This window comes from Salvelinus alpinus, chromosome 7, assembly GCF_045679555.1.
Source record: "Salvelinus alpinus chromosome 7, SLU_Salpinus.1, whole genome shotgun sequence".
Taxonomy (NCBI): Eukaryota; Metazoa; Chordata; class Actinopteri; order Salmoniformes; family Salmonidae; genus Salvelinus; species Salvelinus alpinus.
Window position 1 is genome coordinate 26,883,254 of NC_092092.1, and position 143,165 is coordinate 27,026,418.

The 143,165-nt window shown below is 44.0% G+C and overlaps 8 protein-coding genes and 1 long non-coding RNA gene across 11 annotated transcripts; 5 read left to right on the top strand and 4 right to left on the bottom strand.

Moving 5' to 3' along the window:
- The first annotated feature begins 26,120 nt into the window (after window positions 1–26,120).
- Window positions 26,121–35,238, top strand: LOC139580703 (fascin-2-like). The gene is made up of 6 exons (XM_071409634.1): window positions 26,121–26,222; window positions 26,469–27,195; window positions 31,582–31,738; window positions 33,564–33,685; window positions 33,834–34,001; window positions 34,191–35,238. The coding sequence occupies exons 1-6, from the start codon at window positions 26,127–26,129 to the stop codon at window positions 34,391–34,393; spliced, it is 1,473 nt and encodes a 490-aa protein (XP_071265735.1). The 5' UTR covers window positions 26,121–26,126; the 3' UTR covers window positions 34,394–35,238.
- Window positions 35,239–37,179: 1,941 nt separating this feature from the next.
- On the bottom strand, window positions 37,180–41,400 carry faap100 (FA core complex associated protein 100). The gene is made up of 8 exons (XM_071409630.1): window positions 41,245–41,400; window positions 40,778–40,899; window positions 39,727–40,685; window positions 39,479–39,635; window positions 38,400–39,369; window positions 37,948–38,055; window positions 37,772–37,858; window positions 37,180–37,594 (listed from the first exon to the last, which is right to left on the bottom strand). The coding sequence occupies exons 1-8, from the start codon at window positions 41,398–41,400 to the stop codon at window positions 37,463–37,465; spliced, it is 2,691 nt and encodes an 896-aa protein (XP_071265731.1). The 3' UTR covers window positions 37,180–37,462.
- Window positions 41,180–60,229, top strand: LOC139580704 (uncharacterized). Of its 2 annotated transcripts, XR_011676090.1 has the most exons (3): window positions 41,322–41,426; window positions 58,697–59,570; window positions 59,997–60,229. It is a non-coding gene; the product is annotated as an uncharacterized lncRNA (long non-coding RNA). The 2 variants fall into 2 exon arrangements; XR_011676089.1 differs by lacking the exon at window positions 58,697–59,570 and having other exon boundaries at window positions 41,180–41,426.
- Window positions 60,230–60,489: 260 nt separating this feature from the next.
- Window positions 60,490–79,974, top strand: tmem235b (transmembrane protein 235b). The gene is made up of 4 exons (XM_071409631.1): window positions 60,490–61,085; window positions 61,284–61,349; window positions 61,525–61,662; window positions 75,081–79,974. Exons 1-4 carry the CDS (start codon window positions 60,908–60,910, stop codon window positions 75,332–75,334), a joined length of 636 nt encoding a protein of 211 aa, XP_071265732.1. The 5' UTR covers window positions 60,490–60,907; the 3' UTR covers window positions 75,335–79,974.
- A 1,383-nt stretch (window positions 79,975–81,357) lies between these two features.
- Window positions 81,358–91,270, bottom strand: LOC139580702 (uncharacterized protein C16orf52 homolog B-like). Of its 2 annotated transcripts, none has more exons than XM_071409633.1 (3): window positions 90,392–91,270; window positions 83,233–83,445; window positions 81,358–82,233 (listed from the first exon to the last, which is right to left on the bottom strand). In XM_071409633.1, the coding sequence occupies exons 1-3, from the start codon at window positions 90,495–90,497 to the stop codon at window positions 82,049–82,051; spliced, it is 504 nt and encodes a 167-aa protein (XP_071265734.1). In that variant the 5' UTR covers window positions 90,498–91,270; the 3' UTR covers window positions 81,358–82,048. The 2 variants fall into 2 exon arrangements, with proteins under 2 accessions (XP_071265734.1, XP_071265733.1); XM_071409632.1 differs by having other exon boundaries at window positions 90,383–91,270.
- A 19,079-nt stretch (window positions 91,271–110,349) lies between these two features.
- On the bottom strand, window positions 110,350–122,110 carry uqcrc2b (ubiquinol-cytochrome c reductase core protein 2b). The gene is made up of 14 exons (XM_071409636.1): window positions 121,993–122,110; window positions 119,562–119,642; window positions 118,835–118,984; window positions 118,637–118,701; window positions 114,700–114,756; window positions 114,468–114,592; window positions 114,202–114,299; window positions 113,981–114,038; window positions 113,758–113,853; window positions 113,419–113,618; window positions 113,133–113,213; window positions 112,797–112,870; window positions 112,519–112,672; window positions 110,350–110,721 (listed from the first exon to the last, which is right to left on the bottom strand). The coding sequence occupies exons 1-14, from the start codon at window positions 122,023–122,025 to the stop codon at window positions 110,638–110,640; spliced, it is 1,356 nt and encodes a 451-aa protein (XP_071265737.1). The 5' UTR covers window positions 122,026–122,110; the 3' UTR covers window positions 110,350–110,637.
- Window positions 122,111–122,150: 40 nt separating this feature from the next.
- Window positions 122,151–123,579, top strand: LOC139580708 (NHP2-like protein 1). Its single transcript, XM_071409639.1, has 3 exons — window positions 122,151–122,545; window positions 122,715–122,835; window positions 123,111–123,579. The coding sequence occupies exons 1-3, from the start codon at window positions 122,543–122,545 to the stop codon at window positions 123,371–123,373; spliced, it is 387 nt and encodes a 128-aa protein (XP_071265740.1). The 5' UTR covers window positions 122,151–122,542; the 3' UTR covers window positions 123,374–123,579.
- Window positions 123,580–124,392: 813 nt separating this feature from the next.
- crym (crystallin, mu) lies at window positions 124,393–129,188 on the top strand. The gene is made up of 8 exons (XM_071409637.1): window positions 124,393–124,683; window positions 124,760–124,910; window positions 125,072–125,134; window positions 125,267–125,368; window positions 125,525–125,708; window positions 128,427–128,548; window positions 128,708–128,792; window positions 128,885–129,188. Exons 1-8 carry the CDS (start codon window positions 124,517–124,519, stop codon window positions 128,947–128,949), a joined length of 939 nt encoding a protein of 312 aa, XP_071265738.1. The 5' UTR covers window positions 124,393–124,516; the 3' UTR covers window positions 128,950–129,188.
- Window positions 129,093–137,229, bottom strand: LOC139580707 (ras-related C3 botulinum toxin substrate 1). The gene is made up of 6 exons (XM_071409638.1): window positions 136,896–137,229; window positions 134,803–134,874; window positions 134,432–134,549; window positions 131,570–131,632; window positions 131,217–131,376; window positions 129,093–130,909 (listed from the first exon to the last, which is right to left on the bottom strand). Exons 1-6 carry the CDS (start codon window positions 136,928–136,930, stop codon window positions 130,779–130,781), a joined length of 579 nt encoding a protein of 192 aa, XP_071265739.1. The 5' UTR covers window positions 136,931–137,229; the 3' UTR covers window positions 129,093–130,778.
- Between the last annotated feature and the right edge of the window lie 5,936 nt (window positions 137,230–143,165).

The window sequence follows — 143,165 nt, forward strand, 5'->3', positions numbered from 1 at the left end:
ACATATTCAATCGCTCTCTATCCCAGTCTGTTGTCCCCACATGCTTCAAGATGGCCACCATTGTACCTGTACCCAAGAAGGCAAAGATAACTGAACTAAATGACTACCGCCGCGTAGCACTCACTTCTGTCATCATGAAGTGCTTCGAAAGACTAGTCAGGGATCATATCACATCCACCTTACCGGCCACCCTAGACCCACTTCAGTTTGCACACCGCCCCAACAGGTCCACAGACGACGCAATCGCCAACACACTGCACACTGCCCTATCCCATCTGGACAAAAGGAATACCTGTAAGAATGCTGTTCATTGACTACAGCTCAGCATTCAACACCATAGTACCCTCCAAGTTCATCATCAAGCTGGAGGCCCCGGGTTTCAACCCCACCCTGTGCAATTGGGTCCTGGAATTTCTGACGGGCCGCCCCCAGGTGATGAGGTAGGAAACAACATCTCCACTTCGCTGACCCTCAACACTGGTGCCCCACAAGGGTGCGTGCTCAGCCCCCTCCTGTATTCCCTGTTCACCCACGACTGCGTGGCCATGCACGCCTCCAACTCAATCATCAAGTTTGCAGACGACACAACAGTAGTGGGCTTGATTACCAACAACGACGAGACAGCCTACAGGGAGGAGGTGAGGGCACTTGGAGTTTGGTGTCAGGAAAACAACCTCTCACTCAACGTCAACAAAACAAAGGAGATGATCGTGGACTTCAGGTGTGTTCACATGTATATATACTGTATTTTATACCATCTATTGCATATTGCCTATGCCGCTCGGCCATCGCTCATCCATATACTTACATTTACATATTCTCATTCACCCCTTTAGATTTGTGTGTATTAGGTAGTTGTTGGGGAATTGTTAGATTGCTTGTTAGTGTCACGCCCTGACCTTAGAGATCCTTTTTATGTCTCTATTTTGGTTTGGTCAGGGAGTGGTCACCTTGGTCCTCCTCTTTCAACAGCCATGACAGTTAGATATTACTGCACTGTCGGAACTAGAAGCACAAGCATTTCGCTACACTCGCATTAACATCTGCTAACCATGTGTATGTGACAAATACAATTTGATTTGAGGTGGGGCTTCCAGTCAGAATGCAGGTGGTGCTACAGGTCAGTGTCACCTTCTGTCCTCTTATTACTGTGGCAGGATTCACCTTCACCTGCAGACCTGTCACAGACAGGGAAGCTATGACCCCATTCTGTGGTATGTCTTAAATAGGAAGCGGTACTAGGGCTGTGGCGGTCACGAAATTTCGTCAGCCTGTGATTGTCAAGCAACTAACTGTCGGCCTCACGGTAATTGAATGTTAATTAACATGAACACATTTAGCATCTCCTGGCATCCACACATAGCCTACAAGCCACTGATGGGAAAGGGAAAGGGGGATACCTCGTAAGTTGTACGACTGAATGCCTTCAACTGAAATATGTCTTCCGCATTTAACCCAACCCCTCTGAATCAGAGAGGTGCGGGGGCTGCCTTAATCAACATCCACGTCTTCGGCGCCCGGGGAACATTGGGTTAACTGCCTTGCTCACGGCAGAACAACAGATTTTTACACCTTCAACTGAAATATGTCTTCCGCATTTAACCCAACCCCTCTGAATCAGAGAGGTGCGGGGGCTGCCTTAATCAACATCCACGTCTTCGGCGCCCGGGGAACATTGGGTTAACTGCCTTGCTCACGGCAGAACAACAGATTTTTACGATTTGAGGGAGTGCGCACATGCGCACCTGTTGAGCGGTTAACAAAGAAATAGGTATTCCTATATGCTTCATTTAGAGTTATTAATGTAAGTTATTATTGAATGTTCTCCAAAGGTTAGGCTATATGTTTAGATGTTTAATACATTGTAAGGCTGCATGATGCGACTCTAATGATGATTTGAAAAAAGTAGCTTGAAATGCATGAGCTCTGATTAGTTTTTTTTGCGCAGGCTATACGCACTACATCAGTCACTCATTCACAATTTGACAAGCACTTGATAATGCCTAGAATTTCACGGCGGCATCCCCTTTGTGTGACCGTAATGCACCTTAAAAAATGCCTTTTGCAGCCAGTGGCCATTGTGCCCTTCTCGCTGAGTGCTGCGCGCTCCATCACATGATCAGGTCTTTCTCACAGGCTACAAGTGAAGACAGACACTTCGGGGACGCAACTGTGCACTTCCTTATCCATTTATGAAGTGCATTTTGAAGATATTGGAAGAACAGTTCACATTTACTTTTCGTCAGCCAACAAAATGAGTAGGCCTAAAGAACAGCAAAAGCACTAGCCTATGTCAATCTACTACCGTCTATAGTACAAAGGTCGACCTATTCCATTCTGTGCGAGAAATAAATATTCCAAACATAGTCTGGGACAGTTGTGGGATGCGATAAATCCCAAATGAATACAACCACTAGCATCAAAATAACAGATCAGAACTTTTAGCTTAAAATGTTGATAAACTATTAGGCTATTTCTTCACATTATAAGCGCAGCAATGTGCACATGGTAGTAGGCTATAAGCGGGAATGTTCCATTAACGGAAAACAGAATTATCAAAAGAGACCGCAATGCAATTATGCATGTAATGCTTTTATTTTAAAGGTGCATTTTTATGGTCAAAATGTTCTTCCCCAAACTTGAAACTCATGTGCTGCTTATGTATGCCAGTTAGGCTCTACACTCCTTGTAAAGCAGATTAATGTGCTTAATTTTAAGAAGGTATTTGGCCACTTTAGTTGTGATACAAACCTTATTAAAACATATAGGCCTATGGGCTAGGCTACATGAGGTGTGCGACTATGATTAGAAAAAGTTGCAAACAAATGGCATTGCTTCTTATGCTGGGCATCATTCACAAGTGATAACATATCATTTACAAGTGATAGGCTAATATTGTCACCCATCAGACTATTATTGATTTAATCTTGTCTTTACATATACTAAATAAGTGACATTTGTTTTGATTTAGAATGGACCATTATCATGCACCTGTATCGAAGCAGGGGCAGTGGGAAAAAATACATGTCATCTATGCACTTAAATAGTGAATGGAGGATGCTTTTCCCCATGTTTAATTTTCATGCCAGCCAGGTAGGCTATACTCATTTTGTAAATATAAGCAATGTGCTTAATATTAGGAAAGTTGTAAAATAAATACAGTAGGCCTAGCCTATAGAAAGCTGATCCTCCTCTTTTCAGTAGAGGCCATCACTCTGTTTTCTCAAGCAATTGCATAGCCTATAGAAATGTTGCTCAACATGAGCTCATGGGCTCTCGTGAAGTGTTTGATTAGATTTTTGAAACATTTGCATTGATGTCAGAGTGATTAGAGGGCCAATAGAGTGCTGAGTACCAGGCAGTTAGCAAGTTTGGTGGACTACTAATGAGCATCAGCAGCATCAGAGTTTGGAAAAGCCGAATTACTGTGACTAAATGGTCACGTGGACTTTGACTGCCTTCATGACTTTTAAATTGATTTCACCTTTATTTAACCAGGTAGGCTAGTTGAGAACAAGTTCTCATTTACAACTGCGACCTGGCCAAGAAAAAGCAAAGCAGTGCGACACAGACAACAACACAGAGTTACACATGGAATAAACAAACGTACAGTCAATAACACAATAGAAATCTATATACAGTGTGTGCAAATGAGGTAAGATTAGGGAGGTAAGGCAATAAATAGGCCGTAGTGGCGAAATAATTACAATTTAGCAATTAAACACTGGAGTGATAGATGTGCAGAAGATGAATGTGCAAGTAGAGATACTGGGGTGCAAAGGAGCAAAAAAATAAATAACAATATGGGGATGCGGTAGTTGGATGGGCTATTTACAGATGACTGCTTCGATACAGGTGCATGATAATGGTCCATTCTAAATCAAAACAAATGTCACTTATTTAGTATATGTAAAGACAAGATTAAATCAATAATAGTCTGATGGGTTAGGACTGTTGCGGTGACCATATCACTGCCACACCGACGGTCACGAGTCATGAAGGCAGTCAAAGTCCACGTGACCATTTAGTCACAGTAATTCGGCTTTTCCAAACTCTGATGCTGCTGATGCTCATTAGTAGTCCACCAAACTTGCTAACTGCCTGGTACTCAGCACTCTATTGGCCCTCTAATCACTCTGACATCAATGCAAATGTTTCAAAAATCTAATCAAACACTTCACGAGAGCCCATGAGCTCATGTTGAGCAACATTTCTATAGGCTATGCAATTGCTTGAGAAAACAGAGTGATGGCCTCTACTGAAAAGAGGAGGATCAGCTTTCTATAGGCTAGGCCTACTGTATTTATTTTACAACTTTCCTAATATTAAGCACATTGCTTATATTTACAAAATGAGTATAGCCTACCTGGCTGGCATGAAAATTAAACATGGGGAAAAGCATCCTCCATTCACTATTTAAGTGCATAGATGACATGTATTTTTTCCCACTGCCCCTGCTTCGATACAGGTGCATGATAATGGTCCATTCTAAATCAAAACAAATGTCACTTATTTAGTATATGTAAAGACAAGATTAAATCAATAATAGTCTGATGGGTGACAATATTAGCCTATCACTTGTAAATGATATGTTATCACTTGTGAATGATGCCCAGCATAAGAAGCAATGCCATTTGTTTGCAACTTTTTCTAATCATAGTCGCACACCTCATGTAGCCTAGCCCATAGGCCTATATGTTTTAATAAGGTTTGTATCACAACTAAAGTGGCCAAATACCTTCTTAAAATTAAGCACATTAATCTGCTTTACAAGGAGTGTAGAGCCTAACTGGCATACATAAGCAGCACATGAGTTTCAAGTTTGGGGAAGAACATTTTGACCATAAAAATGCACCTTTAAAATAAAAGCATTACATGCATAATTGCATTGCGGTCTCTTTTGATAATTCTGTTTTCCGTTAATGGAACATTCCCGCTTATAGCCTACTACCATGTGCACATTGCTGCGCTTATAATGTGAAGAAATAGCCTAATAGTTTATCAACATTTTAAGCTAAAAGTTCTGATCTGTAGATGGAGTTGTCACTCAGAGTACAGGTGGTGCAGCAAGTCAGTACATCTCTCTGTCCTTCTGTCATTGTAGTACGTGTAGGTATCACCTTCACCTGAAGACTTTAAGTAAAAGCTGTGACAGAGACTCTGGGAATTCCATTATATTTCCCTCCATTTAGATTTGTCCAGAATCTGCACCAGCACATAGCCAAGTCACTCTCTCTCTCAGGTCTGTGATTCTCAGGGTGCAGTCACTCTCCTTATCACCATGGTACTCCACACAACCTGTATACTCTGGCATTTGACTGAGGTCTTCAGAAAAGGGACATTTATTAAACCAGAAGACATTTGTGACTTTAGCACCACTGGGATATGTGTAAGTGCAGGGCAGGTCCACTGACAACCCCTTCAAAGCACAGCTACTGTCTTGTCGGTAAGTCACACTCCAGCCATCTTGACCCAATACCACTACAACACAGTCACACAACACACAATTATTTCACCATCTCACAGTGAACTCTTGATGAACATTTTAGTATGAATTGATACTTAAGTCGAACAAGACTGTGAAAAAAGAATGAGGCCATAGCTACCTGCCACAGACGAGAGAAAAAACAAAGAATACACTTCCTGATGTTTCTAAGGTCTCCCACCCCGCAGGCTTAGAAACATACAGCTAGTCAACTAAACACAGTTTATAGCTGCTGAACAACTCAACCTGATCCTTACAAGAAAGGGTTAGCAATCGCTACTTGAACAATATGTAGCACTCTATGAAATATGTTTCCCCATTGAGAATAACCTGTTAGTTCTAAGAACTAGCATTTCAAGTATACTTACAGAGTGAGGGGAGATGTGGATCTGGTCAGTGTGCATACTGGCAGTGCATGACAACATAGCCTACAGTAAATTAGGTGTCTGTGGTTGGCACAAGCAGTCAGTGGACGACCTGGTAATGCAGACATAGCTTCCTTCTGACCTTCTGGCCTTAATAATAGTTCCACACTTTGAATTTCTCTGGCCCTGTACGCACTTGACAGAATGGTTGTGATACAATTGATATTTTTGTGATACAACGGACAGTTTGTCCAAGATGTTTACACAACCATTCTGTGGTGTCTCCACAATACTTACTGTATTTTTGTACAAAGAAAACTCTCTGCTGTATCACAACAGCTGTGCCAAATGCATTGTACATTAGTTGTACAACTTGCATGTGTACAGGCCTGAGTCTCTCTCTTTCTCTCTGTCTTGCATTTTAACACACATTGACAATGATCTCCTTCTTCGGCAGTAGGAGTGTTATAGATTAATTCTCAGAGCATCCCAAAGATAAACTCATAAACAAACAGACAAGCCCAGAATGAACCGCTCAGTCGGGAAACACGGCTGGAAAACTCCCATGAAAACTAACCAAAACACAAACCATAATTCACAGAGCAGGATGCTCCATCTGTAGCTGGTTTATTTCTCAATAAGCATGTAATTTGTCCTCCACTAGATGCAGAAACAGTGTAAACACATTTGCATACGCCAATACGCATTTCAATAAGAATGAGAGATGACATAAAGGTGTTGAGAAAGAAAAGAAAGAAAGAACATGTCCTTCATCTTTCTATCTCTCTCTCCTCCCTTGTAGGACAGATGCTGTGTTGAGGCCGTAACAAAGGCCTGGGGTGAGTGTCTAACTGAGCTGTGTTCTGGGCTGAGAGGCCAGAGGCCTGGGGGAATAATGGTTATTAGTAAGTTGAAAAATGTCCTCATCACAAAAAGCCTCAGACAGTAATAAATGAAATAGTTGTACTAAACACATTAATCCACGCTAGTGTGCATGTGTGTGTGTGTGTGTGTGTGTGTGTGTGTGTGTGTGTGTGTGTGTGTGTGTGTGTGTGTGTGTGTGTGTGTGTGTGTGTGTGTGTGTGTGTGTATGTGTGGAGAGTTTTGGGGATGGGGGGCCTGAAAAGGTTGTGTGAGCGCTATAGCGGAAGAAAGTGAGAGCTAGCAACCCACCGTCAAAGCAAAAGTACCCTCTTGCTCACTCTTTCACACGCTCTCTCTACCTCGCCCACATTCTCGCTCCTCTCTTCTGTCTCCTCCCTCACCTCTCACTCTTCTCCCTCTCCACTCTCTATCCCCCATGTTTCCCTCTCTTTCCAAACTGTGTATATTTGGGGCTGTCTATAGGGAGGTAGGGGTCGTTATTAATCTTGCTGCCTCTCTTAGCTTCAGGCATAACAGCAGGGCAGAATCTCTCTCTCTGTGTGTGTGTGTGTGTGTGTGTGTGTGTGTGTGTGTGTGTGTGTGTGTGTGTGTGTGTGTGTGTGTGTGTGTGTGTGTGTGTGTGTGTGTGTGTGTGTGTGTGTGTGTGTGTGTGTGTGTGTGTGTGTGTGTGTGTGTGTGTGTGTGTGTGTGTGTGTGTGTGTGTGTGTGTGTGTGTGTGTGTGTGTGTGTGTGTGTGAATAAGCAGGAGAGAGGTTTTGGTTGTGAATGAAACTGTTATGGTGTGTGAGTAAAATGTGTGTGAGAATGTGAGTGGATGCGTGTGTGCTTGTGTGTGTGTGAGAGAGAGAGAGAGAGAGAGAGAGAGAGAGAGAGAGAGAGAGAGAGAGAGAGAGAGAGAGAGAGAGAGAGAGAGAGAGAGAGAGAGAGAGAGTGTACTTTGTCATGATGGATCACGAGAAACGCACATTCTTAACACACTCACACAAAACAGAAACCTGTGAAAAATGAAGAGCAGAGAAAAAGAGAGGAGGGGAGGGGACAGCGGAGGAAGAGGAGACGGGGAATGAGAAATAAATAAGGGGGGACAGAGAAAGGGAGTATGAGAAGAAGGAGAAAAATATTGAGGGACAGAGAGGCAAAAGAGAGGGGGGAGAGAGAGACAGAGAGACAGAGAGACAGAGAGCGAGAGAGATAGAGAGAAAGAAGAGGGGAGAGTTTTTTGTTTCTCATGAACTCATTAAGCGTTGTCCTCTCTGCCCTCTCTCCTGCACTCCCACAATGCTGAACAGTGGCGTGCATCAATAACGCCTGTGACAGCATGAGGAGGACGGGTCAGACAAGCAACCACCATCACCATGGCAACCATCACCACTTCCATCGCCACGACAACAATCTCTGTGGCACACAGGGGAGTCCCCTTCCTCGGTCCTTGCCACTGCTGGCAGGCAGCTCTCTGGGTTGAGGGCTGACTCAGGTCTCCTAAACCAGTGGTTCTCAAAACTCTCCTCAGGGACCCCCATACATTTCACAATTTTGGTGTAGCCCTGAACTAAGTCACCTGATTCACCTATTCAAGGGCTTGATGATTAATTAACAAGTTAAATCAGGTGTGTGAGCTCTGGAATAGATCAAATACATGGAACGGCTGGGGATCCCCGAGGAGAGGTTTGAGAACCACTGTCCTAAACCACAGGTCCATGGTCAGACATAAGTTCAGTCATCCTAATGGTAAAGGTTATGGTTTGGGTAGGTTGGATCTGATCCTAGATCTGTGGCTATGGGAAACGCCTACCTTGCTCTAACCGGGAGCAACACGACAGAGGTCCACTAAAACTGGGCTCCGTCTAAGACCTGCATGACGCTTTTTGAAGTACTCACACAATGCATTGAATTAAGTTTACTCTCATGTTAATATTCATTCATTTAATTAATTCATTAAAGGTCGTTTAAATGTTAACAGTCCCTGTCGCAGCGTTTGTCAGATCTGTCACCGTAACGTTTCTTGCATCTCAACGAGGCCATGTGTCTGCCGCGCATGAACGTGTGTCGTCCTATTGATGAAGGGAAGAAAATGTAGGCAATTTCTTGTCAGATAATAAAACTAAAATTGTTTTAAAAATACCTTTTGAATCCGATGTTATTGTTTGAATGGGCAAATTACAGCATATTATGGCCTTTAGGGAAGGCGCAATCTCAGGTAAAATGGCTTGATATTATTGTCTGGTCGGGTTGGCTGCTGTGACAAACATTTGATTCCACTGGGAAAGTGGTTATTTGTGTAGCCCTAGTTGCGGGAGTGAGGGAGCTACTGCTATTGGCTTTATAAAGAGAGAAAAGTGAAAGCGAAAAAGAGAGAGAGGGGAATATGTCCCAGGCAATTGGCAATACAACCAAATAATGGCCTCTAGAAGACATATTGTGAAGGTGGTGGCCGTTTGCATCGAGCAGACGATACGGAGTTAAATATCATATCTAATTATCATGTTTTTAAAATAAATCATATTGCGGTTGTTAAGAGGACCGTCGCGAAATGTCAGATCTGTGTTCGTTTCACGCGCCTCTTGATAGACGTGAAGCGACGAACCCGGGGCTCAGGCCCACGGAGCTCGCGAGAGGGATATTTCCTTTAGGGCTGAAAACAAGGAAAGGAGGAGCGGATCGCGGACGGTTAAACCAATCAAATGGTTGTAAGGGAATGGATGTGCGAATTCAACCAATGAAAAGGCAAATAGTGATCTTTACCCCACGTGGGGTGTGAGTCCCAAACAACACCGACCTTGCGTTGAAGCTGGTCTGGCCAATCAGGGAAAAATAAGGTGTTAATCTCGGTACGGATTGGTTCACAATTTCATACAGTCCCTCAGTCATCTGGTTTGTACCATTTGTTAACCCCTTACTACCACAGGAACATAGCATAGTAAGCAAATGGTTTTACAGCCTAAAATGAGCTATTAGTAGACCAAATGAAATAATGTGGATTAATTATTTAGACCACAGATGTGGTTAGTTAGAAAAACTTAGACACAACAACATGTCAAAAAATAAAGACATATTCAATCTAGAAGAAAGAGTTTGGTCTTGCATAGCCCAAGTCAATCCCAGATGTTTCTCAGCTCACTAGAAAGGAAAGCAGGTGTTGAACAAGTAGCCTAAGCAAGTAGGCAAAGGCAAGAGAGAAACCTGATAGCAGGTGATGGTGCAAGGTAAGGACACTTAGTTAGTGTTAGTGTAAGAACCGGTTGCCTAATTTAGACTGTGTTTCTGTTTCCTATCAAAAGAAAGCCTTATACCTATTAGAAGGCATGGTGTCCATACAGTGTAATAGCCGTTCCTCTAGCCTAGCGAAAACCATACAGGTTGCCATCCCTGGGTGGCCTTATGTAGGCTTTTACTAATGGTGAATACATGCTGAGCAATCAGGCTATAGTGCCTTATTGGCTGACATATTATCAGCATCAGATTTAGCTTTGTAGGCTATTTCACTATGTCCCTCGCTGTAATCTTTCCATTTTTAAGGGAAGGGACACATTGATAGGTCGTTGTTCAGCTCTCTCTCTCTCTCTCTCGCCATTTAATTGCAGTGATGATTTAAGGCAGATAACGTCCACGTGTTAACATCTTTGAGTTCACTTCTTACGTTTCTGGAAGGCCCCCATTAACGAAGCTGAGGGCAATAAAACAGCGATTAAAAATAGTTTAGAGATTCCTGCCTTCCCCTCCTGTGCTGCTCAGTCACACAGGCACCAAGTCTGACAAACCAAGCATCAATCTTTTTATTTTCTTTAAAAACATATTCTGGTTCCTCCAAGGGTCTGGCTGTATGGTAGGATAGCTTAATACTGCCTCTTAGTGGAGACATGTGGAACTACAGCTGTCAGACGTGGCCCTCATCTGGTCTGCTGATTAACAAACAGAGCCCTCGTAGTGTGTTTGTGCCCAAGTGTGTGTGTGTGTGTGTGTGTGTGTGTGTGTGTGTGTGTGTGTGTGTGTGTGTGTGTGTGTGTGTGTGTGTGTGTGTGTGTGTGTGTGTGTGTGTGTGTGCGAGAGAGAGAGAGAGAGAGAGAGAGAGAGAGAGAGAGAGAGAGAGAGAGAGAGAGAGAGAGAGAGAGAGAGAGAGAGAGAGAGAGAGAGAGAGAGAGAGAGAGAGAGAGAGAGAGAGAGAGAGAGAGAGAGAGAGAGAGAGAGAGAGAAAGAGAGAGAGAGAGAGAAAGAAAGAAAGAAAGAAAGAGACTATCGACAGTGTTAGACTGACAGAGGAGAACAGAGATCAGCTTTCTTTCATCCGGCCCGTCCCAAAAGTGTGTCCCTATGGATAGGAGCAGGGTTTGGGAGAGGGGGTAGAGTGAAAGAGGAGAAAGAGGGGTCGCGGCAAATGAAAGAGAGATGGTTTGCTGTCAGTTATAAATGGGAAACGGAGAAAGAGATTGAGTGAGGATGAGAGAGAAGGGGAGGGAGTCTAGGAGGGAGGAAGGAGGGAGATATCAGAGTGTGAAAGGAAAGGAGGAGAAGAACATAATGATGGAGAGATGGTAGTAGGCCGAGAAAGGAGAGTAAAATACAGAATGACAGAAGAGTGGTTGTGAGAGAGGGAGAAAAGGACAGTGGAGAAGGGATGAGGCTAGTAGAGGGGTGGGGTACGGTAGAGAGGGTGAGGATGAGTGCGGGAGGGAGTAGAGGGTAAGGCTGACAGAGAGAGAAAATGAGCGAGGAGAAGGTGAGGCTGAGAATGGGAAAGGGGTGAGAGGGTTAGGATGAGGGAAGAGGATGACACAGAGAGAGAGAGAGAGAGAGAGAGAGAGAGAGAGAGAGAGAGAGAGAGAGAGAGAGAGAGAGAGAGAGAGAGAGAGAGAGAGAGAGAGAGAGAGAGAGAGAGAGAGAGAGAGAGAGAGAGAGAGAGAGAAATGAGGGAGGAGAAGGTGAGGCTGAGAATGGGAAAGAGGTAAGGGAGTGATGAGGTATGATAATGATAGGGGTGAGAGAGGGAGGTGGTGGGGTGAGAGAGGGAGGAGGAAATAGGAGTAGGGGTGTTGGCGAGCACCCTGCAGACCAGGGAAATGGCAGAATAGCACTTTAATAGGCTAGAAAAGACTGGGGGCTGTTAACTCTAACATTTTATTTTTAAACTCTGTCTCTCTCCCCCTCTCTGTCTTTATCTGCACTGTGCTCTCCTTCCTCATTTTCTCTTATTCTCTCCCCTTTCTCATTCTGTCTTCTCATACTTTAACTCTCTCTCCCCTTTCTCCCTGTAAGTTCACATACCCTCTCTCTCTCTCCCTCCTTCAACTCCCTCCCTCTCTCCATCTCTTCCTCTCCATCATCCTCCCTCTCTCTCTCCCTCCCTGGTTTTTCCTTGGAGGAGGTGTAATGGTAGCTATTTGAGTGTCATCAGAGGAGCGCAGTTATGGCTTCTAATGGCTTCTAAAGAACCATTCTACAGTTGCCACGGTGAAAGTGGCACAGCCGCCATCCCACAATAACATCTGGTTGGCCATCGACAGCCGTTGCTGTGCCAACGGCAGTGAAAGCGACGGAACATCAACAGACGATGACATCGCCCCCCGGCCACAGAGAAGAGCTAATGGCGCGTGGGATAAGGTCCACATGAGGATGAAATATAATGGTGATGATAATAAAAATAGAATAATATAGTAAATAGAAGAATACTTTTTATTAAATAATATTTATTGTTATTAAAGTGTGTGGGTGTGTGTGCTTGAGTATGTGTGTGCTTCTACTCCTTGATGAGGGCTCAGGTATGCTAATGTGAGGTTCTGATTTCCAATTCATCTCTGTTATTTCCTAGGTAAAGAGTATTGTGTTCACCCTGTGTAGTCGCACGCACGCACGCACGCACGCACGCACGCACGCACGCACGCACGCACACACACACACACACACACACACACACACACACACACACACACACACACACACACACACACACACACACACACACACACACACACACACACACACACACACACACACACACACACACACACACACACACACACACACACACACAACCAGATTGCCTTACCAAGAGTATCAATTGACTTAGAATGAAGAGACATCCCAAAGACATGTCAGTCCGCAGCAGCAGATGAATGCTAGTTAGAATCTAGTCTGGTGAATATCTCTCTGGGCTATCAGGTGGATGTCCACTTTTATTCAAGTTATTTTTTTGTCCCAGGTTGATTTCATATTCTATGTCATCTACCATAAGTAGGGCCATTCCTTAAGGTTCCAGTTGCCCGCTATGGTGAATAAAAAAATTAAATGGCTATGGTGAATAAAAAAATTAAAGAAATATCTAATTATATCTCAAGAGATTGATAACAACAGTTTTATCTAAATAGACCTAGCTGTAGACCTGCGCTACAGTGCGATAAAAATGTAAAAAAGGCAATGTTCCCGCTTTCGAAGAGAACGCATTCACTGTAAACACTGCATATGTCGGCTCAATCAGAAATGACCTATAAATGTCAATCGCGCTACAGCACTGATCTTCAGGGCTGCAGATTGAATCAAGTCCTTCATCTGTCTGTGACGTCCTCAAAATGGATTGTTGTCTTGTTCAAGCTTTCAGTGTGTGTAGGAAGAGCTCCCTCTGGTGGCCTTGTTGGGAGCTGACCAGTGTTTTATCTGCTGTACCACAGACCTTGAGTCTCAGTGACTGATCACACGGTTAAATGGGTAGGCATTCACCTGATCTGTCCAAGACAAGGTTATGGTTTGTGTTTGTAGCTCCGTCATGTAGTGTGTGGGTATGTGTGTGTGTCCATACATCAGTGTTTGCATGTGGCCAGCAGGTCCAGTCTGGGTCGCAGAAAGAGTAAATAGATGGAGGAGTAGTTTATCATGAACTCTTGGACTGTCCTCTCACCGAAGTTTGTGTGTGTGTGTCATTCCTATGTGTGTGTTGTGCGTGCGTTTGGTTAGTCACTAGCAGATGGACTCTGTGTGTGCGTGTATGTATAGTTGATGTCGGAAGTTTACATACACCTTAGCCAAATACATTTAAACTCAGTTTTTCACAATTCCTGACATTTAATCCTAGTAAAAATTCCCTGTCTTAGGTCAGTTAGGATCACCACTTTATTTTAAGAATGTGAAATGTCAGAATAATAGTAGAGAGAATGATTTCTTTCAGCTTTTATTTCTTTCATCACATTCCCAGTGGGTCAGAAGTTTACATACACTCAATTACTATTTGGTAGAATTGCCTTTAAAATTGTTTAACTTGGGTCAAACGTTTCGTGTAGCCTTCCACAAGCTTCCCACAATAAGTTGGGTGAATGTTGGCCCATTCCTCCTCACAGAACTGGTGTAACTGAGTCAGGTTTGCAGGCCTCCTTGCCCGGCACACGCTTTTTCAGTTCTGCCCACAAATTTTCTATAGGATTGAGGTCAGGGCTTTGTGATGGCCACTCCAATACCTTGACTTTGTTGTCCTTAAGCCATTTTGCCACAACTTTGGAAGTATGCTTGGGGTCATTGTCCATTTGGAAGACCCATTTGCGACCAAGCTATAACTTCCTGACTGATGTCTTCAGATGTTGCTTCAATATATCCACATCATTTTCTAATCTCATGATGCCATCTATTTTGTGACGTGCACCAGCCCCTCCTGCAGCAAAGCACCCCCACAACATGATGCTGCTACCCCCGTGCTTCACGGTTGGGATGGTGTTCTTCGGCTTGGGATGGTGTTCTTTGCCTCCCCCCTTTACCTCCAAACATAACGATGGTCATTACGGCCAAACAGTTCTATTTTTGTTTCATCAGACCAGAGTACATTTCTCCAAAAAGTACAATCTTTGTCCCCATGTGCAGTTGCAAACCGTAGTCTGGCTTTTTTATGGCGGTTTTGGAGCAGTGGCTTCTTCCTTGCTGAGCAGCCATTCAGGTTATGTCGATATAGGACTCGTTTTACTGTGGCTATAGATACTTTTGTACTTGTTTCCTCCAGCATCTTCACAAGGTCCTTTGCTGTTGTTCTGTGATTGATTTGCACTTTTCGCACCTAAGCACATTCATCTCTAGGAGACAGAACGCATCTCCTTCCTGAGCGGTATGACGGCTGCGTGGTCCCATGGTGTTTATACTTGCGTACTGTTGTTAGTACAGATGAACGTGGTACCTTCAGGCGTTTGGAAATTGCTCCCAAGGATGAACCAGACTTGTGGAGGTCTACAATTTTTTTTCTGAGGTCTTGGCTGATTTCTTTGGAAATTCCCACGATGTCAAGCAAAGAGGCACTGAGTTTGAAGGTAGGCCTTGACATACTTCCACAGGTACACCTCCAATTGACTCAAATTATGTCAATTAGCCTATCAGAAGCTTCTAAAGCCATGACATAATTTTCTGGAATTTTCCAAGCTGTTTAAAGGCACAATCAACTTAATGTATGTAAACTTCTGACCCACTGGAATTGTGATACAGTGAATTATAAGTGAAATAATCTGTCTGTAAACAATTGTTGAAAAAATGACTTGTGTCATGCACAAAGTAGATGTCCTAACCGACTTGCCAAAACTATAGTTCGTTAACAAGAAATTTGTGGAGTGGTTGAAAAACTAGTTTTAATGACTCCAACCTAAGTGTATGTAAACTTCCGACTTCAACTGTATGTGTGTGTGTGTGTGTGTGTGTGTGTGTGTGTGTGTGTGTGTGTGTGTGTGTGTGTGTGTGTGTGTGTGTGTGTGTGTGTGTGTGTGTGTGTGTGTGTGTGTGTGTGTGTGTGTGTGTGTGTGTGTGTGTGTGTGTGTGTGTGTGTGTGTGTGTGTGTGTGTGTGTGTGTGTGTGTGTGTGTGTGTAACTCGTCAGGGGGAGGGGTAACGGGTGGTAGATTAGCTTGGTTGGGATCACTGGGAGAAGGATTAGAAGGGTTAAGGAATGGACACGTCTGTTTACTATCCAAATACGCTTTAACACACACATAGGGCCCTACTTTGATCAACAACTCCTTGTTGGTACACCAGGGGAGAAAAGATGACGTGATGATTAGTGCTCTCACTAAAATAGGAACAAGACACATTATGTTGCTCTCTCTTTCCACTCTCCCCTTCTTTCTTTCTCTCTGTCAACTTTTCCCCTTTCCTCCCTCTCTCTGAAATTCACATTTATTTAAAATTCATCCCTTTTTCCCTTTCTCTCCCTCCCTTTTTTTCTCTCCTTCTCTCTATCTCTCTGTTTCCTTCTCTCACACACGTGTTCCATTAAAGCTGACCCACAGAACTTGGAATCAGAGATGGTGTGTAACCATACTCTGCCCAGGCAGGTAAGGAGAGCTGCACTCGGGCCACTGCCACAGAGGCACAGGGTGGGCTCTGGTTACCCGACGCTCACTGTATGTGTGTGTGTGTGTGTGTGTGTGTGTGTGTGTGTGTGTGTGTGTGTGTGTGTGTGTGTGTGTGTGTGTGTGTGTGTGTGTGTGTGTGTGTGTGTGTGTGTGTGTGTGTGTGTGTGTGTGTGTGTGTGTGTGTGTGTGTGTGTGTGTGTGTGTGTGTGTGTGTGTGTGTGTGTGTGTGTGTGTGTCTACGCATTGTTTCTGGTTACCTTGGCTTTGTCACTCCACCTCTCTCGTCAAGGCAAGAAGTAGAGAGCAGAATAAAGCGCAAAGCCAGATAAAGACAGGAGTACATACACAGCCGCCACGTCACCGAGAGACAGAGAGAAAGGAGGAGAGAGATACAAAGAAAGAGGGAAAGACTAAAGAGTACTAAAGCATGCGTTCCATCACCTTGCTGTAGCGTAAAGATGAAGGGTTTATGTTTGGGTGCTTAGGAGTTAGGGAAGGAAAAGGGTGTTGCGCCGCTCTAGGGCCTCACTGAGATCTCAGGGTGGAACCTTTTTAATCAAAAGATGTGCATATTTAAGGAACGTGCGGATCAAACTTGCTTCTGGTCAAGAAGGAAACTGGAATGTGAATAAAGGCAGAGGTGTGAAAGAAGAGGAGAAGAAAAACTAACGGAAGACAACGTGAGAGGCAGAAAGTGACAGAGTGGTAAAAAGAGAGGGAGAGAGATGAAGTGAATGAGAAGGTAAGGACCAACTACAATCCACATGCAATCAAGCTCTCCAACACATGCTCTCTGATTACAACCTCATTGACGCCTGGCAAGCACATAATCCAAAAGCATACACTTTCTATTCAAACAGGCATAAAACATTCTTCCGAATTGATTTTATATTATTACCTACACCTCTACGTTCTTAAAATTAAGAAAATTGAAATGAGACATATGAGATTGTCTGATCACCATGCTTACTACTGGCAACTACACATTTCAGAATCTCCTAAAAGAGCTATAAGATGGCGTTTCAACGTTTCATTACTACACAATCCTACATTCTGTGATAAATTAGAAATGTAACTAAATGAATTCATAATGATCAGTAAAAATTCAGTTGATGACTTCTATGGGATGCCACCAAAGGTTTTCATAAAAATAATGCAACTGCATTTGCATCTGGGTTGAATAAACCACAAGTAGAGAAGATATCAGAATTAGAAATGTTGTTAACTGCATTAGAGCGTTCTCAATAAACACTTTTCTTTAGCTAATACTCTTTTCAAAGTCAAGATAGAACTTAATTTATTGATAAGACAGAGAGAAGAATTTGCAATCCATTGAGTTAGACTCAACCATTACTTCCATGGTAATCGTCCCAGTTCTTTATTGGCCAACAAGCTAAGCAGTAATGATCAATTAGCTGATATAGCCACTATTGAATCTGAAACAGTGGAATTACAGAACCCAAATGAAAGATTCTCCCTCTTCTATTAAGAACTGTACTCCTCTGATTGTAAATCCACACCAACCCAGACTAAGTCCTTTCTAAAATAATGAAGAACTCTTCTCTCAACAGATGAAGCTGCCTCACTGGGAGCCCAAATCTCTCTCAGTTAACTCAAACGGGCATTGGGTAACATAAATAAAATCATCAGGATTGGATGGTATTCCTCCTGAGGTCTATTTGACATTTGTGAATCAATTAGGTCCACTATTGCTCGAAATGATTAACACGGCCGTTCACAAAGGTTCATTTGGGAGAGATGTGAATGTAGCACTAATATAAAAGGTAAGGATGTCACCCAGTGTTCTCACTATCACCCTCTATCTTTCATAAACGCAAATAACACAGATATTCAACTTTTTCCAAAAAGTAATCCCGCCTTGACACTTACTTAGCCAAATTGGACCACACGGACCAAAGCGGGTTTGTTAAAACACTTTTATCCTCGGATAACCTCCATTGACTATTACATATCTTAAATGCTTAGTCAGAAACAACAGATCCTTGGGCTGTTTTATCTCTCGATGCAGAAAAAGTTTTTAATAGAGTAAAATGGTCATATCTCTGGTATGTCTTGGAACATGGGAATTGGCTCCAATTTATTCATATGATTAAAATACTATATGCCAATCCCTCAACCATAGTTATAACAGGCAAATTCTGCTCAGCTCCGTTCATAATCACTAGAAGCAGCAGACAAGGCGATCCGATTTGTCCTTTGCGATTTTTATTATCCATGGAACCTCTGGCTCAAGAAATTCTTCAATCGAATGAAATAACATCAATTTCCCTCAAATCTACTGATCACTTCATCTTATTATACACAGGTGATATTTTACTATATCTAGACAATGTATTTCAATTGCTCCGAAACGCATTGAAGATCACAGATAAATTAGGCTAATTAATCTAACCAAATCAGACCTACTGTCTCTCAACACCCCGATGGAGGACTCCGTCTCTATACTGCCAAGGCTGAATTTCTGTAGTTCAATGCTTCCCCTTCTGGCTATTGGGATAAAACTCATAGTGCAGTTTCAAAATGTACACTGCTCAAAAAAATAAAGGGAACACTTAAACAACACAATGTAACTCCAAGTCAATCACACTTCTGTGAAATCAAACTGTCCACTTAGGAAGCAACACTGATTGACAATAAATTTCACATGCTGTTGTGCAAATGGAATAGACAACAGGTGGAAATTATAGGCAATTAGCAAGACACCCCCAATAAAGGAGTGGTTCTGCAGGTGGTGACCACAGACCACTTCTCAGTTCCTATGCTTCCTGGCTGATGTTTTGGTCACTTTTGAATGCTGGCGGTGTTTTCACTCTAGTGGTAGCATGAGACGGAGTCTACAACCCACACAAGTGGCTCAGGTAGTGCAGCTCATCCAGGATGGCACATCAATGCGAGCTGTGGCAAAAAGGTTTGCTGTGTCTGTCAGCGTAGTGTCCAGAGCATGGAGGCGCTACCAGGAGACAGGCCAGTACATCAGGAGACGTGGAGGAGGCCGTAGGAGGGCAACAACCCAGCAGCAGGACCGCTACCTCCACCTTTGTGCAAGGAGGAGCAGGAGGAGCACTGCCAGAGCCCTGCAAAATGACCTCCAGCAGGCCACAAATGTGCATGTGTCTGCTCAAACGGTCAGAAACAGACTCCATGAGGGTGGTATGAGGGCCCGACGTCCACAGGTGGGGGTTGTGCTTACAGCCCAACACCGTGCAGGACGTTTGGCATTTGCCAGAGAACACCAAGATTGGCAAATTCGCCACTGGCGCCCTGTGCTCTTCACAGATGAAAGCAGGTTCACACTGAGCACATGTGACAGACGTGACAGTCTGGAGACGCCGTGGAGAACGTTCTGCTGCCTGCAACATCCTCCAGCATGACCGGTTTGGCGGTGGGTCAGTCATGGTGTGAGGTGGCATTTCTTTGGGGGGCCGCACAGCCCTCCATGGGCTCGCCAGAGGTAGCCTGACTGCCATTAGGTACCGAGATGAGATCCTCAGACCCCTTGTGAGACCATATGCTGGTGCGGTTGGCCCTGGGTTCCTCCTAATGAAAGACAATGCTAGACCTCATGTGGCTGGAGTGTGTCAGCAGTTCCTGCAAGAGGAAGGCATTGATGCTATGGACCGCCCATTCCCCAGACCTGAATCCAATTGAGCACATCTGGGACATCATGTCTCGCTCCATCAACCAACGCCACGTTGCACCACAGACTGTCCAGGAGTTGGCGGATGCTTTAGTCCAGGTCTGGGAGGAGATCCCTCAGGAGACCATCCGCCACCTCATCAGGAGCATGCCCAGGCGTTGTAGGGAGGTCATACAGGCACGTGGATGCCACACACACTACTGAGCCTCATTTTGACTTGTTTTAAGGACATTACATCAAAGTTGGATCAGCCTGTAGTGTGGTTTTCCACTTTAATTTTGAGTGTGATTCCAAATCCAGACCTCCATGGGTTGATAAATTTGATTTCCATTGATAATTTTTGTGTGATTTTGTTGTCAGCACATTCAACTATGTAAAGAAAAAAGTATTTAATAAGAATAGTTCATTCATTCAGATCTAGGATGTGTTATTTTAGTGTTCCCTTTATTTTTTTGAGCAGTGTATATAACAAGGTAAGCAATCCCAGATCAAATTAACACATTTACAAAGAGGGAAAGACATAGGAGGACTATACCTACCAAACTTTAAATCATTTTTCCAGGAACTAGCATTTCACCACATCCTAAATTGGTTTAGACGTGATTCTTCAGCCACCTGGCTGAATATAGAGAGAAATATTATGTCTCTTATTGCCCTAAAAGAGGTGGTCTTTACTGATATATCCCTTAAAGTCCCAATGCACTTGTTTTTATCAGTAGCGGTGCGTGGGTAAAATAACTGTGGAAGCCAAGCCAGAAAAAAATGCCATATTACAACAAAGGCTGAGACAATAAGATGACCCAGTGGCAGGATAAATTCATCCACACATTTGTTTCATCACAAAACCGGAGAGCAACCTCTGTCCACAAAGCATATTGCATGTAACAAACAGTTACATGACCTGCAGCATGACCTGCAGGTTAATGTTTATTTTCGGGCTACTAAACAACTATTGATTTAGAACCACAGAGAGTTACCAAAAGTCACAGAGAAAACAGGAGCTTCCTCCACTATTCCATCACTATTTCAACTTCAACATTATCAAATCACCTCTGCTTAGTCTAATACAGTGACAACTGAAAGATACCAAAAACGATGTAATCCAATCAACATAAGCTAAATATGATGTGGTTGTCCATGGTTCTGATTTCTGTGTGTGTGTGTGCTTACATTCGTGCTAGTAGAAAAAACATGTTGACTCACCCTACTTGTATAGAAACGCTAATGCCATCCTCCTCTCTTTCATGTTGACAAAACGGTCTACGACTCTGTTATACAGTACACACTTTTAGTTTTTGCTGTCCTAGGCTACCTGGCTAAAATGCTTGCTCGCAAGCCTAACTTCCATACATAGGCAAAGATGAGCCAGCTAGTTAACATTAGCATGCTATGTCAAGCTACGTTTTGAACTTCCATCCTCTCAGGCCAGGGGCACAATGTATGAATTTATGGTTGGATCAGAATCGTCATTATAATCATTGCCCTGTACAGATAATTAAGTAAAACCACAATTCAAATCCCTATCTCTATCCAGGGCTAATTTAGGAAAGGGACAATTTTAGCTAGCTTGCTAGCCACCGGAGGACAACAACACGAGATGCAACAATTCAAGTTTTTCTGTCAATTATGTTTCACTCTTGATGTGATGTGATTGGTGTGAAGCCAAATCCAAACTGGCTTCCCTTAACATTTATTTTTGGTGCGCCAGGCCCATTCTCAGTTGAGCTCATTCAGTTTAGCTCAACGCTGATTGGCTATTATTTTATACTTTTTTTATCAAGGGAGGCCAAATGCTCGCTGGCTTCCTTTGCATTCAATGCAATGGGCGGCAACAATGTCATACACTTTTTGACCTGACAGCATCAGATAGAAGGCTACACAGAGACAGAGGGGCACTGTTTCACTTGCTCAGATGCATTCTCCGGTGAGATACTTTCAGCCACTTGCGAATTGAAGGACAATTATGAAACACAGAGAGACGAAAGATACATTATTTTATCTTTTAAAAAAACATTATAGGACCATTTTGGGGGGGGAGCCTGGCTTCCCTTGGCATCCATGAATACACACCACTGTTTTTATTGTCAATATCAAATCATTTCTGGGTAACAATTAAGTGCCTTACTGTAATAGATTTCCATTCAAATTGGCAAAATTAGCTTTTTAGCAAAAAAATATTTATCAAGCAAGAATATTGCTAGGAATGTCTGGGAGTGGTCTGAGTCGGGAGGGGGCAACTATAAACTAGCTGTAATTGGCAGAGAGATTTGAAACTCTTTGTTATTGTCACACCCTGACCTTAGAGATCCTTTAAATTCTCTATTTGGTAGGTCAGGGTGTGACTAGGGTGGGAAATCTAGGTTTATATTTCTTTGTTGGCCGAGTATGGTTCCCAATCAGAGGCAGCTGTCTATCATTGTCTCTGATTGGGGATCATACTTAGGCAGCCCTTTTTCCCACCTTCTGTTGTGGGATCTTGTCTTTGTTTGTTGCATGGGTTGCACTCCTAAGCTTTTTGTTCGTTGAGTTACGAGGAGTTAGCTCAACGAAGCAAGCACGAGAGGCAGCCCCCAAATTTTGGGGGGGCACACGTGGAGATTGGCGGAGTCAGGGTTCAGACCTGAGCCAACTCCCCGTGCTTACCGTGGGGAGCGAGTGACTGGTCAAGCACTGTGTTATCCGGTTCTGCGCACCATGCCTTCAGTGCGTATCCACAGTCCGGTGCGCTCTGTGCAAGCTCCCCGCAGTTGCCGTGCTAGAGTGGGCATTCAGCCAGGACGGATTGTGCCGGCTCAGTGCTCCTGGCCTCCGGTGCGTCTCTTCGGCCCAGGATATCCTGCGCCAGCTCTACGCACGGTATCCCCAGTTCGCCAGCACAACCCAGTGTGGCCTGTGGCAGCTCCCCGCACTTGCCGTGCTACAGGGGCGATTCAGCCAGGACGCGTTGTGCCAGCTCTATGCTCCAGACCTCCAGTGCGCCTCCACGGCCCAGCATATCCTGCGCCGGCTCTACGCACTATGCCCCCAGTGCGCCGTCATAGCCCAGTGCGTCCCGTGCCAGCTCTCCACACTCACCGAGCTAAAGTGGGTATCCAGCCAGGACGCGTTGTGGCAGGTCCCCGCACCAGGCTTCCAGTACGTCTCCTCAGTCTGGTGAGACCTGTTCCGGCTCCACGTACGAAGCCTCCAGTGATGATCCATGGATCGAAGCCTCCAGTGATGATCCATGGCACAAAGCCTCCAGTGATGATCCATGGCCCGGAGACTGTAGTGATGATCCATGGCACGACGCCTCCAGTGATAATCCATGGCCCGGAGCCTCTAGTGATAATCCATGGCACGAAGCCTCCAGTGATGATCCATAGCACGGAGCCTCCAGTGATGATCCATGGCACGAAGCCTCCAGTGATGATCCATGGTCCGGAGCCTGTATTGACGATCCATGGCAAGGAGTCTCCAGCGACGGTCCGCAGTCCAGAGTCTCCAGCGACGGTCCGCAGTCCAGAGTCTCCAGCGACGGTCCGCAGTCCAGAGTCTCCAGCGACGGTCCGTAGTCCAGAGTCCCCAGCGACGGTCCGCAGTCCAGAGTCTCCAGCGACGGTCCGCAGTCCAGAGCCTCCAGCGACGGTCCGCAGTCCAGAGTCTCCAGCGACGGTCCGCAGTCCAGAGTCTCCAGCGACGGTCCGCAGTCCAGAGCCTCCAGCGACGAGCTGCAGTCCGGAGCCTCCAGCGGTGGTTTCCAGTTCAGAGCCTCCGGCGATGATCCACGGTCTGGTTCCTCTGGCAACGATTCACGGTCCGGAGTCTCCGGCAACGATCCACGGTCCGGTTCCACAGAAGCGGAGGGATCAGCGTAGGGAGCGGGGGCTACGTCCTGAACCGGAGCCGCCACCGAGGGTAGATGCCCACCCGGACCCTCCCCTATAGGTTCAGGTTTGCGGCCGGGAGTCCGCACATTTGGGGGGGTGGGGGGTACTATCACACCCTGACCTTTAAATTCTCTTTGGTAGGTCAGGGTGTGACTAAAGTGGGAAATCTATGTTTATATTTCTTTGTTGGCCGAGTATGGTTCCCAATCAGAGGCAGCTGTCTATCGTTGTCTCTGATTGGGAATCATACTTGAGCAGCCCTTTTTCCCACCTTCTGTTGTGGGATCTTGTCTTTGTTTGTTGCATGGGTTGCACTCCTAAGCTTTTTGTTCGTTGAGTTGTTTATTGTTTTTTTGGTGGAACATTTTAATAAAGAAAATGTACGCCTACCACGCTGCACCTTGGTCTTCATTTAACGACGGACGTAACAGTTATTGGTCTATTAACCAGTGATGTCACCATAGAAAGACGAAACTCCTGGCAAATTATAAGTATTTTCAACCAGCAACTATCAAGAAATAACACACAAAAAAATGTGGACACTTTACAGTGTTAGTTACATCAGCTGTCGTACATATGATATTAAACACAGGAAAAAAAATATTTTGACAGCACTGGACCTTAAAACAATGTAAACTATGCTTTGGTCCTTTCATTGCTCACACAATTACTATTTGTCTCAAAATTGAAAGTCAATGTAACTGGGAATTAAAATGGTATGCCCATACTCCAATAAATCACAATAATGCCTAGAAATCTGGAGGCCGTCCTTTTGCACCCCCCCCCAATGGTCCAAATGTGGAATATGTACCCTTGTCGATATCATGGACAGTAATGGTTTGAGAATACTCCAGGATTTGAAAGACACACATTTTTTCTATATTTCTAACTTAGGTCAGGTATGCTGGGAAAACCCAACTACCAAACCATCCAATGATGGGATTTATAAATAAATGACCTGGGCTCCCCTGAAAGGACTGTTCTCTATAATATATAAACATTTGGAAAGCTCATACTCTAAGCTGGCCATTAAAAAAGTATGGTCCATAGATATAACTGGAAAAATATGGCCTTTGCTTCCTGTAATCCAAACCATCAATTTACACATTTTAAGTTTGTTCACAGACTGTATTTAACACCAAGGAAACATTTTTGTATTTTTTATTCTATGCTTTCAGGCCCACGGGGAAGAAGTGGTATGGGGAGGGTTTTCTCTGGTCGCCGGGGTATAATAATTTGGGGGGGGCTTATATTTGTCCTGTTACACCCAAGTGTGGAATGTAAATGTGTTTCTTGCATATCCCAACTCCCCCTGAGACACAAGTGCCTTGCTGAAGGGCACAGCGACAGATTTGTTCACCTTTTCGGCTCTGGGATTCAACCCAGCGACCTTGCAGTTATTGGCCCAACGCTCTAACCTCGAGGCTACCTGTCACCCCATCATTATTACAAAATCCTGTGTGATCAATATGATAATTTCTCTGTATGTATTTCTTAGTTTTTCTTTTGAGTGTCAGCCTACGGGTACATGTGGTATAAACTGAGTGTGTGAATTGATATGAATATTGTACCTGTAACCCCCCCCAACAATAAAAATGACAAAGCAAATAAAAACTTGGTAACTGACTGACTGACTGGGTGACTGGCTGACTGACTGATTGACTGACTGACTGGCTAACTGGTTGGGTGACTGGGTGACTGACTGACTGACTGACTGGCTGACTGGTTGGGTGACTGGGTTACTGACTGGTCACTAAGGCCAAGGTTGGAGACTGGTCAGGAGATCAGTGGCTCAGTAATCTCAGATAAATGAACTGGGAGAGAAAGAATAGGGAATTGGAAAAAGAGAGAGACTGGCTGAGGGAAAGAGAGAGAGAGGGAGAGAAAGAAACAGAGGGGGGGAAGCATAGAGGAAGAGCGTTAGAGTGAGACAGAGTCAAAGGTAACGATTGAGTGAGAGGAAGACTTTAAGAGAGGGAGATAGAGAAGGGGGAAAATATCAATTGAGGGAGAAGGGGAGAGGTAGTCTGAAAGAAGTTGTGAGAGGAGAGGTGGAGAGGGTGACGTCACTTGTTGGATTGCAGTATTGAGCCCTGCTGATTACTATAATCCTGATTAGGAAACCGAAGGAAAAAAAACAGGAGCCCTGAATGACAGAAAGAGAAAAGACGAGAAAGAGTCCTTCACTACCACCAGAGAGAGACGGAGGTGGAGAGGAGACGGAGAAGGGAGGAGAAACAGAATAAGAAGAGGAGTAATTTGAAAGGAAACGTTTTAATCTGGGAATTAGGAGCATAGGAATCACAGAAACTACAGAAAGGAACCACATAACCACAGTAAGTAGATCATAAATCTGTGTAAAAAAAATGTAGAAGACAAAGTCCCTGCATTATAGCTACCTTCCTCATTGATTTCTTCTCATATTTTATTGCCTAATTCTGCCCACCCTTTTAACCTCACCTCATACTTGTCATTCATACCCCCATGCCCTCCCCTCCCCACTCTCCCTCTTCGCCACACATTCTTCTTCCTCCCATCCCTCCTCCTCCTCCAGGCCAGGATGCCCACTAACGGTACAAACTGTCCACTGAAGCTGCAGTTTGGTCTGATCAACCACGAGAGTCGCTACCTCACCGCAGAGGCCTTTGGCTTCAAGGTGAGATACCTCATCTGACACAGCTTAGTCTTACTGTGTTCCTGTCTAGACTGGTGCCAGTCTGGTCCTGCTTTAGCCAACTCCTTTGTCGTTTTCATGCCAGAGTAGAGTAGATGCCAAAGAAGTTTATCTAAAGCAGGAAAGAGTTAGAAAGGGTGAAGACAGGGGAAGAGGAAAGGCGTTTTAGGTAGACAAGTGGAAACTGTCTAATCCCAGTGCTCTTGACAGTGATCTCTCCTCCATCAGGTGAATGCTTCGGCCCCCAGTCTGAAGAGGAAGCAGGTGTGGACATTAGAGCAGGACTCCCAGGACCCCCAGGTGGTTTACCTCCGCAGCCATCTGGGCCGCTACCTGGCCTCCGACAAGGATGGCAAGGTCACCTGCGAGGCCGAGGGACGGAACACAGACTGCCGCTTCCTAATCGCTGCCCAGTCAGACGGCCGCTGGGCACTTCAGTCGGAACCCTACCTGAGGTTATTCGGAGGTTCCCGGGACTACCTGTCCTGCTTCGCCCAAGTTATCACAGAGGCAGAGTTATGGGCGGTGCACCTGGCGCTCCACCCGCAGGCCAACCTGCTCAGTGTCGCCCGCAAGCGCTACGCCCACCTGTCACCCGACGACGGCGAGATCGCCGTCGACCGGAACATTCCATGGGGCGTGGCGGCGCTCCTGACGCTCGTCTACTTGGATGGGAAGTACCGGCTCAAGACCTGCGACAGCCGTTACCTTGGCAACGACGGGAAGCTGTCAGCGGAGAGCGGGCGGGGCACGGGGTACACGCTGGAGCTGAAGTGTGGGAAGCTGGCGTTTAAGGACTGTGAGGGGAAGTACCTGAGTCCGATGGGGCCCACGGGGACACTGAGGTCTGGCAGGTGCAGCAAGCCGGGGAAGGACGAGCTGTTTGACCTGGAGGAGAGCCACCCACAGGTGGTGCTGATGGCAGCCAATGGGAAATACGTGTCTATACGGCAACGTAAGACACACACAGTATACACAGTAGACAAAACACAGTATGAACATAGATGTCACACATGCATAAATATACAGTATACACCTCTTTCGTTCTCTTTTTTGTTTTCTCTCCCTCTCCTCATGTGTCACTTCTAAAACTACTCAACTACTACTACTACTATTACTACTATTACTACCTCATATTCTCGTACCACTTGATACCTACTGTGGTAACTGAGCTTTCAGATGTACAGAAAATACATTAGCAGCCGTATTGAATATGCATGGAGCTTCACCACTGCCATTCGATATGGATGATTGACAGCCGATAAAGACTGTTCCATAATTATGGGTAATGTAGTCTTCAGATTCCTTATCATATTGTCTGAGGTTGGGTGTTTCCTCGAAGACGAGATGAACGCAGTTGATGTGTTGTCATGTTTGTGTGTGCGTTGATCGATTGTTCTATTTCTAACATATCATTATTGTATTGTTAAAGGGAAGTTCCAGCGTTGTAGTATCATTCCACTGCCTCCTTACAGTAGCTTAAACCCCTCTGCAGCATAGTAGTCTTTTTGTATTTCAGGCTCAGAAAACATGTCACCAGGTCAGTGGGAATGAGATTTGCAAATTATAATGGCTGATTATTCCAGTGCAGCTTATGTACAGTGTAGACTTCATCTCTGGTATACCCTGCATGCATGACCACTGTGAAAAGTGTGTTACTGATTAATAGTGTCAGCATCACTGTATAATATGATAATGTAGTAACTTGTGCCTCTTTCCCTTTGCCCGAGCCACAAACAATTCTGGAATCAGTTACCGGGTCTATGATAATGTCATAGACCCGGTAACTGATTCCAGAATCTACAGTGTTATTAGAATCTCATCTAGACTTGAATCTAGAGGGAATCTTTTCCTAGAATCTCTAGAGTGTTCTGTGTATCGTCCGTGTGTTTGATGCTGTGGTCTTTGGTGAATATTCTTGTCTGAGGAGTAGTGTTACTCTAACCTGAGGGTTGTAACTGTAGCTGAGGCTCATTGTTCCTGGTTAGCACTACGATCTGCAATAACCAAATGACTGAGTGAGACGAGCAGAAAGTGATTACCTCGAGGCCTAAGGGGTATAGGAAACCTCATGAGGGCAGGGAAGAAAGGGCGGTGACGCACCTCTATGCTAGTGCTAAAAGACACTCAAACAGGATACACAAAACATTTCCTTACACTTACTTTTTCCACTCTCATTCTCTCTCACACATACACACACACACACACTCAGATGACAAGTGCACAGACACACATGCACTCACACACTTTCTCTCCCTCTCCATCTTGTACCTACAAACATGCATTACACACACTCTCTCTTTCACAAACACAAGCTTTGTCTCTCTCTTTCTCTCTCTCTTTTACAAACACTCCTGTATTGGTGAGTGATGAGGTGCAGAGTCTGTTAAATAATTGATAGTGCCATGGCGGTTGTTCATTGAAGCCGGGGAGTCTGTTTTCAGAAACCCAAGCCCTACTCTAACTCTATGGGTCTCTGGCCAACAGCACACCAGGGGCATAGCCCATAGCAACTCAGCCCACAAATCAGAAAGACAACTGGGTCAGTCAGTCAGCCACAGACCCCAGCCCAGAGATGGAGATAAAAGAGGTTGAGAGGGCGACCCAGGGAGAGAGCTGCGAAGAGAATAAAGGAGGAAAGGGAAGGGCAAGTGAGGAAAAAAATAGTTAATGGAGGAAAGGGAAAGGGTGAGGGTTAGAAAGGGAAAGACTGTAGGGAACAGCCAGGGGAGAGGGTGGGGAGAGAGGGTTAGTGAGGTAGACAGGAGGAGAAGGGTGGAAGGGGAAAGCATATATAGGGAGAGTGATGGGAAAGGAGGAAATAGAGAAAAGAGAGGAAAGTGAGTAGAGAGTGGTTGTGAAAGTACATGAGGAGAAGGAGGAGGAGTAGGAGAGAGGAGAGCATAGTCAGATATATAGGAAGTCACCTTCTCTATGTGTTCGCACATAAATCAACAGGACTAACAGTTCTCCCTGAAGAGCAGACGTGTCACCGTCAGATAGTTTACAAACACAACTAGGCTCAAAAACTGACTTGATACTTCTCTCTCTTTCTCTCTACTGCCTTCCCACTCTCTTTCTATTAAAGCGCCCATGTGGTGTGTTAGTGTCCATGCACGTGTGTGTGTGTGTGTGTGTGTGTGTGTGTGTGTGTGTGTGTGTGTGTGTGTGTGTGTGTGTGTGTGTGTGTGTGTGTGTGTGTGTGTGTGTGTGTGGGTCAGATCTGTTATCATGTCTGTCGTCACCTCTCTCTACTCCCTCGGGTACATCGATCTGGTCTGGGAAGAAATTGAAAGAGAGACAAACACTCAAATACACACGCACACACACACACACACACACACACACACACACACACACACACACACACACACACACACACACACACACACACACACACACACACACACACACACACACACACACACACACACACACACACACACACACACACACACACACACACACACACACACACACACACACACACACACACACACACACACATATCATCCCGCTACGGTCTGATAGACAGATAAAGGATGCAGTGAAATAAACAAAGAGAAAGAGAAAAAAATGAGAATAGCAATGGAGGAGAGCAAGTGAGAAAGATACAAAGGGGAGAGAGAGCGGGATAGAGAGAGGAAGAGAGGGACAGTGGGCTGTGGCATCATTAATAATGGATGGCAGAGCGACTCTCTGATGTATTAGTCGTGCCTGATCCAGTTTTGGGTGGGCAGGCGGGTGGGCAGGCTTCCAGGTAGGCCAACACCAGGAATTGGAGATGGGCCTGCAGTCTGTTTTAAACCTTACACTACACTCTTAGAAGAAAGGGTTCCAAAAGGGTTCTTCGGCTGTTCCCATAGGAGAACTCTTTTCGGTTCCAGGTAGAACCCTTTTTGGTTCTACCTGGAGCAAAAAGGTTCTACCTGGAACCAAAAATAGTTATTCAAAGGGTTCTCCTATGGGTACAGCCGAAGAACCCTTTTAGGTTCTAGATATAACCTTGTTTTCTAAGAGTGTAGACTACCACACTCTACCCTAGGCAAGTGATTTTTGAACCTCTCCTTGGGGACCCCCAAACGTTTAATGTATTTTAACTATCCACAGCTAGCCCTTAAGTGAATCAGCTCAGCTAGTTCAGGGTTACAACAAAATTGCTAAACGTCTGGGGATCCCCGAGGAGAGGTTTGAAAACCATTGCCCTAGGCTATATAGCAGTCAGCGTGCACCATTTGGTATGATTGACCAACTGTAGTGTCAGCAATGCCTTTCAAGATATCAGATAGATGCAGTATCAGATAGTTATAAAACCTTCCATTGATATCCCCTGAGGTATAAAACCTTCTATTGATACCCCCTGAGTTATAAAACCTTCTATTGATACCCCCTGAGGTATTAAACCTTCTATTGATACCCCCTGAGGTATAAAACCTTCCATTGATACCACCTGAGGTATAAAATCTTCTATTGATACCCCCTGATGTATAAAACCTTCTATTGATACCACCTGAGGTATAAAATCTTCTATTGATACCCCCTGATGTATAAAACCTTCTATTGATACCACCTGAGGTATAAAATCTTCTATTGATACCCCCTGATGTATAAAACCTTCTATTGATACCCCCTGATTTCCTGTCTTCTTCCTCTCTCTCATTCTCTCCTCTTTCTCTCTTAGATGGGCTGTAGTCTGATCACAGCTGAGCTCAGCAGACTGTTATGGTGATGGTGTGATGTGAAATGGACGCACACACACACGCACGCACGCACGCACACACACACACACACACACACACACACACACACACACACACACACACACACACACACACACACACACACACACACACACACACACACACATGAAATTGGACAATAAAGCGTGAAGCAGTGCTGAGATGAGAGGGGAACCTGATCAAACAGAAAAACAAGCCCTGGTGATAAGACAGAGAATAGTTTTTTTTAGACTAAGCCAATAGTTTCTTGGCAAAGCTGGGTTGAATGTAACTAAGGAGGACCCTAGTGCAGAAGACTGTTAGTAAAGTAAAGGGGTTGGTAGAATCTGTCTGCCTGTCTGCATGCATGCCTGTCTTTAATTAATGTTAATGCTATTAGTATTCTGCATAATGGACAGAGGTCTTTGACAGTATGGTGGGTTATGGGCCATCCACATGTGAGTGTATAAGGGCATGCATGTGTGAGTGTGTAAACGTGTGTTCCCATGGATTTCAGACAGCCTGTATTGACAGTTATGAGTATCAATAAAACTTGGATTGATTTCGAACTGAACACACCATGAACTGAATTTGACTGACCTCACACCTCTGGCCCCTCCCAGGTGTGAGTATCTCGGCCAACCAGGAGGACGAGACGGACCTGGAGACGTTCCAGATGGAGATTGACAAGGAGAGCAGGAAGTGTCTGTTCCGGACCAACGAGGGGAAATACTGGGCCCTGGTGGCCCACGGAGGCATCCAGACTACGGCCACAGAGAGGTAACCCTAACTCTAAACCAGGGGTGTCAAACTCTAGTGTCTGCAGTTTTTTTCTTTTTTTCTTTCAATTACGACCTAGACAACCAGGTGTGGAGAGTTCCTTACTAATCAGTGACGTTAATTCATTAATCAACTACAAGGGAGGAGTGAAAACCCGCAGACACTCGTTCCTCTGTGGAATGAGTTTGACACGTGCTCTAAACCTAAGACTAACCCCTACCACTAACCCTAGCTCCAGTCACAACCCTAAACCTAGCTCCAGTCACAACCCTAACCCTAGCTCCAGTCACAACCCTAACCCTAGCTCCAGTCACAACCCTAAACCTAGCTCCAGTCACAACCCTAAACCTAGCTCCAGTCACAACCCTAACCCTAGCTCCAGTCACAACCCTAACCCTAGCTCCAGTCACAACCCTAAACCTAGCACCAGTCACAACCCTAACCTTAGCTCCAGTCACAACCCTAACCCTAGCTCCAGTCACAACCCTAACCCTAGCTCCAGTCACAACCCTGACCCTAGCTCCAGTCACAACTCTAACCATAGCTCCAGTGACAACCCTAACCCTAGCTCCAGTCACAACCCTAACCCTAGCTCCAGTCACAACCCTAACCCTAGCTCCAGTCACAACCCTAACCATAGCTCCAGTCACAACCCTAACCCTAGCTCCAGTCACAACTCTAACCATAGCTCCAGTCACAACCCTAACCCTAGCTCCAGTCACAACCCTAACCCTAGCTCCAGTCACAACCCTAAACCTAGCTCCAGTCACAACCCTAACCCTAGCTCCAGTCACAACCCTAACCATAGCTCCAGTCACAACCCTAACCCTAGCTCCAGTCACAACCCTAACCCTAGCTCCAGTCACAACCCTAAACCTAGCTCCAGTCACAACCCTAACCCTAGCTCCAGTCACAACCCTAACCCTAGCTCCAGTCACAACCCTAAACCTAGCTCCAGTCACAACCCTAACCCTAGCTCCAGTCACAACCCTAAACCTAGCTCCAGTCACAACCCTAAACCTAGCTCCAGTCACAACCCTAACCCTAGCTCCAGTCACAACCCTAACCCTAGCTCCAGTCACAACCCTAAACCTAGCTCCAGTCACAACCCTAACCCTAGCTCCAGTCACAACCCTAAACCTAGCTCCAGTCACAACCCTAAACCTAGCTCCAGTCACAACCCTAACCCTAGCTCCAGTCACAACCCTAAACCTAGCTCCAGTCACAACCCTAACCCTAGCTCCAGTCACAACCCTAACCCTAGCTCCAGTCACAACCCTAACCCTAGCTCCAGTCACAACCCTAAACCTAGCTCCAGTCACAACCCTAAACCTAGCTCCAGTCACAACCCTAACCCTAGCTCCAGTCACAACCCTAAACCTAGCTCCAGTCACAACCCTAACCCTAGCTCCAGTCACAACCCTAACCCTAGCTCCAGTCACAACCCTAACCCTAGCTCCAGTCACAACCCTAAACCTAGCACCAGTCACAACCCTAACCTTAGCTCCAGTCACAACCCTAACCCTAGCTCCAGTCACAACCCTAACCCTAGCTCCAGTCACAACCCTGACCCTAGCTCCAGTCACAACCCTAAACCTAGCACCAGTCACAACCCTAACCCTAGCTCCAGTCACAACCCTGACCCTAGCTCCAGTCACAACTCTAACCATAGCTCCAGTGACAACCCTAACCCTAGCTCCAGTCACAACTCTAACCATAGCTCCAGTCACAACCCTAACCCTAGCTCCAGTCACAACCCTAACCCTAGCTCCAGTCACAACCCTAACCCTAGCTCCAGTCACAGCCCTAACCATTTATTATCCAGGTCTGCCAACACCATGTTTGCAGTGGAGTGGATGGGCCGCAGGGTGGCACTAAGAGCCAGTAACGGGAAATACATCTGCACCAAGAAGAACGGTCAGCTAGCAGCCGTCAGCGACTCCGTAGGTAAGTGTTTGTGTCTTTAAGAGGGTGAGTGGGTTCCATGGTTCTTATGCTTTTTAAACCTAATATCCCTTCCCCTCTCCTTAATTTCTACCTCTACCCCTCTTCCTCCTCCTTCCCTCTCTTTCCCCTCCCTCTCTTCCCTGATCAGGTGAGGATGAGAAGTTGATTCTGAAGCTGATAAACCGTCCCATGCTAATCCTGCGAGGGTTGAACGGCTTCATCTGCCACCATAAGAACTCCAACACGCTGGATGCCAACAGATCAGTCTATGACATCTTCACACTGCATTTCAGTGATGGGGCGTACCACATCAAAGGTGAGGATATGATATGCACATTCTAGCTATTGCATAGAATTCAATGCATTTTTCATTAAGAATTTAAGAAGTTTTGTGCAACTGCTTGTTTTAATCTATTGCTTTCTGCTTCGATCTGTCTTGACGTGTAAAGGCCTTTCATATAGTGCTGCCAGTCCATGTTGTCTCTCTCTAACTAACCCCTTGTAGGTGAGGGAGGGAGGTTCTGGTATGTGAACAGCAGTGGTCTGGTATGTTCAGACGGAGAGACACCAGATGACTTCTCCTTTGAGTTCCTGGAGCACGGACGCATCGCCATCCGAGGCAAGAACGGCAGATACCTGCGAGGCCAGGGGGGCATGCTGAAGGGCGACGGGGTTACCCCCGACAGCTCTGCCCTCTGGGAGTACTGACCTATATGGGGGCCACTCTCCTACCCTGCTGGAGGTTACCCCTAACCACAGATCTAGGATCAGATTGGGACAGATTACCAGATTACCCTAACCCCCATGTCCTAAAAATGAATGAACAGATTGGTAAAGAATATCTGACTCTAGACTAGTAGTTAGTGGCAACTTCTGCCCTCTCCCATAGGTCCCTTTCTGCCCCTGTCACTCCCCTCAACCTACTCCTGGCATGCCAGCCAATGAAGAAGGCACAAAGAGAAAACAGACTCTTTTACAGGGGAGGTCGAGGGAAGACATACGTTTAAATGAATGCACTAATTGTAAGTCGCTCTGGATAAGAGTGTCTGCTTAATGACTAAAAGGTTCATTTAAAATAAGGCAGAGTCTCATGTTTTCAGCTCAGAAGAGCCTGGTCAGAAGAAATGAATCATGTTTGCTGGAGTCAACACTGTTCAGTGAGTCAACGGCAGATTCCAAACAACACTATGCTTTATAGGCTTATGAGATTTTTTAAATGTTTTTTAAAATTAGTATGTTACTAGTAAAAGTCAGGGTTCAGAGTAAGTACCATACTCACACACAGAGGACTAGTCATGGCTTGGGTTTTCATTTAGCAACATTGTTTTAGCTACAACAACACTATTCATGATACTACAGTAATACAACTACTAATATTTCCATTGTCCACACATTGCTTTGTTTATACCTGGCGCTAACATGCGTCCTTTGTCCTGTTGTGGTCCACATTCTCACATTCTGATTGTGCCCACATTTTCAGAAATATGTCTATACATGGTATTAAAATGAGTATTTTAATCGTATAGACTGGATGCATTAAAAGACGCATTGTGGGTCTGATATCTTACAAGTGTACACGGATTTGGGCCTGGTCTCCCAAAAGCATCTTAAGGCTAAGTTCAACTTAGAATCATAGGATCCTATGGTTCTAACAATGAACTTAGGCCTTAAGGTGCATTTGGGAAACCGGGCTCTGGACAGTGAAACCATTTAAATCATCATTATCCAGCCTTCTAAAATCACTGACAGGTGGCACCATTGACATATGGCATCAATATGAGTCTTAAAGCAGCAATCAACAGTAGAAACAATATCTAAGCACACTAAAGGCTGAGGGATGGGGCTGGAGAAATGTAACCACTCTCAAATTCATAAACAGAGCTATAGCTGCAAGGACTGAGCATCCATGATATCAAAACTATAGTTTTAACCATGTTTTCAGGCTATATCGTGTTTGTTTACATTTACTTTGTTTACAAACAAACTATTTACTTTGGAGTAAAATAAGCTTATATTTTGGGTTCTGGTAGTTAAACTAAGCTCATGAGACATTTATAAGTTAATTATTTAGATTTTACCTTTATTTAATTAGCCAAGTCAGTTAAGAACAAATTCTTATTTACAATGACGGCCTACCCCGGCTAACCCCTAACGACACTGGGCGCCGCCCTATGAGACTCCCAATCACAGCCGGTTATGATACAGCTTGGAATCTAACCAGAGTCTGTAGTGACACCTCTAGCACTGAGATGCAGTGCCTTAGACCACTGCTCCACTCAGGAGTTCTTCAAGAATCAATGAGTACATATCCTTAATTTATAAGTCCAAAAATGGATGTAGCAACTGCTGATTGCCCCTTTAAAATAAAGAAATAAATATTATTTTGAAAGAATAGCTGTCAAATAATTTGCATACAGGGACGGACCAGGAAATGTAGTCACAGTAGATAGATAAGAGAAACATTTTAATACCACGTGTAGACATATTTCTGAAAATGTGGGCACAATCAGAATGTGGAAAAGACCAGGAAAGAGGACGCATGATCGCGCCAGGTATAAATGAGGCTATAGAGGAGTTAACATGGCTTGGGTTTTCAGTTTGGAAGTGTCTACTGGTCAACTGTAGCTCAGTTGGTAGAGCATGGCACTTTAGTGTTTGCTATGCCAGGATAGTGGGTTTGATTCCTGGTACCGCCCATATGTAAAATATATGCATGACTAAGTCCCTTTGGATAAATATGTCTGCTAAATGGTATACATTATTACTACAGCAGCTACAAATACTCCAGAACTACTATACACACAATGCTACAAATACCTATAGAGACACTCTGGTGTAAAACCAATGTGCCTTAAACCAATTGTCTATTACACTCTCTTCCACCCCTCTCTCACTCGATTCTCTGGTTTTCCCAATTGTTCGTTTCCACTCTACCATTCCCATTCTTCCCTGTCGTTTTGCCAATTCTAACTTTGTAAGCGAGTGACGGTGTGTAATAATAAACTCAGAAAGTCATCAATTCATCATAGCTGAGTCATCATTAGCAGACAGCTTCCTTAGCATCGCAGCATCGTAACATTAACAAACATGACAGGCAGCTGCATCTCAAACATTACCCTCTTCCCCATGTAGGGCAGTAGGCCCACTTCTAAACACAGACACATAGAGTAATGGCTTCAGGTGATAAGTAGGAGCCCTCTATATGGGATACAGGAGTGTAATGGGTGTCGTTTGAGATTTTTACAGGCTTTTCCCTCAAATCAAAACAGTAACACATCAGGTGTAACAAAACTACACGATCATCCTAGAAAGAGTATAGTGCTAGTGATTTACAGCCTGTCACTTGACAATGATACATACTTAATTTGTCTTTTGTTGTTTTATCCTTTTCTAATATTAATTTTTCTGAAAAGTTTTGAAAAACTATAATAAAAATAATCTCTGAGATGTGCAGAAGTTATGTTTCGTGTGTGGATAATGTTGTCAGTGAAGTGACTCTTCAAATCCGTTGTTTTAATTTTACAAGTACATTTTAATCCACACACACACACACACACACACACACACACACACAACCTACCTGCTATGTACTACTTAACAAACATTCACAGAAAGAAAGAAATGCTGTTTGTGTACTAAAACAGCAGAGGGAGACAAACAGTCATTAATTTCTCCTTTGCAGTAGAGGTATTGGATAGTGAGTGTGGGGCTGAGAATGAAGATGAGGAGAGGATTGTAAATGTGTGGATGAGGAGCGTATGTGGGATGGTAACAGTGTCAGAGGATGAGGAGAGGGTTCTCTCTGAGTTGCCTGTAAATGCTGAACAGTGTCTTGGTGGTCTGTCCAGTGGTCATTCCCAATCCAATGGCTTCTGGGATACGAGCCTCCTGGAGATGCTCAGATAGAACCTGGCAGGGGGGAGGAGGAGGAAGATAAAGAAGAGGAAAAGAGGTAAGGCTATAGACACAGAGAAAAGTTGAGAAAATACTACAGATTGTCTGTTTCTTGTGTGTTTGAGGATTTGTGTGTTTGAGGATTTCTTTCAACCCTTGTTACCAGGTAGTTTGTTGTTAGTCTGGTCTCACCTGTGCCCGCTGTAGGGCCTGTCTCAAGCCCAGTCCCTGGACTCCCATAGAGGACTCCTGTGTGCCAGCAGTACCCTGGAGCAGAGCCTTTCAACACACACACACAGGGTGTTAGGGAGGAGAGGATGATGTAGCAAACAGGCACAAATGTTTATCACACATGTTGGGATTCCTACCTGTACACGGCTTAACACAGCATGGTGTAGTCCACACACTGCTGCCATGGAGGAGCACTGCACCTGCACCTCCACAGCCTCCTTCACACTGGTGTCCCCTACAGTTACCTGGCCAACAACATACAGGTAGTCACTCTCAACACATACCTCATACAATAGTCTCCCAGGAAAGTTAAACATGAATTTCAAGTGAGTCTAAAAGGATACAACCGATACAACTATAATAATACAATAAATGCAGACACTTTTTTTAATTATCATCCAAAGAGACTTAGTCATCATGCATGCATACATTTTATGTATGAATGGTCCCGGGAATCGAACCCACTACCCTGGTGTTACAAGCGCCATTCTCTACCAACTGAGCTAAAGGACCACAACTGATACACCCAGTATCAATGCAATCATGTTTTCATGATATGTAAAAATATGAAATATAAAAAAATACACACCTCTTTGGCTGTGAGTTTGACAGTGTGTCGCCCTAGACACCGGGCGTAGACCACAGAGCTTTCCTGTCCTCCCTTGTCCCCTCTGCCCCTCCAGTCCTCTCCTCCTGTCCCCTGTGACAGCAGCCAGCCCAGCACAGAGCCACACACACCCTGAGAAGGGCCAGCAGAGCCTGGTGGCTCCAGTCCTAGTGTCCCTCTCAGTAGCTCTGTTGAGACCTTGATGCTTGCTGAAAACAGCCCCCCATCAGACGCCACCATCCTCTCTCCTCCTCCTTCTCCATCCCCCCTCCCAGAACCCCTGATCCTACGGGTGCTCAGGAAGGCCTCAACGAGATCCATCGAGACGGTATCCGGGGAAATGGAGGGTCTGTTTGGGTCCCTGTGAGGGGGCGTGGTCCCGGTCACCTGCAGAGCGTCCAGCCAATCCACTGTCAGCGTGTCAAGGGGCAGACTGACCCATCCACCCTCCAATCCCAGACGAGATGCCGGCTCCCCATTGGCCAAGAGGCGGGACAGCTCCTCAGACCCCAGCAAGCTTTGCAGGGAGTAGGAAAGCGAGCAGCTAACCGTCACAGGGAAAGATGTGTCCCCCGCCACTGTTAGGGGCAACGACACTTCCATTCTCCCACCCGGCTCTAGTTTCTGGAATGGGAATGAGAATGTTTGAGAGGTGTTCTCCCCCCCTGCAGGAAGAGGGTAGGATAATGGTAGAACTCGCACACAGAACGTCCAGTTCCGTTCTAGAACGTAAGGACTAGAATTGTCCAGAACACAGGTCAGATTCAGGGAGTCTCTCTGTAGCAGGCGACTCCACTTGGCAACAACGTGACACCTGATTGGCTTCTTGCTGACCGGGAGCTGCTCTCCACTGTTCTGATTTGCTAGTAGTAGGCAGCAGACATTGAGCACCTGATTCAGGTGTCTGAGGGAGTGGTTTTTGGACTGGATGGTGCTTTTCAACACAGATGCTCTGTGGGACAAGCAATAGCACATACAAGTAAATTAACATGTTAAATAAGTACTATTCATCTGAATAAAACACATGTTAGATCTACCATTAAATCTACTGCATGCCTCACCTCTCACACACATCTCCGATGGCTGCAAGGAGGTCCCTCACTCTCTGTCCCACCTGTGATAAGGGGAGCCTGGGTTTTCCCCCTACCTCTGTCCCCTTAGGCAGGGTTAAACGCTGGAGCCTCCCCCGGAGAGACAAAGCCACCAACTGCACTATGCCTGTAACACACAAACACGATCCGTAAGAAAATAAACTTGATAACAAAGATCGGTTGCAGAAAATATTGGTTGAGCTGAACACACACTTTACCTGAGGCATTGTGTGAGGGCCCAGCCAGGGCAATGACCCTGCAGACATTAAGGCTGACAGGACTCTGTAGGGTAGCAGACTCCCTTGCTCTCACCATGGCCTGTCCCTGGCCTTGCCTCTCCCCGTGGCCGACCACCAGGCTCTCTTCTGGCTTTGGAGCTGCCTCTCGCACCCCTGGAAGATCCAGGGCTAGAAGATCTGACCCTGTGCTGTAGTACAGGCCCTCCCTGCCTGCACACACACACACCACAGGCCCCAACACACACCCCTCTGTTAATGCTGCTACCTTGCTCCCCTCCTCTGGCCCCCCTTCACAGGTTCTGACCAGCACCACCCTCCCCCATTGGCCTACTGCCACCAAACACTGTGGACCATCATTTGTCTCGGTCGTGGTTCCGATAAACGTGATTGGCTGCTCCATGCTGTGTAGAACTCTAACGCAGGAGCCTGATCGTCCTGGGAGAAGTAAGGGGAGGGAGCAGAGACGCCCATCAGGCAGGCCGCAAAGGATCATGGGGGAGTTGATGAGGGCAGCGTCGACGCCGAAGAGGAGCTTGAAGAGGAGAGGCTCCAGGAAAAAATGTTTGACGCCTAACGATGATGACAAAGGTGGTAGTTTTGTTGTTGTTGAGGATGATGACAAGGGTGGTGCATCACTGCTGTAAACGCAAGCTAACACAGGTCGCATGACCAGTCCTGCGGCACCATTTTCCTCTGATTCGACATGGTGACCAACTGAAACGACAGGTAGACTAAACTGAGTCAGTTTCTGGTGGTCAGCTGCTTTATACAGAGTAAACCACCAGGCTGCGTCTCTCAAGGAGACGGTCACCAAGGTCCCTCCGGACCCTCCCACCTCAATCAGAGAACACACCCCCTTGTCTCTGGCTGCCAGCGAATTAGACGACACCTTGAACAGAGCAGGGCCAGGGGATTGGTCAGCTGGGGGAGTGGGAGACCTGGTGAGACAGGACAAGGGGGAGAGGGTAATCAAATATACATGTAATTTTTGCATGGTCAGTCTCCGTAGTTCAAATTAAGAGGTTCATACCTAGGGTGCAGAGTTGGTAGACTGATACAGTACACCCCATCACTCTCACAGACAGCATAGACAGACTGCTTGTCCTCACTCAGCACCATGTGACACACTGGACTCAGGAACTGAAGGACAGCCTGGAATAACAGACAAGATGAGTGTTTCTCGTCCATGAAGAATATCACATATAGTTGACAGCCAGGTTCAAATAGACCCCCTGTTACTGCAACTTCAGTGTTAATCAATAATCAGTTCACCTGCTATTTACCTCTGTTCACAAATAATCTGTTTCTTGTAATTGTATCACCTGCTGCTATTCATCTCAGTGTTTATCAACAATCAGTTCCTTGTCATTGTATTACCTGCTACTCACCTGAGTGTTCATCAATAATCAGTTCACCTGTTATTCACCTGAGGGAATGTGTCGCCTGTTGTTCTTTAATTGAAGCGGGCGAAGTGTATGGTTTGAGATTCAGCCTTACCGTCAGTTTCAGCTCTTGTGTGTTGAAGACCAACACCTCGTCGCTCCCAGTACAAATCAACACATCTTCCCCAGACCAGATCACGTTAGCAGCTGTACCCGGCGAAGGACATCCGAACTCAGCCCAAGTCTCAACAACAGCACATCTCGCCTCCATAGCCGAGAGAACTGGAAAAATAACAGGTCAGAAAGATTATTCAACCAAGAAAGATTATTAAAGTTATCTTTATTGTCCCAATTGGGAAATGTATTGTGCAGTCAAAGTTCTGATAGCAGCAACTTATTTACTAACTAGTTATGTCCATAATACCTATTTGTAGGTCGTTTCAGTGCTGTAGCTTGATTGAAAATGCATCAACTGGTTGTTGACGGATGCAAAACTCCGTAAGTGTTGTTTCTGACCAATCAGCGTTCCAAACCACTTTTTTTTATCCATTACCTAAACACCAAGACCGACGTATAACGCCATGAGCCTCCCACCAATCACAACATCGCAGGCAAACATCCGCCAAAATTTCTAAAACGTTTCAGTGCGGTGCAATTGTAAACTTTTAGCTATTGTAAACTCTTGGTTGAAAGCGTTATGTACGGAGCCAGATAGCTGCCAAAAGGTTGAACGTACGTATCGTTAAGGATCAGTAAGAAAAGTCATGCGTGAAACATGACAAGTAAACGTGAAATTTCATCTGTGAACATACAAACACCAGGTTACGATTGCGGACTAACATTTTAGGCTTGAAAAAATCTTGTTGCAATTCTGACATACAATAATACCTTTCAGAGTTTTGGCAGTTTCATCTCACCACCAACAAAAAAAGTACACCAAACCACTTGTGAGGAGTGCTACACGAGCAAGCCTAACCCAGTATTTAAAAAAAAAAAACGGAAGTCAGGGAAGCTGGAAAAAAAATAGGTATCCTGCACGTTTTCAAGTTAAAAGTCTAAATTCTCTATTACTCCTCAGTTGAGTTTACTTCACATTTAGGTAGCTAATGGATTTGTTTGCCATCGCAAGTCTAGATGGCACTAGCTGTATTATGCCTACAACAGTGAAGTTTCAGTCTGCTAGGTGTATCTCTACAGCATGGGCATATCTCTGGGTGATGTGTACATTCCCATGTATGCACCTTCTCAAAATGTGACTAATTCAATATTGTACCATCCAATTATCTGGGTTCTGTCTGCAATCATAACCAGTAGTGTGTATATATACCAGGAATAATGAAACAGAATATATGTTTGGTGAATCTGTGAATTATATATGACCACTGGAGTCTTTGCCCCTCAATATTTGTTTATAGAATATTTTGATATTTATTTAATCACTCATAATCTTGCCAAAGCATATTCTGTAGGAGGGGTTAATTTACATTTAAAATAATTTGACATGATTTATATGAACTGGGTCATGAACATATGGACTTTGAAATGAACAAGGGAGAGGTTACATTTAGGCTAAATCTGGCATAAGCTTATTCCCACACTTTACAATAACTGTTCAGTGGTCGTAGGTAGTGTCCGTATAGGCTAATCCCTCAATTGTGACACTGCTGCCCAGTTGAAGAGCTTGTGATCTCCATGCAGCACCATGAGCCTTCAGAAAAGCACCCCTCAGCCTCAGAAGATGCCCTTCTGTAGGCATGCAGCTATAGTCATTATACTCTAATGTAGGCCCATTTGCCTACTAGCCAAATAAAGTGCAGAGCATGCTTGATGTGGGCAACTCATCATTCTAACATATTTGAACATTTAATTCATCCTTCATTCAGTTCAGTCAGTCTGACATCCATTCTGTCATTTGTCTGAGTGGCAATAGGAACTAAATCAAAGAGAATGGAACAGTCTTATTCATTTGTTTATTGAAATCCATGTGTGTATTAAAAATGGTCATAATTATCCAAAGGTCTTTAGCCTATAACTTTAATAATTCAATGTTTCATTTGGGCCTATCCCCCCCAAAATAGGCCTTCAACTTACAACAAGGCATTCCAATTTAGGCTATCACACAACGGAAATATTTTAGAACTCTATTTGTGTTTTATAACGTTTTTTTATTATAGGCCTCCCCTTAAAGAGATCCTAGCTCACAGGCTTCTAAATATAGCCTCTAAATAAATTTTAAATGCTGCTGTGTGTTATTTAATGGCCATATAGTGATGGCTATTTAAGTCTGATGGCCTTGACGTGAAGGGTGACCATGCCGTGGCTCGGGTGGTTGATGTTCTTGATGATCTTTTTGGCCTTCCTGTGACATCGGTTGCTGTAGGTGTGCTGGAGGACAGGCAGTGTGCCACCTGTGATGCGTTGGGCAGACCGCATCACCCTTTGGAGAGCCCTGCAGTTGAGGGCAGTGCAGTTGCTGTACCAGGGGGTAATACAGCCCGACAGGATGCTCTCAATGGTGAATCTGTAAAAGTTTGTGAGGGTCTTGGGGGCAAAGCCGCATTTCTTCAGCCTCCTGAAGTTAGAGGCGCTGTTGCGCCTTCACCACACTGTGTGGGTGGACCATTTTAAGATTGTCAGTGATGTGTACACCGAGGAACTTTAAGCTTGTCACCATCTCCTCTGCGGTCCCATCGATGTAGATGGGAGTGTGCTCCTTCTGCTGCCTGAAGTCCATGATCAGCTCCTTTGTTTTGTTGACTTTGAGGAAGAGGTTATTTTCTGCCAGGGCCCTCACCTCCTCCTCCCTATAGGCTGTCTCTTGTTGGTAATCAGACCTAGTACAGTTTTATCGTCTGCAAACTTGATGATTGGGCTGAGCATGCACCCTTGTGGAGCCCCTTTGTTTGAGGATCAGCGTAGTGGAGGTGCTGTTTCATGCCTTCACCATCTAGGGGCGGCCCGTTAGGAAGTCCAGGACCCAGTTGCACAGGGCGGGGTTCAGGCCCTGGCCCCAAGCTTAATAATGAGCTTGGAGGGTACTATGGTGTTGAAGGCTGAGCTGTAGTCAATGAATAGCATTCTTACATAGCTATTCCTCTTGTCCATATGGGATAGGGCAGCGTTCAGTGCGATGGCGATTGCATCGTCTGTGGATCTACTGGGGTGGTATGGAAATTGAAGTGGGTCTAGAGCCGGATTCTCCAACTGGCGGCCCCCGGGCTGAATTTGGCTGTTGGTGGTTTTATTTGACCCCCCCAAGTATTCTGAGCAACAACAAAAAAAAAACTTTGGAAGTTTCATTGTTGGACATAAAAGACTACAAAAACACCAGGAAATCAGCTCAGTGATTTTAATTTAAGAAATCTGTTCCCAAGTATTCCCACGCATAATAGAGAGACACATGATCATATGCAAATGTAAGCAAGGTTTAAAATGATTATATTTAAGTCAAACATTATATATGTTTGGGCTTCTTGCAGTCAATTTGCAGTCTACAAATTATTTGACCATCCGCTCCAGAAAAAAACATCCTGAATCTAGTTGATAATCCCTGGTCTAGGGTGTCAGGTAAGGTGTAGGATATATGATCCTTAACAAGCATTAAACAGCATATAAACACTCTAAATAGGTCAGGAGCCAGACAGGGAGCCTAAGAAGGAACAAAAATTAATTATTATTAACCTACAAAGAAATATATTGTGAAGCATTTGCGAGTGTGACACACTAGACTGGTATGGAGTCAGGGACATTAAGCTCTCATCATTTAAACAGCATTTCGTTGTATTACATCATTATAGTCCATAAATTGCACAGGCTTTGACTTACTTAGAATTAAATACAAATGAAATGAAAAAATGCCTTTATTAGGCTCAATCTACAGTGCCTTTGAATTCATTTTTTGAAACGCGAGTTTGGACAGAGTCTGTGGCTTCAGGCTCATGCGATGGTGCCTGGAGAGCATACTAGCAGCTGATAATATTATCTCCGGGCTTGCAGAGCCTCTGGGGATGCTATACACCCCTTTGACCACTCTTGCCAGGCTGGGGATGGATGCAGAGTTTATTTTTTTTCTGTGGGTAGGCCAAAAGGTTGTTAGGCAAAATAACCCAGTCATAACGGAATGCTCCTTGAATGTTGTAATATGCCAGGCCTATTGGGCCAAAATCAAATATGGCCTATTTGTATAGATAGTAGAACAAAAATTTTAAGCCATCTTATTTTTAGTTTGCTACAATGACACTTAATTAGCTAACCACCTTGTTCCTTTCTTTTATCATGTGCACGTAGTAAATAGCCTTCCATATCACGCTTTCGTGATGTGTCTTTTCAGATTCCACAATGATTCTTTAGTTGTGGACCCTACATCATCGCACTCTCTTTCTTGCTCTCGGTCCTCATCTTTGTAAGTCACCTTGATTTTGCACATGTGTGTTTTATCAGTTTCTTTATGAAAATATTTAGCGAACTCCATGACAGTAGCTGAAGCAAGGGTCTACAGCAGCACACACATAGACTACAAACGCATGCTGGGCCAGGCATGCCCTGAGCTTGTGATGTGAGCACTACTTTGGAGCACAATTGGAGTGGGCGAGAAGGCCGACACTCCAGCCTTTGGGTATCTCGCGCCGCACTCCAGTAAAATTGGGCACGCTTCGCTTCTCGCTCCGCTCACATATACTCTGGCCCGGACTTAGCCAAGTGCTTCGTCTGTCTCAAAGAACTGGAGGGTTGGGAGTCAGAGGATGACCCAGAGTGAGTTGTTGGACAATTTTCATCGCTAAAGAACCCTAAATTGGTTCTTTGTGTCCTTTATTTATATGTGTGTAACGTGAACGGAAGAATGCCGCCAGAAACATGTAACTAGTAATGTTGTGCAGTGTTGCCAACTTAGCAACTTTGTCGCTATATTTAGCGAGTATTCAGACCCCTCTAGCGACACATTTTCAAAAAATTGACTAGCGACAAATCTAGTGACTTTTTCTGGTGTTATTGGAGACTTTTGGAGACTGAGGTGAAAGCACGTATCTTTCTTACTCTTCTCAATGAGCAGCGGGTGCTGCCTTGGGCCCCACTCCCGTCCCAAAGCACTCACAGGTGGCCCAGTCCTCACGCAGCAGTTCCTCCCAGCTGCAGTCAGAGCAGGAGATGTTCACCCCTCCGCGTCCAGACTGCAAATTAATCGCGCATGCGGGAAGCCGCCGCTGGCTGATCCCGCCTTGGCTTACATTCAGGGCGGGATGTAAATTTCAAATGTTCTTTGTCTAAAATAAATAAAAATAAATCACTGCATTTGACTCACACAGCCTGTCACTTACTCACCTTGTCCACTGTGTGTGTGCCTCTCTGTGACATAAGCTAAACATCTAGCTGGCTAGCTCATCATGTCTCAGTCTAAACTGTACACTAAAAAATACAGAAAGGAGTGGGAATCAAACCCTGAATTCAAAGGCTGGTTGAAGCCGTTTATTGGAGATGATACACGGGCATACTGCCTGTATTGTAAGGCTGATTTCTAGGCCAAACTTAGTGATGTAAAAAATCACATGACAACTCAAAAACATACACAAAAGGAAAAGCCTTATAACAGTTCCACCCAAAACAAGCTGCCATTTATGGTTAAAAAAATTGACTGCAAAAAAGGCTGAGGCCACCATGGCATTAGCTATCGCTGAACACGTCCATGCTGGCATGTGATCACATTGGAGAAGCATGTAGAGCTGCTTTCTCAGACTCCACTGCTGCTACCCACTTCAAAATGCACAGGACAAAGTGCACAGACATGATTAATGGTGTTCTAGCACCATACTTTCTGAAAAAGTTTGTCTTAGATGTGGGTGACCAGCGTTTCAGCCTCCTCCTCGACGAGTCCATGGATGTAAGTGTACCTGGGGGTTGTGATAAGGTACGTTAGTGACACCAAGCAGACAATTGTATCAACATTTCTGGGGCTTGTTGAGTTGGAGGGAGGAGATGCCAAATCTATAGCCCGTGCTGTTGTGGCTTTCCTCGAAGTGTTGTCTTAAATTAGAAACTCCTGGGGATAGGGACTGACAATGCCTCTGTTATGACGGGGATTAACAATGGGGTCCATAAAGTGCTGAAGGAGGAGTATGGCCTCAAATATCTGGTTCTTATTCGCTGTGTGCCACTCTCTGCAGCTTGCTGTAAGTCATGCTTCCAATGACACCATCCCCCGTAGTGTGGAGTACTTGGTACGAGAGACTTATAACTGGTTTTCAGTGTCTCCAAAGCGCAGGGAGGCCTACAAGGCCATATATGAGACCATCAACTGTGGGGAGAAACCTTTACAGATAACCAAGGTGTGTGTGCCACACGTTGGCTCTCCATTGAACCCACAGTTTCACGCATTTTGGACCAGTGGGAGGAGCTTAGGCTGCATTTCACAGTCACCAAGTCCAGTGAACAATGCTACATGGCTGAGGTTTTATACTCCATGTACAGTGATCCTCAAAACATATTGTATCTGACTTTTTTGAAGTCAGTGCTGGGTGAGGTACAGTTGGCCATCAAGGCTTTTGAGGGAGAGCAAGTAGATCCTCTTAAGCTACTTATAAGGGATTTGCGTCAATTCAAATCTGGTATCAGGACAAAATGTGATTCAGAGTCCCCGAATATATTTTAAGTATTTTTATTAAACTCAAGCGATAAATGGTAAATGCAATTTTCGTATATACGGGTTCACTGTACCACCCCGCAGGGTAGAACAGGGAACTGGCAGGATGTAAGTAAACAGCTGTTCTTATACTGTGACAGACTAGTTCCAACCCGTCTGTTGGCCTATCACAGTAGAGGCTGAGCGTGGTTTAAACTTTGCTCAGCCTATCGCCGGCGCTCAGGCTAGTCCTAGCCTCTTTGTGCTCTTTGGTGTCCCGGCGCTGTTGCTGTGTAGATTACGCTCCCTCACCCCAGAGACTGAGGTCAGACAGCTCTGCAACATTGTCTGCGCTATTTGCACCTGTATACAAAAGCACACTGTTCTCGCTCAAGGCTAACCACAGCTTCCCAGCACACTTATCTGGGGCTAACTGTTACTTCCAGCACACACACACAGACACCCAGGCGCCCAGGCCAACAGTTGCTAATATTCAATCACATGTGATATAGCATTGGGTTATAGTGCAATAAACACAAATCCTAACATACTTGACAGCTTGGTTAGCCTGATCAAGTCTGTGAGCAGCAGGGTGCTGAATCCACTGGCAAATGTTGATGTACTCAAAGGGCCAATAGATGGATACATCAGTCCCAAACCGTACCTTGGTTACCTTTTTGAGTCAAAGGCAGCTGAGCTCCACCTGGCGCCTGAGGATGAAAACAATGTCCGAAAGCGGTGTGTAGCCTTCACCATCTCCCTCACTAATGAGTTGAGGGTGAGACTGCCGGACAACATCGAAGCATTGCAGTACATGTCAGTACATGTCAGAAAACTGACATGTCAAACATGTCAGTTTTCAATGTGGAGGAAACTCTAAAGCACAATAAGAGCCCTGGAGAAATAGAAAAAATAGCCAAGCTCCATGGCTACTCCCCTGCAGAGATAGACAAGATTGTCCAGCAATGGTGTGCCATCCATCTTAGTAAATGGAATGAGACCAAAAACACACTGGGCTTCTGGAGTGAGATTTGGAAGTTCAGGGATGCAGCTGATATCAACCCGTTTCAAGAACTTGCCATGTCTGTGTTGTCCTTGCCACACTCGAATGCTGAAGTCGAGAGAGTATTCAGCCAGATGAGTGTGGTAAAAAGCAAACTTGGAAATCGCATGTCCTTGCAGACTCTTAACTCCATCCTGTACATTCGATATGGACTGAAGCTGTCTGGTGAGGCTTGCTATGAGCACCAGCTGCCTGATAATGTTTTGCAGCTTTTTGACACATCAGCTGTTTACTCATTTAAGTCAGCTCCCTCAGTTGCTGAACCTGCCATAGAGAGCCTTGACCAAAATGATGATGACCCACTCTTTCTGTGCGCCAGCACAGCCTGTGTGTGTGTGGAGGGGGGTCTGGGAAAAAATAACAATGAACCTGAATTAGGGCCAGACTAGTGACCATAATTTTCTCACATTGCGATTGACAGTTTTTTCTATTGTCTCTTTTTGGTCCATTTAGATTGTATACTAAAAAATGTTATGGTTAAAAATGTTCATGTTTTACTGTGACTTATTGTGGGCTCCTAAGTGGACCATAAGGTTAAAAACCAAATGAAGAAAACTAAACCAAAAAAAAAAAAAAAACTAAGTAACTCTGCCAGAGTGTCTCTTTTGGGTCACTTTTGCCGGTACCAAGCCCAGATAAAGGAGGAGGGTTGGAATTGTGACATAAAAAGGAATAGACAGAAGAAAGTTCATTTGTAGTTCTTCATTTGTAGTTTTTTACTAACTTTTTGTCTCTCCCACGACGTTATTCCTCTCTCCTACAGCGTCCATCACAATTACATGCACATGGCCAATTATGCAAATTAGGTGATGACTTCATTTAGCGACTTTTTTAGGACAGCCAATAGCTACTTTCCTTACTGAGGAGTTGGCAACACTGGGAACTTGGAAATCTCTGACTTTGATTTGTTCAAGACAACTGGGAACTCTGGGGAGGGGGAAAGCGAGGTCAGACTAGGAAAATCGTTTTGAATGGTCATCCAAGTCGGAAAATCTGGCATCTTTTGCCATGTTCAAAACAACGTGGAACTGGGAAATCTCAGACTTCCGACTTCATGGATGTTTCCTGGTTACTTTGAATGTTCAAAATCATAGAGTAAGGGAGGGATCACGTGACCCCTGAACGAGATGGCCGCATGAACTAGGAGCTCCGCACAAGTAGTTTCCAATTCCTAATCTTCCCTCCACTTCAAGTTTAAACTCATTTAGCTTTAGTCAAAAAGTCATGGCGGCTACAAAAGGCGACACTACAGGTGACATTTTTACCCGGACTCGAGCACTAGCGACGGAAAAAGCCTCCAAGAAGCAGCTAGCTTCAGAAAAAGCTAGCGCCATTAGCCAGGAGCAAGAGGACCCGTTCCCCCCCGAGGCCCAACGAAGGCCAACCTCGCACTCTGTCGAAGACATCTTTTCTGAGCTGAGATCCCAACGTACAGAACTCAACACTAAACTAGATGCCATTAACGCTCAGCTCAGTGCGATAGGGGGCAAGGTGACAATCCTGGAAAATGCTTTGCCTGACATAAACAACAAGATAACCATAAACGCGGGGCGCCTGGACGAGGCAGAGGGGCGAATCCTATCCACGGAAAACTTATTGACAGACGCCATGGAAACAATAGCATATGCTAAAAAAAAAATAGAGCAGCTGGAAGAGAAAACAGAGGACCTGGAAAACAGGGGGCGAAGGAATAATTGTGTTCTATTAAATCTGGGCGAAAAAGAAGAGGGAAACATGCCACTGATCCGCTACCTGCAAGACAAAATTCCCGAGTGGCTCCACCTGTCCACCGACAGACCCATAGAACTCGAGAGAGCTCACCGAGCACTGAGGCCCCCACCAGCAGCCAGACAACCACCGCGCCCAATCACCATACGTTTCTTGAGATTCACCGACAAGGAACGAGTCCTACAGGCGGCGAAAACCAACACCATTACAGTGGGAAACGCCAAACTCATCTTACTCCAGGACCTGTCAGCTGGAATACGCCGAAAGCGCCGAGAGTTTGACGAGGTGAAGAAATGCTCCATTGACCGAGGCATCTTTAGGGGATTCAAATACCCAAACGAGCTCAGGATTCTTTACCAAGGAGCCCTGCGACACTTCAAAACTCCCGAAGAGGCAAAACGTTTTTTGAAAGACAACCCCGGTCAATGAGAAATGGACCAATGACTAAATGCGATTACTATTATTACTAAAGGAGGTAAGACAACATATAGCCGATATCCAAAGACCCACCCGCCCTGCTAAATGTCATTATAGCCGTCTAATCTATATTTATGTTCCTTTAGCTGAGAGGGATAGGCTCCATATTATAACCTAGGCCTACTATATGTAGGCTGGGCTATTGATTTTATTTTCTCCCATTTTTAATGTGGTCTGGACGGGGGCTACGTTGTCATTTACCCAATGCGGGGCGGAGAGGATGAGGCATTTCTTTGGTGGGGAGGGGGAGACGTTGTGCGTTGCTAACTGTTCCCGTTTTTTTTGTTGTTGTTGTTGGAACACAGAATTGTGACTGAGCGGGGAGGTAATAGATCCAACGGGATATGTCGAGTTGTTTGGGAACTCGGCTGGGGTGTTCAGAGACTGTTATTTTATGTAAACCATTTATTTTCCTTTTATGTGAACGCAGCTGTAACTACTATCCACCTTTACCCAGAGATGACTTGCACTAAAGTTCGATTACTGTTCGATGACGATGACTAGTACCTTAAATCTATTGACATGGAACTGCCATGGTCTAGGTCATGCAATAAAACGGAAAAAGATACTATGTGCTCTAAAAAAGGAAAAAGCAGACATCGCGCTATTGCAAGAGACACACCTCTGTGATGCTGAACATGCCAAACTCCGCAGAGCTTGGGTGGGACAGGTGTATTTCTCATCTTTCAAATCCAACAGTAGAGGCACAGCCATACTTATCCATAAGAATGTTCCATTCATAATTGACAAAAACATATCTGATCCGGAGGGGAGATTTATTTTGATAACTGGGTCACTGTATGGGCAACCAATTACTCTCTTAAACATATACGCCCCTAACACAGATACTCCTGCTTTTATGTCGAAAATGATAACCCTGTTCAATGAGCATTGTGTTTCCTTTGGAGTGTTGGCCGGAGATTTTAATTGTACCCTGAACCCAACCCTAGACAAATCATCTCAAGTCCCCACCACAAATCCTAGATCTGCAAAGATGTTGAACTCTCTTACTAAAGAGATGGGACTGATAGATATCTGGAGAGAGACTAATAGCTCATCTATGGACTATACATACTACTCTAATGTCCATAACACCTACTCCCGTATAGATTACATTTTTATCCCAAAGAGTTTCATAAATTCAGCCACGTGTAGAATCGGACCCATAGCGCTTTCGGATCACGCCTTTGTCCACCTCCGCTTTGACCTCTGCAAAAACATCCCGAGGTCAAAGAGCTGGAAATTCAACACCTCCATGCTATCAAACGAAGCATTCCATACATTGGTAACTACATGGATAGACAACTACACACAAGACAACAAAGATTCTCCTGTTTCTCCGGCCACAATGTGGGACGCTGCTAAAGCCACACTAAGAGGTCATCTAATTGCATATGCTTCCTCTAAGAAAAAAGCAATGGAAGCACACAGGCTAGATCTGGAGAGGGAGCTGGAACGCTGTGAAAAAGTACATAAACAATCCACAGACAGCACCTCCTGGAGTCAACTTAAAGCAGCCAAAGCCAAACTGAATTTGGACTATACTCGGGAGATTAAAAAAAAAGTTTTCTTTACTAAACAGAAATACCATGAGTATAGCAATAGGCCTAGTAGATTGCTTGCTTATCAATTAAAAAAAGAGCAGTCAGAGCGTACAATTATGGCTATCCGAACAGCAGAGGACGAGGTCACATATGACCCAAAAAAGATCAATTTAACTTTTCATGATTTTTACTGCAAACTATATACCTCTGAGAGAAAACACACGGAAGCAGAACTCCACTCCTTCCTAGAGGGAATCTCGCTACCTAAACTATCAGAGACTGACCAAGAAGATCTCAACTCCCCCTTCACTCCTGAGGAGATCCTGGAGGCAATTACCTCCATGCCACCTAACAAGTCCCCAGGCCCAGATGGATTCCCCAGAGAGTTCTACAAAGCTTTTTGGCCCCAGCTTAGCCCTATTTTCATGCCAATGCTGGAGGATTTTTGCAAAAACGGAGTTCTCCCAGACTCAATGCGCACAGCTCGCATTACAGTGTTGCTCAAAAAAGACAAGGACCCCCTATCCTGCTCCTCCTTCCGGCCCATAAGCTTGTTGGATTTCGACTACAAAATAATTACCAAATTGCTGGCCAAAAGACTAAACACTCTTCTTCCCAAAATAATAAAAGCGGACCAAACTGGATTTATTAGAGACAGATACTCTTCTGATAACATTCGCCGTCTTTTTGATATTATTGATCAAGTAAACGCACAGAAGACCCCTGTCCTGCTGGCTTCACTGGATGCTGAGAAGGCGTTCGACAGGATGGAGTGGAGCTTTTTGTTCTCAGTCTTAGAAAAGTTCAATATGGGCCCAAACTTTATTAAATGGATCAAATCACTATACTCTCATCCAAATGCCATGGTGACTACTAACGGACTGAACTCTGACAGATTCCCTTTGGGACGGGGCACAAGACAAGGGTGCTCGCTATCCCCCCTGCTCTACTTGTTGGGGGCGGAGCCTCTGGCAGAGTTGATAAGGAGCAATTCAAGTATTACAGGTGTTCCTGCAGGCGGCCTGCAGCACAAGATTTCGCTTTACGCGGATGATGTCTTGCTCTACATATCCAACCCTGAGAAATCCCTTCCTCCCATTTTAGACACAATTGCTCAGTATGGCACGTTTTCAGGTTATAAGATAAATTTTAACAAATCCACTGTCTGCCCTCTCAATATTACACTCACCAGTTCTATGAAGACACTATGCCCATTCCAATGGAAGACACAGGGGTTTCAATACCTTGGGATATTCATAACACCAGATCTGAATAGGCTTTTCAAGGAGAATTATCTTCCACTCCTGGATCGAATCAAAAACAACCTCCAAACCTGGATCTCCCTCCCAATTAGCTTAGTAGGAAGAATTAATGTAATCCGTTTGAACATCCTCCCTAGACTGAACTATTTATTTCAGATGCTCCCATGCTATCTCCCAGCTTCCTTTTTCAAAACAATTAACCAAAGCATCACCAAATTTATATGGGGCAATAAAAAACCTAGGATCAAGCTCTCCACTCTATCGAAACCTGAATCTAAGGGCGGTCTTGCCCTTCCCTCCCTTCAATTGTACTACTGGTCTGCCCAAATCCGCAACATGCTAACATGGATCACAAACAGACAAGAGTCAACGTGGATCCAGATAGAAGCCCAATCCTGTGGTTCATTGCCACTAAGCTCAACTATATTCATTAATAACTTTAGTGAAGTGGGCAACATAGCCAAAACATTTGTGATTTACAGCACCCTACTAGCGTGGAGGGACTGTAAGAAATACCTGGGCATCTCCTCCCAAATATGCTCTCACTCGCCTATAGTAGGCAACCCAGACTTGCCAAAAGCCCTGAGGGATGCCAACTTTAATCTTTGGCATACTCTAGGAATCAGGACCTTTTCAGACCTGTTTCATCAGAAGACCACTACACTGAAATCCTTTCAAGAGCTCTGCAGTGAATTCAATGTGCCAAGATCCCATTTTTTAAAAATATCTTCAAATTAGACATGTCATCTCCTCATTTACTTCCAAGAGGAGGTTTAGAACTCAGTTGAACGAAGTTGAAACCCTTCTTGTCACAGCACAATCCATTAAAGGCAAAATATCCTATATCTATAGACTCCTTTCTGAGAAAGGAGGCTCCTCCTTTACTCCTTTGAAAATAATCTGGGAAAAGGACCTTGGTCTGACTATCAGTGATGAGTTATGGGCGGAGGTTTGCGACAGGGTATACTGCTCCTCTACTAATGTAAAAATGAAAGAATCGAATTACAAATTTTTGTACAAATTTTATTACACTCCCTTGAGACTCCATAAAATGAAAACAGACATTTCTCCTAACTGTAAAAGATATACCTCTGAAAGTGGAACCTATATGCATGTATTTTGGAGCTGTAGAGAGATTGCCAGATTTTGGCAATCTATACATACTGCTGCACAGAAAATACTAGATGTACAGTTTGATATGACCCCGTGTCTCTATCTTCTTAATGCCCAGCAGGACTTTGTTCTTGATCCTGACAGAGAAAATTTGCTCATGACCATTACATACTTTGCTAAGAAATGTATCCTTCTATTGTGGGCCTCTAGTACCTCTCCTACATTTAAAATGTGGATTGACCAGATTGTTGACTTTCTCCCTCTTGAAAAGCTCACTTATGACCTCCACAAGAGACAGCCCAAGTTTGATAGACTCTGGTCTCCACTACTCCACTATATCTCAAATTGGACAGAGTGAATGGGGGGATCGGGGAGGTGAGCAGATGCGTGTTGTGTAAGGTGCTGTAAAATCTAAAAACTAATCATTGGCTCGTCATCTCAGCTAAGGCTGGAAATAGCAAATAAGAACCTTGATAGTGCTGCTGCAAGTTCTACATTTTAAATTTTGTTATAATTATTATTTGTGTGTATGTGTGTATGTATGTATATGTAGGTATGTATATATGTATATATATACATATAACATTTATTTTTTATTTTTTATTATTATTATTATTATTTTTTTTTTTTTAAGTCTGTCACATCTGTGAATGTGGAATGTGTTTGGTTGGTTGTTTGAAAACTTAATAAAACTTTAAATTGAAAAAAAAATCATAGAGTAAGAACACTTTTAAAGCCTAAAAGGATAAGATGATCCAACTTGGCTAACCACAGCAGTCAGCTAGGTAGCTGTTTAGCAAATTCACTCATTTGTAAGTTATTAATAAGCTAGTTAGCTTCCACATGTTCTTGTCAAACTGTCAACAAATTAGCTAGCAAGCAACAAGATATGCCAAATAAATCTAAAAAACATTTCTGGTCAAATCTGATTTATTTGCCCTTTCAGACAAGTCGCAATGCCAGGAATTAGATTTGTATATGACATCAAACCACCTACCAAGGCGGGTTGAAATGTGACTTGAAATATCTGATTCCATGGGCTTTTTGGCTGTTCAGACTGAAGGAAAAAGAAGATTCAAATCGGATAAGCAAAATTTTTTGAATTTTAGCCACTTCAAACTGCCAATGTGAAAAAGGCTTTAGATCATGTATTTTCAGGCAGAGATACTTTTGGTCGTGTATGTTGACACCTGCTTGTTGAACATCTCATTCCAAAATCATAGCCATTAATATGGTTTTGGTCCTCCCATTGCTGCAATAACAGCTTCCACTCTTCTGGGAAGGCTTCCCACTAGATATTGGAACATTGCTGCGGGGACTTGCTTCCATTCAGCCATGAGCATTAGTGAGGTTGGGCACTGATTTTGGGCGATTAGGCCTGGTTCGCAGTCGGCATTCCAATTCAACCCAAATTTGTTCAATGGGGTTGCGGTCAGGGCTCTGTGCAGGCCAGTCAAGTTCTTCCACACAGATCTCTACAAACCATTTCTATATGGACCTCGCTTTGTGCACTGAGGCATTGTCATGCTAAAACAGGAAAGGGCCTTCCCCAAACTGTTGCTACAAAGTTGCAAGCACATAATTGTCTAGAATGTCATTGTATGCTGTAGCATTGAGAATTTCCTTTACTGGTAAGGAGCCTAGTCTGAACCATGAAAAACAGCCCCAGACCATTATTCCTCTTGCACCAAACTGTACAGTTGGGACTATGCATTGGGTCAGGTTGCATTCTCTGGGCATCCGCCAAAACCAGGCTTTCCAATAACAGGGTTAGCAATCTCTGCTCTAAAGAAACTGCGATATGCACATTTGAGCTCAGAATAAAAATCTACTAAATGGAATGACGTCGGTCAATTAGTTGTTTAATTAAAAACCGAAAAATAACCAACATTTTGGTTAATCACTCAGCACACAACCAAAAGGCAAATGTTTTCATGAATTTACGATTTTGGCTTTGTGGCTGTGGTAACAATTGGAAACCGTTTTGCCTGTTGTGCCGATGTTGGCGAGCTAATGGGCCAGGGTTCTGGTCTGGAAGCAGGCTTTTGACTGCACTTACAGTAGTACTTAGGTACTGCAGTTTAACTGAATCATGACTGAGAAAGACAATTCCCATTGATGGCCACATAGAGAAGTCACATTTGAAAATTCCTAATAAGTCACTTTAGTCAACTTTGTGGACAAAACGAAGGCACAACTTTGATATAAAGTTGTTTTTAACATGTCAGTTTGTCGCTTTCACGAGGTTGGAGTAAAAACATGTTCAACTACTTAAGACATTGTCTCGGATCGGAGTGGAGCTGGAGTGGATCGAGTTTGGCTGGAGCGTGGAGCGGCCTGGTATGTTTGGTCTGTTTCGCAAAGCGTTCCCGGAAGTTTCGCGATGTTGCAACTCTGGGTTTAGAAACTATGAATCTATAATAATTTGGCTGCTCTAAATTCTTTTGACCAGCAGGAGCCACTATTGTGTACACTGTGTTGATCAGTGTCTAACTTATTTTCGACACATTTGGCTCGAAGGCCTCAATGCTTCAGGAAGCTTTGTTTCCCCATCACTAGAGCTTGTAACTGAAAAATACTGGTTAAAACAGTGTAGCTACAATATGTTACTTTTTGGGCGACCTGACCAAATTGACATAGAAACGTGAGTTATAAATATGTAATTCTCATTGAACGCAAGTCTAAGAAGCGGTAGATCTGTTCTATGTGTGCTATTTTCATGCTTCCCGTTCTTAAGTTTTGGTTTCACTTTGTTTTGTACACTAGCTGAAAATACTATATTTTGGGTTACTGAACAGAAGCCAGCCGCACCAATGTGTCAGAGGAAACCCCATCCACCGTCAGCTTGCAGGCGCCCGGCCCGCCACAAGGAGTCGGTAGAGCGCGATGAGACAAGAAAATCCCAGCCGGCCAACCACTCCCTTAACCCAGACAACGCTGGCCCAATTATGCGGTGCCTCGTGGGTCTCCCGGTCACGGCCGGCTGTGATATAGCCTGGGATCAAACCCGGGTCTGTAGTAATGCCTCAAGCACGGCGATGCAGTGCCTTAAAACGCTGCGCCACTAGGGTTTTGCTGGTACAATGATTCTCTACACTTTACATTTGCTTGTTTTGTCACATAAACTGAAATTAGGTGAACTATTCAAGTTTTAGCAACCAGGAGATAGCCTAGCGATTTCTGCATATTAGTATATACGTATTTTGAACTGTATTGTAGTTTATTGGTCTTTCAGTATTATTACAGGTTCTTAAAAATAGTCATTACAAACACTGAAATACTTTTACATTACAATAAAAATAACAAATGTTAGAGCATTGGGCCAGTAACCAAAAGGTCACTGGTTCAAAAATAGGTCTCTACTAGTGCTGAGAATGTTATTTCTTAACAGCCTGTAACTTGTGCTAGAAAAATCATAATGCAGAAGAACATGCATCAGGTGACGTTGAGGTCAAACGTCTCGTATAATGTCAATTTGGAAAGTATTCAGACCCCTTGACTTGTTGCACATTTTGTTACGTTACACCCTTATTGTAAAATGTACTAAATAGTTTTTTCCCCTCATCAATGTACACACAATACCCCATAATGACAAAGCAAAAACAGGTTTAGATTTTTTGCAAATTATTTAAAAACAACTGATGACATTTACATAAGTATTCAGACCCTTTACTCAGTACTTTGTTGAAGCACCTTTGTTAGCAATTACAGTCTTGAGTCTTCTTGGGTATGACGCTACAAGTTTGACACACCATTCTCCTTTGCAGATCACCTCAAGCTCTGTCAGGTTGGATGGGGAACATCGCTGCACATCTATTTCCAGGTCTCTCCAGAGATGTTTGATCGGGTTCAAGTCCGGGCTCTGGCTGGGCCATTCCAGTACATTCATAGACTTGTCCCGAAGCCACTCCTGCGTTGTCTTGGCTGTGTGCTTAGGGTCGTTGTCCTGTTAAAAAGGTGAACCTTCGCCGCAGTCTGAGGTCCTGAGCGCTCTAGAGCAGGTTTTCATCAAAGATCTCTCTGTACTTTGCTCCGTTAATTTTTCCCTCGATCCTGACCAGTCTCCCAGTCCCTGCCTCTGAAAAACATCCCCACAACATGATACTGCCACCACCATGCTTAACCGTAGGGATGATGCCAGGTTTCCTCCAGATATGATGCTTGGCATTTAGGCCAAATAATTAAATCTGGGTTTCCTAAGACCAGAGAATCTTGTTTCTCAGTGTCTGAGAGTCTTTAGGTGCCTTTTGGCAAACTCCAAGTGGGCTGTCATGTGCCTTTTACTGAGGAGTGGCTTCCGTCTGATCACTACCATGAAGGCCTGATTGGTGGAGTGCTGCAGAGATGGTTGTCCTTCTAGAAGGTTTCCCCATCTCCACAGAGAAACTCTGGAGCTCTGTCAGAGTGATCATCGGGCTCTTGGTCACCTCTCTGATTGTTCAGTTTGGACGGGTCGCCAGCTCTAGGAAGAGTCTTGGTGGTTCCAAACTTCTTCCACACTGCAGAATTGTTTGGTACCCTTCCCCAGATCTGTGCCTCTACACAATCCTGTCTTGAAGCTCTATGGACAATTCCTTCGACCTCATGTCTTGGTTTTTGCTCTGACATGCACAGCCAACTGTGGGACCTTTATATAAACAGGTGTGTGTGCCTTTCCAAATCATGTACATTCAATTTAATTTGCCACAGGTGGACTTCAATCAAGTTGTATAAACATCTCAAGGTTGATCAATGGAAACAGGATGCACCTGAGCTCAATTTCGAGTCTCATTGCAAAGGGTCTGAATACTTATGTAATTTTGTAAAAATTGATGAACAAATTTATGAAAAACCTTGTCATTATGGGGTTTTGTGTGTAGATTGATGAAAACAATTTATTTAATACATTTTAGAATAAAGCTGTAACGTAACAAAATGTGGAAAAAGTCAAGGGGTGTGAATACTTTACGAATGCACTGTAAATACAGGCATATCTTTGAGTTAAAAATGTATTATCTGAAGATACGTTTGTGTGGACAATTTATGATGAGACCACCAGATTTGAAATGTTTTATTTTCCACTCACAGAAAAAACATACAATGATGCCATCACTAAGTTTGAGGGGGAGGCAAAAATCAGAAGGGGAGAGCTCGTCAAGACTGCCAAGGATGAGAGAGGGGGAGAGACGGGACCTGTTTGAGTACTTCACAAATGTTTTTCGGCTCTCTTTGACTTAATCACTGGTAGCACAGTAGCCTATTGTAAATATTGTCTGTCATTATGTTGGTATGTTTTTATCAATACATATAATTTTTCTCAATTTGACTATCTCGTGTTCTATTTGTCATATATTGTGTTAATTTGTTAGAACTGATTATATAAACTGGGAAAGTGAGGATCTGCTGTTAAACCTGCTGACAAATTGTAGTGAATGGTGGGGTAGAGAAGCTAACCCGGGTCGCTGGAGTGAAAGGCAAACACCCTACGCATTGCGGATAGCTACAATATGTTGGTGTTGTGCACTAGTTGATGTGCGTAATAGCCATGCGTAAAAGGGAGAGTGAGAGACTTGTGCGCCTGGCGCACATAAAATAAAAGGACCCGCCTGCTTGTACTCTGCTGCTGCTCAGAAAAAAATATTTTATCCCTCAGCGTAGTGGATAACCCTCATCAGTAATGCTTCACGCTTCAACCTCGTAACCTCGTTGTTTAATCTTTATTGGGCGGTGAATTTGCAGGATATACCGGGAAATAGCGCCATCCTGAAGATATGGAAATAAAGATTACCAGTGGAGATGATTTTGATTAGTTGTGATAATTTACTAAACTATAATCTGAAGTACTTTCGCATTTTACTGGCATTAACCCTTCTAGTCAACCACAGAAATAGTGCGTACAAATAGGGCATGTTACCAGTCCCTATGCCGGCTGGGAGTTGAATCGATGCACACGTTTTTTTTCTCTGATCAAATACTGTACTTTACATCAATCAGGCGAGATGAAGCTGTCCTTTAGTTATCTGGTGATCACCGCTGGCATCTTCGGTATCCTCAGTTTTGCGTTCCTGGCTACGGCGATCGGGAGCGACTACTGGTACATTATTAAGGTGAACAGAACCAACCGGACCGATACAGACGTTTCGGATTCCCATTCCGGACTGTGGATAACTTATGAAGGTATACATTCCTATGCATTTGGATTAAGTCATTTGAAACCAATGTCTTTCTTAGATGGATGCCTTTTATAGTATCAGGTAGGATTATTTGTTGTGTCATTTTTCCTGTAGCAAGACACTGTTTTATTGTCACAATGAAAACTGAATAAAATCTGTGGATAATCCATATTGGCCTCAATGTGTTTATCCATCTTTTCAGGTCAGAAGGTGTATTCTTACACATTTAACTCCCCCAACTACTCTGAACCTGAGATGCACATGTTGAGTGAGTTACCTGTCCATTATCACCTTATTAAACAAGACATTATAGAATAAAACATTTACAGCTATTGCTATTTTGAATAGATTCTCTTATTGATGAAGCCGCTATCTGTGTCTCAAGTGTTGGTGATAGAAGTGCTCCTATGGTTGGAATATTGTGTACCTGTGTGTTTCCCCAGACATGCACAGTGCGATTGTGGTCCTATTGCCTCTAAGCCTGGTCCTGCTGGTGTTCGGAGGCATCTGTGGATTGATCAGTTCCCTGGCCCGGAGCCCCGCCCTCCTCACTGGCACCGCCTCCTATCTCATCCTCTGCAGTAAGTGTGTCCTCCATCATCGCTCATCCTTAGGGCCCTAACTCCTAGTCTAAGTTGCTAGTCTGTTTGTGCTACCATGCCAACACCTTGTTACTCATTGTCATGGAATGACACGAAGTTGACATGATAGCACAAGGAGATCTGGGACAAGGGCAAGGCTACCTGACACCTACATGTCCAAATGCATTCCTATGCAACATACTCCCATCCAGAAAGTCTTTAGAACAGGGGTGGGCAATTCCTTGAGGGCCTGATTGGTGTCACAGTTTTGCTGCAGCTAACACACCTGACTCCAATAATCAGCTAATCATGATCTTCAGTTCAGAATGCAATTTGATTAATCAGCTGTGTTTGCTAGGGATTGAGAACAAGTGACACCAATCAGGCCCTCGAGGACTGGAGTTGCCAACCCCTGCTTTAGGGCAATGTTTCCCAACTCCAGTACCAAGTAACCCCAACAGTACACATTTTTGATGAAGCCCTGGACAAGCACACCTGATTCAACTTGTCAACTAATCATCAAGCCCTCAATGAGTTGATTTAGGTGAGTTTGTCTCGGGCTACAACAGAAATATGTGCTGTTGGGTGTGCTTGAGGACTGGAGTTGGGAAAGACTGCTTAGAGCCAGCTCATTCACTTAGAGTTGTGTGCATCTCAATCGTACAAAGGAGGACAAGAGGCATCAAGGTCATTTTAGATAATTGAGATTCACCCCTGTAGTTTCACAGTTGAAGTGAGAGGGTGGTGGTGTGGTTAATTGGAGCAACGATACAGAAGGTCTCACACCATCTGGCTCTGCATCACAGAACGACTTGGAAAGGTCTTGTTATTGTCAGCAATGTTATTTACCACAATGTCAGTCTCCACACACACTAAACTATCTCCATGTGGTTGGAGCTAGACTGATAATAATGGGTTTGATTTGACCACAGAGGAAGGGAGAATATTTTAAGATGGATGTTCTCTCCACTGCCCGCCAGTCCATCTCTCTCCTGTACTTAGTGGAAATGTTGGTTTGTTTGCCTCCCAGATAGTAGATGGATTACCGGTATTAGTATATCTGTTACTGATCTTTGGGGATGGCCAACACTGCAATATCCCTCTGGTTTCAAACACTTCCACTGCCTAATTTCATTTTGATGAAAGGGGACTGCTGAGGAGAGCAATGATTTGGATATATCCACTGAAATAAGTCATTTGAGTAATAGAGTGAGGGGGTGGAGAGAATAGAAGAGGGAAGGTACTGGAGAGCAAGATATGGATGGGACTGACTTCAGCCAGCTTTAGAGGAGGAGAAAGAGGTGGAGGTTATTGGACTTAAGGATGGAGAGAGGTGGGGTTATGGGCTTTAAATTTGAGAGAGACGAAGAGATTAGTGTTTGGGATTTAAACAAGAGAAATGAGGGTATGGAGAGAGATTGTAAATATAAAGGTTTGTGAGAGAGAGAGAGAGAACTAGGTTGAGAGCGATGGATGATGATGGACTTACACTGTACACAGATCCCCCCCCATTACAAAGCCATATCACTGGGAAGGAATAGACCACAGATGGCTTGATGGCACCCCTGCCTAGCCTGTTGATTACCAATCCAGTTATGAGGATTACCTTCTCAACCGTACAGTATATTCTTTATTATCTTTATGGAGAGTCACTTGGCTCTAGAGTTGTAAAGACCTTCTCTATGGAAAGTGCAATTACACAGTACTGTATGTCCTCTGAGAGGAACATCAATTAATTGGACAGCACACTGGAAAGTGTTTTCCTTTTCATTGTTGGACAACATTACCAGGATTTAGCACCTTATTCTTTAGGGGCCCGATTCTGACTTAGGAAATTACTCTTGCACAGGCCTTTCCTACGCATTTCTCAGTAGTTGGTATTCAGATTTACCTTATGAAGGCGCATAACGAGATTTGCAGGCGTGGTTCACTTGCGCGCGCTGAATAAATGTAAAACAACTTTTCAGTACATGTATCTTAAGCCATCCCATTAAATATTGTATACCCTTTAATTAGAATTTTATCGAAAGACTAGAATACATCGAGAGAACGGGTTCAGAAATTAGGGATCAATGAAAGAATGCCATCTATGCGTCTCCGTTTCAGCACCAACTGGTAGATACAAAAATAGTCTGATCTTGTAGATTCGGTATATTTTAGGTTTAGGAAAGTATCTATAAATCATTACGCACTACATATCTTGATGAATAAAAAAGTGGTTTGATTCATCCTGAAAGTTGTCATATTCAAGTATAATCCATAAAATATTCGAAGGTGGAAAAAAGTGTACAATAGGGTTTGAACAATAGTCCTATGAATTTACCCTAATTCTCACTAATCATGAAACTGTGTGATAACGGTCCACTCGTCGTGAACCGTGCGCAAGGTTACAGGCTTAACCTGCTACGTGTGGTCTGATTTCCTCAATGATTCAAAAAGGCTATGTGACCCAAATTATTGCACAACGTTAGCCTAATATGAGCCACAAATGCTAGCTATAATTAAGACATTCTAATGCGCATGCATTAACTCGGCAGGTTCAGCCCTACAGAAGCCTATAGTTTTGGTGTCCAAATTTCATCCACGCAAATTTTGCGGGCACACAATTAAAATTTGTAACAACGGCACAGCTATTTGTAGCCTCTTTCACTGTGGAAAAGGGGCCGCAATACATTACATGTTGATTTTCAGTTTGCTTCCGTATAGTTGGTTTCACATTCGTCTCCAAGCAAAAAATAATGTATATGCTTTTTCCTCTTGGAACGGGCAGATTCGTTCGACCTTATTCATCGCGCGTAAAAGTGGAATTATTAGGCGACTAAACCAAGGTCAGAATAAGGTTTATCTGTAGACACACCTCCGCTACACCTTAATTTCTTAGATCTCCACCCCGAACAAATAGCGGGTGAATAGCATGCTGCTATCCTGCTTAGGTTCAAGGTCAGAATACGCATAGCGAGAAAAGTGCATAAAATGGGAATTATGTTAGTTTTACGTGCGCTTAACTCTGGTTGGAAAAGGGGCCTAATAGATTAGGAACTTGAGGGTAGGGCGTTGTTTACTGTTTCACTTAATCAAGAGTGACCAATGCAGCAGCTTCAGCCAACGCTCAGCTCTTGACCGATGTGCGTCCCCACACAATTTGAATGAGTGGAACGGACATTCTAGATTCTACTAATTCTAACTCTACTGGTGCCCTTTCTCTCCCCGTGACACTGCCTAGAATAACCCTGATAAAGAAAGCCTTGTGATGCAGGAGAAGTGAGTTAACGAACAAGACTCTTCATGCCTCCAGACCTAATCAACAGCACATGGCAATGTGTGAAATGGAATCAAGGCTGGAATTACACTGAACAAAAAATATAAACGCAGCATGCAACAATTTCAACTGATTACAGTTCACATAAGGAAATCAGTCGATTGAAATACCTTCATTAGACATTAATCTATGGATTTGACTGGGAATGACTGGGAATACTGATATGCATCTATAGGTCATATACCTTTTTTTAAAGTAGGGGCGTGGATCAGAAAACTGGTCAGTATCTGGTGTGACCACCATTTGCCTCATGCAGTATGACACATCTCCTTCGTATTTATTATGGATCCCCATTAGCTGCTGCCTCGGCAGAAGCTACTCTTCCTGGGGTCCAGCGAAATTAAGGCAGTAATACATTACAATACAGTCATAACAGATTATACAACATTTTAAATGTGTGCCCTCAAGGCCTCTACCACATATCTATAACACAAAATCCATGTGTACATGTGTGTGTGTAGTGCGTATGTTATCGTGTGTTTGTGTGCATCTGTCGATGTTTGTGTTGCTTCACAGTCCCTGCTGTTCTATAAGGTGTATTTTTATCTTTATCTAATTTTACTGCTAGCAATGAGTTACTTGGTGTGGAATAGAATTCCATGTAGTACTGTGTGCCTCCCATAGTCTGTTCTGGACTTGGGGACTGTGAAGAGACCTCTGGTGCATGTCATGTGGGGTATGCATGGGTGTCCGAGTTGTGTGCCAGTAGTTCAAACAGACCGCTCGGTGCATTCAACATGTCAATTCCTCTCATAAATACAAGTAGTGATGAAGTCAATCTCTCCTCCACTTTGAGCCAGGAGAGATTGACATGCATATTATTAATGTTAGCCATGCTGCCCTGTTCTGAGACAATTGCAAGTCCCTCTTTGTGGCACCTGAACACACAACTGAACAGTAGTCCAGGTGCAAGAAAACTAGGGCCTGTAGGACTTGCCTTGTGGATAGTACTGTTAAGAATGCAGAGCAGCACTTTATGATAGACCGACTTCTCCCCATCCTAGCTACTGTTGTATAAATTTGTTTTGACCATAGTAGTTTACAATCCAGGGTTACTCCAAGCAGTTTGGTCTCCTCAACTAGCTCAATTTTCTCATTATGCATTACAATATTTAGTTGAGGTTTAGGGTTTAGTGAATTGTGTCCCAAATACAATGCTTTAAGTTTTTGAAATATTTAGGACTAACTTATTCCTTGCCACGCACTCTGAAACTAACTGCAGCTCTTTTTTAAGTGTGGCTATCATTTCAGTCGCTGTGGTAGCTGACGTGTATAGTGTTGAGTCATCAGCATACATAGACACAGTGGCTTTACTGAAAGCCAGTGGCATGTTGTTAGTAAAGATTGAAAAAAGTAAGGGGACTAGACAGCTGCCCTGGGGAATTCCTGATTCTACCTGGATTTTGTTGGAGAGGCTTCCATTAAAGAACACCCTCTGTATTTTGTCAGACAGGCAACTCTTTATCCACCATACAGCATTGGGTGTAAAGCCATAACACATACGTTTTTACAGCAACAGACTTTGATTGATAATGTCAAAAGCCGCACTGAAGTCTAACAAAACAGCTCCCCCCATCAATTTCTCTCAGCCAGTCGTCAGTAATTTGTGTAAGTGCTGTGCTTGTTGAATGGCCTTCCCTATAAGCGTGCTGAAAGTCTTGTCAATTTGTTTACTGTATAATAGCATTGTATCTGGTTAAACAACATTTTTTCCAAAAGTTTATTAAGGCTTGGTAACAGGCTGATTGGTCGGCTATTTGAGCCAGTTAAGGGGGTTTTACTATTCTTAGGTAGGGGAATAATTTGTGTTCCCTCCAGGTAGGAGGGCACACACTTTCTAGTAGGCTTAAATTTAATATATGGCAAATAGGAGTGGTAATTTCTTCTGCTATTATCCTCAGTAATATTCCATCCAAGTTGTCAGACCCCGGTGGCTTGTCATTGTTGATAAACAATATATTTTACTTTACGGAATTCAAAATTACAATGCTTGTCTTTCATAATTTGGTCAGATATACTTGGATGTGTAGTGTCAGCATTTGTTGCTGGCATGTCATGCCTACATTTGCTAATCTTGCCAATTAAAAAAATTGGCAATATCAGTGGGTTTTGTGATGAATGAGCCATCTGATTCAATGAATGATGATATAGAGGTGATCCGGCTGTGGATATTGGAATGTTGTCCCACTCCTCTTCATTGGCTGTGCGAAGTTGCTGGATATTGGCGAGAACTGGAACAAGCTGTCGATCCAGAGTATCCCAAACATGCTCAATGGGTGACATGTCTGGTGAGAATTGTCACACCCTGGCCTTAGTATTCTTTGTTTTCTTTATTATTTTAGTTAGGTCAGGGTGTGACATGGGGAATGTATGTGTTTTTGTAGTGTCTAGGGTGGTTGTATGGTTTAGGGGGTTAAATAGAGTAGATGGGTTTGTGTTTAGTATAGGTGTCTAGCTGTGTCTATGGTTGCCTGAATGGTTCTCAATCAGAGACAGATGTCATTAATTGTCTCTGATTGGGAGCCATATTTAAGGCAGCCATAGGCACTAGGTTAATGTGGGTAATTGTCTATGTTGTACGTTTGTAGCCTGTGTGTGCACTTACGTCATTAGCTTCACGATTCGTTTGTTGTTTTGTTTCAGTTTGTTATAGTGTTTGTTGCGTGTTTTTTTTCCTTTCTCTACAATAAAAGAGAATGTATTTTGCACACGCTGCACCTTGGTCCACTTTCTCTCAGCAAGACGATCGTGACAGAATTACCCACCAAACCCGGACCAAGCAGCGTGTAAAGCGGCAACAGGATTTATGGCAATGGGAGCAGGATCTGGGCTACACTACGTGGGAGGAGATCAACAGGTGGGCGATCGACCCAGGGCGAGTGCCGGAGCCCGCCTGGGATTCTCTGGCGCAGTGCGAGGAGGGATACCGGCGAATGGAGGCAGCACGACGACGCGGTAGGAAGCCTGTGAGTCAACCCCAAGAATTTCTTGGGGGGGGGGGGCTAAAAGGGAGTGTGGCGAAGTCAGGTAGGAAACCTGTGCATACTCCCTGTACTTACCGTGGAGAGCGAGAGTACGGGCAGACACCGTGTTACGCAGTAGAGCGCATGGTGTCTCCTGTACGTGTGCATAGCCCGGTGCGGTACATACCAGCTCCTCGTATCTGCCGGGCTAGATTGAGTATTGAGCCAGGTGTCATGAAGCCGGCTCAACGCGTCTGGTCTCCAGTGCGTCTCCTCGGGCCGGCATACATGGCACCAGCCTTACGCATGGTGTCCCCGGTTCGCCTACATAGCCCGGTGCGGGTTATTCCACCTCCCCGCACTGGTCGGGCGACTGGGAGCATACAACCAGGTAAGGTTGGGCAGGCTCAGTGCTCAAGGGAGCCAGTACGCCTGCACGGTCCGGTATTTCCCGCGTCACCTCCCCGCCCCAGCCCAGTACCACCAGTGCCTACACCACGCACCAGGCTTCCTGTGCGTCTCCAGAGCCCTGTTCCTCCTCCACGCACTAGCCCTATGGTGCGTGTCTCCAGCCCATTACCACCAGTGCCTACACCACGCACCAAGCCTCCTGTGTGTCCCCAGAGTCCTGTGCGTCCTGTTGCTGCTCCCCGCACTAGCCCTGAGATGCGTGTCCCCAGCCCGGTACCACCAGTGCCGGCACCACGCACTAGGCCTAATGTGCGTCTCCAGGGTCCAGAATGCCCTGTTCCTTCTCCCCGCACTAGCCTGAAGGTGCGTGTCCTCAGCCCGGTACCTCCAGTTCCGGCACCACGCACCAGGCAAACAGTGCGCCTCAGCCGGCCAGAACTGCCCGTCTGCCAAGCACCGTCAGAGCTGCCCGTCTGCCAAGCACCGTCAGAGCTGCCCGTCTGCCAAGCACCGTCAGAGCTGCCCGTCTGCCAAGCACCGTCTTAGCTGCCCGTCTGCCCAGCGCCATCTGAGCCATCCGTCTGCCCAGCGCCATCTGAGCCATCCGTCTGCCCAGCGCCATCTGAGCCATCCGTCTGCCCAGCGCCATCTGAGCCATCCGTCTGCCCAGCGCCATCTGAGCCATCCGTCTGCCCAGCGCCATCTGAGCCATCCGTCTGCCAAGCGCCATCTGAGCCATCCGTCTGCCCAGCGCCATCTGAGCCATCCGTCTGCCCAGCGCCATCTGAGCCATCCGTCTGCCCAGCGCCATCTGAGCCATCCGTCTGCCCCGAGCCATCTGAGCCATCCGTCTGCCCCGAGCCGTCAGAGCCGCCCGTCTGTCCCGAGCCGTCAGAGCCGCCCGTCTGTCCCGAGCCGTCAGAGCCGCCCGTCTGTCCCGAGCCGTCAGAGCCGCCCGTCTGTCCCGAGCCGTCAGAGCCGCCCGTCTGTCCCGAGCCGTCAGAGCCGCCCGTCTGTCCCGAGCCGTCAGAGCCGCCCGTCTGTCCCGAGCCGTCAGAGCCGCCCGTCTGTCCCGAGCCGTCAGAGCCGTTCGTCTGTCAGGAGCCGTCAGAGCCGTCCGTCAGTCAGGATCCGCCAGAGCCGCCAACCAGCCAGGATCCGCCAGAGCCGCCAACCAGCCAGGATCCGCCAGAGCCGCCAACCAGCCAGGATCTGCCAGAGCCGCCAACCAGCCAGGATCTGCCAGAGCCGCCAACCAGCCAGGATCTGCCAGAGCCGCCAACCAGCCAGGATCTGCCAGAGCCGCCAACCAGCCAGGATCTGCCAGAGCCGCCAACCAGCCAGGATCTGCCAGAGCCGCCAACCAGCCAGGATCTGCCAGAGCCGCCAACCAGCCAGGATCTGCCAGAGCCGCCAACCAAGCAGGATCTGCCAGAGCCGCCAACCAGCCAGGATCTGCCAGAGCCGCCAACCAGCCAGGATCTGCCAGAGCCGCCAACCAGACAGGATCTGCCAGAGCCGCCAACCAGCCAGGATCTGCCAGAGCCGCCAACCCGACAGGATCTGCCAGAGCCGCCAACCAGACAGGATCTGCCAGAGCCGCCAACCAGACAGGATCTGCCAGAGCCGCCAACCCGCCAGGATCTGCCAGAGCCGCCAACCCGCCAGGATCTGCCAGAGCCGCCAACCAGCCAGGATCTGCCAGAGCCGCCAGCCAGCCATGAGCAGCCAGATCCGCCAGCCAGCCATGAGCAGCCAGATCCGCCAGCCAGCCATGAGCAGCCAGATCCGCCAGCCAGCCATGAGCAGCCAGATCCGCCAGCCAGCCATGAGCAGCCAGATCCGTCAGCCAGCCATGAGCAGCCAGATCCGTCAGCCAGCCATGAGCAGCCAGATCCGTCTGCCAGCCATGAGCAGCCATATCCGTCAGCCAGCCATGAGCAGCCAGATCCGTCAGCCAGCCATGAGCTGCCGTCCCTCAGTCATGAGCTACCCCTCAGTCTGGAGCTACCCCTCAGTCCGGAGCTACCCCTCAGTCCGGAGCTACCCATCCGTCCGGTGGCGCCCTCTGGGATGGTCTTCAGTCCGGGACTTGCTACAAGGGTCGCCGCTCCAGAGGCGCCACCAAAGCGGGTATTGACAATGGTGGAGTGGGGGCCTCGTCCCGCGCCCGAGCCGCCGCCATGATGGGGGCCACCCCGGACCCTCCCCTTCTGTTTCAGGTTCTGCGGCCGGAGTCCGCACCTTTGGGGGGGGGTACTGTCACACCCTGGCCTTAGTATTCTTTGTTTTCTTTATTATTTTAGTTAGGTCAGGGTGTGACATGGGGAATGTATGTGTTTTTGTAGTGTCTAGGGTGGTTGTATGGTTTAGGGGGTTAAATAGAGTAGATGGGTTTGTGTTTAGTATAGGTGTCTAGCTGTGTCTATGGTTGCCTGAATGGTTCTCAATCAGAGACAGATGTCATTAATTGTCTCTGATTGGGAGCCATATTTAAGGCAGCCATAGGCACTAGGTTAATGTGGGTAATTGTCTATGTTGTACGTTTGTAGCCTGTGTGTGCACTTACGTCATTAGCTTCACGATTCGTTTGTTGTTTTGTTTCAGTTTGTTATAGTGTTTGTTGCGTGTTTTTTTCCTTTCTCTACAATAAAAGAGAATGTATTTTGCACACGCTGCGCCTTGGTCCACTTTCTCTCAGCAAGACGATCGTGACAAGAATGCAGGCCATGGAAGAACTGGGACATTTTCAGCTTCCAGGAATTGTGTAAAGATCATTGCGACAAGGGGCTGTGCATTATCATGCTGAAACATGAGGTGATGGTGGGGATGAATAGCACGACAATGGGCCTCAGGATCTCTTCACGGTATCTCTGTGCATTCAAACTGCCATCAATAAAATGCAGTTGTGTTCATTGTCCGTAGCTTATGCCTGCCCATACCATAAACCCACTGCCACCATGGAGCACTCTGTTCACAATGTAGACATCAGAAAACCGCTCGCCTGCACGACGCCATACATGTGGTCTGCGGTTTTGAGGCCGGTTGGGTGTACTGCTAAATTCTCTAAAATGAAGTTGGAGGTAGCTTATAGTAGAGAAATTAACATGTCTGCAGTCAGCATGTCAATTGCACGCAGCCTCAAACTTCACATCTGTGGCGTTATGTTGTGACAAAACTTCACATTTTAGTGACCTTTTATTGTCCCTGGCACAAGGTGCACCTCTGTAATGATCATGATGTTTAATCAGCTTCTTGATGTGCCACCTGTCAGGTGGATGGATTATCTTGGCAAAGGAGAAGTGCTCACTGACAGGTATGTAAACAAATTTGTGCACAAAATCTGAGAGAAATATGCTTTTCGTGCATATGGAAAATGTCTTGGATCATTTATTTCCGCTCATGGAACATGAGACCAACACTTTACATGTTGCGTTTATATTTTTGTTCAGTGATTTGACTTTCTACTGACTCCTTGTGAATTTGGTCTGTGAATGTGTGCCATGTGTCTTCCTCTCTCTGTTGTGGTCACTCTACGTGTGGCGCTATTGTGTTTGTGCCTTCTCTCCATCCTTCTATCGCTCTTCTGTCTTCTCCCTGTCATTCTCATCTTTGATTTGATCTTCTTCAAATCCTCCATCAAGCGTGTTTTCTTGTAACCGTCTCCAATTTACTGGAAAACGTGTCTCTTTGTGTTTATGTGAGGGTCTTGTATCATCTGCCAAATGCTCAATTTAACAAATTCCTTGGGCTTAATAAAAATGTTAAATGAACACAACCATCAGTGAGCTTTGGGGCTAAGGGGGCCCTAAAGCCTCACAACACAAAGGTCCTTTCAATCCCCTCAGGAAGAGGGACTGCGGGTCAGACTGAGCCAAAGTGCTTCTGCAGCAGTAAGTAGCCTTGCACGAGCGTTGGCTTGTCTGAGCCAGAACAGCTCATAGGGCAGGAGTCTATCTGTTTTTTTTTTTCTGTAGCTTGAGGCAAATTGATGTACAAGTACACCCCTTAGACAGCAGGGGGGGGGATTACAGGTGTAAAAAAATATATATATATCAAAGAAATGCATACAAGGATAACCCCAACCCATTCCCCCTGTTAGTACCCACCCGCCAACACCCCCCCCCCCCCCCCCCCCTACTGGTTAAATGGGAGAGAGTGAGATGGTTGCCATTTTGCAGAACTACTCTTCTCTAGTTTACATTGTTTAAGGGATATCTCAGTGAAGACCACCTCTTCCAGGCCAATGGGAAGCATTGAACTACAGAAATTCAGCCGTGGCAATATATTCATTTTGACAATAGATGTTCTGCCAGTTAAAACAACTGAAATATTATTTCATTTACTGAGTTCGGATTGAATTGATTTGAGCATTCTGTTAAAGTTTCTGGCAAAGGGTTTAATCTAAGGAAGGAACTATATCTACTCCCAATTATTTAAATTGGGAAACAATTGGTATTCCATAAGTAGAGATGGAGTCTACCATCGGTGTCTTGAGGCAGTAGGGCTGATTTGGTTAGATACCTTTTATAGCTTGAGATGAAGCATTAAATATCATAGATAAATTCAGTGTTTGGGAGCGATAGAGCTACTTTGTCTAGATATGGTAAAATATAATTGAGTGTGTAATGAGATTAAGTGATCAGTAGATTTTAGGGAAATTTGTGTTATTTCCTTCGATTGATCAATTGCCTGTGCCAGGGGTTCCATGAGTAAGAATAGCAAAGGTGAAATTGGATTTCCTTGTCTGCTGCTTCTAGTGATTCTGAACGGAGCAGAGCAGATATGACCTGTTATAACTATGGCTAGATGAGAATGCAGTTAAATAAAGGAATAGCTTGAGTGGAGATGGCGTCGATGGTACAGCCAGGTAGGGAGAAACATCAGTCAGACAAGCAGGCCTGGAGCTCTTCATCAGGCATCTCTGTCTCTGAAGTTCATAGCTACTCATCCTCTGTAGGTAGGCTGGAACATCCACCAGCGAAAGTGTAGAATCCACCTGGGTGATGCTTGGAAGCTATAAGTGTCTGCGAGACCCACACCTCTAGCCTCGTAAGAACCACAAGACTACCACGCCTCGTAAGAACCACAAGACTACCACGCCTCGTAAGAACCACAAGACTACCACGCCTCGTAAGAACCACAAGACTACCACGCCTCGTAAGAACCACAAGGCTACCACGCCTCGTAAGAACCACAAGGCTACCACGCCTCGTAAGAACCACAAGGCTACCACGCCTCGTAAGAACCACAAGGCTACCACGCCTCGTAAGAACCACAAGGCTACCACGCCTCGTAAGAACCACAAGGCTACCACGCCTCGTAAGAACCACAAGGCTACCACGCCTCGTAAGAACCACAAGGCTACCACGCCTCGTAAGAACCACAAGGCTACCACGCCTCGTAAGAACCACAAGGCTACCACGCCTCGTAAGAACCACAAGGCTACCACGCCTCGTAAGAACCACAAGGCTACCACGCCTCGTAAGAACCACAAGACTACCACAGCCTCTAGCCTCGTACGAACCACAAGGCTACCACAGCCTCTAGCCTCGTACGAACCACAAGGCTACCACAGCCTCTAGCCTCGTACGAACCACAAGGCTACCACATCTTGGAAGTAATCAGGAGCAGTCTCTTACGAGGCGAGCCTCCGTCATCTGGGGTCAGTGTCAATAGGGAATATCCAGAACTTGTTTATTTCAATTTCCTGTTCATTTCTGCTAACAAACGTTGTCTCTGTCGTAGCCAGCAATCATATCCACCAATCATTGAGCAGGCTGATAGGTAGTTGATTATACTCCCTGTGGTGCTCTCTCTGTTTTTCTCATTGTAAGTCATTCGGATCACTTTTAATATTTCAGTCCTGTGTGAATAAGCCCTCTGTGTAATTGCCACTGATGTTCTTTCTAATGTTCCTGGCTTGATGGCTCTATGGTTTTCTGGAATTTTATGAGTATCTTTGTATTAGTCGCCAGTCAGTCCAGTGTAGATGGAGTCTGAGGGAAAAGTAAGGGTCTCTGATGGTCCATTTGAGGATTGTAGGTCAACTCAATAATAACTGACTCACACACCTTCCACTCCTTCCTCCCTCTCCCTCTCAGCTCTTGACACCTCTCAGCTCTTGGGTGATATAGGGATAAATTAAAATGATGCCCACCTAGCCCCCCTGCCAGCAATATGTGGTGATTTGTGCTGCTGGGTGCAAGGAGCTGGATACAAAGACGTTATAGTTTATTGACTTTTCCTATTCCGCCGGAACCAAAGACAGGAGTTTCCTCCATAGCAACATAACAGGACTCTGATGGCTCTTAAACTCTGATATCATCAGATGGTGCATGCTTCAGTCTACTTCTTGTTTCTCTCATTGTGATATGTGGGTTGTAAAGATAAAACAAAATACAACATTCAAGTGTTCCTTTCTTTCGCTGGCTGTCCTTTTGATCCTACGCTTTTATGTGTAAGAAGCTGTCTAAGTGACTGTGGCATCTTTGTCCTCCATTGCTACTGCCTTTCAGGTGATCCTTCTCTCCAAGCCAAGTGTACTGTGTAAGCACTTGTACATACTTGTGCTTACGTGAAAATAATGTTTAATCTCCCTCTCCAACTGCTTGTGTGTGCATTTGGTATATTAGCAATGACTTACTGTTATTGTCTCCCCAGGTTTGCTGACACGCTTCAAAGTGAGCCCCAGCTACATAAATTACGTGTGTGTGTTTCCTCAGGTGTTCTGACCCTCTCTGGTGTCAGCCTGTACATCAGTTACTCCCAACAGGCGCTGGCTGAGACTGAGAGGCTGGTGGGGGCTGAGCGTTTGGCCCAGGTGGTCAGCACCTCTTTCGGCTGGTCCCTCGGCCTGGCCTGGCTCTCCTTCTGCGTGGAGGTCCTCACTGGCCTGCTGCTGCTGCTAGCTGCCCGCCTAGCCACCCTGCAGCACGGACCACAAGGCCACGGCTGGCCTCTCCATGTTGTAACCTAACCCAAGAGGCAGATGTCACAAGAACTGGATAACCAACTGGCCCAGAACTGTACCTTTAATTTTCTAATTATTTGTATGTGCTCGTGTCTGGCACCACAAATTAAGTTCCCTCTGGAAAAATTGTTCTGTAAGTATTTTTTTTTCATCCAAAATGCAATGTGGTTTAGTCTATGGGCAAAACAGTTGAGATTTAGTGCCATCTTTTGGTGTGATAAGTCACTACATTTCAATTGACAAATGCCCTAAAATACCAAATTGTATTATTGTGGTCCTATAGGATGAGAAATTAAACGTACTAAAACTACGGGCCTCAACCACAAGTCACTCTGAATGGCTGTTAGCGGTCAAGGGGTTTCATTTTAGAACATGTGCAAGTGAAGGGCTATAGGAAAGAAGTATGTATCATGAGTGGATGTCCTCAAAGCAAAAGCCATAGTAGAAATGCTCAGAGCAGACTGAGGGTGCATCTCATGTGAAGCCTTAGACAGATGTAGCAGTGGTATCAGCAGAGCCTTGTCTGGCAGCAAAACAGTTAATTCAGCCTCATTTACTGCCTGTTTAAAAAACATAGCTGATATGGCTGACTTGCCTAAACAAAGGTGGTTTCTACTGACAATTGAGATGTACAAACTATGGCATTAGGGAGTGCTGAGTGGATAAGAGGCAATCTGTAACTTTGATTAAGAAATTAGGAGACTAAATGATTTGGCGTTACCTTAGATTGTAAACTGTCATGGTCAAAACATATCGATTCAATGGTTGTAAAGATGGGGAGAGGTCTGTCCGTAATAAAGAGATGCTCTGCTTTTTTGACACCACACTCCAAAAATCAAGTTCTGCAGGCTCTAGTTTTGTCTAATCTTGATTATTGTCCAGTCGTGTGGTCCAATGCTGCAAGGAAAGATCTAGTTAAGCTGCAGCTGGCCCAGAACAGAGCGGCACATCTTGCTCTTCATTGTAATCGGAGGCCTGATATAAATACTATGCATGCCAGTCTCTTAGCTAAGAGTTAAGGAGAGACTGACTGCATCACTTCTTTTTATAAGAAACAATGTGTTGAAAATCCCCAATTGTTTGCATAGTCAACATACACACAGCTCAGACACACACTTACCCCACCAGACATGCCATCAGGGGTCTTTTCACAGACCCCAAATCCAGAACAAATTTTAAAAAGCGTACAGTATTATATAGAGCCATTATTGCATGGAACTATGTTCCATCTCATATTGCTGAAATAAACAGCAAACCTGGTTTAAAAAACAGATGAAGCAACACCTCACAACACAACGCCTCTCCCCTATTTGTCCTAGATAGTTTGTGTGTATACATTGATATGTAGGCTACGTGTACCCTTTTTAAGAAATGTATGTACAGTTGAAGTCAAGTTTACATACACTTAGGTTGGAGTCATTAAAACTCATTTTTCAACCACTCCACAAATTTCTTGTTAACAAACTATAGTTTTGGCAAGTCGGTTAGAACATCTACTTTGTGCATGACACAAGTAATTTTTACAGCAATTGTTTACAGACAGATTATTTCACTTATAATTCACTGTATCACAATTCCAGTGGGTCAGAAGTTTACATACACTAAGTTGACTGTGCCTTTAAATAGCTTGGAAAATTCCAGAAAATGATGTCATGGCTTTAGAAGCTTCTGATAGGCTAATTAACATAATTTGAGTCAATTGGAGGTGTACCTGTGGCTGTATTTCAAGGCCTACCTTCAAACGCAGTGCCTCTTTACTTGACATCATGGGAAAATCCAAAGAAATCAGTCAAGACCTCAGAAAAAAAAGTATACCTCCACAAGACTGGTTCATCCTTGGGAGCAATTTCCAAACGCCTGAAGGTACCACGTTCATCTGTACAAACAATAGTACGCAAGTATAAACACCATGAGACCACGCAGCCGTCATACCGCTCAGGAAGGAGACGCATTCTATCTCCTAGAGATGAACGTACTTTGGTGCGAAAAGTGCAAATCAATCCCAGAACAACAGCAAAGGACATTGTGAAGATGCTGGAGGAAACAGGTACAAAAGTATCTATATCCACAGTAAAATGAGTCCTATATCAACATAACCTAAAAGGCCGCTCAGCAAGGAAGAAGCCACTGCTCCAAAACCGCAATAAAAAAGCCAGACTATGGTTTGCAACTGCACGTGGGGACAAAGATTATACTTTTTGGAGAAATGTCCTCTGGTCTGATGAAACAAAAATAGAACTGTTTGGCCATAATGACCATTGTTATGTTTGGAGGAAAAAGGAGGAGGCTTGCAAGCCGAAGAACACCATCCCAACCGTGAAGCAGGAGGGACTGGTGCACTTCACAAAATAGATGGCATCATGAGGGAGGAAAATTATGTGGATATATTGAAGCAATATCTCAAGACATCAGTCAGGAAGTTAAAGCTTGGTCGCAAATGGGTCTTCCAAATGGACAATGACCCCAAGCATACTTCCAAAGTTGTGGCAAAATGGCTTAAGGACAACAAAGTCAAGGTATTAGAGTGGCCATCACAAAGCCCTGACCTCAATCCTATAGAAAATGTGTGGGCAGAACTAAAAAAGCATGTTCGAGCAAGGAGGCCTACAAACCTGACTCAGTTATACCAACTCTGTCAGGAGGAATGGGCCAAAATTCACCCAACTTATTGTGGGAAGCTTGTGGAAGGCTACCCAAAACGTTTGACCCAAGTTAAACAATTTAAAGGCAATGCTACCAAATACTAATTGAGTGTATGTAAACGTCTGACCCACTGGGAATGTGTTGAAAGAAATAAAAGCTGAAATAAATCATTCTCTCTACTATTCTGACATGTCACATTCTTAAAATAAAGTGGTGATCCTAACTGACCTAAGACAGATAATTTTTACTAGGATTAAATGTCAGGAATTTTGAAAAACTGAGTTGAAATGTATTTGGCTAAGGTGTATGTAAACTTCCGACTTCAACTGTAGTTCTGTCTTTGAGCTGTTCTTGTCTATTAATGTTCTGTATTATGTCATGTTTCATGTTTTGTGTGGACCCCAGGAAGAGTAGCAGCTGCTTTTGCAACAGCTAATGGGGATCCTAATAAAATACCAAATGAGCATGCTAAAATGGACGTAGTCAATATAACAATTTGTTCAGCACTTTTGAAATGTACAGTGACAGAATTCAGAACATGGGCCGTTCTTACAGTATTCTCCCTGTACACCAAGTCAGAACTGTAGGATAAATAAAGGGGGCATATAAGCAGATAATGAAAACTCTTACAATATTCGATGATGGAATTTCTCTAAAACAGGCTATAGGCTACATGTGCACCACCAAGTCAGAACAGTAGTCTAAGTTATGAGGGGGAAAGGCACCAAATTATTAGGGTGAGGCACATGGGTTACTAACAGTTTACTACACAACATACACTTAGTATTACTTTCTTTGCTACAGTATACATATCTTCCTGGCATCTTACATCATTTATGCAGCAGCATACAATACATTTTTGGACTCACTTTGTTGTGCTGTGCTTACTTGAACAGGAAGGTGGCCTTGGCGGTCTTTCTTGTGGGCAAATTTTGTCATCAAAACCTGTCATTCTCTGGATTTATGGGGTTTAAGACAACTGGGAACTCTGAGAAAAAAAACAAGGTTGAATCATGACATCAGTGATCTTCAGGTTGGAGCTCTAGAAAGATGCCCGAGTTCCTGACTTGGAATCCCGAGTTGGATGACCGTTCAAAACGCATCTTCCCAGTTGTTTTGAATGTGGCAGAAGTCATGCTGGATTAACAGCATAGCCAATGTATTCAACCTTTTCTTGCCCATGGTGTTGCATGTGAATGTTTATCCTTTTAAGCTTGAAAAAAGACCCTTAAACCCAGACATGGACCACACACCCTCTCCACTGAATTGCAGGCTAGTGATTGCTTTGCAACACTTGCAGTTAGCCACTGATTCCTTCCAAACCACTCAATGTTGAATTTGCGATTTCCAACTTGTTGTTTAATGTTTATGTCCAATGGCCGATAAGCACCGATCATTTTTATCTATAATTTCTCTTCATATGACAAGGATTGAAAAGGATTTGCCAGTAGATGTTTGATGTGATTCATGCTTGTTCGTCACTTGCTAGCTAAGATTTTGAAAGTATGATGTTGATATGATCAGTCCAATCAAAGCTACGGTAGATATAGCGTTATTTGACGTAATTTTATCTGTGGCCAATGACCTTGAGCCTTCTTGGATGGGCACTTATAATGTAACTCCATGGCAGCACCCAAGGGGCTTATATTTTCAAGCTCTCCTATTCAGATTTTGCGGCGACGTAGTGTTCCCATGAGTGACAGAACACTGAGCCAATCACGGCGCGACTAGCAAACATTACACACCCCTACTCTCTGTATTTTCCGCTGGCTGCCCCTCCACCACAGAAAGCACTGAGCTAGACTGAAACACCTGCATTTTGGAGCTTCCTTACTCAAGAAAACAAAAAAGAGACCATGTTTGTTTGTGGCGTTATTAACCCAATGATTTTTTTTTTTTTACATTGCAAACTGATATGTGACACGTATTAATGCAAAAATAACATGCAAAACAGGCAACAGCAAAAATGTTTGCTAAACAGGTGGGGCTCAAATCAGAAGGGGCCCTGCCCTGCATTTCTGATTGAGCAGACCTATGCCGTGCTTACTGTGAATGTGATCTCCGTGGACGCTGAAATAAATAAGCTTTTAAAAGGTGCATAGCTGGCAAAACGCAAATGGAATTAATCCCAGCCAAGGACACAGCAGCCTACATACAGTACACAACAAAAATAATAATCTTAGATTTAAGTGTTCCGCAGGGCTGATAATAGCAGTGGTTGTGGTGCGCTGTGCGTGGAGGGAAGGTCAGAGCAGAAAGGCTTTTGAATGACTGCTGCTTGACCTTTATCAACAATGGGCCGGTGGGAGAGAGAGGTAACCTTCTCAGCAGCCCAACCTTGTCCCTGCTTGCCAGTAGCTGGCTCTGAGCTGTGCTTTGCTGCTCTATAACCAACCTGGTCTCAGAGCATTTCGTATTATTCTTTACGTAAATCCGAGACACTCATTTTAGTAAGATGTGTCAAGAACCAATTTGACTGAGCTTGAAGAATTTTCGAAAGAATAATGGGAAAATGTTGCACGATCCAGGTGTGGCAAGCTCTTAAGAGACTTACCCAGAAAGACTCACAGCTGCCAAAGGTGCTTCTAGAAAGTATTGACTCAGGTGTGTGAATACTTCTGTAAAATATATTTTTCTGTATGACATTTTCTATGAATTTGCAAAAAAATCTAAAAACATGTTTTCACTTCGTCATTATGGGCTATTGTGTGTATCCATTTTGAATTCAGGCTGTATGTAACAACAAAATTAGGAATAAATCAAGGGGTATGAATACTTTCTGAAGGCACTATACATCTACGCTCTAACTAAACATAAAAAAAAATATTGTGTGTGTTTTAAATTAAAATACATTGGTTTTCTCAGAAAATCCCAATTTCTGTCACACCCTGATCCGTTTCACCTGTCTTGTGCTTGTATCCAGCCCCTCCAGGTGTCGCCCATCTTCCCCATTATCCCCTGTGCATTTATACCTGTGTTTTCTGTTTGTCTGTTGCCAGTTCGTCTTGTCTCGTCAAGCGTACCAGCGTGTTTTTCCCATACTCCTGTTTCTCTCTCTCTACCCCGTTTTTCTTGTTTTTCCAGTTTTGACCCCTCTGCCTGCCCTGACCCTGAGCCTGCCTGCCGTTCTGTACCTTACTGGCTCTGCCCTGGATTACCGACCTCTGCCTGCCCTTGACCTGTCGTCTGCCTGCCCCGTTTTGTTAATAAACATCTGTGATTCGAACTGTGCATCTGGGTCTTATCCTGAGTTGTGATAATTTTGGCATGTCCCATGTCATGTTTGTCCGACTTAAAGATTTTAACCCACTTAACATCCCCAACTTTCCCCAAGTGTTCACAACCAATGTAAAGCCCTAATAACATTTGTTGCTTTGACAAAGTGATTTCTGAAGATTTATTATTTATTTCATTTGATTAGTGATTCATGTCCCTCAGGTTTAAGGTCAACTGAACAGACCCTGTTACGTCAACTGAACTCTCGTTTAAATATGGTGACATGATTCCTTTTTAAATGTTTTTTTTCAAAAGGAGTTGGACAAACATGTTTGTTATGACGTTAAAACGTGCTTTTTATGACAAAATGTTAAAATTAGGTGAAATAAAAAGTTACACTACCCGAAAAGGCACTCTATTCGTGGAACAAAACTTCTGTGTTCACTGATCTGTGAAGGGACTGGATAGGTGTCCATTCCTCCCCATTCTATGACCACAGACAGTGCCTACTGTCCTATAGGACCAGGGGCTGTAGAGACCTGTCATCCAAAGGTGCATCAGAGAGTTCCACAAACGCAGAGAAAGTGTGTTTCTCACAGTTCCTCTTTTTCCCTTCCAGGCATCCATTTTCAAACGTCAGGTCTAGCAAATACCTCCGAAGGCATTTCTCTTAGTGTAAAGGATGTCACACTGCTTGCTTAGCCAGTTCCACTTCCTCCCGATTTGGCCCATACCTGGCGTGAACTCAGGACCTCTGCCTTACAAACACACGTAGCCGCCCTCAAGTGTCTTAGCCAATCGCGCCACCTCAAAAGCTAGCTAATGAGGCGACGCAAGCGGGACACTTAAGTGTCCAATATGTCACCCAGGCAAGCAGACCTTTCCTGCAAACAGTAGTCCCACTATAGTGAAAAATATAGATAGAACAAAGAGTACATATGAGGACCCCACCACTGTGTTGTTGGGTAGTTTATAAGGCTGTCCCCCGACCTCATCGATGTAAAATCCTATAGGAAATATAAGAGCTGCCATACAAAACAGGATCACTGTGGAGGAGAGAGAAAACATTTTAGAAACACAGTCGTCTTAAAAACACTATTCATAGTGCATAACATTTAGGGAGCAATATCTCTTACAACATTGAAAAAATAGGCAGCATCAGTGTACACAATGTCAGGCTAAATTCTATATTGCGTTTTCATCGGCATTGAAGCCTGATCTAAGTGACATACTGTATATCATGTTATCATGTAGTGTGAATAGTCTGAATACCTAAAACCACACAGTTATGTCTAGTCATTATGATCAATAACTCCCAGAATAAACTAATTCAGACATTACTCACCACTCTGATATCAAAATAGACCATAGATATTTTTTTAAATATATATAAATATCTTTACACCTGAGCGCTCAACAAAATCTATTTACATTGTCATTACTTTATTATTATACCTCAAGGTCATTTTTGTCCAATAATGATTCAGCTAAAATAACCTCTCGAAGTATAATAATAACAAAGAATGTTTTTCCGTCATATCCCTTGGACCACTAAAATCCCTCCTACTGGTTTTAGGTCTGCTAATAGCAGCCCCATGGTCTCTTTCCCTCTTAAAATAGCAACAGACCCATTTAATGTAGCCTACGTGTTCAAGGAGCCACTCAGCACAGACACAGTTACCACACAAAAGCTTTTCCTAAAATGAAACCCAAGTGACATTAATCTCAAATCAATTCGCTAACATCCATTAGTGATATAACAAGAATCTTAAGGTGCTTTGAAGCTGTAGGCCAACTAATGGCTATGCCTGAAATGACCCTGGCCTATTCCCTAGTCTGTACTACTTTAACCAGAGCCCACATAGGGGATAATGGGGGATTATGTCTGGCCCCACTCATGAATGAAAGGGTGACTTAGTGTTGGCTATGTTTCTGTATTTATCGTATTGTGGTTTTTGTCTCTTTGCCGTCACTGTAAACAAGAACTGGTTCTCCATTGACCTGCCTGGTTGAATAACCGTTAAATAAGTCAAAGTGAAACATACTCCCAGTGAAGGCAATCCAGCGGGCGTAACGAGTGGCTTCACGGTACCAGTGTGATAACACTAGCAGGCCGCAGGTCACCGTGAGGGAGATGATTCCCAGGATGATGAACAAGAGGGTGGTGACCCACTCTGGGGGCAGCCGCGGGGGGATACAGGTCCGATCACGACCGTGGATGGTCTGGCACTGCCGCACCAGGCCTACCGTCAGGGAACCTAGAGACAGAGATCAGTCAGGGTTAGATCACACACGACCAGCAGTCCCGCTGTCAGAGCACCTACAGAGAGAGTGCTTAATCACATAGACACACAGAGGGAGAGTATCTTTCATCACACACAGAGCATACTCTCGCTGGTCAACTGTGCTGTCCCACCACAAGATGTACACATTGTTTTATTAGAAGAAGCATAACCCAGAGCAGCAGATTGCATCAGTTAAGAAATATCCCTCAACTTGTGATGGTGTCACCATTAGATAAGCTAAGATCTGTATGAGGCATGACGGCATTACATCACGTCTGGACTAATGACCTCCCTGGTGACACCGGTTTCCACTTCCAGTCCCCTGTGACCACACAAAGTAGAGCTCAAGGAGGGTTGGTATAATAACAAGGCTGAAGAGTGGGACTCCTAGGCCCTGAACCAATGCCAGGGGTCCCTGAGGAATCAATCAATGGCGTAAGACTCAGATGGCTCAGAACCAGAGCTCCTGACACCACAGAGAGAGATGAGATAAAGGAGAGAGAGAAAAGAGAGAGGGAAGAGAGGCCTTACATCAGAAAGTAACTCACTGCCAAAGAGCCTCTCCTCTCCTGCCCCAAAGCCTGGTGGGTCCAATTATGTCAGTTAGTTAGGCCTGCTGAAGACATAACGCTTTCGACAACAACAAGATCATATACAAACTCCACCCTTCCTGTCTGTCCCTGACCCAACACAGAATACAGTGGCAAGAAAAAGTATGTGAACCCTTTGGAAATACCTGGATTTCTGAATAAACTGGTCATAAAATTTGATCTGATCTTCATCTTAGTCACAACAATAGACAAGCACAGTGTGCTTAAACTAATAACACACATATTATTGTATTTTTCTTGTCTATATTGAATACATCATTTAAACATTCACAGTGTAGGTTGGAAAAGTATGTGAACACCTAGGCTAATGACTTCTCCAAAAGCTAATTGGAATCAGGAGTCAGCTAACCTGGAATCCAATCAATGAGATGAGATTGGAGATGTTGGTTAGAGCTGGTTTGCCCTATAAAAAACACTCACAAAATTTGAGTTTGCTATTCACAAGAAGCATTGCCTGATGTGAACCATGCCTCGAACAAAAGAGATCTAAGATTAAGAATTATTGGATTGCATAAAGCTGGAAAGGGTTACAAAAGTATCTCTAAAAGCCTGGATGTTCATCCGTCCACTGTTGCTACTCTCCCTAGGAGTGGCCGTCCTGCAAAGACGATTGCAAGAGCATAGCGCATAATGCTCAATGAGGTTAAGGAGAATCCTAGAGTGTCAGCTAAAGACTTACATAAATCTATGGAACATGCTAGCATCTCTGTTGACGAGACTACGATACCTAAAACACTAAACCAGAATGGTGTTCATGGGAGGACACCACAGAAGAAGCCACTGCTGTCCAGAAAAAACATTGCTGCACGTCTGAAGTTCGCAAAAGAGCACCTGGATGTTCCACAGCGCTTCTGGCAAAATATTCTGTGGATAGATGAAACTACAGTTGAGTTGTTTGGAAGGAGCACACAACACTATTGGTGGTAAAGAAAGGCACAGCACACTACCATCAAAACCTAATCCCAACTGTAAAGTATGGTGGAGGGAGCATCATGGTTTGGGGCTGCTTTGCTGCCTCAGGGCCTGGACAGCTTGCTATCATCGACGGGAAAATGAATTAAATTTATCAAGACATTTTGCAGGAGAATGGAAGGCTATCTGTCCGCCAATTGAAGCTCAACAGAAGTTAGGTGATGCAACAGGACAACGACGCAAAACACAGTAAGTAAAAGTAAAATCAACAACAGAATGGCTTCAACAGAAGAAAATAGGCCTTCTGGAGTGGCCCAGTTAGAGTCCTGACCTCAACCCGATTTAAAATGCATGACCTCGAGAGCAGTTCACACCAGACATCCTAAGAATATTGCTGAACTGAAACAGTTTTGTAAAGATGAACGGTCCAAAATTCCTCCTGACCATTGCACAGGTCTGATCGGCAACTACAGAAAACGTTTGGTTGAGGTTATTGCTGCCAAAGGAGGGTCAACCAGTTATTAAATCCAAGGGTTCACATACTTTTCCACACTACACTGTGAATGTTTACACGGTGTGTTCTATAAAGACATGAAAACATATGATTGATTCTGTGTTATAAGTTTAAACAAACTGTGTTTATCTATTGTTGTGACTTAAAGAAGATCAGATAAAATTTTCTGACTAATGTATGCAGAAATCCAGGTAATTACAAAAGGTTCACATACTTTTTCTTGCCACTGTATGTCAACTCAGCAACACTCAACCCCCTCGTCAGCTATTAAGGACAATTCACCAGTATAGATTTTTATGAGAGAAATGTAAAATTAAATAATTGTTTCTCGCTCTAAGTCTCTCATGAGGCGAGCAGTTTGCCAGCACCTTGTCACTTCCAGAGGCTCGGGACGGAGCGGAGAGAGGAACAGAGGCTTGGGCAGAGCGGAGAGAAGAACAGAGGATGGAGAAAGAGCGGTTAGAGGAGAGAGGAACTAAGGCTGGAGAAATAGCAGAGAGAGGAAAAGTGGCCTTGGCACAAACATTTTTTATCTATTGGATTAGAGAGATGGATGGAGATGAATTTAGTAATTGGACAGATCGGTCCAGTCCTGCTGAGACTTACAAATACCCCATTATGGCTTTGAAACAAGAACATACTGTACATCACTAAAGAGGGGAGGGGAGGGAGAGAATGAGTATGGACCAATATGATGAGCATCCCTCAAAGGTTTAAGGACATAGTATACTGCCCTTGATGTGAGTATGCTGCCAAAGATTGGAACTTTGTCCTTAGATGCCAGCACTGAGGTTTCGTAATAGCAATTTAGTGATTTGCCATTCGGTGTTCAGTATGTAAAGCACAGGAGGCTCCTGAGGGGAGGACGGCTCATAATAATGGCTTGAATGGAGTGAATGGAATGTTATCAAACACATAGAAACCATCTGTTTGATGTATTCTATATTCCATTTATTCAGTTCCAGCAATTACTATAAGAAAATCCTCCCCAATTAAGGTGCCACCAGCCGCCTGTGATGTCAAGACACACACGTACTGTAAATGTATGTAATGTTGACCACAGCTGTTATGCCATGGCTATTGACATGGCATCCTAATGTATATAATTAATCATTACTAAACCAAACTAATGTGTCATGTTTCCTCATTCATTATAGTGGTCCAGTTTGCTTCCCAGTGACCAGAATCACAAATGAATGGAAGACTAATTATATTTGAACAACCCTGATACAGATCATGTTATAGTACCGGACAGAGATCTGAGTGGAAAACTTCCCATCAATGGTGTTATTTTTTTCCTTTAGCTGATTTGTTTTGAAGATAAACCCTTTCATTAGTTTAGATACAGTTGAAGTTGGAAGTTTACATACGCTTAGGTTGGAGTCATTAAAACTCATTTTTAAACCACTCCACAAATTTCTTGTTAACAAACTATAGTTTTGGCAAGTCGGTTAATTTTTCCAAAAATTCTTTCAACAATTGTAATTTTTCCAACAATTGTTTACAGACAGATTATTTCACTTATAATTCACTGTATCACATTTCCAGTGGGTCAGAAGTTTACATACACTAAGTTGACTGTGCTTTTAAACAGCTTGGAAAATTCCAGAAAATAATGTCATGGCTTTAGAAGCTTCTGATAGGCTAATTGACATCATTTGAGTCAATTGGAGTTGTACCTGTGGATGTATGTAAAGGCCTACCTTCAAACGCAGTGCCTCTTTGCTTGACATCATGGGAAAATCAAAAGAAATCAGCCAAGACCTCAGAAAAAAAAAATGGTATACTTCCACATGACTGGTTCATCCTTGGGAGCAATTTCCAAACGTCTGAAGGTACCACGTTCATCTGTACAAACAATAGTACGCAAGTATAAACAGCATGAGACCACGCAGCTGTCATACCGCTCAAGAAGGTGACGCGTTCTGTCTCCTAGATATGAATGTACTTTGGTGCGAAAAGTGCAAATCAATCCCAGAACAACAGCAAAGGACCTTGTGACGATGCTGGAGGAAACAGGTACAAAAGTATCTATATCCACAGTAAAACGAGTCCTATATCGACATAACCTGAAAGGCCGCTCAGCAAGGAAGAAGCCACTGCTCCAAAACCACCATAAAAAAGCCAGACTATGGTTTGCAACTGCACTTGGGGACAAAGATCGTACTTTTTGGAGAAATGTCCTCTGGTCTGATAATTTTTTTTACAAAAATAGAACTGTTTGGCCATAATGACAATCGATATGAGACGCTTGCAAGCTGAAGAACACCATCCAAATCATGAAGTACGGGGGTGGCAGCATCATGTTGTGGGTGTACTTTGCTGCAGGAGGGACTGGTGCACTTCAGAAAATAGATGGCATCATGAGCAAGGAGAATGATGTGGATATATTGAAGCAACATCTCAAGACATCAGTCAGGAAGTTAATGCTTGGTCGCAAATGGGTCTTCCAAATGGACAATGACCCCAAGCATACTTCCAAAGTTGTGGCAAAATGGCTTAAGGACAACAAAGTCAAGGTATTGGAGTGGCCATCACAAAGCCCTGACCTCAATCCTATAGAAAATGTGTGGGCAGAACTGAAAAAGCGTGTGCGAGCAAGGAAGCATACAAACCTGACTCAGTTACACCAGCTCTGTCAAGAGGAATGGGCCAAAATTATTGTGGGAAGCTTGTGGAAGGCTACCCGAAACGTTTGACCCAAATTAAAAAATGTAAAGGCAATGCTACCAAATACTAATTGAGTGCATGTAAACTTCTGACCCACTGGGAATGTGATTAAAGAAATAAAAGCTGAAATAAATCATTCTCTCTACTATTATTCTAACTCTATCCTGTCATGACAGAATATTTCCCTCTTTAGCAAGCTTACACACCCATTCCATAGCTTGTCAATGATCTAAATGCTACTTTTTGTTCCTTGGCACTCTTGGAGGCCATTTCTAATTCTTGGGACTGTTTTAGATGCGTAACACATCAGGCTTGTCTGATAGCCAGGGCTTTGAGACACAGGAAGGTGTGTGTGACTGTGGGCCAATGTCTGTAGTTAGTAAACACTTCCCCATGCAGCCCCAGTCAGTCCCCTGCTGCTACAGACTTCACTACAGAATACCTGCGTAACAACCAGGAGGCACGTTAGTATAACTCACACACCTCTATAAACTTGTTCAAAGCTTCACCTCCTGGATGAAGTAGAGAGGACAGAGGTTTGCTGTAAACAAATAAACCATAATGCTGACTTTCCAGGATAAAGTTCAGGTGATGAGAGAGACACTTTTGGGTTTATAATAACATTTGCCAATCTGATGATGTCATTGTCAACATCTGTTTATCTGTGAGCAATGAGCATCAACATCTGGGTGCTGCCAAAATGCTAGACTGGCAAATTAACTTAATTGGCAGGAACAACTATGTCTATGCATTTATCCATTTCACATGAACAAAACAATATGTTTGGACCTCAGATACACAAACAGGGCCTTCCAGTCAAGGCAATTTCCTTGATAATTGAGTTGTGAGTGCTTCATCTGAAAGAATTCTACCTCCCAGCGGACCTCATCAGGAAAGACTCCACACATCTCCATTTACAAACAATGCTTCTCTCCACCTGGTAATTACTAGCAGGCAAATTAGGCTGGAACAAAAGGCTTTTAACCCTGCTTGATTTCATACCTTCTCTGTTGTGTGGGATGAAAGGAGGAAGTCTCACAAGGGAAGTCAAGCATGTTTCTGTTCCTTCTATGTATGTTCTACCTGAATGATAATGGACTGTTGTAACAGTGTAATGTAGGCTATAAATTGTACATTTTCAGGTTTGCATAAATTCTCAATGTGCTGAGCACATAAGACAGTTATAACATTGTTATAACCATCTTTTAAAACCTCAGATTCATTATGTGATGTTGGTGGTCTTGTGGGAGGGAAGTGGGATATTATCTCTAGTTTGGTCCTTCCTATGTTTTAATTCTTTGTCCCGGTGTACATGATGTATAAAAAATAAAAAGTATGATCACAAATGATACCGTTAAAATCTAAACACAGGACTCAATAAATTAGATCTCTGTCCTGGTTCCTACCTCACAACAACAAGGGGAAAATGTCACCTATCCCTGTCGTTTATGCAGTAGGCCACAGCATGGAACTACAATCTGCTGACTACAGCTGTAGCTAAAGGTCACCAGCTCATTCCAAGTAGCCAGTTTTGTTGCTGTAGCAACAACAACAAAAAAGCCGTAGCCTACCTTTACTGCTGCACTTCACTTTACCATGTCCTCCGACTGGTGACTGTAGATTAAATACCAATGCCTCAGTCTGTCTGTGTCAGATGCATATAACAGACAGCGAGTGAGTGGAGAGCTGAACAGACCTCCAAGGGCATAGCTGGATAAGTGGCACTCACTTCACATCGCTCAGTCTGACACACTATTTGTCAACGGAGGTGAGTTGGTAGCTGGTACAGGAAGGCTTATATGCCTTGAAGGGACATGGGGTATAAGAGCATGTTGGGGCGGAAAAGTAGAGGGCAGATCATTTATCAGCAGCTGTATTTTGGAGAGTGGTGATGTGGATGTAGGGAGAAAGAGAACAGGAATGCTCTAAGTGTAGCACAACATTTAGAAGGTCTTAGATGAGGCCTCGGTACATTCTGAAGCTCCCTTCACCTGTCAAGAGAAAGGACACCAGAATGCCAAAGTGTTATATTTGGAAAAAGTGTGATTCAAAAAGTTTGGCCAATGTGAAGTGAATTTCTAGAAGAATAGTGTGGCACTGCACATTATTGACAGTCTGCTGTAGCAGCCTAGACACCAACGGTAGACAGATGGTGTGTGCATGGTTGTCAAGTAAATACGTCAATTATGTTAAATTATCTCACCTAACTTACCAGCTGCATCTCCTGTGTTGATCCAGTCCGGATTGGCAATACTGGCGATAGCAAAGATATCTGCTGCTAGAAAGAGACATCCTGATATGACGGTGAGTTTATCCATTTCTCAGACGTGAATGCTCTCTTCTCCTTTATATTGAGTCAAAGAGGAAAGTCTCCTCTATCTCGCCCCCTCCAAGGGCAGATAGGACAAAAGGGATTCAGGCATGGATTTCAACGTCCCATATCAATGTTTTGGTCATGCCCAGTGGATGTATTGTCATCGTCCTCTTGGTAGAAGGGCAAGCCTCTCATCTTTACGCAGCAGTCCTGGTGTAGGATTTATGCAAAGCCGTTTCCTTTCATTGCCTTATAACTATCGACTATGGCCCTGGCTATGAACGCCCACTGTTTCACCCATTACCATAGCTCAGTATTGCAACAGGGTAGCTTATGGTGTCCGGAAAATATATTTGAAAGATGAGTTGAAGGAAAACTCAAAAGATCTGCGACCATTTTCGCCGAAATTATGTTATTTAAGAGATGCTTGCAAGAGTGCATATTATACCGCTTCTTTCCTGTGTCCGTTTATCTTCTCTATCTGAGATTTCCTCATTGCAAACAAATGGAAATTCCATAAAATACATATATTGTATGCAATGGTCAGATTTCATAATCTGCCAATACTCCCTTCAATAGAAATACCGTTATTTGTCCCTCCTGTAATGCCCGTCTAATGCCCGTCAGATGTATCCATTCGAGGTTATAATGTAACCTGTAATGCCCGTCAGATGTATCCATTTGAGGTTATAATGTAGCCTAGCAATTTAGTGAAGGGGGAATCAGCTCAATGGAATCAGCGGTAACAAAACTCGCAGTTCTCTGGCAATGTGAAACAAGCGACATTGAGGTCACGTGGTCATTCGGCAAAATGTCTAAATAAAAGTCCCCCAGAAAAAATGTAACACGACTGTTACAGGATGTTTTTCTGATATATAGTTTAAAGTGACTTAAACATGTATTTATTCATTTAAAAAACTAACAATATATTAACGAAATAAATAAACAAATATCTATTTTCTGTCTATATTTTTTACTATAATGATACAACAATAACATTACTGTTGCTGGAAGTTTTAATCGTTTTAAACTATAATTTTTGTAAATTTTATTTCACCTTTATTTAACCAGGTAGACCAGTTGAGAACAAGTTCTCATTTACAACTGCGACCTGGCCAAGATAAAGCAAAGCAGTGCGACACAAACAACAACACAGAGTTACACATGGAATAAACAAGCGTACAGTCAATAACATAATAGAAAAAAATCTATATACAGTGTGTGCAAATAAGGTAAGATTAGGGATGTACGGCAATAAATAGGCCGTAGTGGCAAAGTAATTACAATTTAGAAACTAAACACTGGAGTGATAGATGTGCAGAAGATGAATGCGCAAGTAGAGATACTGGGGTGCAAAGGAGCAAAAAATAAATAACAATATGGGGATGAGGTAGTTGGATGGGCTATTTACAGATGGGCTATGTACAGGTGCAATGATCTGTGAGCTGCTCTGACAGCTGATGCTTAAAGTTAGTGAGGGAGATATGAGTCTCAAGCTTCAGTGATTTTTGCAATTCGTTCCAGTCATTGGCAGCAGAGAACTGGAAGGAAATGTGGCCAAAGAGGAATAGGCTTTGGGGGTGGCCAGAGAAATATACCTGCTGGAGCGCGTGCTACGGGTGGGTGCTGCTATGGTGACCAGTGAGCTGAGATAAGGCGGGGCTTTAACAAGCAAAGACTTATAGATGACCTGGAGCCAGTGGGTTTGGCGACAAATATGAAGCGAGGGCCAGCCAACGAGAGCATACAGGTCGCAGTGGTGGGTAGCATATGGGGCTTTGGTGACAAAACGGATGGCACTGTGATAGACTGCATCCAATTTGCTGAGTAGAGTGTTGGAGACTATATTGAAAATGACATCGCCGAAGTCAAGGATTAGTAGGATAGTCAGTTTTACGAGGGTATGTTTGGCAGCATGAGTGAAGGATGCTTTGTTGCGAAATAGGAAGCCGATTCTAGATTTCATTTGGATTGGAGATGCTTAATGTGAGTCTGGTAGGAGAGTTAACCAGACACCTAGGTATTTGTAATTGTCCACATATTCTAAGTCAGAACCGTCCAGAGTAGTGATGCTGGACCGGTGGGCAGGTGCGAGCAGCGATCGGTTGAAGATGATGCATTTAGTTGTATTTGCATTTAAGAGCAGTTGAAGGCCACGGAAGGAGAGTTGTATGGCATTGAAGCTCGTCTGGAGGTTAGTTAACACAGTGTCCAAAGAAGGGCCAGAAGTATACAGAATGGTGTCGTCTGCATAGAGGTGGATCAGAGAATCACCAATAGCAAGAGCGACATCATTGATGTACACAGAGAAAAGAGTCGGCCCGAGAATTGAACCCTGTGGCACCCCCATAGAGACTGCCAGAGGTCCGGACAACAGGCCCTCCGATTTGACACACTGAACTCTGTCTGAGAAGTAGTTGGTGAACCAGGCGAGGAAGTCATTTGAGAAACCAAGGCTGTTGAGTCTGCCGATAAGAATGCGATGATTGACAGAGTCGAAAGCCTTGGCCAGGTGAATGAATACGGCTGCACAGTGTTGTCTTTTATCGATGCCGCTTATAATATTGTTTAGGACCTTGAGCGTGGCTGATGTGCACCCATGAACTACTCGGAAACCAGATTGCATAGCGGAGAAGGTACGGTGGGATTCGAAATGGTCGGTCATCTGTTTGTTAACTTGGCTTTCGAAGACCTTAGAAAGGCAGGGTAGGATATATATAGGTCTGTAACAGTTTGTGTCTAGAGTGTCTCCCCCTTTTGTTATGCTGGTGAATGAGGACCCAAAAGCGACTTAAGAGAAACAGAGTCTTTAATCCAGTCTTAAACAAACAATGATACTCCTGGATATTATCATAGGAAAATCCAAAACAGGAAACTGAAATCCTCTCGTCAGTAGAGAGGAACGACTGGAGACGCGACCACAGACTGCAGGTCGCTTCAGGAAGGCACAGGCCGTAGCTGACATAGACACCTGCTCATACGCAGCATCTGAAGAAGGCAAAAACACGACAGGGCGGAACAAGGACACAGAACAGCAAACATCAAACAAGAATCCGACAAGGACAGAAGCGGAAAACAGAGGGAGAAATAGGGACTCTAATCAGAGGGCAAAATAGGGGACAGGTGTGAAAGAGTAAATGAGGTAGTTAGGAGAATGAGAAACAGCTGGGAGCAGGAACGGAACGATAGAGAGAGAGAGCGAGAGAGGGAGAGAGGGAGGGGGAGAGAGAGGGATAGCAAGAGGGAAAGAACCAAATAAGACCAGCAGAGGGAAGCACAGGGACAAGACATGATGATCAAAGACAAAACATGACAGTACCCCCCCACTCACCGAGCGCCTCCTGGCGCACTCGAGGAGGAACCCTGGCGGCAACGAAGGAAATCATCAATCAACGAACGGTCCAGCACGTCCCGAGATGGAACCCAACTCCTCTCCTCAGGACCGTAACCCTCCCAATCCACTAAGTACTGGTGACCACGTCCCCGAGAACGCATGTCCATGATCTTCCGTACCTTGTAAATAGGTGCGCCCTCGACAAGGACGGGGGGGGGGGAGGGAAGACGAACGGGAGCGCGAAGAAAAGGCTTGACACAGGAGACATGGAAGACAGGGTGGACGCGACGAAGATGTCGCGGAAGAAGCAGTCGCACAGCGACAGGATTGACGACCTGAGAGACACGGAACGGACCAATGAACCGCGGAGTCAACTTGCGAGAAGCTGTCGTAAGGGGAAGGTTACGAGTGGAAAGCCACACTCTCTGACCGCGACAATACCTAGGACTCTTAATCCTACGTTTATTGGCGGCTCTCACAGTCTGCGCCCTGTAACGGCAAAGTGCAGACCTGACCCTCCTCCAGGTGCGCTCACAACGTTGGACAAAAGCCTGAGCGGAGGGAACGCTGGACTCGGCGAGCTGGGACGAGAACAGAGGAGGCTGGTACCCAAGACTACTCTGAAACGGAGATAGCCCGGTAGCAGACGAAGGAAGCGAGTTGTGAGCGTATTCTGCCCAGGGGAGCTGTTCTGCCCAAGACGCAGGGTTTCGAAAAGAAAGGCTGCGTAATATGCGACCAATCGACTGATTGGCCCTTTCTGCTTGACCGTTAGACTGGGGATGAAACCCGGAAGAGAGACTGACGGAAGCACCAATCAAACGACAGAACTCCCTCCAAAACTGTGACGTGAATTGCGGGCCTCTGTCTGAAACGGCGTCTAACGGGAGACCATGAATTCTGAACACATTCTCAATGATGATTTGTGCCGTCTCCTTAGCGGAAGGAAGCTTAGCGAGGGGAATGAAATGTGCCGCCTTAGAGAACCTATCGATAACCGTAAGAATCACAGTCTTCCCCGCAGACGAAGGCAGACCGGTAATAAAGTCTAAGGCGATGTGAGACCATGGTCGAGAAGGAATGGGAAGCGGTCTGAGACGACCGGCAGGAGGAGAGTTACCTGACTTAGTCTGGGCGCAGTCCGAACAAGCAGCCACGAAACGGCGCGTGTCACGCTCCTGAGTAGGCCACCAAAACCGCTGGCGAATAGAAGCAAGCGTACCCCGAACGCCGGGGTGGCCAGCTAACTTGGCAGAGTGAGCCCACTGAAGAACAGCCAGACGAGTAGAGACAGGAACGAACAGAAGGTTACTAGGACAAGCGCGCGGCGACGCGGTGTGAGTGAGTGCTTGCTTTACCTGTCTCTCAATTCCCCAGACAGTCAACCCGACAACACGCCCTTCAGGGAGAATCCCCTCGGGGTCGGTAGAAGCCACAGAAGAACTAAAGAGACGGGATAAGGCATCAGGCTTGGTGTTCTTATTTCCCGGGCGATAGGAAATCACGAACTCGAAACGAGCGAAAAACAACGCCCAACGAGCTTGACGTGCATTAAGTCGTTTGGCAGAACGGATGTACTCAAGGTTCTTATGGTCAGTCCAAACGACAAAAGGGACGGTCGCCCCCTCCAACCACTGTCGCCATTCGCCTATGGCTAAGCGGATGGCGAGCAGTTCGCGGTTACCCACATCATAGTTGCGTTCCGATGGCGACAGGCGATGAGAAAAGTAAGCGCAAGGATGAACCTTATCGTCAGAATGGAAGCGCTGGGACAGAATGGCTCCCACGCCCACCTCTGAAGCGTCAACCTCGACAATGAATTGTTTAGTGACGTCAGGAGTAACAAGGATAGGAGCGGATGTAAAACGCTTCTTGAGGAGATCAAAAGCTCCCTGGGCGGAACCGGACCACTTAAAGCAAGTCTTGACAGAAGTCAGAGCTGTGAGAGGGGCAGCCACTTGACCGAAATTACGAATGAAACGCCGATAGAAATTAGCGAAACCGAGAAAGCGCTGCAACTCGACACGTGACTTAGGAACGGGCCAATCGCTGACAGCCTGGACCTTAGCGGGATCCATCTGAATGCCTTCAGCGGAAATCACAGAACCGAGAAATGTGACAGAGGAGACATGAAAGGCGCACTTCTCAGCCTTCACGTAGAGACAATTCTCTAAAAGGCGCTGGAGTACACGTCGAACGTGCTGAACATGAATCTCGAGTGACGGTGAAAAAATCAGGATATCGTCAAGGTAAACGAAAACAAAGATGTTCAGCATGTCTCTCAGTACATCATTAACTAATGCCTGAAAGACAGCTGGAGCATTAGCGAGACCGAACGGCAGAACCCGGTATTCAAAATGCCCTAACGGAGTGTTAAACGCCGTTTTCCACTCGTCCCCCTCTCTGATGCGCACGAGATGGTAAGCGTTACGAAGGTCCAACTTAGTAAAGAACCTGGCTCCCTGCAGAATCTCGAAGGCTGACGACATAAGGGGAAGCGGATAACGATTCTTAACCGTTATGTCATTCAGCCCTCGATAATCCACGCAGGGGCGCAGAGTACCGTCCTTCTTCTTAACAAAAAAAACCCCGCTCCGGCGGGAGAGGAAGAAGGCACCACGGTACCGGCGTCGAGAGAAACAGACAGATAATCCTCGAGAGCCTTACGTTCGGGAGCCGACAGAGAGTATAGTCTACCCCGAGGAGGAGTGGTCCCCGGAAGGAGATCAATACAACAATCATACGACCGGTGAGGAGGAAGAGAGTTGGCTCTGGACCGACTGAAGACCGTGCGCAGATCATGATATTCCTCCGGCACTCCTGTCAAATCACCAGGTTCCTCCTGAGTAGAGGGGACAGAAGAAACAGGAGGGATAGCAGACATTAAACACTTCACATGACAAGAAACGTTCCAGGATAGGATAGAATTACTAGACCAATTAATAGAAGGATTATGACATACTAGCCAGGGATGACCCAAAACAACAGGTGTAAAAGGTGAACGAAAAATCAAAAAGGAAATGGTCTCACTGTGGTTACCAGATACTGTGAGGGTTAAAGGTAGTGTCTCACATCTGATACTGGGGAGAAGACTACCATCTAAGGCGAACATGGGCGTGGGCTTCCCTAACTGTCTGAGAGGAATGTCATGTTTCCGAGCCCATGCTTCGTCCATAAAACAACCCTCAGCCCCTGAGTCTATCAAGGCACTGCAGGAAGCAGCCGAACCGGTCCAGCGTAGATGGACCGACAAGGTAGTACAGGATCTTGATGGAGAGACCTGAGTAGTAGCGCTCACCAGTAGCCCTCCGCTTACTGGTGAGCTCTGGCTTTTACTGGACATGACATGACAAAATGTCCAGCAGAACCGCAATAGAGGCAAAGGCGGTTGGTGATTCTCCGTTCCCTCTCCTTAGTCGAGATGCGAATACCTCCCAGCTGCATGGGCTCAGTCTCTGAGCCGGTGGGAGGAGATGGTTGAGATGCGGAGAGGGGAAACACCGTTAACGCGAGCTCTCTTCCACGAGCTCGGTGACGAAGATCTACCCGTCGTTCTATGCGGATGGCGAGTGCAATCAAAGAGTCCACGCTGGAAGGAACCTCCCGGGAGAGAATCTCATCCTTAACCTCAGCGTGGAGTCCCTCCAGAAAACGAGCGAGCAACGCCGGCTCGTTCCAGTCACTGGATGCAGCAAGAGTGCGAAACTCTATAGAGTAATCCGTTATGGATCGATCACCTTGACATAGGGAAGCCAGGGCCCTGGAAGCCTCCTTCCCAAAAACTGAACGATCAAAAACCCGTATCATCTCCTCTTTAAAGTTCTGATAAACGTTAGAACACTCAGCCCTTGCCTCCCAGATAGCTGTGCCCCACTCCCGAGCCCGACCAGTAAGGAGTGATATGACGTAAGCGATCCGAGCTCTCTCTCTTGAGTATGTGTTGGGCTGGAGAGAGAACACAATATCACACTGGATGAGAAAGGAGCGACACTCAGTGGGCTGCCCAGAGTAACATGGTGGGTTATTAACCCTAGGTTCCGGAGACTCGGAAGACCAGGAAGTAGCTGGTGGCACGAGACGAAGACTCTGAAACTGTCCTGAGAGATCGGAGACCTGAGCGGCCAGGGTCTCAACGGCATGACGAGCAGCAAACAATTCCTGCTCGTGTCTGCCGAGCATTGCTCCCTGGAACTCGACGGCAGTGTTGCGAGAATCCGTAGTCGCTGGGTCCATTCTTGGTCGGATTCTTCTGTTATGCTGGTGAATGAGGACCCAAAAGCGACTTAAGAGAAACAGAGTCTTTAATCCAGTCTTAAACAAACAATGATACTCCTGGATATTATCATAGGAAAATCCAAAACAGGAAACTGAAATCCTCTCGTCAGTAGAGAGGAACGACTGGAGACGCGACCACAGACTGCAGGTCGCTTCAGGAAGGCACAGGCCGTAGCTGACATAGACACCTGCTCATACGCAGCATCTGAAGAAGGCAAAAACACGACAGGGCGGAACAAGGACACAGAACAGCAAACATCAAACAAGAATCCGACAAGGACAGAAGCGGAAAACAGAGGGAGAAATAGGGACTCTAATCAGAGGGCAAAATAGGGGACAGGTGTGAAAGAGTAAATGAGGTAGTTAGGAGAATGAGAAACAGCTGGGAGCAGGAACGGAACGATAGAGAGAGAGAGCGAGAGAGGGAGAGAGGGAGGGGGAGAGAGAGGGATAGCAAGAGGGAAAGAACCAAATAAGACCAGCAGAGGGAAGCACAGGGACAAGACATGATGATCAAAGACAAAACATGACACCTTTGAAGAGGGGGATGACCGCGGCAGCTTTCCAATCTTTGGGGATCTCAGACGACACGAAAGAGAGGTTGAACAGGCTAGTAATAGACATTGCAACAATTGCGGCAGATAACTACTGTCAACTCTTAACAGAACACGATTTAAACATGTTTTGAAGAGAACATTTTCACATTGGCCCATTCCAAGGGTAATGCTTTACAGGGCCACAGTGTCCCATCCCGACCCCCCCTGTCTCAGTCCCCAGTATTTATGCTGCAGTAGCCTATGTGCCTAGGGGCTAGGGTCAGGCTGTCTTATCTGGTGTACTGTGTGATCTTAGGCATGCTCTCTCTAATTCCCCCCTCTCTCTCTCTCTCTCTCTCTCTCTCTCTCTCTCTCTCTCTCTCTCTCTCTCTCTCTCTCTCTCTCTCTCCCCCCCCCAACTGTCTTCATTCGTGTTGCTAGCATATTGTTAATTCTATATAAGTTGTCTCCAATAAAGAGGGTAATTTGGAATCCTCAGAGACTGTACTAATGGGTTCTGGTGTCAAACCATGAAGATTTGTATCATTAGGGTATTTTTGGGAGGAAACCCTACTGTCAACTGTCAACTGTTAATAAACGTCAGTTAGTGCTAAACACGGCTGCTAGAATCTTGACTAGAACAAAGAAAATCGATCATATTACTCCAGTGCTAGCCTCTCTACTCTGGATTCCTGTGCAGGCTAGTGCTGATATCAAGGTTTTACTCCTAACCTACAAAGCATTACATGGGCTTGCTCCTACCTATCTTTCCGATTTGGTCCTGCCGTACATACCTACACGTACGCTACGGTCACAAGACGCAGGCCTCCTTACTGTCCCTAGAATTTCTAAGAAAATAGCTGGAGGCAGGGCTTTCTCCTATAGAGCTCAATTTTTATGGAATGGACTGCCTATCCATGTGAGAGATGCAGACTCTGTGTTGACCTTTAAGTCTTTGTTGAAGACCCATCTCTTCAGTAGGTCCTATGATTGAGTGTAGTCTGGCTCAGGAGTGTGAAGGTGACCAGAAAGGCACTGGAGCAACGAACCGCCCTTACTGTCTCTGCCTGGCCGGTTCCCCTCTCTCCACTGGGATTCTCTGCCTCAAACCATATTACAGGGGCTAAGTAACTGGCTTACTGGTGCTCTTCCATGCCGTGCCTAGGAGGGGTGCGTGCCTTGAGTGGGTTGAGTCTCTGATGTGATCTTCTTGTCCGGGTTGGCGCCCCCCCTTGGGTTCATGCCTTGGGGGAGATCTTCGTGGGCTATGCTCAGCCTTGTCTCAGGATGGTAAGTTGGTGGTTGAAGATATCCCTCTAGTGGTGTGGGGGCTGTGCTTCAAGTGGGTGCGGTTATATCCTGCCTGTTTGGCCCTGTGCGGGGGTGTCGTCGGGCGGGGCCACAGTGTCTCCTGACCCCTCCTGTCTCAGCTTCCAGTATTTATGCTGCAATAGTTTATGTGTCGGGGGGCTAGGGTCAGTCTGTTATATCTGGAGTATTTCTCCTGTCTTATCCAGTGTCCTGTGTGAATTTAAGTATGCTCTCTCTCTCTCTCTCTCTCAGCCCTAGGACCATGCTTCAGGACCACCTGTCCTGATGACTCCTTGCTTTCCCCTATCCACCTGGTTGTGCTGCTACTCCAGTTTCAACTGTTTTGCCTGCGGCTATGGAACCCTGACCTGTTCACTGGACGTGCCAGAAGAGGACTGGCCACCCCCCATAGCCTGGTTCTTCTCTAGGTTTCTTCCTAGGTTCCAGCCTTTCTAGGGAGTTTTTCCAAGCCACCATGCTTCTACACCTGCATTGCTTGCTGTTTGGGGTTTTAGGCTGGGTTTCTGTACAGCACTTTGTGACATCGGCTGATGTAAAAAAGGCTTTTATAAATACATTTGATTGATTGATTGATTAACCACCATGCAGTTTTAATAAAATAGAGTTAAGAAAATATTTACTAAATAAACTAAAGTAAAAAATTATAAAAACATGTAGGTATTGCAGACTCGGTCAGGGAGAGGTTGAAAATCCCAGTCAAGACACTTGCCAGTTGGTCCGAGCATGCTCTGAGTACACATCCTAGTAATATGTCTGGTCCCGCGGCCTTGTGAATGTTGACCTGTTTAAAAGTCTTGCTCACATCGGCTACGGAAGAGCGTGATCACACAGTTGTCCAGAACTGACGGTGCTCTCATGCATGCTTCAGTGGTGCTCTCCTCAAAGCAAACACAAAAGGCATTTAGCCCGTGGCTGGGTTTCGCTTTGTAGTCCGTAATAGTTTACAAGCCCTGCCACATCCAACGAGCGTCAGAGCCGGTGTAGTAGGATTCAATCTTAGTCTTGTATTGACGCTTTGCCTGTTTGAAGGTTCGTCTGAGGGCATAGCAGATTTCATATAAGCATCCGGATTAGTGTCCCGCTCCTTGAAAGCAGCAGCTCTAGACTTGTTGTTGCCTGTAATCCATGGCTTCTGGTTGGGATAGGTACGGTCACTGTGGGGACGATGTCGTCAATGCACTTATTGATGAAGCCGGTGACTGAGGTGGTATACAGCTCAATGCCATTGGATGAATCCCAGAACATATTCCAGTCTGTGCTCGCTAAACAGTTCTGTAGAGTGGCATCCGCGTCATCTGACCACTTCCGTATAGAGCGAGTCACTGGTACTTCCTGCTTTAGTTTTGCTTGTAAGCAGAAATCAGGAGGATAGAATTATGGTCAGATTTGCCAAATGGAGGGCGAGGGAGAGCTATGTACGTGTCTCTGTGTGTGGAGTAAAGGTGATCTAGTGTTTTCTTGTTTGCTTATGGCCTTATACAGCTCGTTGAGTGCGATTTTAGTGCCAGCATCAGTTTGTACTTTAATATTAGACATTGCGCACAAGCTGTTATTGACAAATAGACACACACACCCAACCCTTCTGTCCTGCCGATGCACGGAAAACCCAACCAACGTATATTATCTGTGTCATCGTTCAGCCACGACTCGGTGAAATATAAGATATTACGGTCTCGATAGTCTCTAACTAGTTTATTCTCCAGTGATTCTCCAACGAATTCTCACAAGGGACTCTGATCTGCGCTCCCTGTTTTTCCTTATTTTCTTCATGCAAATGACAGGGATTTGGGCCTTGTCCGTGAGCAACATTATGTAATTTGCGTCAGACTCATTGAAGAAAAAATCTTCGTCCAGTTCGAGGTGAGTAATCGCAGTTCTCCCTTCCAGTCGGAAATGCTGTGCTCACTATCCAGCATGCGACCCACAGTCAAGACATCCTGCACTTTTACAGTGAGTACATAGCTCATTATTGAGTGGGGGAGGTGTTTAAATTTCCATATTTCCCCGTACAAGAGCCCTTGTCTATTTCTGGATTTGAACATTGAAAATAACGACAGACACTATCATATTGTTCCTATACTGTTAGTATTGCTGTCTCTCTGTGTAGTTGGATATATAATAGTTGGTATATCGGTTCAGTAATACTGAAGTCAGTTCTGGTACCAGAGGGGTTCTCAATGCTGTTACACATAGCCATGATAACCATGTTACCATGAATAAATTAATTCTGTATACATTAATTCTTAGTTAAATTAATAGAATAAATTAATTATTCTCTGAATAAAACCTGAATTAAAAAATAAGATGTGCTTGTCATGATTTTACTTTAACGTTACATTATACCTACCCTGTATTATACAGTAGCAGATCACTCGTTAATACAGTGCATTTGGAAAGTATTCAGACCCCTTGACCTTTTCCACATTTTGCTACATTACAACCTTATTCTAAAATTGATTAAATCGTTTTTTTTATTTTTTTATTAAATCATTAATCTACACACAATACCCCATAATGACAAAGCAAAAACTGGTGTTTAGAAATATCACATTTACATTAGTATTTAGACCCTTTACTCAGTACTTTGTTGAAGCATCTTTGGCAGCAATTACAGCCTCGAGTCTTCTCGGGTATGACACTACAAGCTTGGCACACTTGTATTTGGGGAGTTTTCAGGTCTCTCCAGAGATGGCTGGGCCACTCAAAGACATTCAGAGACTTGTCCCGAAGCCACTCCTGCGTTGTCATGGCTGTGTGCTTAGGGTCGTTGTCCTGTTGGAAGGTGAACTTTCGCCCCAGTCTGAGGTCCTGAGCGCTCTGGAGCAGGTTTTCATCAAGGATCTCTCTGTACCTTGATCTGTTCATCTTTCCCTCGATCCTGACTGGTCTCCCAGTCAGCTGAAAAACATCCCCACAGTATGATGCTGCCACCACCATGCTTCACTGTAGGGATTGTGGCAGGTTTCCTCCAGACGTGACAATTGGCATTTAGGCCAAAGAGTTCAATCTTGGTTTCATCAGACCAGAGAATCTTGTTTCTCATGGTCTGAGAATCCTTTAAGTGCCTTTTGGCAAACTCCAAGCGGGCTGTCATGTGCCTTTTACTGAAGAGTGGCTTCCGTCTGGCCACTACCATAAAGGCCTGATTGGTGGAGTGCTGCAGAGATGGTTGTCCTTCTGGAAGGTTCTCCCATCTCCACATTTGAACTCGAGCTGTTAGAGTGACCATCAGGTTCTTGGTCACCTCCCTGACCAAGGCCCTTCTCCCCTGATTGCTCAGTTTGGCCAGGCGGCCAGCTCTAGGAAGAGTTTTGGTGGTTCCAAACTTCTTCCATTTAAGAATTATGGAGACCACTGTGTTCTTGGGGAACTTCAATGCTGCAGAATTTTTTGGTACCCTTCCTCATATCTGTGCCTGGACACAATCCTGTCTCAGAGCTCTACAGACCTCATGGCTTGGTTTTTGCTCTGACATGTACTGTGAACTGTGAGACCTTATATAGACAGGTGTGTGCCTTTCCAAATCATGTCCAATCATTTGAATTTACCACAGGTGGACTCCAATCAAGTTGTAGAAACATCTCAAGGATGATCAACGGAAACAAGATGCACCTGATCTCAATTTCGAGTCTCATAGCAAAGGGTCTGAATACTTATGTAAATAAGGTATTTTTGTTTTTCATTTTTAATACATTTGCTAAAATTTCTAAAAACATGTTTTCGCTTTGTCATTATAGGGTATTGGGCGTAGAATTATGAGGGAAAAAAATAATTTTATCCATTTTAGAATAAGGCTGTAACGTAACGATATGTGGAAAAGGGGAAGGGGTCTGAATACTTTCTGAATGCACTGTACAGACTGCACCCTTCCCTTATTTCAACCAACATTTCTTTCCACAACTTTTGAATCAAGTAATAATTAAACAGATACATGTGCTGCCTGTCCAATTGATGTAAACTTTCCACTCAAATATACATTTGAAAAAGATAAAATCCTTCACAGTATGTCTGTTGTTTTAACAACGTAATAACAGAATAATGTTATTCGTGTCTATAACAGTCAACAACAGCGATAATAACAGTTTATAGCAGTGTAATATAACTGTTTATAACAATATAGAGCACATCTAACAATGCAAGGATGCATTTCAAGATCATAAACTATTTTGTTTCTGAATCTTCAGACTACGGACTTGGATCAGCATGGGTACATTGCCATCTACTGGAATGAAAATTAAACTATTGTTCCAGATATTATTTAATATATAGAATATTGAACTATCAATCATTAATTCCTTTTCAACTCATCAATATTTAACATTGTTGTATAATTAACATTTTGATTTCCGCTTATTAACATAACGTTGATTACGTTTTTGAACATGTACTGATTGCATATTTTATTTCATTTACCCAACTTGGCAGAGTACCTATATAACCACTAGAACGCAAAAATATGCCTCAATACCTACTAAAATAGCATGAACATGAGAGGGTAGGATCAGAGAAACAGAACGCATCTTGAAACGTGCAAAATAACCAACTTTTTGTGATCTTGTGTTCAAGTAAACGAATTACTTTTATTTTTGCGCGATTTAGACCTGTTAGTGACGCTAAATGCTGCTGATTTCACGGAGCTTTGTTCTCAAATGTTAAGCAAACCTCAGCCCTCGCGAGATTCTGTTCAACTCCGTCACACAAAGGTCAGAGGTTGCATCCATCACCCAATGGTTGCGTGCGACGTCATCGACTGTGTAATAAACTGACAGATTCAATGAGCACATTCCTATGCATATGCCGCGTTCAAAACAACTGGGAACTCGGAAATCTCCGACTTCCAACTTCAGTTTATTCAAGACAACTGGGAATTAAGGAAAAAATGAGCTCCGACTGGAAAAAACGGGTTTGAACTGTCATTCAACTCGGGAATACCAAATAGGAAACTCTGGCATTGTTCTAGAGCTCAGACTTTCAAACTTTTCAAAGATCACTGATTTCATTATTTGACTCCCCAAAAAGTCGTAGTTCCACATCCTGTGTTATAGCAAGTTGTCACGTCTGTGGAACGCGCCCAATGGCAGTGTCGAGAGCATCAAAACCGTGATGTATCATGGGTCAATTGTGGCTGACAGATCTACAAATCATAATAAGTCGTTATTATGATGCAAGGTGATTTGTAGGTCACTCAAGGTGATTTGTAGATCACTCAATGTGATTTGTAGATCACTCAGTCTGGCAGTTGCCTGCACTGTGGGCTGCAATGTCGAACAAGCCTGTTGAATGTATAAATGGGCAAAGCCATCGATCACCGTGACACCATTCATTCCTACATTACGTGACCAAAAGTATGTGGATACCTGCTCGTCGAACATCTCATTCTAAAAATCATGGGAATTAAAACCTCTTGAGGATCGTAGCCTTTTTTCTCTCACATTTTTGTCTAAAATGACATACCCAAATCTAACTGCCTGTAACTCAGGACCTGAAGCAAGGCTTTGCATATTATTCATACCATTTGAAAGGAAACACTTCGAAGTTTGTGGAAATGTGAAATGAATGTAGGAGAATATAGACAGAGACAGCAGGGGTTCAAACTATAGAACCCAGTTCCTACATTTTAATATAAAAATGTCATCCTTTTAAAAAATGTTTTTATTTAATCTTATTTCACCTTTATTTAACCAGGTAGGCCAGTTGAAACCAAGTTCTCATTTACAACTGCGACCTGGCCAAGATAAATCAAAGCAGTGCGACAAAAACAACACAGAGTTACACATAAACAAACGTACAGTCAATAACACAATAGAAAAATCTATGTACAGTGTGTGCAAATGTAGAAGAGTAGGGAGGTAAGGCAATAAATAGGCCATAGAGGCGAAATAATTACAATTTAGCATTAACACTGGGGTGATTGATGTGCAAGTAGAGATACTGGGGTGCAAAAGAGCAAGAGGATAAATAACAATATGGGGATGAGGTAGTTGGGTGTGCTATTTACAGATTGGCTGTGTACAGGTACAGTGATCGGTAAGCTGCTCTGACAGCTGATGCTTAAAGTTAGAACAAACAAACAAAACTATGCTACCTTTTATCTCTGGGACCCTCAGGATGACAAATCAGAGCAAGATTTCTGAATGTAAGAACATTATTTTCCTTCAGAGGTGAATCTATCAAACCAGTTGCCGTGATAAAAGTGTTTTGTTGATGTGCACTCTCCTCAAACAATAACATGGTATTTTTTCACTGTAATAGCTATTGTAAATTGGAAAGTGCCGTTAAATTAACAAGAATTTATGCTTTCTGCCCATAAATCAAATCACATTTCAAAACAATATTGAAGCATATAAGACATGGCTATGTCCTAGAAAGTTGGCGGAAACTTGCAATGTCATTCTAGTCACATTAGCACACGTTAGCAACAACCGTCCCGGTTTAGGGACACCGATCCCGTAGTATGGAGTTGGTCCACCCGTTTCTGCGAAAACAGCCTCCACTTTTCTGGGAAGGCTTTTCACTAGATGCTGGAACATTGCTGCGGGGACTGTTGGGTGATTAGGCCTGGCTCACAGTCGGCGTTCCAATTCATCCCTAAGGTGTTTGATGGGGTTGAGGTCAGTGCTCTGTGCAGGTCAGTCAAGTTCTTCCACACAGATCTCAACACACCATTTCTGTATGGACCTTGCTTTGTGCATGGGGCATTGTCATGCTGAAACAGGATAGGACATTTCTCAAACTGTTGCTACAAAGTTGGAAACACAGAATTGTCTAGAATATCATTGTATGCTGTAGCGTTAAGATTTCCCTTAACTGGAACATGGGTCCTAGCCCGAACCATGAAAAACAGCCCCAGATCATTATTCCTCCTCCACCAAACTTTACAGTTTGCACTATGCATTGGGGCCTTTCAGAACAGGTGTATATACACTGCTCAAAAAAATAAAGGGAACACTAAAATAACACATCCTAGATCTGAAGGAATGAAATATTCTTATTAAATACTTTTTTCTTTACATAGTTGAATGTGCTGACAACAAAATCACACAAAAATTATCAATGGAAATCAAATGTATCAACCCATGGAGGTCTGGATTTGGAGTCACACTCAAAATTTAAGTGGAAAACCACACTACAGGCTGATCCAACTTTGATGTAATGTCCTTAAAACAAGTCAAAATGAGGCTCAGTAGTGTGTGTTGCCTCCACGTGCCTGTATGACCTCCCTACAACGCCTGGGCATGCTCCTGATGAGGTGGCGGATGGTCTCCTGAGGGATCTCCTCCCAGACCTGGACTAAAGCATCCGCCAACTCCCGGACAGTCTGTGGTGCAACGTGGCGTTGGTGGATGGAGCGAGACATGATGTCCCAGATGTGCTCAATTGGATTCAGGTCTGGGGAACGGGAGGGCCAGTCCATAGCATCAATGCCTTCCTCTTGCAGGAACTGCTGACACACTCCAGCCACATGAGGTCTAGCATTGTCTTGCATTAGGAGGAACCCAGGGCCAGCATATGGTCTCACAAGGGGTCTGAGGATCTCATCTCGGTACCTAATGGCAGTCAGGCTACCTCTGGCGAGCACATGGAGGGCTGTGCGGCCCCCCAAAGAAATGCCACCCCACACCATGACTGACCCACCGCCAAACCGGTCATGCTGGAGGATGTTGCAGGCAGCAGAACGTTCTCCACGGCATCTCCAGACTCTGTCATGTCTGTCACATGTGCTCAGTGTGAACCTGCTTTCATCTGTGAAGAGCACAGGGCGCCAGTGGCGAATTTGCCAATCTTGGTGTTCTCTGGCAAATGCCAAACGTCCTGCACGGTGTTGGGCTGTAAGCACAACCCCCACCTGTGGACGTCGGGCCCTCATACCACCCTCATGGAGTCTGTTTCTGACCGTTTGAGCAGACATATGCACATTTGTGGCCTGCTGGAGGTCATTTTGCAGGGCTCTGGCAGTGCTCCTCCTGCTCCTCCTTGCACAAAGGTGGAGGTAGCGGTCCTGCTGCTGGGTTGTTGCCCTCCTACGGCCTCCTCCACGTCTCCTGATGTACCGGCCTGTCTCCTGGTAGCGCCTCCATGCTCTGGACACTACGCTGACAGACACAGCAAACCTTTTTGCCACAGCTCGCATTGATGTGCCATCCTGGATGACCTGCACTACCTGAGCCACTTGTGTGGGTTGTAGACTCCGTCTCATGCTACCACTAGAGTGAAAGCACCGCCAGCATTCAAAAGTGACCAAAATATCAGCCAGGAAGCATAGGAACTGAGAAGTGGTCTGTGGTCACCACCTGCAGAACCACTCCTTTATTGGGGGTGTCTTGCTAATTGCCTATAATTTCCACCTGTTGTCTATTCCATTTGCACAACAGCATGTGAAATTTATTGTCAATCAGTGTTGCTTCCTAAGTGGACAGTTTGATTTCACAGAAGTGTGATTGACTTGGAGTTACATTGTCTTGTTTAAGTGTTCCCTTTATTTTTTTGAGCAGTGTATAATAAATTAGAGCCACTATTGTCCCATTGATCACAATTGGGACCACAAAGATATTTTCATATACCACAAGCATCATGAATTTAATGTTTTGAATATGAAAGCACATATGTAAACTAGAGCCTTTAAACATTATGTTAACAATGAAAATATTTTTAAACGTCAACAATGTATTGTTTTTTAAGCTGTTGAATGGAGACTTCTGGTGCCAAATCTGTCTGTAAAAGACCATTTTGAAGAAAGCATATGAATCTTCTCTAAATGACACCTTGATAATGCATACAGTACATACGTTTTGTGCTGTTGCCTATGAGATTAAATGGGTTAATGACACCAAAATGGAGGTAAAGTGCACAGATATGCAAAGTCCTGGCACTGGCAGGAAATTAGCATGTTATTTAATTAACGAAAATGTTTTACAGGTACTTCATTAAGGTCGGACATGTGGGGACCATACTTACGAACTCTTGCTTAAACCTCAAGTGTAAACCTTTTGGAACAAAAATGCTAGGTGTTTTTCTCATTAGAAAACATGTCACAATAAGCAACCGGGCTACGAGTCACTAATTTCTGGGAACAAATAACGAATCAACCGATGAACGATGTAGACGTAGTTGTTCAAACAGATTAGAATAAATATAATTTCACACTATGGGCATTGTATTAAAACTTTTACTTTATTATCACCTGGTCTATTTAGAGGGAATACTTATCTTATTCCACCTTATTAAAAGGAAAAACCCAACCAAAACCACCCATTCCTATAATTTACAGTGTTACATAGCACTAATATGTGAGAACATGTTTTTGTTTACAACTGTTTTATTGTGTCGTTATAAATGTTGGTAACATGTGGAAATCTGTTGCAGCTCAAATCGACTACAAAACCGACAATGCAGTGCTCTCTATGGGCTTGCTGGCTAGCTAAGTAGCTAGTAAACGTAGCTACCCACAATAATTCCAAAGTCAGTATCAGCATGTGATGTAGCTGTAGTTAGCTGTAAAATCTCCTAAACAAACTGCACTATCAATTTAGTCACAATGTTCAACATCTGACATTCACAACGGCACCATGCATGTAACCTGAACTGAAGAGGCAAACAAATAGGAGAAATGTGTTAGAGACCCTCCAGGAATATTGCAAAAATATGATAAATGGCTCATTCGAGAGAAGACAACCTCCCGCGTCATGACATTTGACATGTACTATATGATAGACGTTTTCGCGATCTAAAAGTCGTTAACCTCCATTTTTTTTCTTGTAACGATTTCAATTTATAAATGTTTTTTCAACCTCTAAGAGAACGAAGATTAATCAATGAGTCCGAATCCCATGTCATCATCAGATCCCTCTTCCTCTTTTTTCTCTTCCGCAGCAGGACCAACCCCAGCTGCATCAGACCCAGCTGCAACAGGATCCACCACAGCACCACCTACTGGCACGGAGGCCAATTTAGAGAGACCAGACTTCATGACTTCATTGATGTCTTTTCCATTCAATTCATTGCCAACATTGCCTAGGCGCGCATCTTCGGCCTCGATTCTTTTCATTGCCAACATTGCCTAGGCGCGCATCTTCGGCCTCGATTCTTTTTACACTCCCCAAAATGGTATTGATGTCCTTGGAGGGGCTGGTGTTACCTCCGAGCACAGCCTGGAAGTAAGCGGACACAACGCAGTTTTAGGTCTAAACAGACACGAAACGTCGGTCACGCTGATTTTTCCGTAAGGTATCCAGTGTAGTGACAGGCTTTATCGCAATGCTACGTTATCCCGGCCGAATTGCTGTATAAATGTCAATAGCGCAGCTACACATAAACATGAAATGACCCAGGGAATCGATAGAACATCACTCAGATGTACAAAAACAATACAACATCCAAAATGGGTGAATCTTTACTTGAAGGTAGATATACTTTATTAATTAATTTATATAATCTATACAGTTCAAGAAGTGAACAAATGTGGATCTTATTTCCTTATGCACAAACAATCAAAATCCACTTAAAAATAGCAACAACTATAAATATTGAGGGTTGGTGTGATGACAACATTATTATTCCTCAGAAGAACAATGGCAAAATGGGGATAATGACTGTTTCAGTCTGTTTGTTTTGAATGGACAGATGGGCTTTTGTTGTGCCTTTTAAAATCACAGAAAAGTTGGAAGTGTTTAGATCTCGTCTACGAAGGGCGTCTTGACGAGGTTTCCACTTGAAGCCATGGACTTCTTGCCCGACACAAACTTATTTGCAGCCTGAGAGAAGAAGGAAAACACATCTAAGCACAAAAATAAACAAACTAGGAAACACTCAGAATATACTGTGCACGTCGAGAGTGAGCTGCAGCAAAGACGGGAATATAGATATACACTGCTCAAAAAAATAAAGGGAACACTTAAACAACACAATGTAACTCCAAGTCAATCACACTTCTGTGAAATCAAACTGTCCACTTAGGAAGCAACACTGATTGACAATACATTTCACATGCTGTTGTGCAAATGGAATAGACAAAAGGTGGAAATTATAGGCAATTAGCAAGACACCCCCAAAAAAGGAGTGATTCTGCAGGTGGTGACCACAGACCACTTCTCAGTTCCTATGCTTCCTGGCTGATGTTTTGGTCACTTTTGAATGCTGGCGGTGCTCTCACTCTAGTGGTAGCATGAGACGGAGTCTACAACCCACACAAGTGGCTCAGGTAGTGCAGTTTATCCAGGATGGCACATCAATGCGAGCTGTGGTAAAAAGGTTTGCTGTGTCTGTCAGCGTAGTGTCCAGAGCATGGAGGCGCTACCAGGAGACAGGCCAGTACATCAGGAGACGTGGAGGAGGCCGTAGGAGGGCAACAACCCAGCAGCAGGACCGCTACCTCCGCCTTTGTGCAAGGAGGTGCACTGCCAGCGCCCTGCAAAATGACCTCCAGCAGGCCACAAATGTGCATGTGTCTGCTCAAACGGTCAGAAACAGACTCCATGAGGGTGGTATGAGGGCCCGACGTCCACAGGTGGAGGTTGTGCTTACAGCCCAACACCGTGCAGGACGTTTGGCATTTGCCAGAGAACACCAAGATTGGCAAATTCGCCACTGGCGCCCTGTGCTCTTCACAGATGATAGCAGGTTCACACTGAGCACATGAGCACATGTGACAGACGTGACAGAGTCTGGAGACGCCGTGGAGAACGTTCTGCTGCCTGCAACATCCTCCAGCATGACCGGTTTGGCGATGGGTCAGTCATGGTGTGGGGTGGCATTTCTTTGTGGGGCCGCACAGCCCTCCATGTGCTCGCCAGAGGTAGCCTGACTGCCATTAGGTACCGAGATGAGATCCTCAGACCCCTTGTGAGACCATATGCTGACACATGCACATTTGTGGCCTGCTGGAGGTCATTTTGCAGGGCTCTGGCAGTGCACCTCCTTGCACAAAGGCGGAGGTAGCGGTCCTGCTGCTGGGTTGTTGCCCTCCTACGGCCTCCTCCACGTCTCCTGATGTACTGGCCTGTCTCCTGGTAGCGCCTCCATGCTCTGGACACTACGCTGACAGACACAGCAAACCTTTTTGCCACAGCTCGCATTGATGTGCTATCCTGGATGAACTGCACTACCTGAGCCACTTGTGTGGGTTGTAGATTCCGTCTCATGCTACCACTAGAGTGAGAGCACCGCCAGCATTCAAAAGTGACCAAAACATCAGCCAGGAAGCATAGGAACTGAGAAGTGGTCTGTGGTCACCACCTGCAGAATCACTCCTTTTTTGGGGGTGTCTTGCTAATTGCCTATAATTTCCACCTTTTGTCTATTCCATTTGCACAACAGCATGTGAAATGTATTGTCAATCAGTGTTGCTTCCTAAGTGGACAGTTTGATTTCACAGAAGTGTGATTGACTTGGAGTTACATTGTGTTGTTTAAGTGTTCCCTTTATTTTTTTGAGCAGTGTATATTCACTTCCACTCAAATTTTCACTTCCTGTCCAATTGACATCAATGCATGACTAAATCAAACGTAAATGTAAGTGGAAGTTAATATTCGCTTAAAACTGAATAAACGTACGTTGGCGACATCAGTTGCTGAGACCGAGTCGAACTTCTGTGCGATGGCCTCGGGGGAGTGGTAGGCCCCTCTGGCCAGAGCCTGTGAACCCATGGCACCTAACAAACCCTCTGAGCTCTCCAACGACATCAGGTACTCAGCCTTCAGCTGGGTCCTACAGGGGTAAAGAAACAGGCACAACTTAAGTCAACATGTAGAAATTCCCTTCTATTTGCAATACTTTTCTCGATTATATGTACTCAAATTCTATAGTGAAGTCTGTGTGCATGTTAGCTTACTTGGCGCGGGTCAGGTCAGCTTCTGAGACCCCCATTGCAACAGCCTTCACCTGGCCAATAGCTGCCTTGATTACCTGTAGAGAGGAGGACAGGGATAGGTCAATAAATTAATCAATGGGAGGTCAAAGTTAATCTTCATTATGCTCTTTCCTCATCCTAAATGAATGATCTTACATTACATTCTATGTAAAAGCAACTATCACTCACAGGGTTCATGGGACTACTTAGCAACTGATTCAGAAAGCTGTTGTGAAGAGTTTGAATTAAGCTTTATGAATTCTCATAAAAAAGTACCTTATTAGAAAGCAGTGGAAATTTAAGAGACATAATACTCACGTCACCAGCTGCTGCAGACTGGGAGATGGTGTAGACTCCAAACAGGCCAGAGTCAGAGTAGTTGACATTGAAAGCAGAGGCCTAAAAGGAGGGGACACCAGAGGAGAATGACATTCGTTTTGCCACTCTAATACAACAATATGAAATTCTGCATGATAGAATACAATATCTATTCTGCACAAAACACTTCTATCAAAAGATTCCTCCACATATTGCATTCCCCTCTTGTATAAAGCTCAGCTATGAAAACACAAACACAATCCAATCTGGTGATTATGCCACTCACATCGAAGGGGTCTGCAGTAGCCTTAGCAACGCCCTGGATGAGTTTGGAGGTGGAATTGGAGCCTCTCTTGATGTGTGGCCCCGCCCCCAAGACGTGCTGAAGTACAGAGAAGGCCATGACCTCATCTGTGCCCACCGCCGCCCCCTCAGACACCACTGCAGAGTGCACCAGGCTGGACCCATTCTGCACCCTCACCTCACCTAGAGAGGAAGGGAGAGAGAGAGACGCAGAGAGAGAGGAGAGAAAGGCAGCAAGAAACTTAGAATTCAGGGAATTTTCCATGCCAGAGGAAAATGACGTTTCATGCTTTTAGCAGATACAGTAGAATAAGAGTCTTACCGCCTCGGTACTGAGCCTTTGTCCCAGCAGTGCCCATCCCACTGCGGATGTTGAGGAACTGCTCTCCCACCTGCTTCAGAACATCGTGGTCCACACCTGAACACATAGAATGCATGTAAGAATACAATAATATATATTTTTTAAATATTCCCTTAACGCACAGCTACCTGGAGAAAAATAATTTGATTAAAAAATATATGTTTTTTATATGTTTAACACTTACCAAGCCCAACCAGAGCCATTCTTGCACTTGTGAAATTGTTCTGGATAAAATTGTGCATCTGAAGAGGCAAACATCAGAGGGTTAATCAAAAACATAACCGTAATGCTGTACTTCGTGAAGTAGAGGCATGCTGGGTTGTGCATCAGGAGAGGAAGATGAACGTCCATAGCATTAGTCCCCTGCATTATCATTGAGTTGGACCAGGATGTTGAGTGTCTTACATGGTCAGCGTCGACGTGGCCAACCATGTAGTCTGGGCAGTAGAGGGAGTTGGACAGCGTGTTCTTGTAAGCAGCTCCATGTAGACCCTCAATCACACCTGAGGAAAATAACCGCAAGGCCCTTCAGCCGCAGTGTGATGACAATTTGCAATCTTTTGACATTCAGCATAATGTAATCTAGAGCCGTTAACAGAAAGTACATTCAAATAAAGAAACAAACAATCACATGACTGACTGTGTGTGTGTGTGTGAGTGTGTGTGCTAACCCATCTGGGGGGTCTGTGCGGCCAGGGCCTTGTCCATCTTGACCCTGAAGGTGAGGTCAGACACCTCCCACGGCCTGAACTCTGGGGCTGTGGTCACATTGATCAGGTACTCCATCACTGTGTCACTGCATTAGACAACACACAGAAATGAGAATAACAATGATTTATTCACCATATATTTTAGATCTCTGTTTGTGTACACATATGAATGCGTGAGGCAAGCAACACTTACATGTGGTCTCTGAGACAGTCAACCGAGTAGATCATGTTCTCTCTGGATGACGTCACGCTGCATAGAAAATACACACACACAGATACACTACATGACCAAAAGTATATGGACACCTGCTTGTCGAACATCTCATTCCAAAATCATGGGCATTAATATGGACTTGGTCCCCCCTTTGCTGCTATAACAGCCTCCTCTCTTCTGGAAAGGTTTTCTACTAGATGTTGGAACATTGCTGCGGGGACTTGCTTTCCATTCAACCACAAGAACTTTAGTGAGGTCGGGTACTGATGTTGAGCGATTAGCCCCGTCTCGCAGTCGGCGTTCCAATTCATCCCAAAGGTGTTCGATGGGGTTGAGGTCAGGGCTCTGTGCAGGCCAGTCAAGTTCTTCCATTTCTGTATGGACCTCGCTTTGTGCACAGGGGCATTGTCATGCTGAAACAGGAAATTACCTTCCTCAAACTTTTGCCACAAAGTTGGAGGCAAAGAATTGTCTAGAATGCCATTGTACGCTTCAGTGTTTAGATTTCCCTTCACTGGAACTAATGGGCCTAGCCCGAACCATGAAAAACAGACCATTATTCCTCCTCCACCAAACTTTACAGTTGGCACTATGCATTGGGGTAGGTAGCATTCTCCTGGCATTCGCTAAAGTCAGATTCGTCTGTCGAACTGCCAGATGGTGAAGCTTGATTCATCACTCAAGAGAACGTGTTTCCACTGCTCCAGAGTCCAATGGCAGCGAGCTTCATACCACTCCAGCCGACGCTTGGCATTGCGCATGGTGATCTTAAGCTTGTGTGCGGCTGCTCTGCCATGGAAACCCATTTCATGAAGCTCCAGACGAACAGTTATTGTGCTGATGTTGTTTCCAGAGGCAGTTTGGATCTTGGTGGCGAGTGTTGCAACCAAGGACGGACTATTTTTAAACGCAACGCGCTTCAGCACTCCGCGATCCCGTTCTGTGAGCTTGTGTGGCCTACCACTTCACGGCTGAGCCGTTGTTGCTCTTAGACATTTCCACGTCACAATAACAGCACTTACAGTTGACCAGGGCAGCTCTAGCAGGGCAGAAATTTTACGAACTGACTTGTTGGAAAGGTGGCATCCTATGACGGTGCCACGTTGAAAGTCACTGCGCACTTCAGTAAGACCATTCTACTGCCAATGTTTGTCTATGAAGATCGCATGGCTGTGTGCTCGATTTTATACAACTGTCAGCAACAGGTATGGCCGAAATATCCGAATCCACTAATTTGAAGAGATGTCAGGGCTCCGGGCTCCGGGCAGCCGAGCGGAAATGGAGGAAAACTCGCCTCCCTGCGGACCTGGCATCCTTTCACTCCCTCCTCTCTACATTTTCCTCTTCTGTCTCTGCTGCTAAAGCCACTTTCTACCACTCTAAATTCCAAGCATCTGCCTCTAACCCTAGGAAGCTCTTTGCCACCTTCTCCTCCCTCCTGAATCCTCCTCCCCCTCCCCCCCCCTCCTCCCTCTCTGCAGACGACTTCGTCAACCATTTTGAAAAGAAGGTCGACGACATCCGATCCTCGTTTGCTAAGTCAAACGACACCGCTGGTTCTGCTCACACTGCCCTACCCTGTGCTTTGACCTCTTTCTCCCCTCTCTCTCCAGATGAAATCTCGCGTCTTGTGACGGCCGGCCGCCCAACAACCTGCCCGCTTGACCCTATCCCCTCCTCTCTTCTCCAGACCATTTCCGGAGACCTTCTCCCTTACCTCACCTCGCTCATCAACTCATCCTTGACCGCTGGCTACGTCCCTTCCGTCTTCAAGAGAGCGAGAGTTGCACCCCTTCTGAAAAAACCTACACTCGATCCCTCCGATGTCAACAACTACAGACCAGTATCCCTTCTTTCTTTTCTCTCCAAAACTCTTGAACGTGCCGTCCTTGGCCAGCTCTCCTGCTATCTCTCTCAGAATGACCTTCTTGATCCAAATCAGTCAGGTTTCAAGACTAGTCACTCAACTGAGACTGCTCTTCTCTGTATCACGGAGGCGCTCCGCACTGCTAAAGCTAACTCTCTCTCCTCTGCTCTCATCCTTCTAGACCTATCGGCTGCCTTCGATACTGTGAACCATCAGATCCTCCTCTCCACCCTCTCCGAGTTGGGCATCTCCGGCGCGGCCCACGCTTGGATTGCGTCCTACCTGACAGGTCGCTCCTACCAGGTGGCGTGGCGAGAATCTGTCTCCTCACCACGCGCTCTCACCACTGGTGTCCCCCAGGGCTCTGTTCTAGGCCCTCTCCTATTCTCGCTATACACCAAGTCACTTGGCTCTGTCATAACCTCACATGGTCTCTCCTATCACTGCTATGCAGACGACACACAATTAATCTTCTCCTTTCCCCCTTCTGATGACCAGGTGGCGAATCGCATCTCTGCATGTCTGGCAGACATATCAGTGTGGATGACGGATCACCACCTCAAGCTGAACCTCGGCAAGACGGAGCTGCTCTTCCTCCCGGGGAAGGACTGCCCGTTCCATGATCTCGCCATCACGGTTGACAACTCCATTGTGTCCTCCTCCCAGAGCGCTAAGAACCTTGGCGTGATCCTGGACAACACCCTGTCGTTCTCAACTAACATCAAGGCGGTGGCCCGTTCCTGTAGGTTCATGCTCTACAACATCCGCAGAGTACGACCCTGCCTCACACAGGAAGCGGCGCAGGTCCTAATCCAGGCACTTGTCATCTCCCGTCTGGATTACTGCAACTCGCTGTTGGCTGGGCTCCCTGCCTGTGCCATCAAACCCCTACAACTCATCCAGAACGCCGCAGCCCGTCTGGTGTTCAACCTTCCCAAGTTCTCTCACGTCACCCCGCTCCTCCGCTCTCTCCACTGGCTTCCAGTTGAAGCTCGCATCCGCTACAAGACCATGGTGCTTGCCTACGGAGCTGTGAGGGGAACGGCACCTCAGTACCTTCAGGCTCTGATCAGGCCCTACACCCAAACAAGGGCTCTGCGTTCATCCACCTCTGGCCTGCTCGCCTCCCTACCACTGAGGAAGTACAGTTCCCGCTCAGCCCAGTCAAAACTGTTCGCTGCTCTGGCACCCCAATGGTGGAACAAACTCCCTCACGACGCCAGGACAGCGGAGTCAATCACCACCTTCCGGAGACACCTGAAACCCCACCTCTTCAAGGAATACCTAGGATAAAGCAATCCTTCTGCCCCCCCCCCCCCCCCTTAAAAGATTTAGATGCACTATTGTAAAGTGGCTGTTCCACTGGATGTCATTAGGTGAATGCACCAATTTGTAAGTCGCTCTGGATAAGAGCGTCTGCTAAATGACTTAAATGTAAATGTAAATGTCCACATACTTTTGTATATATAGTGTAAGTATGACATCCATGGCAGTGGTACAGTTAGTCAGAAAATATGCTAAAGAGATTCTGTGGTACTTTTGTATACTTTTTAGCCAATAGTTGTGAAAGTAGCACTCATGAACCAAAAGTCACATACGTATGTGCACCACGGCATTGTTCTCTCGCTCTCTCTCTGCTGTGTCCACGGAACCATCGGGCCCGTCCTGCAACCTCATTGGATAATGCTGGGCAGGCCCCTTCCTAGCTGCCACTCAAATGCGAGGGGCTGAAGATCATTGGCTAGAACTCAAACTGCTAGTGAGCTGGCCCAATTGGGGGAAAATGGCACGGCACAGCTTCAAGGAAACAGTCACTTTCAAACTAGGGATTTCGTGGAAAATTTAGGTAAAACAGTAATTCTTCTCAGATGATGATGCATGAACTACACATTGACACATCCAGCCCAAAGCTGGAGGTTTAAATAAATACGTTGTTAGTCGCCAAAGTAACGGAACATGTCTTTAAGTATCCCAAACAATATAAATCAAAGATATGTCTAGTTCTCTTTATGTTTGTATGAGGATGTACACTAAATCACAGACACTGACCATAGACTGCCTCCAACTGCTTCCACACCACGACAGATCCTGAAGGCTGAAGCACCTTTGGTAGTCTGGAAAAGAGCAGCAGAGATTGGGATGAACCACATCACTAGTTCCTAAGCAGTATTGAGTACATTGAACAATCACTCAAGCTCCTGGATACATCACGTTGATGGAGGGTTAATGAACCAGAACCAGGTGTACCAGGTTGGCAGCCAGACGGAGCAGATGGGTGACCCCCTGGTTCTCCGGGGACTCATATCGACATCCAGCTTTCACAAACACACCGATCCTGGAAGCCGGGGAGTAGTTGTCCAACGAGGCTATCACCAGACCGCTGGGCAGTTTAGTCACCTGGAGGAGAAATATCAGTTAGCATCACACATACAGTGCCTTCAGGAAGTATTCATACCCCTTGACTTATTCCACATTTTGTTGTGTTACAGCCTGAATAATACAATTTTAAAAATCTCACCCATCTACACATAATACTCCATAATGACAAAGTGAAAACCTTTTTTTTGTGAAAGGGTAAAATTACAATTTTAAAAAACATTGGCGACTTTGTATTTGTAGTGAACTTTGTTCTGAAGTTATCAGCAGTCAGAGAGACTCTGATAAACCATGTGATTCTATGTTTAGCTGAGATCTTCTGTTTCTTCTGTGCATAAAGTGACACAGGAGGGCAAAAAGTGTCTAATTAGGCACTTAGCTGTGGTCTGAGGCAGGCGTTAGATTACGAGCATTTTCAAGTGCAACGTTATTAACGATGGTTTTGGGAAACAGCTCGGAGATTTAAGGATACTCCTTCAATGGTTGTAACGATAAACTTAGCCTTAAGATGCTTTTGGGAAACCGGGCCTTGGTCTGTTTGGGTGACCACATAGAAATGTCTTTGTGAGGAGAGAGAAACATGTCAACACCCACTGACCTGCACATCCTGAGGCTGAAACTTGACATGCTCTGCAGCGGCATCCAACTTACGGGCAGCCTGGGCTGCGTAAAGCCTTGTCTGTAATAGAGAAAAGATACAAGGTGACTTAATATCCTATTAGGGTTTTATGGTGGGTCTGGACTCTGGAGAGAGAGAGAAAATTAGATGATTGAGAATCAGAAACAGAATGATGGTTGAATGCAGACTGGACAGATGTGGATGGACCTTATGGTGGCACAGTGGTATAATAATATTCAAATGTTTCATGTTTAATAAAAAGTCACATTCCGTATTTTCTGTTTCCATTCAACAGTGCAGCCCGGTCACTCGTTTGTTTTGGTTTTGGGGGTCTGTGGAGGAGGATCATGGAAAGTGCAAAATCAAAGAACAGGTATATTCACCATGTTGGACCATGATGAAGCTTGAGCCGGGATAAACTTGGCTGTAAGGGGGAAATTAGCTTCCTAGAAAGTCTTTCTCCGGTTCAACTCATTCATAGATGCTAACTACCTTTAGCGCCTATTGACGATAGTATCTTCTGGCCGGTGGAATTTTGTTAAGAGAAATCATTTTCATAAAACAAAATGTTAAATTACAGGGTTAGGGTTAGTGTTCCCACATACCCATATCTCCATTTTACAGCGCTTGTTTACAGAAGCCCATAAAACCTAGTGGTCAAACAAGGAAATGGTTCAAATCATTTCCCCACCATTCATTTTGGAAACACTTAAAATAAGGGCTGTTTCATGTAGACTTACCCTGGCGTGATGTTTTGATAACCGTGTAAATCTATCTAGGGAAAGGTGACTTATCAATATATTCACCTGTATTTGCCCCCAAAAAATGTAACGATAATTAGCTGCAAATGTGGCTATCATAAAGAACTACAAATCCAATGATGATCTGGACGAGGCTGCTGAATCGAAGCAAAGGTAAGAATCTCTGGATTAACTAATGTTAACCATTGGTGGAAAAAGTACCCAATTGTTATACTTGAGTAAAAGTAAAGATACTTTAATAGAAAATTACTTAAGTAAAAGTCACCCAGTAAAGTCCTACTTGTAAAAATATATATACTTAAGTATCAAAAGTAAATGTAATTGCTCAAATATACTTAAGTATCAAAATTAAAAGTATAAATAATTTAAAATTCGTTATATTAAGCAAACCAGACGGCACCATTTTCTTATTTACGAATAGCCAGGGGCACACTCCAACACTCAGACATAATTTACAAACGAAGCATGTGTTTAGTGAGTCTGCCAGATCAGAGGCAGTAGGGATGACCAGGAACGTTCTCTTGATAAGAATAGTAAAGTACAGATAAATGTAGTTATGAATAAGTTGGCTAAATGTATTTTAAATGAACAATTCAACTGTCTTGTGCAAGTTTTAAATTGACACAATACTTGTTAGCAAAGGTGTCAGCTAGAGATAACATACAGAAGCTTTCAGGGATTTTTAGTTTTGCATGATGTCTACTTTGATGATAATTAGCATTTTTTAATCTGAGAGTAAATAGAGACCAATATATTGATAAGTCAACCAGTTAATGTTTGTGAGAGCGTGACAGCAAAGTTTACTTATGCATTAGCTAGCTAGGAAAGCAAACTTGTGAGAATGTTATGGTATTCATTGATATTGGAACTTTTAAAACATCAAGTTGTAGCCAACTGAATGTAACGTTATGTCCTGATTAATTGAATGACACGACAGTGTGTGCCAGCTATCTGCATCATAGTGCACAGTCCAAGACACATGACCACCTGCTATGAACTACATTTGACTTTCAAGGGAGAATCACACCGAAGGCTTGATGTCAAACCAACAGCTGCTCAACCCTATAGCTACCCCGGGTGAGACTGATAAACAACTGAACTGTTATCCTCTGCATGATCTGATCTTTTGATTGGACAGACCGCAGGGGACAAATTTGACAACACATTGACAGCGGGTAAAGAGTAGACACAATTTGTGGAATATTTTAACGTAACGTTAGCTTAATAACCACATTTTTCGACCCACTATCAAACGTTTAGGCTGGGTTTATCATCATTGTGTTAACGTTCGCTTCCTCGCTAGTATGTTTACGTTAGCTACCTAGTGACATCACAATTTATGGTGAAAGGGGATACCTAGTCAGTTGTACAAATGAATGCATTTAACCCAACCCCTCTGAATCAGAGAGGTGCGGGTGGCTGCAATAATCAACATCCACGTCTTCGGCGCCCGGGGATCAGTGGGTTAACTGCCTTGCTCAGGGGCAGAACGACAGATTTTTACCTTGTCAACTCGGGGATTTGTTCCAGCAGTTACTGTCCCGAGCGCTATTCTCGACAACCAAGCCCTACAATCTATAATTGGCTTTTAAAAACGTCTCATGAATAATCAACTATTCAATTTATGAAAATGGCAAAGGAGTTCTTACCGATAACTGACTTATTCCGCGAATCCCCTTCATCTCCCCTCTATCCTTAAACAAGGACGATGAAACAATATGGCTGACATAGGAATGTCTTACCCAGAATTCCTAGCGCACCAACTTCTTCCTCGGGGGTTTAAAACGTGCACTAACAAGTGTATTTGCCACCACTGTTTTAAATGTGCTAAAAAAAACTTTTTATCTACCCTGCAGGATTCTACAAATATTGTCCACATTTTGTGAAAATGCACAACATGCATCAATTGCAAATAACTGGTAACAAAACAAAGCAAAAAGAAGAACATGGGCGGGTCAAACAATTCACTTCCTGCTCAGTTTAGCAACCAAAGCCCCCATGCGTTCCACGCTCAGTCCTAAACACGTGCTGTTAGAGTAGCTGCGTGTTGAAGTTCCTCTAGCTTTCGAGAATCTAAACAAGCTATTTTATCTACATAACGATTTATTTTAGAATTTCCCTAAACCTCAATCGTAGACGTATAGTCCTCCGTGAAGCATTCGCCGAGAGGAGAAATATCAGAAATAAACGGAAGTAAGCATGGTGAGTGTTTCAATGAACCGCTTCAGTTAGCATTTCTAGCTACCGTTAGCTAACTACCTGAATACCGGTAATAACGTAGCTAGCTAACGTTACCTAATTGATAAGGATAACGTTATTTCGTTCTCATCTAGTCTCTACATCTTCTAACCGTTTTTGTGTTTGTTCTCAGACTGAAGCCGAAGTGAATCCCAAGGCCTACCCCCTGGCCGACGCCACACTTTCCAAAACCATCCTGGACCTTGTGCAGCAAGCCTCCAACTACAAACAGTTGAGGAAAGGGGCCAATGAGGGTGAGAATCTGACATTGATGAATACCCAATTGATAATATATCAGTAATGTACTGGAAATATACTCCTTCCTGCAAGCAACATTATACCAGCTTCTAAGACATCTGCCCCAATTGCACAGTACATGAGGTTGAGTGTGCTTGGTCTCTGACCACAGATTAGCTGGTTCAAATCCTGCTCAGATTACCACTTGAAACACTACAAAAGTTATCTATGGAATTCTAATCTATCAAAGACCTATATCACTAACCCTTAAATCTTATCTGCCCTCTTCCAGCCACCAAGACATTGAACCGTGGTATCTCTGAGTTCATTGTGATGGCTGCTGATGCTGAGCCACTGGAGATCATCCTCCACCTGCCACTGCTCTGCGAGGACAAGAATGTCCCCTACGTGTTTGTGCGCTCTAAGCAGGCCCTGGGTCGTGCCTGTGGGGTCTCCCGCCCCGTCATCGCCACCTCAATCACCATCAAGGAGGGCTCTCAGCTGAAGCCCCAGATCCAGTCTACCCAGATGGCCATTGAGAGACTGCTGGTCTGATCTGGTTGCTGCTCTGCTCTCTATAGTATTGGATAGTCTGAAGGACTATATCAGGCAATTGAATAATGTCTTCTTTTGGATAGTTGAATTGTCTTTGGAAGATGCATTGTATTTTGTCAGGGACATGCAAAGAAAATGATTAATTTCTGTGTACTATGTTATGTAATTGACTCTTTTGTTTTGTGATAATAAAACATTTCTTTTTACTAATGTGTGATATGTAATTGTGTTCCATTTTGTAAGTGCCATAAGACTATTACAGTATTTTGCTAATTATGGTCGCACATATGGTACAAAACAACAAAACAAAAAAACAAGAAGAAATCATTATATTTAGTGTACATGGTGATGACCGTTATATGCGGTAGGAATTTTGGCAACACCTCAATTCTACACAATTGAAGTCTGTAAACAAACAATATGGACTCGAGAAGAGTGGAAAGAGACTGAAATTGAAAAGAGCAATTAGTATTATCTTCCAGGGACATAAAAAAGTTATTATTTTTTTAGAAGGCAGCAGGAATTTCACAAAGCTCTAATTCTAGGATTTGTATTTGGATAGTTGAATTGTCTTTGGAAGATGCATTGTATTTTGTCAGGGACATGCAAAGAAAATGATTAATTTCTGTGTACTATGTTATGTAATTGACTCTTTTGTTTTGTGATAATAAAACATTTCTTTTTACTAATGTGTGATATGTAATTGTGTTCCATTTTGTAAGTGCCATAAGACTATTACAGTATAACATAATACTGTATTCAAGTTAAATTAGTTGAGTACTTTTGATGGTGGGATGAACCAACAACAAAATTGTTAGTACGTTATGAACAGTATCTTATCATTGATAAACTTACATTTTTCTAGTTCTGTTGTGGAACAGCAAGGGTAAAAAATATTATACTTTATGAAGGGCACCTCAAACTGCCTTGGCAAAATCAATATGTGCCCATTTGATCTTCTGTAGGGCGTTTTTAGAACATATCAGAGCGTTCACGCAACCATTTGGTGTCTTGAACGCAGCGTCGGAGCTGGAATAATTTACCCAATACCGAGGTCACATTTCAACAAAGTTGAACTTTTGGACTCGCATCACTGATCATAAACTGTCTGCACGCTTGAGTTGAGCAAAGTCTTTAGCCACCATGGCTGAGCCACCCGTTCTTATACGACAAGATGAGGTTGAAGGTTTGTTGCATTATAAAGATTTGATCCCACGACTTGAAGTAGCACTGGGGAAGTTTTCCAAACTGGACAGCGCAGAAGTGATCCAGCCCGTTCGTACTACGGTCCCGTTACAAAAATACAATGGGTATGTTTATTCATTCCCCTATTTATCATTGGTCGGTAATTTAGTAACAATACTGTTCCAAAAATGTTCCGGACAGATTCCTGGGGCTGATGCCTGCGTATTTGGTGCATGAAGACATTCTGTGCACAAAATTGGTGTGTTTCTACAAGAGGGAGAGTGGGTCAACTCTGCCATCAACTCAAGCCACAGTGTTGCTGTTTGATCCTGAGTATGGGAACGTCAAAGCTGTGAGTATGCCTATTGATCATTGAACAGTGGCCATTAGATGTTATTTATCATTTGTGATCAGCAATACAAGCAGAGTTAAATACTTCAAGGATTTAGCACAGCTGGTTATAATAGAGGTCAGTTCAGTAATAACATCTGTCTGTGTGGTTGACATCTGCAGGTCATGGATGGAGAGGTCATCACAGCCAAAAGGACAGCAGCAGTGTCTGCTATTTCTGCCAAAGTAAGGCCCTCTCTATGTGGCCTAGGCGGGCATGCATACACTCTTTCTTTATTGGTGATTCCTCGCTACCTGTCAATAACATTGTGCTGTTCTAACGTTGGAATGTTTGGAACCCTCCTTGGAACTGTCCAGCTGTTGATGCCAGCCAAGTCGGAGGTGTTGACCATACTGGGAGCTGGCCATCAGGCCCTCAGCCACTACAACGTCTTCACAGAAACCTTCTCCTTTAAAGAGGTACCAGAGTGATTCTGTGTTTCTGAATGGGTGATTAGAGAGATCCACTGGTGTGTTGTGGCTATATCCTCCAGACATAAGACTGGGTTCTGGTTAGAAATATCTTGTGGGTCATGAGAAAATATGAAAGGCCATTGAGGGATCACGTCATTACAGGTCCGCGTGTGGAGCAGGAGGAAAGAGACGGCGGAGAGGTTTGCCCAGTCCACCCAGGGTCACGTTACAGTATGGGAGTCAGTGGAGGAGGCAGTGAACGGTGCAGACGTCATAGTCACTGTGACTGGGGCCAGTGAACCAGTGCTCTTTGGCCAGTGGGTCAAGCCAGGTGCCCATGTAGCAGGTGAGGAGACTCCTGACTGAATATAATAGTGCCATGCCTTAAGACTTTGATGTGTGAAGATAACATGTATATTACATTTTTTATTTAACCTTTATTTAACCAGGAAAAGCCCATTGAGACCCAGAGACTCTTTTTCAAGGGAGACCTGGCCAAAAAGGCAGCAACAATTAAAATGTTACAGAATTAAAACATACAACAATACAACAACATGATCCAGAATAAAAAAAGCATTTACACTCCTCCGTAACAGTCTCCCATCAATATTTTAAATTCATTCAGTGGCATTAACATATCTAGATGAATCCTGGATTGTAGATTATTCCATGTGTATGGTGCACAAGAAAAGAAGGCAGTCTTGCCTAATACTGTGAATGTCCTGGGGACTTTAAGTAGCAACCACCTAGCAGACCAGGTATGGTAACTGCTGGTGGTGAAGGAGACCAGACTACAGGAGGTAGAGGGAGTTTACCCAAAGGGCTTTGTAGATGAACACATACAAATGTATCTTTCTGCACATATAAAGTGAGGTCCAACCTACCATTTGGTACAATGTGCAATGGTGGGTGAGTGACTTGGCATTTGTAATAAAGTGCAAGGATGCATGATAAGCAGAGTCCAGTCTCTGTAAGACGGAGGAGGTTGCATGCATATACAACAAGTCACCATAATCAATTACAGAGAGAAAAGTGTCCTGAACAAGCTTCATTCTAGCCATAAGCGGGAAGCAAGCCTTATTACGAAAATAAAAACTCAATTTCAATATAAACTTTGTCACAAGATTATCCACATGAACTTTGAAGGACAACTTGTCATCCAACCAAATACCTAGGTATTTGTAGGATGACATTTTTTCAATGGATAAGCCACCAGATGTGACAATGCTAACGTTCTCTGGCAGAGTTCTAGCTCTGGTAAAGGTAATGAATTACATTTTCTTTATATTCAAGACCAGTTTGAGGCCATAAAGGCAGGCCTGCAGTGACTGAAAAGCAGTCTGGAGCTCTTCAACAGCCTGAACCAGAGAAGGAGCACATGAATATATGACTGTATCATCTGCATATAGATGTAACTTTGCTGGTTGCATCCCATTTCCCAAATCATTAATCAAATTTGAGAACAACACAGGAGCTAAAATGGAACCCTGGGGCACACCTCTATTAATCTCAAGAAAGCCAGACTTGTGATTGTCAGTATATACACATTAGTTCCTAAACCAATTTACTGCCCCTTCACTAAGACCAGTGTTTCTGAGTCTAGCTAGAAACAATTCATGGTCAACTGAATCAAAGGCCTTTGATAAATCCACAAACAGAGCAGCGCAATATTGCTTTTTATCAAGTGCATTAATGATGTCGTTTGCCATAGCTGCAGTTTTGGTGCTGTGCCCCGATCTAAAGCCAGATTGAACCCCGCTCAGTATGTTCTTCTCAATTAAAACGTTTAACTGTGAGTTCACTAGGGATTCATAGACTTTGGCCAGGATAGGGAGTTTGGAGATAGGACGATTGTTATTGGCATCTGAGGGATCTCCACCCTTTAGCAGTGGGAGGACATACCGTAAGCTGATTTCCAAATGCTGGTATGGAATTGGTCAAGAGACTCAAGTTAAACATGTGAGCCACAGGTTCAGTAATAATTCCAGCTGCTCTCTTTAAGAGGTAGGGATCCAGGTTGTCTGGACCTGCAGACTTTTTAGTGTCTATAGCCTTTAGTGCTATATAGACCTCAGTATAAAAAACAGGCTCAACGTTAAAATGGTTCACGAGGGCCTATATCATAGTTGACTGTAACAGAGCTTACATTAGAGGCCTGGGCCTCACCATTATCAAAAACTGAACCAGCAGATATGAAGTGCTTGTTAAAAAACCCTAAAATATTGGCTTTATCCTTCACTTCATTAGAATCCATCATTAAATGGCCAGGAAGGCCAGAGGATACATTAGAACCTGACACTGATTTGATTAGCTTCCAGAACTTGGTAGGGTTGTTTAGGCTCTCTGTGACTGCATTTAAATAGTAATCTGATTTGGACTTCCTGGTCAATCCTGTGCATTTGTTTCTTTGCACTCTGAAGGAGGCCCAGTCAACAGGAGCATTTGTATGTCTAGCTTGAGCCCAAAAGACATTTCTCTTTCTAATTATTTCTGCCAAGATATCTGAAAAACAGGGATTGTCCCTTCCACTGATTCTAAATTTCTTCACGGGCATGGTTATCGCAAATCGACACAAATTTCATATAAAAATAGTCCCAGGCAGTGTCAACATCGGGAATCAGACTTACTCTGTCAATATTATGGTACAGATCATGTAAGAACGCTTGCTCATCAAACTGTCTAAAATGTCTTTTAAAAATATAATGGGATTTGGCTTTGGTCATTTTTGTATTTCTAACACAAGTAATTGCACAGTGATCACTGACATCATTACAGAATATCCCAGTCGATGTGTATTTGTGAGGGTTATTCATTAGAATAATGTCCAATAGCGTTGATTTGTTAGGTGCTCTGGGATTCGGTCTTGTAGGCGCATTAATTAGAGCGAGATTCAGACAGTTATTTAAAAGAGTCCGATACAGATGTAAGCACGTCCCAGTTCAAATCTCCTAAAATAATGAATTCAGAGTCATGTTGCTTGTGCAGGACATCAGAAAGACAGGACATCTCTCTTTGGTCTTAATGTAATGTATCATTGCTGTGTGTGTGTGTGTGCGCGCATCAGCTGTGGGAGCCTGCAGGCCAGACTGGAGGGAGCTGGATGATGTGTTGATGAGGCAGGCTGAAGTGTATGTGGACAGCAGAGAGGGAGCTGTAGCAGAGTCAGGAGACATCATCCTGTCTGGGGTAGGTTGTGAGACTATTGGTATTCTGAATATGGGTTTCTTCTGGCTGTGCCTACTGAATGCAATCTTAGTTTATGGAAGTTATACAAGTGGGTAATCCCAATTAAAGGATAAACATGTTTAACATGATTTGGTGTGCTAATGAATACTTAATCTCCAGGCCAAAGTGTTTGCAGAGCTTGGAGAGGTTCTCAATGGAACAAGACCTGCCCTTAGAGAGAAGACCACTGTGTTCAAATCCCTTGGTAGATTGTCTTTATCCTCTATTCAAATCCTGTAACATGTTCCTCCATTGTACTTTTTCCATAGTTTTATTGACCCCGTTTGTATACAACAGGAATGGGGATTCAAGATGCAGTCTCTGCCAAGCTTGTGTTTGAACAGTGGAAGAACAAACACTGAAGACCTGAGGATAATGGGATGGCCATGGATGTGATCACTTACATTCCCACCAGTTCTATATTAAAAGGGAGTAGGTGGAAAGATAGTGGGAGTTTAAGCACATTCCTACATCTGCACAACAGAAAGTTAAAAAAACTGACAGACAGATTTAAAATGAATTTATTGGCTTTTTTAAAAAAATTCAGCAGATTAACTACTATTATCATGTCAAAATAAAACCACATTTAGCCAAAGAAAAATCAAGTGTATCATTTCTTTCATTGTGCTGTTAACACTGGTAATAGCTCAGAACAGCCTCACTCAGTTCAAATAAAAAAAGAGTACTTTGAAATGTCACTGGTAGGTATATCACCGAACTACTGTATATTTAAATACAGCAATTAGAAGCTACAGTATAACAGACAAAGACATGGTCAGTTACAACTTCTTCTGAATTATTTTAAATTGCTCATAGTTTTTAGTGATACAGTAATAGGTTAGCCTGGATGTAGTCCCTGTTCAGCTATTACATTCCTGCCATTGGCCAAATGAAAGGAGTGGCAAGGAGTGGAATGTTAGCTAGAAAGACTGGTACCCAGACTAGTAATAGGTAGCTCTGATGACAAAACAACACAGTAACGTTTACATAGCATCATGATGTTAGTGATGATAAAGCTTAATGTTAAAATGAGTTCACAACTGTTTCGAGTAGCAAACAAAGTCCACATTCTTCACACTAGAACTAGACCTTCTGTAAAGGACTGGATAGATGGCAACTGCTGACAGAATACGTTCTTAAAGGGAATGAGGTTGAATTCTACCTTATAACAAAGAAGGCCTATAACAAAAAGGTTGACACACGCAGGTGTTTGGAGTGTAAATCTGGCAGACTACACAGTACAGTTCCATTACTGACAATACTCGTACAATGGATGTATTTTGTGTTTATGTACAGAAAACACAGTTTGTGAAACTGTTGTTTAATCCAACAAGAGTGATCCATCTAAATTGGTCTGATAAAGAACCATTCTCCATCCACTTTCTGACTAACAGGTTCTCCTTTTCACCTGTTCAGGTGCATCCGTATAGACACCTGTAGAATGTAAAATACTATTTTATCAGATCAAGGGGGAGCACCAAGTACTGTAAATTGATATTTAGATTGATCTAATAAGCATTTAATCCACCTAGGTATAAAGTGATAGCTATTATCCATTATTGACAGTTATTTTGACGATGTTTTTGATGGATAGATAAAATCTACCTGACGAGAAACAATTGATCTAAATTCACTTGATCTACATAAAGTATGATTATAGAACATACTACAACACTGCTTTTTTTTGCTTTTTTTTTAGTTTACTTCAATTTCTCTTGAACCATTTAAAGGATATTTTAAGGTTTTGCTAATTATGGTCGCACATATGGTACAAAACAAAAAAACAAGAAGAAATCATTATATTTAGTGTACATGGTGATGACCGTTATATGCGGTAGGAATTTTGGCAACACCTCAATTCTACACAATTGAAGTCTGTAAACAAACAATATGGACTCGAGAAGAGTGGAAAGAGACTGAAATTGAAAAGAGCAATTAGTATTATCTTCCAGGGACATAAAAAAGTTATTATTTTTTTAGAAGGCAGCAGGAATTTCACAAAGCTCTAATTCTAGGATTTGTATAATAAAAATCATATTTAAGTACTATGTACTAATTACAATCCGAGAAAAAAAAATGACATCTGTAGAATCCTCCCTCTTAAGACACTCCCCCACCCTCTTCTTCCTCCCCCCCAATCAATAGGTGAGCTCAGACTGCAGTGTGACTTCCTACTTCCTGTCTGCGGCGTTTAGAGTAGTGAACACTTTCTCTTCCTCTTCTTGACGGGCGGGGGACACAAGACCGCCCGGATGGCTTCGTCAAACACTGTCTTAAGGCCACGCTGTGTCAAGGCTGAGCATTCCAGGTACTTTACTGCTCCTGTAGAGGGGAGACAGACCGGCATTCAACGTCACAGCAAATGGGGATTTCATTCATTAAAATCCTGAATTGAATAATAGATAAGACTACCCCATCCGGATGCAAATGAAGCTATGGAGAAACTCCATTGACCTTGCTGTGTAGTCTCTACGTCCGGGATACCGGGCTCTCAAGGCTTACTAAGAAGTAAGCCTTGTCCGAGCCAGAACAGCTCATATCTGTTATTTGTTATTTCTGTAGCTTGAGGCAGCTTGATGTACAAGTACACTCCCTAGACAGGACACTAAAGTACTATTAGTATACTAACCAATCTCTTTTGCCATGGCCAGGCCCTGGGGGTAGGTGATGGGGGTGAGTTTCTTCTCCTTCAGCTTCTCGATGGTGTCCTTGTCATCTCTCAGATCCAGCTTGGTGCCCACCAGGATGATTGGGGTATTGGGGCAGTGGTGTCTCACCTCTGGGTACCACTATGGAGGACAGGGCCAAGACAGTCAGGATAGGATCAGGATGTTACTTTAGACTAGAGGCCTATCTATCAAGTCCATACATCAGTTGTTTTGAGAATGTGGATAAAATCCACCCTGTCAAGCAATGACCATGTTGATAACTTAATGCTTAACAGAAAAACTAAACAGAAACAAAGCGGAGACTATGACTCACCTTGGCACGGACGTTTTCAAAGGAGGCAGGACTCACCAGAGAGAAACAGATCAAAAACACATCCTGTTGGGGAGGAAACAACCAGCATTGTTTATTTGGTCATACGAGTACAGCATTACAAGATCAACCACGGTTACAATTTATGGAGATGAATGTTTTGTAGCTATGAATGGTACAAAAAAAACATACATGACACAGACAACAGAGTTCATGAACGTCCTCAATTCACTGCGATACAACTTTACTGTTATCTAGGAGGACAAAGTTTCCCTGAACACTCAATTGCCGGGAGGAGTCAGAGCCCAGAATGTGGGGCAAACAGAGCACTCATTCACTTCCTTAATGTCTGCTCCAGACATTGTTTTAGTACTGTGGAAAGCAGGCTGTACTCTCCTCCTCATACAGACCTCTGAGCCATAAGAAACGCTCAATGTTGGCAACACAATACGCCGAATATAAAATGCTCAATGTTGGGAACACAAATATAAACGCTCAATGTTGGAAACAATGCAATACGCCTTTCCCTAACGCCCTGAATAACTTGTTATATTACTCACAATGTTGTAGGGATTGATTCTTTATGCAGAGCTGACAGCAATTTTAAAATACGGAAACAACTTCAACTGTGCTCACCTATTATGATAATCCATATGCGCGCCACTAGAAATCCCGGCATTAGCATGTTTCTGTTAGCCGATACATCCTGACAAAATACACCATATTACTGGCCTGCTAATGTGCCTGGACCTTGTAGGCTAAACTGCAGAGAAAAGACCCATAACTGATCCAAATGATTGCCCAATAAGGCAGGCTATATGCAGTTATTTTTCTAAATGAATATGCATGCAAAACGCCAGGCTTTTGAGTAGTTATTGAAATAACAATGGCAATTCACAGCAGTTTGCAGTCTAGAGTTTTATACTTACTTGAAAACAAGAAAATTATTCATTACATTGTTGTAGCCTAGATTGGATACATTTCTGGTCCCTAAAAAAACTGAATCCATAAGGTAGCTTTTCGAGCTGCGTGCCCGGGGACCGGGAGCGCAGCCTCGGGACCGCAGTGTAGGCTACCTATGATTTCCTTATCTGATAACTATGTTTTCTTTCCCTGTGTAAATTGACTGGATATATTCACTGCAGTATGAAGCCTAACATTGAGCTGATGAATTAAGGGCTTCTAACTTAGACTATAGGCTATTTTCTTTACTAATAGCCTATTGGAAAAGAGATGCACACTTGCTCGCTGAATGTAAAATAAGCTACAGCATTAAGAACACACGGAGTTGGAAAGGAGAAGTCCGTATTTTCCTTGTAGGCCCATCTTAACACCGATAGGCTACATCCTGCCAAAATACACCATATGAGTCGCCTGCTAATGTACCTTTCTAGCCATTCTAAATTGTCGAGAATGGACCCCAACTGATCCAAATGGTTGCATAATCAGGCCTAGGCTGTATGCAGTTATTTCGGCATGAAACAAAACAGGACGTTTGAGCGTTTATTCAAATTAGCCTACATCACTGTAGTTTACAGCCTATAGACAATAATTGTGTACTGACTTGATAACAAAAATGAATTCCTCATTGCACTGTTGTAGCACAGGTAGAATAATTGTCTTGTCTAAAAACGTAGCCCTAATCAATAGTGGAGCTTTGCATTCGCGGGGAACAGAGCGTAGCCTGGAGGAACCCACAGATCTGACATTTCATAATCTGTTAACTTATTTTTCTTGCACTTTGACTGGTAATTATTTAGCCTACAGCCCTAATATTTAGCTAATGAATGGCCTAATATCTCGCTTCTTACTTCAGCTACACATCAGACATCACTAGCCTCTCTTTTCCAGCTGTTCAGGCTATAGGCTACGCAAGCCTCTCCACGATAGCAATTCCTCTTCTCGTGAAATCCCAGGAAAAAAAGCTATAGAATATTTATCTTGATATTTCTTTTTATACTAGGCTTAACAGCCTATAACATTCAATTGCTGAATGTAAAACAGGCCTACAGTTGAGGTGAGAAAGCGCGTTGGAGTGATCACATTCGGCCGGTTATGATAACATTGTTACACTGACGCATCGCAAATAGTTGCATAGGACAGACAGATGAGCACAGTGAAAAAGACAACCGAAAAGAATTGACAACCATTAGAAAATCTTAAATCACTTGCAAACCACTTGAGGAACATGCCAATGACATGCTGTAAAAAATGTGCATGCTCAACAGCGTTTGTTGATGAATTGCTACATTTAAAATATTAGTTACTATATTATTTTTTATTAGGTCTACATGTACACTGAAGTATTATTTGCAGTTGTCACTATGACAATGAACACACCCTGAAATTACTGAATGGTCGAGTTACCATTTTTTAATAGGCAGAACGATGCGTTGATCAGTTGATTGACATCTGTAGGACTGTAGAACGATAAACCTTCCCCTAGTGTGGATGCTCACCAAGGTTTTATAGTTATGTAGCCTATAGTTTATCGTTATTGGCTTTGTGGATGGCCCTTAACTCTGACACAACTAACGTTATCACAACAGTACTACTAGTAGGTCTAGCTAACGTTAGCGAACTTGAAGGAAATAAATATAAAATTAAAACTTGTTTACTTTACTTTTATGCTCTATAAATTGACTCCAAATAATTTACCCCACCACGTTTGCAACCGGCGAACTGGCACACTGCAGTAAGGGAGTAAAGCGAAAGTCGAAACCCATCACTTCCGTTGTTTGGCTGTGCCCATAGAAACGTCTGAAAATTTGTTTGATACTTTGAGACGCAGTAAAGTCGCTTGACTATCTTCTTTGCTGACACTAGTGACCTAGAGGACACAGTACATTTATCCTGTTGTTTTACCGTCTGTGGATAGGACAGTGGTCTGAGTCTGTCGTAGTCTTCCTGTCCTGCTGTATCCCATAGACCCAGATTCACTGGTTTCCCATCTACCATCACATTGGCAGAGTAGTTGTCAAAGCTAGAGAGAGATACACCACATTGACATCAATGGATGTGATCAGCACACCACCAAGAAATAAAGTCAACGAGTTAATTTCAATGATTCGACAGGCCAAATACAGAATTTCCTGATCATCAGTAAAAAGTTTTAAAAAACCACATCTGACTATAAAATATAACAGTGCTGAATGTTAATGTTGACATTCTATGTTTCTAGTGTGGGGCACCTGCTACAATGAGGGAGTGGGGGGATAGAGTGAGAGTGTACTTACACTGTGGGGATGTATTCCCCGGGGAACGCGTTGGTGGTGTAGCTGATGAGCAGGCATGTTTTACCCACAGCTCTGGAGGAGAGAAGCATAGAGAGATGGAGGAATGAAGAGGAGAAATAAGCCACCTGCCGTCAGTTTTGTTTTTGTCAATTTCAAAACTGAAAGGAGAACTTGAACGGGGTGTAACTGGCAAACTTGAGACAATGAGTTAAACTGAATAATGTCTGCAGAATGACACATTTGAGTCCCAATCACAATGTCCTAAATAAGGTTGGATGGTGTAGCTCAATAAGAACATGCAGCAGACACTTAGGTTGGGTTGCACCATCATGGATACTCTTAAACTGGGTTAAATCAAGGTTTATCTATAAATCTTGTTGCACCAAACTTGAAACCTAGTTTTAAATTAATCCCCATTTCCCCCCCAATTTTGTGTTATCCAATTGGTTGTTACAGTCTTGGATCATCACTGAAACTCCAGTACAGACTCGGGAGAGGCGAAGGCATAGAGGCGCGCATCCTCCGAAACAACCCAACCAAGCCACACTGCTTCTTGACACAATGCCCACTTAACCTGGAAGCCAGCCGCACCAGTGTGTCGAAGGAAACCTGGCGACCATGTCAGCATGCACTGTGCCCGACCTGCCACAGTAGTCGCTAGTGCGCAATGGGACAAGGATATCCCTGGTGGCCAAACCCTCCCCTAACCCGGACGACACTGGGCCAATTGTGCCCCGCCCCATAGGTCTCCCAGTCACGGCGGCTGCGAAAGAGCCTGGGCTCGAACCCAGAATCTCTAGTGGCACAGCTAGCACTGCGACGTGGTGCCTTAGACCACTGTGCCACTCAGTAGGCTTAAATGAATCCTAGTTAACTGTAATCCTTCTTATAAACAAAGATCAAATGTAATCTTGTTGTTCCACTGTTTTAAAGTCAAATGTAAAAGTAGGTTAGGGATTAAATCTAAACGGCCACTGGAGGATGTTTAAGTTTATCATGTCAGTGTATGTGCTGTATTTTCAGTGTGATTAACAATTTCAGCTCCTGTGGCTTATCCTGTTTGTAAAACTCAACTAGCCAGGTAACTAATTTCACAAAATAAACCATAATTTAGCCCGAAAACTCACTTTGCTAGCGATCTAGTAATGACCAGTGCTGGTTTGTTTCCATATAAATAAAATTTGAACATATTGCTATGTTGAATGTATTATGACACGTGTCACTAATCATAGTTTAGTTATTTAATTAAGTAATGCCCGAGAAGCCGGTGTTTGGAGGATATATTGGCAAACCGTGCAAATGACAGATATTCAACTCACAAAAAGTAAAGCTGCAGTATGTAACTATTTGGGCGATCTGAAATGTATATAGATGTGAGTTATAGATGTCATTCTCATTGTATGCAAGTCTAAAAATCTGTTCTATGTGCACTATTTGTATGCTGCCCATTCTTAAATTACATTTGTCTTTTACTTTCTGTTTTGTTCACCAGCTGAAAATACAATATTTTTTGTTATGGAAAATATATTTCACAGCTGTTTATACACTATACTACACTTGCTTGTTTTGTCACAAACTGAAATTAGGCAAAATTGCTCGCCATAAACCTAGATATAAAAAATCTAAATTAGGTCTAATCTAAGATTTAATTTAAACCATGTTTGGGCAACCCACCCTAAAGGATTGCTAGCTAGCTAAGCACAATTTAATAGCTAATAATATGGTGGGTGTTTATTGATACGGATGTGTGAATTGGACATTTGTTTTTTTGCATATCCCTGTCTGAGAAAATAGTGCATACAGCTGCTTTAACTACCCATAAACAGCAAACGAGAATGCTGAACACAGTTAGCAGTAGGTAGCAATTACGCTAGCTAAACTAAATTACAACATGCCACAAGTTTACAGACAAATGTGTTGTTAGCCAGCTGGAAACAGTTACAACAGTTGTCACCAGTTAGCTAGCAAAGTACCACGCAAACTATGGGCTACTAGAAACAATTTTGATATTATAATTTATATTCTATATTATAATTTATATTTTAAGACATTTTATAAACATAGCTAACTAGACAAATGTAGATTAAACTTACCCGTCCCCCACTACAACACACTTGATGGCCTGCATCTGACGCCTCTCTCAGCTAGCTAGCTAAAATTTGAGCTTATCGGTTAGCTGGTAAACCACTCGTTAGTTGCCCCAACAGGGAAAAACAAGGTTTGAAGCCTCGATTGGAGGGCCCAAGTTACGATAGTTTGTAAATTAGGATAATTCCTTCAAATCAGTGTCCTCAACAATAACTTGGTGGAATTCTAAACTTGTAAAACAAGCAGCCACCACCCAAAAAATATCTGGTGCTAAACTTGAAAAAACGCCCTCAGACAACGGAAACTGTAACTCCAATTTCATGCAAGTCATTTCCGTTTACTGTAGATTGGATAGAGGAATTTTCAAAGGGCTGTCAAGAGACGCCACCTAGCGGTAAATTTAATATTTCTACAGCCACTTTTAGGTTCTTAACGTTAGAGGGCAGTATTCCTTCATCATTTAATATTGTAAAGATTTCAGGGAGGCAGGCATCATGAGACGAGAAAGTCAAGACAAGTCCAGATGCAATATGATTTCATCACTCCGGAACTTTGTCATAGTTGTCCTGTGTTTTATCCTAAGAAAAATTATGTGTTTATCCACATTTATATTGATGACAAATTGCATCTTATCTAAATTGGCAATGGCACCATACAGATTAAAAGGGAGCTCATCCCCCGCTGACTGTGGATCCATGTTGTAAGACATCTGAGTAAGACAGTATAAAACCAGTTAAGCTGTAATTTTGAGCTCTCTCTCTCTCCCCCCCCCCCACCCCTCCCCCATTATCCCCTTCTCAACAAAACTATTAAAGTGGCTTGAGTTCATCTTTAATTAATCAGTGTCTCCATGATAACTCAAACCCTGTCTCCCCATCCCCATGTACACTGAACAAAAAACAAAAATATAAAGGCAATATGCAACAATTTCAAAGATTTTACTGAGTTATCAGTCAATTGAAATAAATTCATTAGGCGACACATTTCCTTTGCATATAATTGATCAGGCTGTTGATTGTGGCCTGTGTAATGTTGTCTCACTCCTCTTCAAGGGCTGTGCAAAGTTGCTGGATATTGGTGGGAACTGGAACATGCTGTCGTACACATCAATCCAGAGCATCACAAACATGCTCAATGGGTCTCGTGAGTATGCAGAACTGTGGAGGTCCTGGGCTGGCGTGGTTACACTTCACATTTTAGAGTGGCCTTTTATTGTCCCTGGCACAAGGTGCACCTGTGTAATGACCATGCTGTTTAATCAGCTTTTTGATATGCCACACTTGTCAAGTGGATGGATTATCATGGAAAATGAGAAATACTCACTAACAGGGATTTATACAAATTTGTGCAAATAAATTGAGAGAAATAAGCTTTTTGTGTGTATGGAAAATGTATGGGAACTTTTATTTCAGCTCACTTTACATGTTGTGTTTATATTTTTGTTCAGTATATTTATACCCAGAGAGATCTTATTATATTACTAGAGGGGCTATGTCATGAACCCTCAAAGTTCCATAATGTGGCCAAAATTGCTGCAATTTTGGTCAGGGAGAAATTCAAAACCAGTCTAATTGGAATGAATGTCAACAGCTTCATAGGTGATGCATTTCCTGCTTTTAATTATGTAGGAAAATAAAAGAAAGGCATGTGATGTATCAGAAATTGTGTAATGGAATTATAGTAAATCTAAAATACTGTCATATAATTATAAATACAGTTTATATGGGTTTTCTACATATTTTCTGCATAAATAGCCTCTAAAATATATGTAAACAGACTATGAATGTCTCAGATGTTGTTTTCTTGGAAAGCTTTGAGTGTTATTATATGATACAATATCAGTACTTGTTGCATTTACAACTTTCTAAATTCAGTCTTCAACTGATTTGAGCCAGGCTATAGCTGTGGATTGACTGCATCGCTTGAATGGAATGTTGGCATATTGGCAGTTAATTTGAAAAATGAATGGAATTCTTCTTCTAAAATTGTCTGGCTAGCTAAAACACATACAGTGCAGATAAATTCTTCATATTCATTCTTTTACACAATATCTTATCACAACACTGGCAAACCATGGTTGACCAACTCCCTGACCAACATGGCTGATCTCTGGACCATCATAAAAAGGTTCATGTCCATTCTATATTCTAATTCCTAATTCTATGTTTATACCCCTCATCAGAATCGTGCAGGAAGGATTATGTTATTGGAGGATTTTGAAGCGATTGACACATTAATAGGATAGACAACAACATTAAGTGGTGGGTTAAAGCAGAGGGAAGGGATTAATGCAGGATAAACATGCTTGTCACAGACTAGGGGCCAGCACTAGCACTAACACACAGATGTGTCCCAATAGAAATGTGGAGCATTGGAGGCATGTAAGATTCTCAAAGAGGAATTGTGTGGGGTTTGTGTAGAATCAGTGGGTGTTAGTAACTTTTTTTAACGACGACCTGTTAGATGCACTACCTTAAATGCACTACGTCACAGAGCATCCCTACCTCTGCATATATATATATATATACTGTAAATGTTATATTCCTCACTGTAAATTCACTCATATGCTACAGTTCTATGCCGACCTATCTATTTTGTATATAAAATATGTAAACTTTGTGTAAATTCTTCTGTCTGTTTATGCGTCTATATGTCGTCTATTGCTAGCAACACCATATTGCCAAGTAAAATTCTGGGTATGTGTAAATGTACTTGGTGAATAAAGGTGATTCTGATCCTGATGCATAGATAGGCTTCTCTGATAAGGCTATGGAAAGCTGCTGAATGTAAAGCATGCAGATCAGCTACACTACAGTATAGCCCAGAAGCAAATGTTCTGCTAGAGCTATAGAAAGTAGAGCAAACACACAATTTATGGAGTCTCCTATGGAGTGTTTTTGTTCACCTGGTCATTATGTTTCCCATTATGTTATTGAATCATCTCTCAACTACCGTATTAAAAACGCAAAGTTAATTTGCATAACAGTCTGTGGGGAATCGTCATGTAAATGTGTGCACGATTGCAGTAATTGGCAACATGCTAGAGCATGGATTGTCTGGGTGACATTTTAGAACGCTGGAAGAGTCAATGAGGGAGTTCGATTCATCTCGCCCGGGCAACGGTGTAGGCATGTTTTACGTCAGCTAAAAGTCGATTGCATTCGATTTGGAATCGGGTTGCCTCCCGGACGTGAGCCAGGTGCTCCGTTCATAGCCCACCACGAAGATGGCTTCAAAACAAAAGTGACGTAATTAAGCACGTGCAACCTTCTGATGGATACAGATTGTGGTAAAGATATTATTCCTTAGGATAATTTAACGTTCTGCCATGGTGTTATTCAGTTCAAATCCAACAAAATGTTATTGGTCACATACACATAGTTAGCAGATGTTATTGCGAGTGTAGCGAAATGCTTGTGCTTCTAGTTCCAACAGTGCAGCAATATCTAACAAGTAATTTATCAATTCCACAACAACTACCTAATACACACAAATCTAAGTAAAGGAATGGAATAAGAATATATACATATCAATATATGGATGAGCAGTGACTGAGCAGAATAGGCAAGATGCAATAGATGGTATAAAATACAGCATATACATATGAGATGAGTAATGCAAGATATGTAAACATTATTAAAGTGGCATTGTTAAAGTGACTAGATCCATTTATTAAAGTGGCCAATGATTTCAAGTCTGTATGTAGGCAGCAGCCTCTCTATGTTAGTGATGGCTGTTTAACAGTCTGATGGCCTTGAGATAGAAGCTATTTTTCAGTCTCTCTGTCCCAACTTTGATGCACCTGTACTGACCTCGCCTTCTGGATGGTAAAAGGGTGAACAGGCAGTGGCTCTGGTGGTTGTTGTCCTTGATGATCTTTTTGGCCTTCCTGTGGCATTGGGTACTGTAGGTGTCCTAGAGGCTAGGTAGTTTGCCCCCGGTGATGCATTGTGCAGACCACCTGGTACCACCTGGTACGGCAACCGCACCGCCCACAACAGCAGGGCTCTCCAGAGGGTGGTGCGGTTGCCGTACCAGGTGGTGATGCTGTCCGACAGGATGCTCTCAATTGTGCATCTGTAAAAGTTTGTGAGGGTTTTAGGTGACAAGCCAAATTCCTTCTTCACAACACAACACTGTCTGTGTGGGTGGACCATTTCAGTCTGTGGAGGTCATGTGGTTGCTCTCTTGCATTTCCTTTCCACTAAGTGTTTTGAAGCAGAACTGGATTTTAAGCTCATCCAACAGCTGAATTGAGCTCAGTTGAAGCCTCCCTAGAGTGTGTACATGCATGCATGCTGTTTTCTACTTCACTTACATTGGCTCTCAAAGATCATGGTGTGGTATGATGAATATATCTATCTATACCAGGGTTTCCCAAAGTCGGTCATACACCCCCCCCCCCCCCCCCCCCTCTCTCTGAGTGCACAATTTGGTTTTTGCCCTAGCACTACAGAGCTGATTCAATTAACCTACTCATCATAAAGCTTTAATTATTTGAACCAGCTGAGTAGTGTATGGCCACAGGACCAACTTTGGGAAACCCGATCTATACAATGACTCACTGATCTATACAATGACTCACTAAACAGTCGTGTAGGTATAGGATTTCTGATGGATTTTCTAAGAAATTCTATGTAAGCGTAGTCTGTGTGAATGGCTCACAAATTTTTATCCAGAGAAATTTACAGTAGTGAGTAAGGATATGGACGTCCATATCCTTACAATTGCTGCGTTCAAAACAACTGGGAACTCTGAAATCACCGACTTCAGTGCGCTCAAGACAACTGAGAACTCCGACTGGGAAAAATCTTTTGAATGGTCATCCAACTCGGGAATTTCAAGTCGGAAACTCGGACATCTTTCTAGAATGCCAACATTCCGACCTGCAGATCACTGACATCATAATTAGACTTTTTTTTCTGAGTTCCCATTTGTTTTGAAAGCACCATACTTTCATCCATTTTCACGGACAAAAGTCTGTCTAATTGGCCGAAAGAGACGTTAGCCAATTAAAAAAGAGGAACACGTGCATGGTCCAAGGACCAACATTTATTCATTCTAGTTTGATATCCGTTCTCCACGGATCAGTCTGGCCAAATCCATTACAAATGTAAAGGTAACTGCCAAAATAATATGGAAACACTTGAGTAAATGAGGGATACAAAGAATATTGAAAGCAGGTGCTTCCACACAGGTGTGGTTCCTGATTTAATTAAGCAAATAACATCCCATCATGCTTAGTTAGGGCCATTTATAAAAATCCTGGGCAGGTCATTATTTTATCTACCATGGCTATGCCCCCATAGGATGACAATGCTGCCATCCACAGAGCACGAGTGGTCACTGAATGGTTTGATGAGCATGAAAACGATGTAAGCCCTATACCATGGTCGTCTCAGTCACCAAAGAATAATACCTGCCAGTCCATGACAGCTTGTCCAGCCAAGCCAACCATCTCAGCAGGATACACGCTCGCTCGCACACACACACATATGCATACACACATCCACAAAGACTTTCTCTATTCCAGCGCTGCCTGCTGGAAAGCCATATACAGCTGTGTCAACACTTTGAAAATATACAGCGCAGTAAATCTGCACCGGAAATGTTGTCTTTGCATCTCAAATGAACTTTTATCATCTCTATTTGTTCTTCCTCTAACAAACCCCCTCTAGCTTTACCTTTCCCTGGTTACTTCATGGATTATAGTCATAAACCGTATCTCGCTCTTCTATGATGGAGGCAGAAGGATTCCCTACTGTGTATGCAACCTCATTGTTGTATTTAAGCCAGAGGCTCTTGCTGTGAGGCTGCCTGCATGAAAATAGACCTACTAATGAAAGTACATGATCATTAGGCTGTTTGTGTGAGAAATGTATTTTGTAATGAGTTGTTTAACCTATGGAAGCACATTCATCAACCAGCAGCAGAGTTCTTTGTTGTTGCATTATAAATCAGGACATTTTCAGTGAGAAAAAATTCAGCCATAACCAGTAACCACCGTTTCAGTGATGCGTCCTGCTCAACTGTGTACTGTACCGTTTCGCAAACACATCTCAAATACAGATCAGAATAAAATTATACAGTAGAAGGAATGTTCCTGTTTGTAGGGGGATGGGAAGTGTCCTGTCCAGCAGGTCTCCTGTCCAGCAGCCTTGCTCTACTTTAGGTCTAAGGTCATCACATTGTGAGAAGGAAGGATGTCCCCCACATTTCCCTTTCCCTCCAGCTCTGTCTCCCACTCCCTCGTCTGACCGTTTCACCCTCTCCCT

Excerpts from the sequence above, each read along its gene's own strand:
- LOC139580702 (XM_071409632.1), bottom strand. The coding sequence starts at position 90,497 with ATGGATAAACTCACCGTCATATCAGGATGTCTCTTTCTAGCAGCAGAT. Across the intron at positions 83,446-90,382 it reads AGATGCAGCTGGTAAGTTAG|GTTCCCTGACGGTAGGCCTG; the intron begins GTGAGATAATTT and ends CTCTGTCTCTAG. Across the intron at positions 82,234-83,232 it reads CTGGATTGCCTTCACTGGGA|TGATCCTGTTTTGTATGGCA; the intron begins GTATGTTTCACT and ends TCTCCTCCACAG.
- LOC139580703 (XM_071409634.1), top strand. The coding sequence starts at position 26,127 with ATGCCCACTAACGGTACAAACTGTCCACTGAAGCTGCAGTTTGGTCTG. Across the intron at positions 27,196-31,581 it reads ATACGTGTCTATACGGCAAC|GTGTGAGTATCTCGGCCAAC; the intron begins GTAAGACACACA and ends GGCCCCTCCCAG. Across the intron at positions 33,686-33,833 it reads AGCCGTCAGCGACTCCGTAG|GTGAGGATGAGAAGTTGATT; the intron begins GTAAGTGTTTGT and ends TTCCCTGATCAG.
- crym (XM_071409637.1), top strand. The coding sequence starts at position 124,517 with ATGGCTGAGCCACCCGTTCTTATACGACAAGATGAGGTTGAAGGTTTG. Across the intron at positions 125,369-125,524 it reads AAACCTTCTCCTTTAAAGAG|GTCCGCGTGTGGAGCAGGAG; the intron begins GTACCAGAGTGA and ends ACGTCATTACAG. Across the intron at positions 128,793-128,884 it reads CACTGTGTTCAAATCCCTTG|GAATGGGGATTCAAGATGCA; the intron begins GTAGATTGTCTT and ends TGTATACAACAG.
- LOC139580707 (XM_071409638.1), bottom strand. The coding sequence starts at position 136,930 with ATGCAGGCCATCAAGTGTGTTGTAGTGGGGGACGG. Across the intron at positions 131,633-134,431 it reads CACTGTCCTATCCACAGACG|GATGTGTTTTTGATCTGTTT; the intron begins GTAAAACAACAG and ends CCTCCCCAACAG. Across the intron at positions 131,377-131,569 it reads TTGAAAACGTCCGTGCCAAG|TGGTACCCAGAGGTGAGACA; the intron begins GTGAGTCATAGT and ends TGTCCTCCATAG.
- faap100 (XM_071409630.1), bottom strand. The coding sequence starts at position 41,400 with ATGGAGGCGAGATGTGCTGTTGTTGAGACTTGGGCTGAGTTCGGATGT. Across the intron at positions 39,636-39,726 it reads GCCCTCACACAATGCCTCAG|GCATAGTGCAGTTGGTGGCT; the intron begins GTAAAGTGTGTG and ends TGTGTGTTACAG. Across the intron at positions 39,370-39,478 it reads ATCGGAGATGTGTGTGAGAG|AGCATCTGTGTTGAAAAGCA; the intron begins GTGAGGCATGCA and ends CTTGTCCCACAG.
- tmem235b (XM_071409631.1), top strand. The coding sequence starts at position 60,908 with ATGAAGCTGTCCTTTAGTTATCTGGTGATCACCGCTGGCATCTTCGGT. Across the intron at positions 61,086-61,283 it reads ACTGTGGATAACTTATGAAG|GTCAGAAGGTGTATTCTTAC; the intron begins GTATACATTCCT and ends CCATCTTTTCAG. Across the intron at positions 61,350-61,524 it reads ACCTGAGATGCACATGTTGA|ACATGCACAGTGCGATTGTG; the intron begins GTGAGTTACCTG and ends GTGTTTCCCCAG.
- uqcrc2b (XM_071409636.1), bottom strand. The coding sequence starts at position 122,025 with ATGAAGGGGATTCGCGGAATAAGTCAGTTATCG. Across the intron at positions 114,757-118,636 it reads GCAGTTGGAGGCAGTCTATG|CGTGACGTCATCCAGAGAGA; the intron begins GTCAGTGTCTGT and ends TTTTCTATGCAG. Across the intron at positions 113,854-113,980 it reads AATGGCTCTGGTTGGGCTTG|GTGTGGACCACGATGTTCTG; the intron begins GTAAGTGTTAAA and ends CTATGTGTTCAG.
- LOC139580708 (XM_071409639.1), top strand. Across the intron at positions 122,836-123,110 it reads GAGGAAAGGGGCCAATGAGG|CCACCAAGACATTGAACCGT; the intron begins GTGAGAATCTGA and ends GCCCTCTTCCAG.